This window comes from Heterocephalus glaber, unplaced genomic scaffold (assembly GCF_053883595.1).
Source record: "Heterocephalus glaber isolate CG9 unplaced genomic scaffold, H.glaber_assembly_v1.0 deba00000281, whole genome shotgun sequence".
Taxonomy (NCBI): Eukaryota; Metazoa; Chordata; class Mammalia; order Rodentia; family Bathyergidae; genus Heterocephalus; species Heterocephalus glaber.
In genome coordinates, this window is record NW_028258139.1 from 28,500,490 (window position 1) to 28,644,668 (window position 144,179).

Consider the following 144,179-nt stretch of genomic DNA (forward strand, 5'->3'; position numbering starts at 1 on the left):
CCTTTACATTTAATTTCTTGTCATGCCAGATGGGTTCATTCTGCTTTGCTTCCTGGGGTTGTGATCCTCAATGTCTGTTCCTAGGATATTGTGTAAAATTCTTTGGAGTGCTGGTTTGGTGTTCATGAAGTTCCTAAGGTGCTCTTTGTCATGAAAGTATCTTATTTCTCCATCCATTTTGAAACATAGTTTTGCAAGGTACATCAATCTGGGTTGGAGGCTGTTTTCTTGTAGGGCTTGGAGTATGTCACTCCAAGCTCTTCTTGCCTTGATGGTTTGTGTTGAGAAGTCTGCTGTGATTCTGATGGGCTTTCCTTTGTATGTGATTTGTTTCTTTTCTCTGACTGCTTGGAGAACTTTGTTCTTCTGTTGTGTTTCTGGAATCTTAACAATTATATGCCTATGTGTAGATTTTTTTTTGATCAAGGCTATTTGGAGTCCTATATGCCTCACTTATTTGTATGTCAAGCTCTTTTCCCTGCTAGGGAAGTTTTCTGCCATTATTTCTGTGAAGAGATTTTTTATGTCATCTTCACTCTCTTCTGTTTCTTCATTGAGCCCAATCAGTCTTATGTTACTCTTTTCTGCATTGTCTAGCAGCTGCTGGATTGATTTCTCATGTTCTCTTATAATTTTGAAGCAATTTTTCTTTTCCTGGTCACTAATTGCAATCTTATCTTCTATATCTGAAATTCTGTCCTCCCATTGGCTCATTCTGCTGTGTAGACTTTCAATGGAGTTTTTCATGTCCTGGAAATCTATTTGCATCTGTTTTATGGATTCTGGTTGTTTCTTATATTGGGATTCCATCATGTTCCTGAGCTCCTCTCTAGATTTATTAATCATGTCTTGCACTAGGGGCACAATTTCTTCTGTTATCTGAGAAATTATTTCTGATTTCATTTTTTCCAGATCCCCTTTTGTTGCCAGTTCAGTGGGTCCAGGTGGTTGAGTATCAGAGTGTTCCATCTCATTTCCCTTTGTGGTTGCTGTAGGTGATCTGGAAGTCTGGTTTTGAGGCTTATTTACGTGTTTTCTCATTTCGACTGGGGCGAGGTGCTGTTAGCACCTGCACGGATTACCTTCTCTGGGCTGGATGAGGTGGGACTGGGGTCGGGAGCAGCATTAGGGATGGTGACCCAAAAGCCCTTTCCTCTGGGCTGGGAGCAGTGGGAGGGATGGTGACTGGGAAGCCCCTTCCTCTGGACCAGGAGCAGTGGGACGACAGCTCAGAAGCCCCTACCTCTGGGTCAGGAACAATGGGACTCAGTACCTTGGCCTGGTGGTCTGGTGTCCTCTGTGTCTTTGTAGTATGGAACCAGGTGGCTGCTTGTCTGCAGTGGGGTGATTCAGTGTCTTCCCCGTGACTCAGGACCCAGTAGGGCATGCACAGACCTTTCTGTGAGCAGCAGGCTGATTTGGCATATTCCGCACAACTGGGGACCTCGGTAGGGCATGGGCAGACCTGCCTGTCTGCAGTGGGCTGATTCGGCGTGTTCTGTGTGACTCCTCCTTTTTATTTCTAGCTTTATTACTGTGACATTATTTTATACCTCTTTTTGTTATTCTTTTCTGCTGGGTGTTTAAGACCAAGTTAAAGCGAGACCTATGTCAATCAGTATGAACCTCTTGCTATCTATCAAGGTCAATTAAGTCTCCTCAGGCATTATTTTGGAAGCATGCATAGAGCCTCTCAGCTCCTCTGTCAGTGTCAGCTATCAGGATGGGTCAAGGCCTTGCTTGACCATGTTGCTTTCAGTGAAAGCATGGGAGACTTTTCCCTTTGTGACCCTCCTTTGGCACATGGTCTATTTGTCCTCTGGTGCCCAGCAATCTCCCTGCTCAGGAGGTTGAGTAACTTACCAAAGATGTAGGATACTCTAGGAAAGATTCCTTTATGTCCTGGATCTTTGCTGACTTGAGGGGCCAGGGCCAAAATATTGGCTGTCCTCATGGCCCAGTTAGTTTTTTAGTTTTGGTCTCCAAACTTTAGATGTTGCACACCCAGAAGAGAATATCAGTGACATCAGTAGTCCAGTAGGAGCAGTGAGCTTAACTATTATAATTTTCTCTGGACATTGCTAAATACTATGTGTGACTCTTGATCTTAAGTTTTTCTATAATATATAAATGTTGTCTGTTAACATTCTGCAGTGATTCAACTACTAAAACAACCATGGTTGATAAAATAACAGCTCTCTAATTGTGCTTTATATTTCAAAAGTGCTTAATGTACTGACAAAATTTTTTAAATGCCATGAATGGAGTATGTTAGTTACCACATAGTAGATCGATGAATAGTGTTTGAACAAATTAATAAATCATAGATCAAATAAGGATCTATCTGATTATATCTGATTATAAATCAATGTTCCTTCACAACTCTGTTGATTTTTTTTCTTGGACTCCACTATAGCTGGATGCTGAAAGATGCAGAACAGTTCAAGACAGAGAAAAAGGAATAATAACTCAGATACTGTGTCTTCTGAGCATTACCATTGTGCAAGAAAGGGATAATTTGTTGAGAAAATCTTCATAGGGGAGAGAAAATTTGACCAAAGCCTCAAAGATGAATGGTATATGATTAATGAAGAGAAAATAGCATAAGTAGTGGCATTGAGGTGGGAATGTGCTAGGCTAATAAACAGATATTCCTGAAGCAATATATCATACAATATTTAATATAAGGGATACAGTAGTAAATTATTCTCTTAAGTAGGAGACAGTTATGCTGGTCAAGAGCAATCCAACAAAGCAGCTTCTTTTATTTATCTGCACTGTGCAATATGGTCACACCAACTACATATAGCTATTTAAACTTAGTTATAATTAAATATTTAGTTACTTAGCCATACCAGCCATATTTCAGGTGTTCAACAGATATATGAAGTTTGTGGCTATTGTTGGGTAGCACAGACATGAAATATTTCTAATGTGGTAAAAAGTTCTACTGAACATTGCTACCATGAAGGGTCTGGAAAACATGGAGGTCAGGAATCAGCAGATCCTCAGATGCATGAGAGGGTTGATATCAACACAGATTCACAACTCAGGAGTCAGTTTATTAGAGTGAGTGTGTCTTCCATTGTTTGTCTTTCAAAAATGAGGGAATGATCTTGATTTTTGGTTGTCAGAAGGATATTCATTAGGGCAGTTTGGAGTTGATTGATTCAAAAGGTTGAAACCATTTCTGAATATTACCATCTATAGCTATAGAATTGCCATTGGTCAGCATAGATTTAAACCAAGTTCTGATGGCTACAGAAATTCACTCTTTCATTTGGAGTATGGGAGTCCCCTATTTTGCTCTTCCTTTAACCAGAGCTGTAGGAGAAACCACAGTGCAGATGCATTCTCTGACTTATTATGTTTCAGTTTAGGACTTTTCATCTCTATGGTGGTGTGAGAGTGACATTCATTGAGTAGAAACCATACTTTGAATTATGATCTTATCCCAGGCTTGTAAAATTCTCATAATGCTTGGCTGTGGCAGCAAGATGCACCCCCAGTCAATCTCAGCATGACAAGGTAAACAACCAGTGCTCCACTGTGCACTGTGTTCCTAAGCTATGATACAGGGCATATTAGAGGTATTGAATGTTCTTCCAATTTGCAATATTTTCAACTTACAATGATTTTTAAGGGTTTTAATCCCATTGTAAGTCTAGGAGCATCTGTATAAATGTCTTCTCCTGTTTTTGTCTTTGAATTATTTATAAAAGAAATAATTGTCTTCTCAATGGCTACTGAAGAGAATTTATGACTCTAGAAAATACCAACAAACTGAAAAATGAAAAAGTAACACTAGACATTTATTAGATGTGACTAGGAGTCACTCTAGAGCCACAATTTAAACATGATGGCATTTATCAAGAAAGCAAGTCTTTATGACTCCTTAATTCTACCTTTGGTAGTTCTAGGTTGGGGTCTAAACTGAAGCCAATGAAAAGGATCAATATGGCCAAGCATAATAAGCAAAAAGTATCATGGCAGAATATGACAACTTATGATTTCAGATATCTGAGGGAATTTTGTCTACTGCTCATTTAGTTAAAAGCTGTCTTTGTCATATAATCACTAACTTGTTCCACTGATCTTGACTGTCATTTCTTAACTGCTAGACTTCCATAGACCAAGTATATCCAGTGGTTCTGTAAAGTTTTTAACTGTTACAGATTTACAATTATGACAAGACCCTTTCTACCTTTCCATGATTTCAGAGGTTTGGAGCTGATCATGGCAGTGCATTTCACATCAAAGGGCAAAGTCATATATAATTCACAATATTTATCACCACAAAGTTTAACAGTTTGTTGCTTGTTGTTCAGCCATTGTTAAAAATATGACTTGAGAAAGGATATCTTGCTTTATTGCATCCAGAAAACAAATACACACAGCAGAAGGCAATTGCATAAAATCCACTCAGAAATGTAAAAACCCTTACAGGATTTAGTTACAGATGTAGCTAGCATGGATTAGACACAACTTCTAGAAAAGTCACCCCATCAGTATTTTACACTGTGGACAAAATTTTCCTACTGTGTGGGTTGTCTCCTGAGAAATTTTAGCAAGTGTCTATTTGAAGTTTTATCCTGTACTAGAAGAAGACATAATAGCTTTATTAAATATCATTTTCATAGACCTTAAAATCCATTTGTTTATAGTATTTAAGAATTTGAGTCCAAATTTGTGTCTCTAATGGAATCCTTTACCTTCCATGTAATTGTCTTTTTGTATTACAAAAGGTCTACAGGTAAAGACTACATTTAGAATACAAATTTAGCATGATAATATGCTTTTATATTAATGTTATCTCTCTTCCAAATTTGTAATAATTTTCAGAATAGGGAACATTTTAGGTTTCAAAGCATTCCATGAGGGTTGAATTACTTCAAAATTGTATTGCCATCATGTTATATGTTTACCTTTTTATTTTTAATACTTTGGTATGTTGCAGAAAGGGCCATTGTTCAGCTATCTCAATCAATTTGGTTTATGGTAAGGAATCTCATTCTGTAACGGAGGTTGAACTAGTTAGTGCAGATATTATCAGGTTTATCATCATTTATATTATCATTTTTATGAAGACTCAAAAATAAAAATATATTAAGTCAAATGTCAATGGGTACCCAAAAGATCTGTTGTGATGATAGATGCTTCTTGAACCATGGAAACACAAACAAGAAATTAGCTTTTGGCACGTAACAGTAGAGTCCTCAGCTGAATGAAGGAGATAGTAAAGATATTTTGTAATTAGTTGGCCAGCAGAAAAAGTGGTTACTTTCAGCTAACTCAGATTATGTTGCCTATGATATCATCAGGTTTAAAGATGACCATGGTATTGGTATGAAATATGGAGACATTTTGAATAATTTAGCTGAGAATTAAACTTCTCTGAGACAAAGAGGATCAAGCTTAAATTGAGGTGTAAGCCACAGTAGTCTGCAGGTCTTTGAAATGCCCCCTGGGGTTGAGTGGATAGCTTTAGAGAAATACTAGCAAATACAGAAAAAGAGAAAGATTTATGAGAACCTGAGAGAAATTGATCTGGATTTGTATGTGTGCTTTAGTTACTCTGTACATGAGATTTTTGCCTGTTAAGATGCAGGGTTTCTAACTAATTATTTAATCATTTCTTCTATTGTATGTGGTGCAGGAATCTTAATGCCTGCATATGCTATAATCTGATCATACCTGGGAGATTTTTCTGGGACTCCTAATGATAATTCTTCTATTGTCCATTTTATCTGAAAGTTCCATTTGTAAAGTAACTTCTACTATTAAATTGAACTCTTGATTTCCAGCTGATTTACTTTCTATAAGTCTGTACTTAAAAATTTCAGTCACATGTTAAAAATATTCTGAACTGGAAACTATCTTGTGTGTGTGTGTGTGTGTGTGTGTGTGTGTGTCCACATGCATGGTGCTTGGGATCCATTCCAAGGCCTCCTGCATCCTAGCCAAATCTCTACCACAGAGCTGCACACTCAGGACCTATTTTATTATATTTTCTGAAAAACTCCTCCTATTCAAAATCTCATTTGTAAAAGGAAACAATAATCCTCCCTTACAGTTAATGATTGTATCTACTCAGATTATTTTTTTAGAGCTTCCTAAAGTCTTCTTAAGACTACTATTCATTCATCTTTATTTGACTTACGATTTTGAATCTTTATGCAAACTATTCTTAAGAGAATGGCATCTTAAATGGCTTTTTATGTGGTTTTCTTTCTTCCTTCCTTCCTTTCTTTTCCTTCCTTCCTTCCTTCCTTCCTTCTTCCTTCCTTTCTTCCTTTCTTCTTTCAATAGCTTCCTTGGGATCATTTAAAAGGTATTTGCCACAAGGCTGTTTAAATCTCACCTGGTCTTTCATTGCTGCTACTTTTAACAACCTTTCCAAATGGGTAACACATTAGTGAACAAATGAAAACAGTTGTGACTATCTGGGACAGTATTTAATGAAATTTAAAAATCTACAGAAGCTTCTGGTATTCTACAAGTTTAGAAAAAGGTTTTAATTATAGCCCCCACCTTCTCTAGACTTGCATTTAAATGCAGCTCTTATACACTGCCTCCTGATTTGGGAGTTCAGAAGAGAGATGTTTCCTTTCCTGCGAACAGCCATCCCTCCCAGCAGGGCACTCATTTAGGAGGCCAGAAGAAGAAACAAAAAGAATGGGAGAGTAAGCTAAGGTAGATGAAGAAAGTTGAAGGAAGGGCAGGCTTCAAAACTTGAACAAGCACGCTCACGGTTATCTGTGTGAGGCTTTCTTGGAGTCAGCATTTTTGTTTATTTCAAGCCAGCCTACAAGTTGGAAAAGCTGATACTGAACATTTGATTTTTGCTTCCTATTTTTTTCTAAAGCTCGTCTAGATTTTGACATAAAAGGTTCCACGTGATAGCTATTATTATTCAAGGTGAAAATACATTTTCTTTTTACCAAGATAAGCACAAAAGTAATATTTTAGTGCAGATTTATGGGGAACAGGTACTTCTGCCAGGAAAAGGCTTTTTCATGGATGAACTCAGAGCAGATGAGAAATGTCCTCTGCAGTTGTCAAGACTGTGTTTGTGAACATGTTTGAGTTCCTTACATGCAGAGTGAGGAAGGTACTGCATGATCAGACACGCACATGTGTACCTTGGCATGTGAACTAAACCAAGCCACAGTCCCCCGGAACTGCTAAGATGCAATGGAGCATGATCAAGCCCTGTGCTTTCATCCAGTTCCTGTGAGACAGACTTTTATACATGCAACAGCAACAAGACAGTCCAGGTCAAAACAACCTGCCACACACTTGTAAAACACACACACATATGCGCACACAAGTGATATGATGTCACATTAGGAGACTAACCAAACAAAAGGTAATGTGATGAGTGACGAATAAGTACACTAATGGAGGAAAAAATATTTACAAAATGGTGCAACTTCAAAGGAAAAATTCTCCAAATTAACATAAGTGGTATTATATAAACATGCGTTATTGACTACAAGCTCTGGGAAAACAACATGAAGTTAGAGTGAGAATCCAGAGTGACAATTTACAGTTCAAATTACTACTGAGGAAGAAATGGAATTTTGGCACAAGATAACCAGCTTTTATTCTGTTGGTCCAGAGGTCCTGCAGGAAGCTGAGGATGAGCTTGCTGGGGTCCCCAGAATGACCGAAAGAGAACAGCACTGCTCAGTATCTGAAACAAAAACACAAAGCTCAGTTTATTGCTTATATAATAGGGTGAATTACTGCATTTAATGTCAACAAGCAAAGCAAACTGTTGAGCTTCTGTATGGTTTTAAGAAGAGCGGTGTTTAGGGATTGATGGATTTTTAAAAGGACTGAATGAGGTAAAGTCAGGTGTAAAAACATGACTACTCAAAGAAGACTGTTGTTAGATGAATATATAGAGGAAGTTTTCGGGTCCAGTTGGATGATTTTCAGAAGTATGGAACTATCAGTGACTAGGTGGTTCTAGAAGGCTTCTCCCCTGTATTGTTGGCAGATTAAATGGATGGAAAAGCAGTTCTAGTGGTTATTTCCACCTTGATCATAGAATCATAACTTATTAACTACACAGGTATAAAATCATTTTGATGACTACTTGTTACCATGGCTACAAAATATTCTGGATTCTCCCAAGACTGTTCAATTTTGAAACTAGTTTTAGTTTCATGACAGTTAATGTTAGAGAGAAGTTATAAAAAGCAGGCAGCTAGGATAAAAAGTAATCAGTCTAGAGATGTTTACAAGGATCAAAACCTGAGGTCAAAGATTCCTCCAAGGCCCTTCCCTTCACCTGAGTCCCCATCCTTAGAAATTGTAATTCAGTGTGACCTCTGGGGACAGAGGCACCTCCATTATTTAAAGGGTTCCCGTGTAATTCTGACTGAAATCCTTTTTTGAATTTATAACTTGGATCTACTTTTAAGTCTTTTGCTGGTGTTTTATAGATGAGACCAGAGAAATTGAAAAAATTGTCCAATCTTGCTAGTTATTGACTTAAATGAGACTAAACCCTTGACTCCATACTTCAGGACTTGAAAGCTTGGTTTTGGCTTCTGAATGCAAGTGTGAATATTTAAACCTAAACCTCGGTCTAAGTAATTAAAAAACTTTTAGACAGTGATTCTTAAAGATGCTTCTGGGTTGTTTTGATTAAACTACTCCTTGAGGGAGGTGAATATATTTTCTGAATGACTAAAGGAACGTGTGGATTAATGAATTACTAGACCTCTGATTTATGAACAGGGCTCTAATGTAGTTCCTGAGCCCCGATCCTTGCCTTTCTGTCTCTTAGTTTTCTTGTTCATGAATGAAGGTGTGATAGTGATTGATCTCTAGAGTTTCTCCAGACCTGTCATTCCATTTATTAAAATGCAACCTGTGAGTTTATACTTTGATGTACCTGCAAGTGTTGCATTGGAAAAGAATTACATATGAAATTGTAAACTGGAAACCCCACAGTGGGACAAAGTAGACCTTATGATGTGAGGGCCTATAAACCTTTTAATTTTATATTAAGATGTTTAAAATAGAAATATATGATACTAGAAACTATGGTGAACATGGCTTTGACTGGTAGGTACCCTTGGTCTGTTGGATCAGTTTAGGGGAGAAGCCTTCATAGTGCCCACATTTTAAGAGTAAGTGAATCAAGAGCACTTTGTGTCTTTCCAAACACAGACAAGTGTCCAGCCATGATGGGCCCAATGGACATTTGCCTGGTTTCCTAGGTAGCAGGGCACCTTGTTTTTTGGTATGCTATAAAAAGAAAAGCTATGTACACATGATGAAAACAATAGTGAACGAACAAGTGGTGGGGTTAGGATAAGATCTACCTGTGAAGGAATTTTGAAGAGGTGCATAAGAGAGGTTTGTGCTGCCAGGAAAGAGGTCAGGGCTGGAGCCAAACGGAGCTCTGCTTCAGAGGGTGAAAATGCTCTGGCCTTGAAGGTAGTTTGACGTGCAGCTTCCCAAGCGGCTCTCCTGCTCGTGCGTCTCAGACAGTGTGGAGATGCCACCCTCCCTGACCCACCTTGTCTACTTGCTCTTCCTGCTCATAACAGTCCCTGTACTTCTCAGCATTGTTCTCAAATCCATGCTCCACGAAGCTGGTACTCACTGCGTGGTGTAAGCTCTGGAAGTGAAACCGATTTGCCCAGCCATCCTCTCTGCCCCATGGTTGGGGCCTGCAAAGCAGAGACATATGTCTCTCATTTCCCTGGTGTGAAAACAGTCTCTTAATTTGGAGAAAAATGAATGGAAGGGAAGACAGAACACTCTGACCCTTTGAACACACACACACACACACACATTCATATATATATATATATATATATATATATATATATATATATATATATTTTTTTTTTTTTTTTTTTTTTTTGAGATAAGTTCTCATTAAGTTCCCAGGCTGGACTTGGATTCTCCTGTCTCAGCCTCCCAGAGTGCTGGGATTGCAGGCATGCACCACCGCACCTGGCTCAGATTCCTCAGTTTACCTCTCTGTTCTGTTTGGCAGCCATTCCTGAACTAGGATCAGTTTCAGAGTTGAGCTCTACAGTGGCATAAATAGGAGCCAAGAGAGGTACTGTTAGTTATTGCTACCTGGCCTCTCAGAGAAGAGTAAGGTCTTGTAACAGCAGCACCCACGTGTTTAGAGGAGGCCCCCCACCCCTGTGACGAGAAAAGCAGAGCGAGGTTCAGTCCGCCTGGCTCCTTACTAACCATGTCACATCAGGCAGTGTCCTTTTATTAGAGCGTGTTGGTTTCACAGATTAATGGGTTTCACTCTGCCAGATTTGTAAATGCGTACAACATACTTTAGTCACCCCGTCCACCCTTTTACCCATTCTCCCCCAGGTCCATAGTTTGGGGGGTTGTATATCTCACTGATCATATTCATGCCCGCTGTTATCCTCCTGCACCTGTCAGTCAAAGGTACTCACACCCATACTAGAAACTTCTTCCAAAACTGAGTCGTGAATATTATCAGTGACCAAAGGCATGAACTGTTACATGAAAGAAGTTTTGCACAGTTCTTCACAAATTGTAAGCAGTCATCAAACACCAGTTATTGGAATCCTAGGTCCCTGCCACCGTGATGAAGATCCCGGGGATGTTTTTCCTTCTCTGTTCTCAGCTTATTGAGCTGAGCTGAACACCTTGTTGAATACATCCTTGCCACTATCAATAAATTGAATTTCTGTGTATTTTTTATTCCTCATAGCTTTTAAATCTCTGGCCATCTACCGCATCTCTGATTTTCAGAATGTGCAAGTGCATTTCCACCTCAGTCTCTGACCCGTGGGTCTCACTGCCTGCCACCGCCTCCATGAATGCCAGTGATTCCTTCATTCCTGCTTTCTCTCCCCAGGTTCAGCTGAATATCTGTTTAAATGTTTTCTTAAAAAGAAGACTCCCAGAGTGACCAATATGTCTAGAACATTTTTCTCTCCAACCTTCGTACTTTAAGAAGACCCAGATGCTACTTAATTTTGCTTCATAGCACTTTGCTTTCTAAAGTTATCTTATTTGCTTTCTTTTGAATTGATTTTTCCCACCAAAATGTAAATAAAGATGAGGGATTTTTTTCCTAAATCTTGCTCACTGCTGGCTGTGCAACACATAAAACCATGCCTGGCATGTAGGATTTGGAGACACATACACATACAGACAGACACACATTCATGAATGAATGAGAGGTAATTCAGCAAGTGAATGGACATGGGTTTGTTTCAGTTTTAAAAGTCAGTTTGAACCACAGTAAATAATGTTGTAATGAATAGTCCTAAAAATGCCACCTTGAGTACATATGGATATTTTTTCCAGAGAAAACCCTTAGAGATGAATTTGCTAGGTGATAGTGTATATGCACCTTCTATTACACATTGTCAAATTGGTCTCCAACTTGTCACATCTATTTCCAGCCACTGGCAGTATATAACAATTATTTATTCTCCTTGCCTACATTTTGTTATTATCAGTATTAAAATGGCACATGTGTGTGAAATAGTGTGTCTTTATTGTTTCTGTAAAACGTGCCTCCATGATTAATGCTTCAGGTAAGACAATACCATGGGACATTCACGCATGCTGTGCCATCACTCAGAGCACTCACACAGGGCTCCTTCCGGTTTGCACAGGAAACTGCAAAGTTTCTGTCTTCCTTTACTCAGAAAGGACCTGCGATGCTTGCTCCTCACTTTTAGCTGGATTTTCATGTGAAGCCTTTGTTTCATACCCAAGCTATAATGCCAAAACTGAAACACGTGCTGGCTTTTTTAAGATTCTAGGACTGTCTCTTCATGGCTTGGCTAAGATACTTGGCCATGTTTTTTATTTAGTACTGGGAATCGAACTCAAGACCTTGTGTTTGCCAGCCAGGTGCGGCTCCACTGAGCTACATCCTGGACCCTACTTGGCCATTTTGCATGTGGAATTCATTCACCCATACCCTGTCCTTCCTCCTCGAGAGGACTGATGTAAGAATCAGCTGGGATGATTGTAAGATCTCTAAACAGCTACATAAATCTTACTTATTATTTGACCTTTTCTGCTGACCAGGCAGGGTTTTCTGGTAGTGATTTCCTGTCTGCAGCTAAAAGGAATTCAAAGAGGCAGAGAGCACATGGAGCTCAGTGTGAGATTGAAGCTGATCTTCCCCCTCAACTGTTTTTTTAGCTTAGTGAGTGAAGGGCTCAGATACACACAGCCTAGCAGGCCAGCGGGAGCCCTCCTCTGTAAGGAATTCACTCTTCCAATAATGACACGCCCGCACCTCGGAGCCACACCTCCCAGATTAAGAGAAAAAGTGCAGAGGTACAGTTGCTGGTTCCCACGTGACAGTGCCTGCCTCCCACAGCTCCCCAAAGCACTAGAACAAAGAGCTCTCTGATCTGCAGCCTCACTGAATGGCCATGTTAAGGGAGATTTTTAAGTTTCCCTTTTTGTCTTGGATTTCCTTTATCTCGTATTACGACTGCACACACACACACACACACACACACACACACACACACACACCCCATAATGCTAAATATAACTCTGGGCCCCTCCGTCCTGCCAGAGCACCTGGGGATCTTCACTTGGGGAGATCAAAACTTTAATCTCCAAAGTCTAAATCCTCGGGGTTTAGCCTCAGCCTGCGTTTGGAGAACATCACTGGAGAACAAAGAAGCCAAGCCGGGCGGTGGCCCAGGCCGGGGAGGGGGAGGAGGCTTGGTCAGTTGTAGCCGGGGCCTGACCAGGTGCAAGCAGCTGCTGTGGATGTTAGAAAGGGGACAGGAAGCCGAGGAGAGAATGGGGGATTCGTGGTCACACATTTCTTAGGAAAGCAGTACGAACACTAGGTACTGTTTTCTTCCCTTTTAAATAAATGTGTGAAGAAAAAAGTGACTGTGCGAGTGAAAGGAAATCATAGTAAAAGGGCATTGTAATGCAATCGGTGCACTTCCGGGGGCTCCTGGTGAGGTCTTTCTCCATCAGAACAAGAGCCTTGTGAAGCAAAGCATAACAACCCCTCAGAGAGGTATCTCCTGACTGGGACAGCTTCTTAGAAGCTTAGTGCCATGCACTGTGTTCATGATAAATCTGCAGCTGATGGCCTCAGGCTTACACTGTAGCATGAGTTAGTTATCTATGTGTCTATAGCTTACTAGTTCACCCTGCAGAATTCGAACATGTATTCATAATCACATGAAGCATGCCCCCATCAACCTGGTCAGTCAATATATATATATATAGTCAATAATATATATATGATATATATATATGTATGTATGAGAGAGAGAGACAGAGAGAGAGAGCGAGAGAGAGAGAGAGAGAGAGAGAACTTATCCATCTGTTTCTAGAGAACCCCAACCGACACATCTAACCTGGGATTTAATACACTTCTCTTTGTGTCCCCTCTTCCCATTATCATGATGTCTGCCAAGCATATTGTTAGTTGTCGTATGCAGAGCTCCCATAGAAAAATTAGAGATAAATAACCTGTCATGGAAGTTGCTGTGCCATCAAGGTTTAAATTTTCACTGGTAACATAGTCACTAATGAATGAAGCACTATAATGGAAGAGAATAGAAGTTTACTGGCTGCATGAGCTCGGGCAAGCTACTCAGCACCTTTGAGCCCCCAGCTTCTTTAACTGAAACATAGAGATGATCCTTTTTTTTGAAGACTGATTAACATTTTATCTATCTCTTACAACAAACAAGCCCACATCTTAGTGGCTTAAAATGACAAAAAAAGATTTGTTTGCTGGAAATTCTGCAATCTGAACTGAAGTTGGTACAGGTGACTTCTCTCTGCTTCTGGTTGTGTGGCTTAGGCTGGAACCATCAGCAGCCATGCGACATCCCTTAGGCACGTGCTCTGGCTAAGCTGGGATGGTTGGTAAAGCACCTCTCTTTCCCTTCACTTAGTCCTTCTACATGACTTAGTGTCTTTTACAGCACACAGTATCTTACATTTCGCATGGATACCCCAAGTTCAAGTCAAAGCCTTCAGACCTTTTGAGGCCTAAGCCAACATTCCCTGTAGCATCCTTTCTGTGCTAGTGTATGGTCAAGTTCTGTTACATAGACTAGCTCAGAGCCAGAAGGATAACAGCGAAGCACAAGGGAGGTGAGGTCTAGTCCACTGGGAGCTGCGAACGTCACAGGCAATGGTAATTGAATAAGAGGACAGATTTACAGAGTGCAGCTCAAGAAGGGGAATAAAGAGCAGAATTAATTCACATAAAATAATGCTAATGTATAGTTCTTTGCCATTATAAGCCATATGCCCAAGCATTTGTTTGAGCCTTGGTTTGCCTCAGTGGATTGGGGAAAAAAAGGACTATTTTTCTTCTAGTAAATGAGATTCAGAGGACATAAGTAACTTGCACAAGGTCACACAGTGTGGCAATACAGGTAGGTCATCTATGTCAGATAACCAAGTTGGCCACTCAAATTTTAAAAATAAATAATTTGTAGGATTTGGCAATTTCACTGGTGAAATTTTTCCAACATAGCTGACTTTACATCTGCCACTTCCCCAGAAGTGCCACTTCCCCAGAAAGCCAAGTTCTTAGGTCAGAGCCTACAACAAAAACATATGTATGTGTGTGTGTGTTTATATAGATGTTATTAGGGTGGATGCAAACGGTAAACCCACCCCAATATTAACACAAGATTAACATTGCACTTTATTTAAGGCAGGGTATTTCCTTATAGAAAACAAAATGAACAAAAATGATAGATGAAAGAAGATAGATAAAATATAGATAGATGATAGATGATGAAGAAGACAGATGATAGATGATAGATAGATAGATAGATAGATGGATAGATAGATAGATAAATAGATAAATTGTCCTTGGTGCTCTCTCAAATTCTCTCTATGAAGAAATATTCTGGACTTCCAGAATTTATTTTTTCCCATGTGGTAGCTGCCTAAGACTGTAGAGTCCAGACCTTTCCACATTGCTCAAGAAGGAAACTAAAGACTTTGATCAATGCTAATAGCTTAATCTATTAAGATTCCAGAGTATTAGGCAGACCCAACTTAATTGATGAATCTCTCCAAAATACATTTGTAAGTCAGTTGTAAGTCAGTTGTTTGAAACTCAGAGCACCGTACCCCATATACATTACAATATCAATAGTCCTTAGGCAAAAGTATATTTTACTAAGATCAGTGAACCCTCATAGATTTCTACTAAAAGAAAAAAAAATAGTAACTATTGTAAAAATCAAGAAGTTGAACAGACAACCAACTTGAATGAAATATTTTTAAATTCTTTCTCTTTTTCACTACAGGTAAATTAGATTTAATAAGGGAAATTGGGAATATAACTGGATTTTTTTGAAGGGGGAGGTTACTTGACATTGCTGATAATTGAATGGGTAGATTTCGGTAGTATTCTGTTTCCCATTTTAAATTAAGTGTAGTTGTACCACCATGGCTCAAGCATCATAGTCATTACTAACACTGTTTGAGGAAATCACAAGGTAAACAATTTGTCAGAGAAACAAAAACACAATGATAGAGGGGATATTATCGTGAGGGACTATTTTGTGAGTGAATTCTGTACTGCACCAATCGCACAAGTCACTCCATGGTTAGTTATGTTTGGAAAACTGCACTAGATTGCTATTTGAATGGCCACATTGCACACCAACATGTAAGGATGTTTAAGAACAGTGGTAACCTCATAATAAATAAGCTCATGTAACTAATAATATCTTAAACATATTAGACAACCGTTTCCTTTGCTTACATAATATGTATTAACAGCCAGAAAACCTGATCTATTCTAGAAGATTGTTTTTCCAACTCTAGGTGCTTACCTAATAGTAGATCATGAAAATATCTGACCACACTGTGAAAGAATATATTGAAATCACATGTGAGATATAAAGCACAATAATGAATATCCAGTAAATATGCACTTAGCATATAATTGGCAATACCATTAAATCTTCCTATGTGCAACATTTTTTTCCTTTTTTCATTAGCACATGTTTGCAGCACATAATGAATTCATTCATCGTGAGTAGTGGTAAATGTACATGACACATTTTAAAAAGGTTCATTAAGTTTATTGGTACTTTTTAGGTAAACAGTATGATGACATTCATCATTGAGAACTTGTACCTTTACATGATGCATCTCAGTTCTTATTTTTTCCCCATTCCCCTGCCCTCCCTTCACCCCCTCCACCCATCCCTATTTACAAAGACTTTGTTTCCATTTTTTCCTATTCTCGTATTTATTCCTTTCCCTTCTTTCCTTTCCCCTGCACTTCCCACTTCCCCTTCCCCTTATGTCTTCTTCTCCCTCCCAGCACTTCTTGGTCCCCTTCTCCTTTGCAAAAGATCTATCTCTCTGATTCCCAATGTCTGTCTTTTATTTTGCTCTTTAACTTATTTTTATTTTGGGTTTCACATATAAGAGAAATCAAGGGATATTTAAATTCATGTGTCTGATTTATTTCACCTAACATTATAAATTCAAGGTGCATCCATTTTCCTACAAATGCCTCAAATTTATTCTTCTTTACAGAACAGTAGTACTCCACTGTGTGTAAATACCACATTTTTCTTTATCTGTTTCTTTATCTGTTGATGGGTACATGGGCCACTTCCAAGATTTATCTATTATGAATCATGCTGCTATAAAATGGGTATGTGTATAACCCTGTAAAATGATGTCTTTAACACCTTCAGGAAGATACATAGAAGAGGGATAGCTGAGTCGAATGAAATTTCTAGTTTTTAGTTTTTGAGGAATCTCCATACTAATTTTCATGATTGTACTAGTTTACATTCTCTGCAGCAATACAGAAGGCTCCCTTTTCCCAGCAACCTCGCCAGCACTTGTTTGATTTCTTGAGGAAGGCCATTCCTTCTTGGATAAGCTGCAATCTCAGTGTTGTTTAAATTTGCATTTCTCTGTTGGCCAATGATGTTCAGCATTTCTTTACATATTTATTGGACAAGTGAGCTTCTTTGAGAAGTGATTATTTGAGTTCCCCATTTTTTATTCAGTCTTTTATTTGAGGAATTTGACTTTATTGAGTTCTACATATACTCTAGATAGCAATCCTCTGACTGAACAGTTGGCCAAGCTTTCCTCCCATCTTGGTCACTGTTGGTTGTTTCCTTTGCTGCGCACAAGCTTTTAAATTGGATGTAATCCTATTTGTTGATTCTCAGTGTTATATCTTTCACATGGGATTCTGTTCAGAAAGCCCCCACCCATGCTTATGACTTTGAAAACAACTTTATCCTCTGATGGGTTAAGTGTTTATGTTTTAATATTTAGATCCTTGAACCTGATGTTAGTCCAATATATGGTAAGGGATTTGAGCTTCAATCTTCTTCACATGAGAGCTTGTTTGTCCAGCACCCTTTGCTAAAAGGGGACATTTTTCTTTTGTATGTGTTTGGCCCCTTTGTCACAGATCTGGTGGCTGAATTGCCTGGGGTGTTTCTGCATCCTCTATTGTGTTCCATTGGTCCACATGTCTGTCTTTGTCCTGGTACGGAGCTTTCACTGCTATAAGTTTGTAATATAACTTGACTGTGGTGCTTCCTGCTTTGCTATTGTTGCATAGGATTGCTCTGCTATTCTGTGACTTCTGGTTCCATCTAACTTCAGGAGTGTTGTCTCTGGTTCTATGAGGAATACTGTTGTTTGATTAGAATTGCATTAACCCTGTATGTCAGCTTCAGGAGGGTGGTCACTTGGATACTGTTGGTTCTACCTATCCAGACAGAGGATGTCTTTCCATTTTTCCCCTTCTTCATGGGCTCACTACTGGTGTATAGGAATAGTATTGACCGTTGTGTTTTGATTTTGTATCCTACCATAATGCTGAACTTGGTTGTTAATTCTGGGAGTCTTTTGGTGGAATTTTTGAGTCTTCTATCTAAAGGATCATGTTGTCTGTAAGTAATGATTATGTGACATTTCTTTCTTTACCTACTTTTTATGCAAATTCTAATCTTTTGTTCTACTCTTGGCCTTCTCAGAAAAGGTAATTAATCTAAAATTTATATTCAAAATTTTCAATAATTTTATCAAATATGTAAGCATTTCTAAATTTAATTGCTTATGTTATACACTAAAAATAATACCATTTTGAATGTAATTTTTGAAACTGAAATTGACTTTTCTGTTTCTAACATCACCCTGTATTGGCTCATATAGTATTCATTTTTCATTATTATGTACAATATTTATTTTACTTATTTATTTGCAGTGCTGAGGATCAAACCCAATGCCTTGTACATGCTAGCCAGGCACACATCACTGAGCTCCATCCTCAATGCTATGGTATAATATTCTGTATTGTCCACATATCTGAAAATATCCCCTGGTGAAAATATGAAAGAGTTTTTCTGCTATATCTTGCATACATTTGTCTATCTTCTATTCATAGATTAAAATTTTTAGATTATTGATTATGATAGCTTTCAACTTCATAATACAATGCCAATTTGTTTTTCTGAAAGTGTCTTTATTATTATATATTTCCACAAAAATTTTTTTAAAACAATGTAAAATTGACTTACTAATCCTGGTGATTTTAGGACATAGAACTAGATCCTAATCCAGGAGTATAGAGAAAATCAAGGGCAAGAATGGAGGATAGGGTCAAACTGCACAGCAAGTAAATGGATTAACAAAATCAATTGTTTCTGTCGTCTTACATTTATCACCTATTGATGATGAATGGGCAATCCTTTCTGCTTTATGGGCAGAAAGCAATCAGGGCCCAGTGCAGATATTACATTTTGAGAACACTGTAAGCCAGAAAATCCTTTAGTCATTCATGACTTCTTATGTCTTATAGTTTCAACTTGAACATGGAAAGAAAAACTAACATCTTGTTTAGAATCATCTTTGCATTCTTAAGTCGTTTTTAATTTTGGCTTTACCTTTGACCCGTCTGTGTGACCTTCACGGCTCCCAATACTGCACTGAATAAAAAAATCAGTAGGACTTGGCTGGACAAATATTCTAAGCCCATATATGTAGTTATATGAAGCTGTAAGTAAAGTCTCTCATCCTAAACTAACACCGTGAATTTTCCAGACTTTAACCATCATTATTTCTACCTCTTTTCTGTAGCCCATAAATATCTGTGTGATATTTATCATAGTAAAAAAGTTTTAGTCATTTCTGGTATGTTATGGTCCACGTGGACTTTTTCAAAAGAGAAGCAAAAGTAATTATATTCAAAATCTGACAAATAGAGACTGTTCAAAGAGTGACACAGTGAAAATAAGAGAGAAAAAGAAAGCTTAAAGATTGGATCCATCTGATTCCATCTTTGCTACTACAATTATGACAAATGGAAAGCTTCATGAATGGAAACTAAGTGGAAAACATAATAGATGGATGGTCTGAAGACTGTTACAAAGATAAAGCATTAAATTACAATATAGTTATCAAAATATCAGAGTCTGTCACTAGATAAGGGAACATGAAATTCAAAACAAAAATAAATTGCATAAAAATACCTGTATCCATATAAAACTAAAACGAATATTTATCATGGTTGGCTCCAAATTGTACTTGTTGCAATTATAATTAGAGGTACTACAAGCCAATGTGTGGATAATAGCTACAATACTGATGAGATAATTAGCCATTGGGGTACCCAGCCAAAGAGTACCTGTCTGATAATCAGCTTCAGCACAGAGAACCTAGTATTTGCCAAAACAAATATACGTTGTCAAAAATCCCCATATTGACCACCAGATATGTACTTAGGATATGAAAAATATTTATGAAGTATAAGAATAAAGCTCTAGATTAAGAGAACTAGATAATATTTTCGAGCACATTTCTCATTCTTATGGCTACTTCTTTAAACGCCTCCGCAATGCTCAGAGCAGCTGTGATCTTCGTGTGGGTTCGGTCTACAGAAGACCTTGCCATTGAGCTGCAAAGAGCACTGTAGCTTTGCTGACAGCCTGTAGCTGTCAACACCCTTAGGACCTTCCCCAGCTTTCAAGCCAAGGGCTGAATCTTCCTGTGTCTTCCCAGCTAAGAACTGATTCTGGTGGGACACTCAATTCTGGCCATTTTTCCTCAATACTCCACAGTTCCCTGGTGGGTTGGTAGAAACTGTTTCAAAGCAAACCTCATTCTGAGTCTCTCCCTGCCCAATCTTGCCTGCTTCCTAAATCTAGCAAAACCCGAATAAAATTCTTGCTCAGACTTGGTGGATTTGCCTCACATGTTACTTCAGATACAGTGTCCAAAGGGAAACCTATAAATTCCTTTACCACCCTGTTCTATATCTAATCTTTTCCAAATGATTCTGATGTAGAGACAAGTATCACCACCCTTGTGATTGAGCATACCAAAAACAATGACACTCAACATGACCTTGACATTTTCCTCTCACTTAAAAACACAACAAAACAAAACAATCATCAAATCCAGTGTATTTAGTTTGCTATACACTTCCGATTTCTTTTGGACTCTATTATTGTCACCCTAAATCCTTGGCCAGTTTAATACAATATATTTCCATAGCATTCTAACTGGTTACCCCTATGCATCCCGGCTCACCCTTGTCTGTTCTCCATACTGTAGCCAGAGAATTTCTTCAAAAAGACAAATTAAATCACATTACAGCCCTGATAAAAGCTTGGTTTTCTTTCTGTTTTGAAGTGCTGTTTATTTCCTTTGATTTGTGATAAAAGGACTTTAAAGGCCTCCGGTTGCAGTTAGTGTTAAGTAGATAATCCCTGATTGGTTTTGAAGGGCTGTGTAACTGTCAGGGTCTTCATCTCTATCTTAACACTGATTCAGCCCCTTCTTGGATTTTGCCACTTCAAACCCACCACATGCCTTTCAGAAACGCTGCACACTCTGCCTGCAATGCCTCTCCAGTCTCTTCTTTGATTAACTTGTGCTCAACTTCCAGACGTCGGCTCCCAGTCTCGGGGAAGCCTTCCTCAACTTCCCGGATTAGAGCGAATTCATCCACAATAAACTATCACGAGCTAAATTCTTCTTTTTGTAGAATTTTACTTCATTTGAATCCATTATTATTGTTTCTTCTTCAGTACAACAAAAGGGACTATAATTTATATGCAATTAAACCTATACAACTTTAATGAGTGTATTCTTGAATGAGTTTTGATATCATGTACATGACTAGTTATTAGCCAAACATACAGAACATTCCTATTTTACAAGAAAGTTCCATCATGGCTCTTTCCGTCACTACCTGTCTGTCTGCCAAGAGGAAACCACCGTTCTGGGGTCTATCTCTGACATGAGCTGTGTTTATCAGTGGTTTGTTCCTTTCTATTACTGATTACTTTTCCACAGTATGAATAAAGCCCAATATATTTATTCATTTTTCTGTTGATGAACACCTTGTTTCTTAGATTTAGGAATTGTATGAATAAAAATTTTATAACATTGTAGTACAAGTTTGGGGGGATATGTTTGTAAAAATACAGTTGCATTTTCTTGGGTAAATTTCTAGGTAAGAGGTTGTTAGGTCATAGCATAGATAAATGTTTAACTTCTGATGAAAATTCTAGTTTCCAGAACAAGTTAGCATTGACATTCCCACCCAGGGCATGGCTCCAGAAATTCAAAAGTCTTGCTGATAATAAAATTGCTTTTTTCTTTTGCAAACTTTTAATCATCCTTCAGGCTGTTTGTGGAGTATTTTTTCACATTCTTTTTGGTCAGTCCAAGTGTTCCTTCATGAATGATCTGCTTTGGATTTTTCCTCATTTTCTATTTTTTTGCCTTTTTGCAGTCAGATAGTGAGGTTCATTTATGTATATGGATAAAATCTCTTGTCATTTAAATGTATAGCAAATGTTGCTTCTTTGTGACTTCTCTGTTAATTTCTTAAATAATATCTTTTAAAAGCAGAAATTTTTACTTTTGATGAAGTCTGGTTATAGTCATTTGTCTTATAGGATTAATATTTTTATGTCATTTCTAAGAAATCTTTGCCTATCTCAAGTGAGCTAAGATATTGTCCTATGTTTTCTCCTTGATGTTTTTATGAGCTAACATTTATGTTTATATGTATGATACAACTTATATTAAAGGCATGAATATCGTATATGTAGCACAATTAAAAATACAGTGAATGTTTAAATTTTTTTAAATTGTTACAGTAAAAGACACAGTGCCATTAACCCCCTTCAAAATACTCCTCTTACTTTGAATATACTTTTCCCATTGTTCTGGCCACTTTCTGAAGTAGTTTGGGAAATCCTCTTTTGTAAGTGTCTTACACTATACTGTAGTGGCTTAATGTCCTGAATTTGTTCAAAACCTTTATCTTTCCTGGTCACTTTGACTTTGGGGAAAAGCTAGAAGTTCCACAGTGCCACCTCCAATGAGTAAAGTTGCTGCTGACACATCACAATGTTTTTATTTGACAGAAACTGCCTCAAATATTTTCAGTAGACTCAGGACATCAAGACATTCTTAGAAAGACACTCACATGGAAAAGGACTTATAGAACTGCTTCAGGAAGTGGCAAGAATAATGAATGGGATAAGTGTATTCAAAGTGAAGGCCAGCACTTTGAGGAAGACTAATGACAATATGTCTTTTATTGTAACAAATTTTTAAATTTTTGTTTCAATACTCACAGTGATTTTGACCACACCTCCTCTACCACCGTTATGTAGGTCTTTAATTTCATAAATACTTTGTAGTGTTCAGTGTCCAGATTTTACATACCTTCTTTTTTTTTTTTTACAATTTTGTGTTTTCTGACAGTGTGAATATTTTTGTTTTTAATTAATAAGCTTTAAATTGTAAAAGTGCTGTAAGTTCACAGAAAGTTTTGGTAGATGGTTCCCTTGTATCCTTTCTCTCCCTTCTTCTGTTTGCTCCAGTTAATGAACTAATATTGATATATAAATTATTAACTAAAGGTTATAATTTACATGTAGGCTACTCTTTGTACTGTTGAGTTCTATAGGTTTTGGCCACCATTTCACTGTCCTACAGAATAGTTTTATTGTCCTAAAACCTCTGCACTCCAAGGATTTAGCCCTCCTCTCTTGGCCATATCCCTAGCAACCACTGACCTTTTGATTGATTTTACAGTTTTGCCTCTTTCAGAATGTCATATAGGTGGACACACAGTACATAGTCTTTTCAGACTAGTTTCCTTCACTAAGAAATATGCACAAAAGGTTTACCCGTGTCTTTTTGTGGCTTGAAAGCTCATTTCTTTTTATTGCTGAATAATGTTCCATTTATGGATGTATTACAGTTTGTTTATTCACCTTTTGAAGGTCATCGTGTTGGCTTCCAGTTTGTGGAATATAAATAACGCTACTATAAAATACAAGGGCAGACTTTCAAATGGACATAAGTTTTCGATTTATTTGGCAAATACCAGAGAGTGAGATACTGGATTATATTACAAGACTATGTTCAGTTTGTAAGACACAGACACATTTTTTGCAAAGTGGGTGTAAGATTTTACATTCCCACTAGTAATGACTTTGAGTTCCTATAGTTCCACATTCTCACAACTATTTGGAATTATCAGTTTTTCAGATTTCAGCCATTCTAATAAGTGTGCAGTATGAATATCTAAGTATTTCATTGTTTTTTTAATTTGCAACTCCCTAATGATGCATCATGTTCAGTATCTTTTTATATACTTATTCACTATCTGTGTATCATCTTTGCTGGAGTGACTCGAATCTTCTGCTTATTTTTAAATGTTTTCTTATTGTTAAATTGTTGGAGTTCTTTTTATAATTTGAATGCAAGTCCTTGAAATATGTATTTTACAAATAATCTCTCCCTTTTAGCAACTTGTCCTTTCATTCTTTAAAAGTACTGTTAATGGAGCAGTGGTTTTTAATTTTATGAGGGTCTAATTTATGATAGATTTTTCTTTAGTGTTGTAAAAACTTATCATCAAATCAGTGGCGTTATGATTTAGATATAAAACGTCCCTGATGTCTCATGTGTTTGGAGGGTGATTGCACTGTGGACGGTGCATTCACCAGCTGCTCGGTCCCAGCACCCCCTGTGGTGTCTGGAGGGGACTGATCATGGGCCTGTGGCCCACCTGGAAGAGTGTGCTCCTGTCACGGTCCTGCTCTGTTGCTTTCTGACTGCTCTTGCCGCCCTCCCCTCCTGGTCCTGCCGACTGTGAACTGAATCCTTGAGCCAACATAAACCTCTTCTCCTCTAAGCTATGGGCAATGGGTATCTCGTCCTAGTGACAGAAAGTGTCTAAGACGTGTGTTGATCCCAGCTTCCTCCTGTGTGGTCTTGTAGAAGTTTTGCTTTTTGTATTTTACAGTTAGATCTATAATACATTTTCAGATAAGTATTTTGTGAAAAATGCAAGATCAATATCTGGACTGCTTTGCATATGGCATCAAATTATTCTCTCACCATTTGTCGGGAGATGTTTGATTCTCTGTTGGGTTCTCTGTACTCCATTATCAAAGATCAGTTTGTTATGTTTGTGTGGGTCTATGTTTTGTGCCTTCTATTCTATTCCTTGAGTGACATACACCTCTTCGATTACTGTAGCTTTTTTTCTTTTCTTTTGCCAAACTACATCTTTTTCATCATTGTAGTTTTATAATACGTTGTAAATTCAGGTGGTTTCTCTCCAACAAATTGTGAAGGGAGAGGTGGAAAAGGAAGGGAAAATGAGAAAAGAAGGGAAAAATGGAAACACCTGTAAATAAAGGGGAGGGGGCGGAGGGAAGGGAAGGGATTGGGAGAAAAAGAGGAATCAAGGCATATGACATACAGGTACAAGTTCCCTCTGATGAATGTGATCATTACGTATACTTACATTATACCAATAAAATTAATTTTTAAAAAGCAATGTGTTGGATATTTGGAATATTTTCCTTTCTATATAAACTCTAGAATTAGTTTCTTGATAAAAGACACACAAAATAACTTATTTGATTGGGTTGGGTGTGGTGGCATATGCCTGTAATCCCAGCACTTGAGAGGCCGAAGCAAGAGGATGGCCACAAGTTTAAGGCCAACTTAGGCTACATAGTGAGATCCAGGCCAACCTGAACTATATAGTGAGACCCTGCCCCCCAAAAAAAAATTTAAAAAGGAAAGAAACTTTGATTGGGATTTAATAGAATCAAATAATTGAGAAGAACTAAATCTGAATGGAAATTGTAAGACCGAGGGCCTTACCAAACGCTCCGAGGAGCTGACTGCAGCAAAGAACACCCGGGAGGGAGCACACCGGACAAGTTGGAAAGTAAAACAGACCTTTATTAGTCTGGCCAGACAGCACCCTCCAAGCAAACAAGCTTAGAGAGGCAACTGGCTCAGAGTCCAAGGCTCTTTTATAGGGGTTGCAAGGGGAAGTTAGTAAGCAGAGATTACAAAAGCGAGATGCTGCCAGTTAGGGGATTTAGATAGCATGTTCCAATACATTTAGATAGTAGATAGCATGTTCCAGTACATTTCCTGTTTATGGGGAGTTGGGTAATTTCAAAGAACACTGTGCATTCCGTGAACCTTTGTTTTTCTTCCCAGAAATGACATCACATGGTTTACTCAGAAGGGGAGGGGGAGTATTGAGTGAGGCAACATGGAGTAACCTTTGTTCAATCTCATATAGTCCCACAAAATGAATCTTCTTATCCAGGAACCTATCTCTCCATTTATTTAGACTTTGGACATTTTTTTTAGAGTTTCATAACACAAATATTGTACATATTTGTTATATATATATATATAACTAACTGTTTCATTTGAAGGATGTTAATGTGAATGATATTATTTTTAAATTTCAAATTACAATGGCTCATTGCTGGTATGGAGAACAGCAATACAGCAATTGACCTTGCATATTGACCTTGTATCTTGAGACTCTGCTATAAATTTTTACTGATTCCAGGAAATTTTCTTCAAACTACTTGGGATTTTCAAGACAGACATTTCTGTGATTATTCCTTTCTTCCTTCAAGACCTGCATACTTTTATTTCCTTTGCTTGTCTTCCTGCATCAGTAGGACTTCCGAGGTGATGTTGAGTACAAGTGGTGAAAGGAGTACCATTGCCTTGCTCCTGACTTTAGAAGCAAACCATCTAGTTTCTTACCATGAGATATGATAACAGGTGTAGGCTTTTGCAGATATTCCTTATCAAGTTCAAAAGTTCCCACTTATTCACAACTGGCTGAAATGTTGTCTTTGTTTTGGTTCTGTGTTTTTTATGAAGAAGTGTTAGATTTTATCAAATGCTTTTTCTGCACTATTGATACACTCATATGACAATTCTTTTGCCTGTTGATGTCATGGATTGTTGGGAGCAATGCTACATAATTCTAGGGATAAATCATTTGGTTAGCCTAGTTCTCTTGCCTACAGCCCAGCTACAGAATAACTCCAGTTTGGCCTCCGGTCACAACTGAGACTTCAGTGATTCAGTGATGCTATGATTCTCCAGGACAAGAAACATCCTGGGAGAACAAACATCTGCTCAGTTCCTCATTGTTCTTTGACTGATTAACATCTTGTTTGCCGGAGATGTACTGAACTCTCTGCAAGCCTTCCGTTACACCTTGTTTATCCCAATGTGAACTATTGAACTCTCTGCAAGTCATTTGTTACATTTGTTTCTCCCGATGTACTGAATAAAAGGTGTGGTAAGCTGGGGGCTTTTGTCTTTGCTGCGCAGAGCAGCACTGATCAGACCCAAAGCTCAGCTTCTTCTCAGTCTCATTTTTCTACCTTTCCTGTCATTTGCCGTGTGCTGCCGTGGCTCGCAGGAGACCAGGACTCACTGCAGAGGTTCTGGTAACGTCCCCTTCCCCTGTCCCCTACAATGGATTATACTAACTTATTTTAAAATTTTAAATCTTTGAAAAAATTTGATGAAGCCTTGCAGGTAAGGAGCCTGGCAGACCTGGGAAAATCCTATTTTATCATGGTGTATAATTGTTTTTATACATGGATTTTCCTTGCTACTACTTTTTTGAATATTTTTGCATCTATATTTATGAAAATATTTCTTTGTTTTGTTTTTAATATCTTTATCTCATTTTGATATTAGTCTAGTGACTTCATATAATGAAATAGGAAGTATATTTGCATTTATTCTCTAGAAGAGGTTGTAGAAAATTGGTATAATTTCTTCCTATAAGTATTTTATAGAATTCACCATGAATTCAGTGGTTATTTCTGTTTTGGAAGACTATTAGTTATTTATTTAATCTTATACATATGTAATCTTATTTATTTAATCTTATATATATGATTATATATTATTATTTATTTAATCTTATATACATTATTTATTTAATCTTATATATATAATCTTATATATAAGGTGATAGTATGAATAGTATATATATACTATTATATGTAGTGTATATATATATCCTACTATTGGTAGATGGTGTCTTTGAGATTAGCTTTTTCATCTAAGATATATAAACTTTATAAGCATAGATGAATCATTTCTTTATAGTCCCCTTAATGCCCATTGGATTAGCAGTGATTGTTTCACTTTCATTACTTATACCAATTTGTATCTCCCCTGTCTTTTTCTCGAATACCCTGGATGGAGATGTCTATCAATTTTCTTGATCTTTTCCAAAGACTATCTTTACTTTTGATGATTTCCTCAATTGCTTGCCTATATTCAATTTCTTTGATTTCTACTGTAATTTTTGAAATTTAAGTTTGCTCTTCTTTCTCTATCTTACTTAGTTAGAAGTTAGTATCATTGATTTCTGATTTTTTTTCTTTTCTGAAGTACATGTTAAATGTTTTAATTCCCCTTCTAAGCATTTTTTTTCAGTGTCTTTTGTGACCCACAGTGTTTTCTCTCGGTGAGGAATAGATGTAAACTTGAAAACAATGTGTATTCTGCTCCTGTTTGTTGAATTATTCTATAAATATCAATTAGATCTATTTGATGCCACATGGTTCAAAAATTTATTATCAATAATTTTAAAACATGATTGTAAATGATATCACTTCTTAATTTCCAATTTTCATGGCTAGTACATAAACATATCACTGATTTTAGACCTTGATCTAATATCTATAAACTTGATAATGTACTTAATAATTCTAGTAGCATGTTATAGATGCCTTAAGATAGTCCATATACAGAGTCATATTCTCTGGAAAATTAATCTAATTCATAACCTTTTAATTCTGTTTCTTACTTTATTCCACTGGTTAGAGTAATAATCTCTTTCTTTACTTCAGTCTTAGGGAGACAGCATTTGGTCTTATAGACCGAGATATGATGATATCTGTATTTTTTCTTATGTGCTTCCTAGTATGATTTTTTTACTATACATGGATACTGAATTCTGCTAAATAGTTTTATTTTTGAGATAATACTTTGCTTTTATACATTAACCATTAGTATGATGAATTATATTGATTGATTTTTGAATATAAAATCAATCCTCCCTTCCTGAGAGGATTTGACTAAGTCAAAGACATGGTCCACTTGCCTATTTTAGATTTTATTAGAAAATAAATGTGTCTAAAGACTTCTTCATATATGTTCAATTGGGATATTAGCAACTAGTATTCTATTTCTATAATGTTTTATTTAGTTATTTGTTTGTTTATTTTGCTTTCAGTTTTAGCTAATGTGTACCTTTTATATTAATTGAGAAGGGTTCCTTTCTTTTCTTTTTTATAAAAAGTTTGCATTAGAATTGGTATTACTTTTACTTAAATTCTGGGTTTTACCTACCATTGGAGCAATGGGGAACAGGGATTTCTTATTCATAATAATTTTAATAATAAATTCAATTTATTTATTTGATAAAGATTCCTCATATGTTTATCTTTTTGAGAGAATTTTGATAATTTGTGTCTTTAAAGAATGTTTTACTTAAATTACTTTTATCCATGTAAATTTGTTCCTGTTATTCTTTCAATATCTATATGATCTGTACTGATATCTACTCTTTAATCTTGAGACGAGTAACATTTTTTTACTTATTTTTCTTTTCAATTGGCCTATTTATAACTTTATCAATTATATACATTTTCATAAAACAGCTTTTGGTTTTCCTCTTTTCTATTTTAGTATCTTTTCCTTATATTTTTAATAGAATCTTTCTCCCATTTTCTGAAACATTAGCATGGAATTACTTTCTCAATTTATGTTGAATCATTATTTTAAATATTTGCAGTCTTATATTAAGTATTTCAGTCTATAAATTTTCTTTTCACACTCTTACAGATACATTTCATCAATTTCCATATATTATTTTATTCAGTCATGATTCATCTCAATAGTAAATTTAAACAACCACAATATGTTAACTAATTATAAATTTCTAAACATTATGAATAAAATGGAGAGACTGCCAAGTTGATTTTTAAAAGCCCCAATTATATACATTGTACAATTATATACAGTGGAAAAGAAAAATATCATTTTAAAATACCATTTTCTTGTAGTTTTATCACTACTACAACTTCTGGATGTGCTTTTAGTCATAAGTTTCTGTAACTGAATTACTTTTTCCTTATTCTTGGTATGTCAACAACTTACATGTGTTAGGAAGATGATTATACTCCAAACAACTAGAGCAGGGTAGCTTCAGTGAATGCCCAGTACACTCAGAGAATACTGCTTCATGGGGAAGGGGCTCAACTTCAGCAGTATGGCTGAGCTGTCCTGGAGTGAAAGTCTAGATTCACCTTAGTAAAACAAGTCTCAAAAAGCATAAATTCATCAGCTAACAAAACAAAGCAAAAAGAAAAGCCCCACACTCTTCATAAGACAATAACAAAACCAATAACCTCTATAATGTAAAGACCCTTTTACAATGTTCTATGATATGGATTTTTCATCATTTATTGTTTTCCCTATTCATGCTGCATTTTTAAGTCAACATGACTACTGCAATATCCATGTCCATGTCCATGTACCTGTGTGCTGGTACATCTCTAGAATATATGTCTAGAAGTGAAATTACTAACTGTTGAAGTACACACACCTTTGACCTTGTAGGTTCTTCTCTTACCTTTATCAACACTAGAAGAAGACACTTTTACTTTTTGTGATCTGGTGAGATTCTTACTTGTTTTATTACTTATTTCACTAACCTCTTGTAACTTTCTGTTTTTGTTGTCTTGTTTGGAAGTAATTTCATTGTATTTCCTCAAAATTATTACTTTTTAAGATGATCAAAGCTAAGCCTAGAAAACTAGCTTCAATACTTTTATTCTCTTTTATTGAAAGTTTATTCCATGACATTTTTCTATCCATCATGCATGATTTATTTATTTTAATTATTATTATAGCACAGCCCACTGAAATAGGTACTATTAGTTTTACTATTATTACTCCCATTTTATAGATTAAAATGCAGCTTAATGATGTGAATATTTTCCAGAGGCCATACTAGGTCACTGTCATGCAGCGTATAACTTGTACTCACAGTGTTAGCGGTGATGAAGTTGGAAGTCAGTTTCATTTCACTTCATAACTTTAGCAATGTACATAAGAGACTGTGGTTAGACACAGGTGTGTTAGAAAGAGTAGATGCCACCGAGGAAATTCGCTACTAACACAACACTACCAGTATGTGAGTTGCATTGTTTGGATAGTTAATTTTATTCAGAATTCTGATGTGTATCTCCATTCACTGGGATACATATATTCACAACACCTTAAAAGATAGCTAATAGGGAGACAGATCTTTCTCAGATTGGAAAGAAGTCAAGAGAAGGATGGAGGGGGGCCGAGGAGAAGGAAAGGTGATGAAAAAAGGAGTTAAGATGGGTTATGTACGTGTACCAACTCCACACATAGAATGTGAATACTGTGCACTATGAATATGTACTGATAAAATGTTAATAGGTGGACCACTAGTAGTTTTCTGCATTTGGTCAGGACTTTTTGGCCATTTACAAAAGAGCCATATCTCAAGTGTGACCTATATGTGTAGCTGCATGTATTTTTATTTTTCTGTTTATAAAGTAAGATTTCTTTATATACTCTCAACCTTCAGTAGAAGTAGCTCTGAAGTCATAGCTAAATAACTATAGCTTCATAGCTACTTTATACATGAGTTCCTAAAAATGAGATCTTAGTAAATAAGTCAGGTAAAATTCTCAATTTGAGTCACCTACCAGATAAAATCAGTATGGATATGATGCACATTCATCATCTTTTTATTTCTAAAAAGCACAAACTTCCCCAAATATGCATGGTAAAGTATGCTACTTAGAATTCTCAATGAGTAAAGTATGCTGTCTAAATGAAAAGTCATTACTAGATGCCTCTTTGTTGTTTTAGAAAAACTTATCTATGTGTTGAAATTCAATATTCTATCTTCTCCCATCAGCTTGGTATGGGATTTTAAATGTAAATTACTTTGGAATATAAATGTTTATATTTGTCAAGCTGAGAAGAATAAGTTGTTAAAGCAGTATGCTAAGGTACTTGTTCATAAATGACATCAGCTTGTATTCACATATAGCTTTCAGCTTGGATTAATGTAGTTACTTTTAGGATCAGTGAAAGCAGATGGATTTTGCAACATAGTTATGGTTTTGATGGAAAACAAAATAATCTTAACAGAAAGACTGGAATAAAAGTTCTGAATTTCATCTGAGTTTTTAATAGGCATGGTAAATAACACAATGTTGAAACACAATTGTATTCCCTTTCAATTTATTTTAAAACTCGAGCAAGAAATGTTTGCTATAACACTCTTTTCCCCCGGTACACAAATAAATAAAGGATGCTATATTTTGCTTTTGAGCATAAAAATGTTCCCTGATGATAGCAATCTGTTCTATCCCATGTCCTCTTAGGGTCAATACATAGTATAGAAACAGATTAATTTCCAAAGACTGTAGGAATGGAATGTCACTTCACTTTCATCATCAGAGTGATTTGGCAAGTATTTTTCCTGGCATTCACCTCTACAGGAATTATCTCACCATGTCTTGTAGGCAATTCTCCAGCGATTAGATTGAGATTACCAACAGGGCAAAATATCGTTTTAGATGGCAATTCCTGGGTGATTTTATTGTTCCTAAATGTATGTGTGAAACAGAAAGCCTGGTGGGTATTTGATTCAATGGTTGTGAGTTTACATAGAAATAAATTACTATGCAGTCAGTACTAGACCTCACTGGCTGAACATATATTAATGTCCATTAACCTTCAGGAAAAATCATGCTTCAGTGTTTTCTTCATTATCTGTGGCAGTGACTTTCAAGTGTTCCCATATTTTCTAATTTTGATGGCATCATGGGTAATATGCATATTTCTACTAACCACCACAGAGATGCTGATTCCTTACCAGGTACCAGTGTTTTGGAGAGCACATCACACTTGGGATTTCACTTTGAGACCCAGTCTGTGATCCTTGTCGACAAGATTACATCAGACTCTTCCAGAACCCAACCTTTGCAAAATCCTTTTCCCTTTCACTTTGTATGAGCCTACAACTAGCTTTTTTCAAAGTGATTAAGAGAGACCCTACAGTGGAATCACAAAGGTCTTTATTAAGATGTATATTTGGTGGCTCCACTACATAAATCCAGAGCTTCAGAATGTTCATGTGAGCCCAGGTGATAATTTTGCTACCCTATCTTGCTTCTTGGACCTTTCCTCATGTGGGAGTTTGTAAAGAAGGATTAATCAGGTCCCTTGGCAACCAGTAGTCATTTTCAGCCTCCTCTTGCTTTGATCTTGTATTTAAACTATTTTTGTCACAAAGCTACCTGACATACTCATACTTTGAGGCACCCATGCCAATCAAATTAATCTTGAGAACCTGGATGAATAAATTGCAGAGACGGAGGAAGGTGGAGGGAAGGAAGGGATAAGGGATGAAAAAAAGAATTGCAATGTGTCATGTACATGTACCAACTTCACACAAGGAGTGTAAACATTATTCACTACACACATGTACTAGTACACTAAACTAAAAGGAAACCGCAATTCTTATGTTTCTCCCTTTGTCTTTGCTCTTCTGATTTATTTCACAATCTCTCTCTCTCTCTCTCTCTCTCTCTCTCTCTCTCTCTCTCTCTCTCTCTCCTTTGACCCAGTTCATAGTCCTTCATGCGGAAAATCTGGAGTTAGGAAATTTATTGTCCAAAGTCCAACTGAACAGTGGATTCTATGGAGAGCGAACAAAAAATCGAAATGCACCATCATCAACCAAAATGAGGTAGAATGACTACTAATCTGAAAAAAAAGCTTTAAAGTATCACTGCAGAAATGTTTTCATATTGATTAAATCAAAGAGCCTTGGAGTTGCAACTAATCTTAGAAGCTACCTAGTCAAGTCATGCTAAGCTACTGTAGGGAACAAGATCCTTTACTTTGCCTCAACACTTGTCTATTTTGCCCTGAAAAATAAAAACAGTTCTTACAGTTGGTGGGATAGATTGGCACTCCAACCGTTGCACTTTTTCTATATTCTGAGAAATGTAAAGCTATAACCCTGTGCTTTCTAGATTCTCTTGTAGTAAGAGTTTGGACAACCAAGGTTCTGTCAACTTGATAGGTTTGTGAGATATTTGGAAGGAAAAAGAGAGGTAGATACACTATGGTTACTTACAAACTATCTGCTGGCAACATGAATATGAAGATCTTGAGATAGCCCCACACTATAATTAGTGACTGTCCCATGTCTAAACACCAGCTCTGTGAGGGCTTGTACCAGCTGAGGTTCTGTAATTGTCACTTTCCTGTCACTGGGACAAGGTCCTCGATCATACCCTAAACTTCAATGTGAAAGATGAGAGATTTATTTTGGTTCACTCCAAGGCAAAAGCGACATGGGCAGAGTGGCATGGCAGATGAAAGGTGCTCTGTCCATGACAGCTAGGAAGCTGAGAGTGCAAGGAAACACAAATATATTGGGGGACATTTTAGACCTAAATCATAACATTCCATCCCTGACCTCCAAGAGGATCATGTTCATTCAATTATGTAAAATTCATATAGCCTATCTCTAAGAATTGCCAAAGTCTTAATATTTCCAGCACTGCTACAAAGTCCAAGTCCAAAGTCTCCTCTGAGACTCAAGGCAAATTCTTAGTTGTGACCCCTATAAAAATCAAAAGCAAAGTAAATGCTTCGAACAAACAATGGCACTCGGTAAACACCCTCATTTTAAAGGGCAAGGATAGGAGAATACAAAGAAATCAGACCAAAACATGCTATAACCCAACAGGCCAAACATTCAATCCTGCAACCCCATACCCAGCAGCCAGCACCCGTGTATCTCACCCAAGTTGTGATGAGATGTTAACACCAAAGGGCTTGGGCAGCTCTATCCCTGTAGCCTTGCTGGTTGCAGGCCTCATGGCCTCTATCTTGGGATGGCTCTGATTGCTACATTCAGTCTTTCTCAGATCATTCCAACTTTCATGGGTCTCCACTGCACTTTTGGCTTCACTCTCATAGTTTCACACACTACAGTGGTACCTCAGTTTACAAGCAGTTTTGTTTGCAAACAATTTGGTTCACAAACAGAAGCATTTGTCAATATTTTGTTTTTGTTTACAAGCTCTGCATCAAATGATGAACACAACTGGAGCCATCTTTCCTACATCAACATGAACATGGCCATCTTTTGCAGAATCGTGGAATAAATTAAGTTCATGAACTGAGGAACAACTAAACCTTCTCAAGGGTATATTGCCTGGCCTCCAAAGCCTCAATCTAAAATCTGGATCGTAGCCTACACGACCCTGCAACTTGCACCATGTGGATGACAATAACGTCTTCCACCAGGTCAAATAATAACTAGGATCCCTTGGACCATGGCTCTGATGGCCTCTAACCACCCTGATGAAATGAATCCTGGGCAGCTAATTTCCTAACAGGTCCTTATTTAGCAGGCATCCCAGGAACATTTTATTCTCAAATGAAGAGTTTGCAGTTTTACACCTGGAGGCAACCACAGTCATAGCAAGCATCCCACCTCTCTAGCAATAATTATCCACATCAGTCACCTTCCCATTTTCTTGGGTAAAGTACCTTACACCAAGAAGTCAAAGGTAGAGAGGCTTATTTTGGCTCACATGTCAATCAACCATGCCTTGGCTGGTTGGCTTCAAGGCAGAAGCAGCATGGCAGAGGGCCATGGTGGAGGAAAAGTGCTGAACCTGTGGCAGCCAGGAAACAGAGAGAGACAGGAGGACCCAGGAGGAAGAACATACCCTTCTAGGTCACAACCCAATAAATTTCCATCCCTGATGAGGCCCTACCACTGAACAAAAGACCTGGGGGGACATTTATATCTGAAGTGCAACACAATTCTTTTTTATGGTGAATATTTAAATTTTCTTTTTAAAAAATATTCTTCCTCATCTCTCCCCCTTCTCTTTCTCCTCCTCTAGTTCTCCTTTCCCCATTTTCATTCTTATTGATATTATTAGTCTTAGCACATGTTTATGGCATATAATGTTTACATTCATTGAGGTTATTAGGTTTCTGGTCTCTTAGCCCCCTTCCCATTTGCAAGAGATTCACTCCCTTGTCTCCTATCCATCCCCTGTTGATCTCTTTTTTGTATCTTGCCTTACTCAAATGAATTTAAAACATCATACTACAGCTATACATGATATCAATGTTGATAGCAGCACAATTCATGACACCTAAATCCTGGAAGAACCCTGTATATTCATCAACAGACAATTGAATAAAGAAAATGTGATACATGTGTGTGTGTGTGTGTGTGTGTGTGTGTGTGTGTAATATATTTGAAACATTTGTAAGAAATGGATGTACCTGGAAAATAAAATGTTGAGTGAAGTAAAATAGATATACAGGTTTAAATATTATGTAGTATGTCTCACGATCCTTTACATGAGATGTGTTTATTTGGAGCTTACAGCCCTGACAATATAATCACATCCTGAGGGTGAGGAATTGAGCCTGGAGCAGTAGTTGGCATGACAGTTTCCTGTCAGACAATGTAGACTATGTAGACTATGACTACATGTGATGATTAGCACAAATGTGTCCTGAATCCTTAGTAGTGTGCTCAGTAGGCCAATTCTATGGTTTTTGGGGGGAAACCATTACATTTCAGGCCTAGATCCTCCTTGTATAACCTTGCAATCATTCTGTAAATATCTTGACTCTGTTTAAATCCACTAATGTTTAAACTAATTAAATCCTTATTATTAATGTTTATGGTTTATAATTCTGAACTATTTCTTATAGATAATGAGAGACAAATATGAGACCCCAACATAGTTAATATGTATAATATAAACATTTATGAAACCATTTCTCAAATCAGGGAGCTTTGAGCACTTACATCACTGTGGTCAACAGCAGAGTCCACATGGGAATTAAAAAAATAGTTTTTTAAAACTTTAGTATAATTCTGAAATGATATCTAAGCTATAAAACATTGCCAAATAGAAAATTATAATTTTGTTTTTTAAAAAAATGTGTCCCACAACTTATTAGTCTTGCTGTTAGTTCATGTACTAGGAACATGTATTTAAACCAAATGGAATTCTCATGATGGAATTTCTTACATCTCTGAAAAGCTGTGATGCATGTGACTCCTCAAGGAGGAGATGTAGCAAGCTGCTTTCCAAAGAAACTTGTTGACTTCTTAAGGTTTTTGTATTTTTGTCCTCCTCCTCCTCCTCCTCCTCCTCCTCCTCCTCCTTCTTCTTCTTCTTCCTCGTCTCCTCCTCCTCCTCCCCTTCCTCCTCCTCCTTCTCCTTTTTGTCTATGTGTCTTTGTGGTATCTATGGGGGACTAGCATCTTACAGATAGATTGCAGAAACAAGGTGTAGTGAGTTATTAAGTCATGAAAACTTTAACAGGAGTTGTAATTTCTAAAGTAAAAGAACATTAAACCAGTAGTCAAGCTCATCATGTGACCCTGTACCTCCTCTCTACTTTCCTAAGTTCTGAACTTTAAAATATTGGGCCAGATGAACTCTGTGTTGCCTTCAGATTCTAATGTCCAAAAATTGTCAGAAAGGCTCAGAATATTTCCAAACCAACCTGAAGGGGTAGCATTCTGGAACAATTGCTCTTTTCACTTGATTTTTCTTATCACTGTATTTGATGGTACATCACTGTTCTGTCTCTTCTCAGAAAAATTTCTGTGAAATAAAGGAGTGGTGATAGGAGACAAGGAGGTAGACTTTTTGGAGATAGGAATGGAGATCTGGGGAACAAGGAAGAGAGGAGAGTGTGAGGAAGGGAATAAAAAGTGATCAAGATAAAATGAATATAATTATTATGTATTACAAACATATACTAATAAAAAAGAAGCAAACAATATTATTGGTGCCTAATCTGCTGCAACTCCTTCAGAGAATTCCAACCATCTCATATTTAATATGTAGCTCCACAATGAATTAATCTGGTGAAGGGAGGCAGGTTTTCAAAGAATCACAGGGCTATTGTTAATATCTTGTTATTTTTGCCTGTCCTCTTTTCCTACCACTTATTGCCTTCCTCCTCTTTTTCCTCTCTATTGACTTCTCTCTTTCAGTGATCTCTCACTTCCAGTCAGGTTGCTTTAACCTTAGGAAGTGCCTTAAACCTCACTGTATACACAATGTCTTGCACTATGAACACTACTTGAAGACAAGGTTTATTTTGGTTACTGCTGTACATTATAAGATCCATTTTCCATAAACTCAGTTGAACAGAAGGCTCAGATACAGAGCCCAATCTAGCAGGGTCTGGAGATTTAGCTCAGTGGTTCCACCACCTGCCTCACAAGTGCAAAGTTCAGAGTTCAATCCCCAGTTCAAAAAAAAATATGCAAGGGGACTGGTAAAAGTCTACCACTAGTGGGCAGATCTGATAATCTCCATAGTTGACTCACTTTTATTAGACAGCAAGAAGCATAGGAGGAAGGAGATGTGTCTCATTCATGGAATAATAATGGTTGAAAAGATATTTTGAAAAATAGGGAACAGATTAAACTTTTACAAGGGGAGTATGTGAAAGGGAACAGGTTCTTCCCTACCCTATGCCTGCCCAAGGTAATAAGGAACTAGCACTCTTTACATTGTCCTCAGCAGATGTCATCCTGCTATAGGAGCACTGAGGTTACGAGCATTCCCCCTACACAGAAAGTATGAAGCTTTCCACCTCCTTTTCTGTTTCCCAAGGCAGCTCACATCAGCCTTGGGGCTGTGGGTGCAATCACACAATCTGGCCCCAGAAATTTCTCACATGCCCTGGTTCTGAACACCTTGTACAGTATATATCATATGATTCCTTTATAAACTATATGATGCAATAAACGTGGATAATTAACTATTATGTATAATCATATATATATAGTAGATAATCCTCCCCACATGGATGCATGTCTGCACATTTGTATATATTTGTATACATGTGTGTGCATATGTATATATTTTTCCTCTTTCTAACCCCCAAGTATATCAAATTGAACTAAATCTTAATGTAAAAATAGCACAATTCCGATCTGAATTTCCTCTTCCTAGAAGATAGAGCTAAACTTCAGAGCTTTGCTTAGAATTTTTCTAAATTAGAGTTGTGTATGAGAAAGATAAGATGATGAGAGAAATTTTAACCACAGAGAAAGGAACTTATAACAAATTAATTTTTTCTTTTTGAAAAGTTATACTGATTCTCACACAATTAGTTGAATGTTTTTCCAAAAGTCAGACCCAAATAGAGATCAAAATAGTCATTTTCACTTTTTGTTCCTTCATTGGTAAAGTAAATGTGAAATAATTTATAAACTGTTTAAATACTACTAAAATCGATAATGATAATAATAACACTCATAGTCCTTTCACTTAGCTCAAGAGAAAAATATACTTGATATTTTTGAAATTCCTCATATCTGTTTCTGCAGTTATACTCCACTCCCAGACCCCAAAGTTAACCACTAAGCTAAATTTGATATTGGTCATTCCTCTTCTTTCTATTATAGTTTTCCCAACTGTGCATGCAGCTACATGAAATTTATGTTAAAGTTTGCTTCACTTTAACCTGAATATAAATGGAATCTTACTCTAATCTTTTTTTTCTATGGCTCTCCTCTTTCTTTCAATATTGGACTTTTGAGATTTATTCATGTTGATGTGTATAGCTGAAATCCTTTATTTTCTCTGCTATTTAATATTTTATTATATGAATGCCCATATTTGTTCGTATATTCTATTCTACATGAACATTCGGATTGAAGGGAGTTTTCCATTGTGTTTTATTGTTCCATTTTTTCTGCTAAGAATTCTCAGTCATCTGTCTTTCTATGTACCAAATACACAGAACCCAAGGTCATGCCCTTGGAAACAGGATCCCTATTCAAAGTACCCCACACCCAAAGTTAAAGGAAGAAAGGTTTATTTAGCTCACAGTCTGTAGAGGTTTCAAACCATAGTTGGCTGGCTTCAAGGCAGGGTGGCATGGCAGAGGAGCATCATAGAGAGGAAATAGTCCATGAGAAGCAGGCAGGGGAGAGCACATTAGCTTCTTTCTGTCTCATATTTTAGGCAGGCTACCTGCCCTAGGGTAGGTGTAGCACTCACACCCTTAATTCTAGCCAGAATTATGCCAAACCAATCAATGGACTGATTTAGTCATCACACACCCTTGAGCCCAACACTACACACTCTAGATCCAGCCACCTCTGAAAAGCCCCCACTATGACTCTATGAGGCTTTGGGGGACATCTAAATACAAGCCATAACATACACAGACAAAAACAGCACATTCTGCTGTGTATTAAATAAACACTCACTGAGCAATGACTGGGAAGACAGACTTACACAAGATAAAAGACTCCTGTTCTCAATTACATTTTAATGGAGGCCCATGAGCCATAAGCAAGCAAATGAACAAAGAAGTGGTGATCTGTCCCATGACAAAAAAGAAAGATAATGATGGACTAGAAGATGGGATCCTACTTTTGACTAGGTAATCAGGGGAGACCCTCAGAGAACAACTTAATAAATAGGTAGAACAATGGGAGTTACCATTACAGCACTAGTCTAGGGCACTAAGAAGTACAAGCTGACATTGCTGAGTAAAGATATGATCAAGAGATACAGTGAATATATAAATAAAAATAGAGAAAATTATTATAATAAAAGACCTATTGCCATTAATCCCCATCAAAATATTAGCCCTCACTTCAAAAACACACATCATTCTCACCACCACACTGTGAAGCCATTCAGGAAGTCCTCTTTTGTGTGTCTTTGGGGGGCTGTCTCAATGTTATGAATTGACTCAAAACATGGATGGGACTTTCTGCTAAATAACAACTTTATAATGTGTCCTTCTCAACCTTATTCACTGGATCTAGCATCAAGCATTTGGCTCTCTTATAAAGATAAAATGATCAGGAAAGGTGAAAGTTTTGAATCAATTCAAGACACAGAGGCAACAATAATGGTGCAGTTAGAGACAAGAAAGTAACCAACGTCAGGACTTCAGTTGCAAACCTAGACCAGACCGGGGAGAACCAGTGATTCCACGTGCTCACCCTCACTGTCCTACGCCCCGAGGACTTTTCCTCTTCTCTTGGGCTCAGTGCAGACTTCCTGTTTCAGTGGAGCGAGAAGCCAATTAAAAGTCAATCACAGCTGGGCTGAACTATGAGCAGCTCACTAGTCCTTGAATTTCTCTTGTCCCTGCTATAGCTGCCAGCTTCCTGGGATCCTGAGTAAAACACTTTGCTATAAACATATAATGAATTTGTAATGAACTATTGTTTTGTTGTAAGACATTAAGAACTGAGAGTTGCTCTTGTCATATAGCTTATCTATCCCATCACAAGAACATTTTGAGACAGAACCTCTGAGTTCCTGTAACAACTGTCTTTAGGTTTAACTCTGATCTTCTTAGGATCCAGTGTCTCAGTTCTAAATTATTTGTTAATTATGAACAATATTATGTGACATAGTAGTGGCAGTCCTAGTAAATATTCACATTTGTTTTTGGTTTTTGAGACAGTGTCTCGCTATGCAGTTTAGGCAGGCCTTAAGCTCACTATACAGTCCAGGCTGGCCGTGAATCTCCCACAACCCTGCCTCAGCCTCCCAGGTGCTGGGATTGCAAGTGTGTACCACCACTCCTGGTGATATTCACACTTTAAATTTGTGTGCTACTCATATTGCCTTCTATCCTCACAACACCTCTCTGAGGGAAGTATAATTCCATCATTATGGCTTAAAATCAATAATAAAATACAGATTAAAATTACCTGGGCCTAAAGAGGTAAATTTACTGTCCTTGTCTAATTTGCAAAGAGGAAACAGAATGAGGAAGTGATTAAGGGCATTTGGCTTTGAAAACACACACATCTGAGTACAAGAATTGGCTTCTGCCACCTAATAGCCACTTGCTATTGGCTAAGCCATGTAACCTGAGTCTCAATATTCACAGCAGCAAAAATGGAGATGCTAAGAGTCTGCGTCTGTATTATTCAGCTTTCTCATTGCACCTATATAGTATCTGACACCTCTAACTTAAAGGAGAAGAGGGTTAACTTGACTCTTGGTTTCAGGGAATTCAGTCCATGGCCAGCTGGCTCCATGGGTGAATATAATAGCATAAGGGGATGGGGAAGCAAAGCTGCTTAGTTCTTGGTGTCTAGGAAGCAAAACAGAAACAGTGTCAGCCAGGAAACTAGCCAGGGATCATACACAATACTCAAAGTCTTGCTTCCATGACCCACCCAGAAATACCCAATATCCTCAACAAATGATCCCAAACACTTCATCTTAACAGCCACAGCGTCCTACAAAGTTAATGTGCTAAGTGAGATAATTAATTAGGTACTTATTATTTTATCCGGCATATAGGAAGGTTATAGTAAATATTAATGTTTATGATTTTTTATAATCATCAATTCTGTGTCAGAACTATTCATGTCTTATTGGGCACTTTGTGCTCAGTTCTGGATACTACTTTGCAATATATTTATTTATAAATTAGAATGTCACCAGAATTTAGTCAGAGCAATATTTGAGGACCATGTCATTTGCATGAAGATCATCTGATATGAAACAATTGAAAATATTTAGTCTGGGAAATATAAGCTTCAGATCATTATTTTATAGTATTTGAGAGGTAATCATAAGAGGAAGGATTCATATGTTACAGAATTCCAGAGCAACAGCAGTGGAGGTGGGGGGACTTTGTAACAGGCAGAGTCACTTAAAACGCAGCAGACTGCCTGGTGTGAGCTTGTCCAGCTCTTCATGGCTCACAAAAGCAACTCATCCCTGGTAACAGTGAGTGTGCACTGAGTTGAGAGGATGAACTAACTGATTTCTGTAATCAGAATGAGTTTCAAGGTAGAGGCTTGTCAGGATCCAAGTGATTCAGAGACTGTATGGTTTGTACAGATGGGTAGTCGTCTATCTGGGAGGAATTCTATGGTTCTGGCATCTAGGTTGTTTTATGTACAAATAAGAATTCAGGGCTTCTTTTAGAGATTTTCCTAGAAACAAAGATACATGGGAAATTCAGTTTGTTGTAGGCAGTATATTTATTGTAGAGTGTGGATTACAAATTAGATCCTCAATTTATTTTTAATTTATTTATTTAAAATTTTTCTCAGCCCAATGTGCTTAAGCTTCGCTGGGGCAAAGATTGTGTCTAAATTGTTCACTTATCTGTTCACAATATCTAGAAAACTACACTGCCTATAACATATACATAATAAATATTTGAGGAACAAATAAATGATAGAGGAATGGAAAGGATTTAGTGACTTCTTTGGTTGGAAAAGGAGTCAGGAGGAGACCAAAAAATCAATCATAATTCTCAGAATATTGGCTTATGTAACCAGTTACGTTGTTCTACCATCCATCTCAATAGGGAACATGAGAAAATAATAGATGTTCTGGGTGATTTGGGGGTGATTGAGTTTAACTTTTGATATATTGTGTGAGGTGCTTGTGGGACATCCACGTGGAAAACTCTTAGTAACAACTTCACACATGCATCAGGAGCTTAGGTTAGGGAGGGGCCGGCAGTCGTCATTGTTTGTATTACAGGTAGAAACACAATAGTGGCAACCTGTGGGGTCCAAGGAGGTCCCCCAAAGAGAAGATGGGGCCTGTAACTCATCTCAGGTAGGCTTGCCAATTGCCATCACAAAAATAGCCTTTCAGGAAGCATCAGTGGGAGGCATGGCACATTTATTACAAAGAATTAGAAAGCAAGAGAAAATAGGGAAGAGGCTTCAGCTTGAGCAGCTCTGGGCAGCACAGCTCTGATGAAAAGGGTCAGAGTGGCCTCTAAATAAAGAACAAGACCAGCACTGATGGGTTAGCAGAGGTGGGCTAGCATCTATTGATAACCATCTCCATTTGGGCTCTGCCTGATGGCTCCTGAAGTTCTTGAAGGGACCATACAGTCTCCATCAAATAATTGCTTCCCTTTGAGAATAGCCTCAGTTTTCAGGAGGCTTTGCTGGGATTTAAGTGACTGGAGGCTTAGCACAATAATTGGAGCCTTCTGGGACTCACTGGCAGTTGAGCATCCCTGTCAATATCTTATGTTGGTGTCCTCCGTCTGGCACAGGCTGAGATTGGCTATACGCATTCTGGGCCAATCAGTCTTATCTTGCCAACTTCAGTCAGGCACTCCCCAAATGATTGACATGCTTTTATGTGGAGTTAAGGAGACATTTGGCCCAAAATCTAAAGGTAATAAAGAAAATAGATGCAAAATGAAGGTCAAGCTCCCTTCTGCTTTTAGTTACTTATTGGGCATCGATAGGCCCAAGTTAAGAGTCCCTGGTTTTTTGTTTGTTTTTAGTAAAAAGAGTTTTTAAGTCTCTGACTGTTTCAGAAGAGAACAAAACTGTTTCAATTAAGTGACAGAATAAGGGTCTGGGAGTTTGTGCTCTGGCCCAACAGCGGACTCTGACTATGCCAGGAGTACCTAAGATCCTACGGAGAATATAGGAAGTGAGATGGGAGGCAGGGGGAGCAGAGAATTATAGGGAATCAATAATAATGAATGAAATTGGCAGAGAAAGGTAGCTTCTTGCAGGAGAACCAGAAAAATGCAGAAGACATATAGGGAAATAGCAATTAAATCAGAAACATCACAATAGCGAACTTTCTTGTATCTACAGAGAGTTTAAAAGTTGAGGTGACCTTCTCAATATTCTGTCACCGCAACATCAAAACCGTTTAAGAGCCAAGAACCTTAAGTCATGATTCCTATCTTTAGCATCCCTAAAATTTGACCTCACACCTTTGCTGGGACAATTCCGGTGAAGCCAAGTCCACTATTTTATTAGGCAAATAATTTGTGACCCAAGATAAAGATAAAATGTATATGGAGAAAATTAAATGAAAGTTGACTTAATTTTTTCTAGTTTTTATTTAGACTTCTATATATAAAAAAACAAACTAACATAAAATGATATCCCATCCAAGAAGAAGAAATGAGGAGAATCCAGTCCACACTCCAAGCCCCAGGGACAACTTTCAAAGTACAGGATTCTGACTTAATAAAGGGCCGAGATCAGGCCATCAATAGTGAGTTAAACCTACCCTGAGAGAATTAAAGAAATGAAAATGCATTTATATGATGGAGAGAAAGTGCCAGTAGGGACTAAGGAGACAACTTACTAAATGAAATTAATGATGACTCTAAATTGGCTTCTCTCTCAAATTCATTTTAACATCTGCCTTGAACAAAGAAAATAAAACAGCAGTCTAGATAATTTAAAAATAATAAAGACAAATTTTAAAATTGGTAGTAATGATAACCTTCTGTGTGCTTAAATATACATAACTTTGGAAAGCTGTAGCTCTGTAGTGAGGATTAGCACAGAATCCCCATGGGTACAATATCCAATAAGTGAGAAGTACTAGAAAGTCACACATCACATATGTACCTGCAAGCCCATCCCAATATGTGAAATAGTATCTTTTAAACTGTGCTCTCTAGTATTTGACCCAAGTCCCATTAACTATTTATATTTAATTTAAAAATAATTAACATTAAATAAAAACAATAATTCCATTTCTCAGGTGTACTAGCCATATTTAAAGTGATCCGAGAGCTATATGTGGCTAGTCAATACTCCACTGGACAGTGCAGATTAGAGAGCATTCTTATCAGTGTAGAAAGTTTTCCTGAAATGCTCTGATTCAAGTGAAGTCCTTTATGTTGGACCTTCCTGAGGCTCCCAGTTTAATGTTAGTAGTGTTAAGCCATGAAAATAAATTAATAGGTGGCCCAGATCAACACAGGAGATTTTTTTTTGTAATTCACAAGGATTGATGGTAGCAAGGAGTAGTAAGTAAAGTGAATCTATTATGTAGCAGACTTTGCATATGTTTAGGTTTATTCCTGAAAGCCTCTGTTAATAGAGTAGATCATTAACCTATGGGCTTCTTGACTCCTCCTGCAGTTCCCTTCCTAACCTGTGTGACAGGAACATAGGAGGACACTGGAGGCAAAAGTCAGGTACTCAGCACATGGCATCATTTAGCACAAAACAGAAGAGATGATGCCATGAAAACAGTTGGGAGCATTAATTGTAGAGTCCGGAGGGAGAGAATAATCAGACACCGGAGTCAGAATTGACGAGGAAATCAAAAGTACCCCCTCAAATTGACGGACCATCAATTTTGTTTTATCTAAAGCTCATAAGATAATCTACCAAGTTTCAGGGGCCAGCCCTTGGTTTACATGCTACTAGCTTTGAATATTGAACATCCCACAGTGTACCTTCTTGATAATGTACTGTGAGAATCCACGATGAGCTGATATGACTTACCGAGGAGTAAGAACATGAAAACCAGGGAGGGGTAGTCAAGAGATCACTTGTATGCAGAGGAGAAGACCACTGCTTTCCTTGAACTTCCTTTTTATGAAGAAAAATAAGAATCCACAATAAAATGAGCATGGACAATGGTTGCTCAGACTCACTGCTTGGTGAAATGATTGAAACGTGACCTTCAAGGTCTTCTCGCAGGAAAGTTATGAATGACTTCAAGCTTTGTGCTGGGTCATCAGTGCACTGATGCCATGCTTAGTCAAATAAGTGACAAACAGTCAGGGCTATATGCTCTTAATGACCACATCTTAGCGGCCTTACAAGTTCTTAGTCAGCTTAGTAAGTAAATGCACAGAGCAAAGTGTAAATGCTTATACATGTGGCCGGTTGTAGCTAAATAGAACGTAATCTTTTTTTTTTGTTTTTTGGTACCGGGGATCGAACTCAGGTCCTTGCACTGCGAGGCAGGCGCCAGATCCACTGAGCTAAATCCCCGGCCCTATAACTTTAATTTTATCTTTATGGAAAAGTCAGTAAATACATAATACGTGAATTACCTTATCTGTTGCCATAATAAGCGAGGTGGTAACTGCCTAACTGTGGTACAGCTTCATAACTGGCAAGCAAATGCCCCTTTGCCATACCTTTCGTACATATAAATCATTGCACAAAATGCCTGCTATGTGAGAGTCCTGGGTGTCATGGGAGCAACGTGAGTGTGAGAGCCACACTCCCACTCATTGTGAATCCACTCATTTGATACCAACATATTGACACTCAGAGGATGTTTCACCGACAATAAGCTGGCTTTTTATTTAATGTTAATACAGGTGGACAGTAATAAAGAAAATATTTGAAAAACACTCTTCTTACTTCTATGAAAACAGTAAAACAAAATTTTGTAAAAATAACTAGAGAATAACACTAGTTAATGTACTATGTGCCATAATCTTAAAAGAATGGCCAAAATCTTACTCAGAGTACAAATGGTAGACCAAAACTACTGTGTTACATACAAGAAACAAATACGTAATAGCACAGAAGTTTCTTTGCAATGAACTAAGAGAAACTAGTAGTACAAATGAAATAAATTAGCATATATATTAAATGTGATATTTATACACAGTGGAGTACTACTCTGCCACAAAGAAAGATAAACTTGAGGCATTTGTAAACAAAAAGATCCAACTTGAGAACATAATGCTAAGTGAATAAGTCAGACACACAAGGTTAAATATTGCTTATATATGAGAAATATGTGTAGGGAGCCACGGCCTGTAGGTCTGTATCTGGTCCCTTGCCCATTCTTCTCTGAAGCTCTTCCCCTGCTCTGTTTCTTGATGCCATGACCTAAGAAGCTTTTCTGCATCACATCCTTCTGCCGTGATGTCAGTGCCTTAAAGCCAGTGATGAGCTCAAATCAGGAGTGAATTACACCTCTCTGCTTTTACCTCGTGGATGCTGGGCATTGTGTCTCAGCAAGGAGAAGGCTGACTAATAGAATTAGCATTACCTCTGTGAGGGGCTGGAAATTTGAATGTTTTGTTCACCACTGTATGCCACCAGGGATTGTAGCCCCTAATGAGTATCCAATAAATGTTTCTGGTATTGAGTAGATGCAAGAGGAAGGCACTTTGCATGCCATGTTCAGAGCAAGGGTGGCTCGTCTGCTTTCCAGTGCCTGCCATCAAACCTGCAAATGGCCGATGACCCTCACAGTGAGAATTGCTAGAGGGGGAGAACAGCTTTGATGAAGCAAACTATATATACCCACTTTTCTATGTGTATAGGGAAAAAATAACTTGAAAGTTAGCACTGACCAATCTCATTTTAAGTATCGGTGAGGAGAAATTGAATAAATATGAAAATGATGAAATTATTACTAATGGATGCTAAAGAATTGTGAAGAAAACGTGCTCCATGGATCTGTGCCCCTCTCCCAGCAGCTGCTAGATGAGCTCTTGAGCAGATTCATAGCTGGTCATGAAGGGTTTAGGGTGTTGTAACTCATCATCATCGAATGTCTCCTTCCTTGCAATATGTGTGCATCCCAGATCATAGAGCAGCTGCTCACCGGTGCCTTCCTGGCTTCTTTGTCTTACTCTGAGCTTTACTTTTCTTCATGGCACCGAGCACTTCTTGAAGGATGCTATTTTGTGTTTGCTTACTCATTGTTTATCTGTCTCCTTCAGGGACAAGTAAGCTCTATTAAGCCAAGGACTTTGCCATAGTCTCTATTTTCTCAGCACCTTGATAAGGACTGACAGAAAGCAGACACGAGGTGTGAAAGGAAAATGAGTTAATAAACATCTTTCTCTTTGGGGAGAGGGCGGGGAAAGGGGAGGCGCAGATGGCCAAAGAAGGCCTCCGCCTTGGTGTGCCTCTCCACTGCTTACGCCAGCAAAGTCAAAGCATGCCTGAGGAATTGAAGCTCTTTCATGGTTTTATTCAACAAAAGCTCACAGATGTGCACAGGACTGGAGGACAGTGACACACACGTGGTTTCAGCTTAGAATTCAGCAAGGGGGAAAGGTCAAATTAAGAACAACAGCTCTAGTCAGGTCAGGCAGTCAGGCCAAGCAATCGCTAAAGATTGTTGTGAGTTCCAAAACTGTGCCAAGCAGGGCCTGCCTTCCAGGGTTGAAGTGGCCAGGAAGGCTGTGTTGGGAAAGACAAACTATACCCTACTTATTTACTCTTCAGTGAACGTATTCTTCCCAAAACACTGGCTTTGGCAGCCATACCAACTAGCATCATTCTTCTAGTCTTCATTTATTAAAGCACATCTCACCTCCACCTCAGACATTTAACATTTACTTATATGTACTTTTCTTTGGGAGCCTCGCTTAATGAATTCTTTCTTTCCCTAAACATATGCATTCAGTCGAAAGGTATTCACTGTATGTGCAGACCCTACGCAGAATATGAGTTGTCTTGAGTCTGTAGTACAACAAGTGTGCAGACTTAACCATAATATCGGTCAACCATAGGAATTATAACAAAGCCCTGTAGGAAGAGAGAGGAGAGGGTGACTTCTTTTCTTTGAAAGACCAGATGAACAAGTGCCAAATGTGTGAAAGGTGAGTCAGGTTTTATCCGGTGGTGAAGGGGGATATTGTCATGGGAAAAAAATTCAGTGAACAGAAATATGAAACAGTGTGATGCACAGTGGAAATCGTTAGTGATGCTGACCTGAGGTGTACTGAGTTCTGGGAGGCTGGACTGGAGGTATGCCTTTGTAATTTAAGAAGATCTTTGGATCTTTTTCTAAGGAGTTTAAACTTCATGCTGCAGGCGTGTGGGAGATACAGTTTAAAAGGGGAGGCGAGAAAATAATTCTGTATTTGAACAATAATTGCAGGAGAGGAGTGAGGTAGGAAGTGATTAAATGGTCACACCAGGGATGACAACTTTCACAACATTTTTAAATGATTGTGCAAAATGTTCTGGTGTAGAAACCCAAAAGCTATTTTAGGGAGTAGAATTTTAAATGACTGTAATCTTTAGGTCAAGTTCCTTAATCTCTTTTAAGACCAGCCTTATTTTACTTTTGCTATGATTTTGAAGGGTTTTTAAAGCACTTTTAAGTTTGTTAAAATATTTGCCAGTTATGCTCAATTTTAAATTTTATGCTTGCTGGGTCATAATTCTTAAAATTATTATAGTAATAAGGATGTAATGGTATAAAGAGAAGATAGAACATTAACTCAATTTGAAAGTTTTCCATATACCAGGTGCTAGAAGAAACTCTTATTTTTTACAAAGACCCTAAGAAGGTGCTGTCATTTCCATCTTGCAGTTATGGAACTTAGGACAAACCATTCAAGGGAATAGCCCAATATCCCACAGTTATGTGGTGGCAGAGGTGCTGGCCCATATTTCATTGGCCTCTAGAACCCATTTATTTCCATTGCACCACTATAAATATATATATATTTGTAATATTTGTATACTCATTATATATATTTATTTATATTTATTTATATATTTTTTGTTTTCTGAGACAGGGTCTCACTATGTAGTTTAGGCTGGCCTTGAACTCACCAAGTAGTCCTCCTGCCTCAGCCTCCTGAGTTCTGGAAAGGTAAGTTTATATGGAGGGTCTCTAATGTGCCCATAGTAAGTACTAGACTGAGAAAATGCCATGACTAGAGTGGCCATGGGGTTCCTCTTCACTTCCAATCCCCTTCCCCAAAACTCAATTCTCCACTCTTCTCATCCATACCTTGTCTCCCAGGAGACTGCACTCCGTACACTGCGTGGCCCAGGCAGCTTTCCTACCCTGGGTTCTGGCGGAACTCCACCACTGGAAGGCATGAGAAGGGTTAGGGAAAGCAGGAAAATTCGCTTTCACACCTTCTCCTCTGCTATGCCACGTTTGTCACAGTGGTTGCGTCCTTTGCATCACAGGTCCTGTTAGGCAGCCCTCCATAACACAGACCATGACGCCCACTGCATACCCCAGGCAGAACAGCTCCCCTCTGCTTCAGTTCCCAGGTGCACCCCTCCCTGGTTTCCTCTGGTTTCCTTAACCCTGCCCACAACTCAGTAAGTCTTTAAACTTCCTAAGCCTAAACAATTTGAGTGTGCCATTGGCTGATGCTGAGACCCCCATTCAGTAATTTTAAACTGCATGAAGGCAGAATTATGATGATCATATTTGTTGATTCCCTTTCCAGAAAACCAATTCTTGAAAGGCCTGTGGCACAAAGAACTTGGTGGCCTGATAAAAATGTGTCCTATTGTGGAAAACATCCAAGTTTAAATGAAAATGATTTGTTCTTTTTGCACCAATCTGCAGAGATTTCCCCAATATTTATCTAAATGTGTTTGAACCCAAATATAATTTTGCAAAGTCTATTTGCAGGCCATTTAGTATCCCAGTGTAAAACACAATTTCACTTATTTGGAGTGATTGTAAAATGGAACATGCTGGTTAAGTAAATGCAAATCTAAAGAGCCTCATCGTGATAGTCAGAATACTTGCAAACTAGTTCAGTTTCTGCCACTTTGCCCCAATGTCACCTGGGGAAAACCTTTCAAACTTTCTGAACCTCACTTCCTGTATAGATTAATGCCATTCTAGTATTACTCATTCCATTTAGTTTTGGCTTAGACACTGTAACCATGGAAATAGTTTTCTCCTTCAAGGACGACAGGTAACATCCCCAGGATATTCAAGCTTTCAAATAGACCAAGATGCTTCAGGCTAACCTACCATCCACACCAAATGTGTGTTTTCAAGCATTTTTCAGCAGTAACTCCCCAAGACAAGAAGTCCCAGTCATACGCTTGGAGCTGCTGCCCTAGCCTGAGCAGTACCGAGTGGATGGACCTGTGGGAGAGATGCCCAGAAGCCAGCAGAACCAGCTCCTGGGACCTGGGTGTCGCTTTGAGAGGTGGGAATTTTCTGGATAAAAGTAACAGTGACCCCAGCAAGGATGGTGCCCAGGAGGACCAGTCTTGTTAAACAATGGCTCTCACCTGTGTGCACGACCCGCAAAACCTGAGTCCTACAAATCAATCTTAAAACTTGAATTGTCCAAGAAAAGTGTTATAAACACTTGAGATAGTAAATTTATGCCAGATGAGAACTTCACACAATCTAATCTACTGGGGTGTGTGTGTGTGTGTGTGTGTGTGTATTTTAATCAGGATTTGTTTCTAAAAAATAAATTTTATTGGCATTCTAATATGACATAACCTCTTTGTTATGACCTTTAGAAGAATGGGATAGGACATCAACTTGGAAATTTTACTCTTGGGTAATTATCAAACAAAAAAAGAATCTAGAAGAATACGCTGATCATTTAATGGTACGAATAATATAATAATAGCTATATATATGAATCTTTTACATGTAGTTAATAATACCAATAACATCATCATCATGACAACTAATATATATGAATCATTTGCATGTGTCCAGCAGCATTCTAAACCATGGCCCTCAAAACTACTGCTGCAGGCCAAATTTGGCCCACAGTTTATTTCTACAAGGTTTGATTCAAGTGGCAAGTAAGGGATTCAGTCCCTGAGCATATGAAGCTAGCAGCCCTGTGGGCCTTAGTTTCTTTGGGCTATTCTGCCTGTTATAACCCATGTCCACATAGTCTAAGAAGTACTAGGGAATTGGAAATGGCTTTCTGTTCTATTCACTTCACACCTCTAGCTCCCCAAGAGGGCATGTATAACTTACAACTTCAACTGGATTGGCCTTAACTTCTACCTTTCTCTGGGGCCCTCCTTTTTTGATTCCTCCTTTGCCATTCCCATGACTCCTATACCTTTTGCTTCTCATTTTTTTCTACTAATAGATGTCTACTCCCTTACTGGTTATTTTGTTTTGTTGTTTTTATTTGGTTTTTTGTTTGTTTGTTTTTAGCATAAGAAGTCTTTCTGTCTCTTTAGATTTTTCCCTTGATATCAAAGAAAATTTGTATGCAAGTAGAGAAGAGAGGTGAAGGAAATACTGCTCTCTAGAGTCAGACATGTGTAGGGCAATTAGACTTTCACAGTTTCTTTTTTCATTACTCTCAGGCTTTATTAAACCAAATGAGTTCCCTTCTATTGCTGTTGAATGTCTTGAATTGTAATACAAAATTATATGTTGTTTTTTCCTGACTCGCATATGGTTGGCCAACAGAGGGTACAGAAAGATTTTAAGACCCAGGTTTGAAATGAAGATGGAGAAACACCTTATCTTGTGACAGCAGTAAATACTGTGAGGGAGGGAAGGAAGGAAGGAAGGAAGGAAGGAAGGAAGGAAGGAAGGAAGGAAGGAACTATTTCTTTAAAACCAGGAAAGGGAAGGGGAGGGCAAGAGGGACCTGATCAGTTCCTATCTCATGACTGAGACTGATACTCCGGAATTCAGAATGCTGACACCCAGTGATAGGGTTTTAAACACACATTCTTGGGATTCCTGTGCTATACCGTACCTAGAGCTCCTAGATCGAGTGAGAAGAACGTAAACACTACAGTTACTGGAACAAGCAGAAGGATGTAGATGCTCCACCTTGGAATTCCCATGACAAAGACGTTCCCATGACAGCAAGTCAGAACTGTGATGCCTCTGGGTGCGTTCTCACAGATTATTGCAATTGTCTGTTTAACTGGCTGGCTGTTTTCAGGCTTTTCATCTGTGTATCTGTAAGATATAGTGCAGAGAAGTGACCTTTGTGAGCAAGGCCCCTTCTGCTTCGGCTGAGTGGTCTTAAGACTCCTCGTGAGCACCAGGGCAGAGAGGCCAACAGAGCCCTGCTTTACATCCACCTTCCCATCACCCCACTCCCATGAACCTCCACCTCTCAAGCTTTGCAGTCCATTAATCCCATTTCCTTGACATTTCTACCATGTGTTCTTTGGTTTTACTCCTGTATACTTTCTTACACGGAGTTTTCTGAATCTCAAACACTTATTTCCATCTCTGTGATCTTCCCTTGTCCACAAATAAAATTATAAATGAATCTTAAGTTCCTATTCTAGAATCTTTTGTAAGATTTTCTTGATTTCCCCCCAAAGAATTACTTCTTCTCTGCATTATTGCAGCATTTTATATACAATTATATTATTAAACAGCATAATATATGTTTATGCATTTTAATGCCAATCCTTATTAACAATCAGTGGATTTAATGTGTAGGCCTAGTTTATTAGACTCAAGCTTAAAAGGAATTTGTTGAACAGAACCTCAGTACACTTGTCTGTTAGGTATTTATTTAGAGATTTTAGGACTAGTAATTGTGTCTACTACAGCACTCCCTAATTCTGCCTCTATATAGAGCTGCCTGAGCTATTATGAAATAAAGGCTAAAAAATCTAGGTATATTTTTCTTCTGTTTTTGCTTAACTCTACAGTGAACATACATTAATTTTATACCAGAGAAAAGCATAGCTCTAAAACTGTCTCTTGTAGAACTTTTACTAGGGGGGAACTTTTTGTTTTATGTTAGCGACATGGCAGACACTGTTAGTTGCCAACTTAATGCCTACTTTCAGCTCCTTTCTGCTCTGATCACACCCTATACAGAGGTTAGAGGAGATTTCCTGAGACTTGTTTACATCTAAAGTGGACACATGTCACAGACTACCAGCGGCAATTTTCTGTAATATGGCTCCTTATTTCTTCCTGCCATGGGTATGGATGTGGTGCCTGGAGCTATGGTAGTCATATTGCAGTAATATTTTCCAATGGTATAAATAAGAAGGCAAATACTCAGGCTAGGAGAGGAAAAGGATAGGAACTGCCTACACTTTTAAGCATTATTCAGACAGTACACAGGCCTTGGTTTTACACTCTCTTATGTCTTACTACATTGGAAAAACAGCTCTCCCACTGTAGACACTGTGAGTAAGCTTTTCTGAACTTGTAGCCAAAAGCATTCCTCAAAAACATGGAGAAAGTTTACATTCAGTGATATATTAAAATATGATTATAAAAGATGAAAAGTTGGAAAATCTAAAATCCAATAGTGAAATATTTGTTTTTAAAATTATGGAACTAAATAGGCAGATTTTAAAATAAATTTTAGAAGAGTATTAAACTATTCACATTATATTATTAATTTTTATAAATCAGTTTAAAACTTAGTACTATAGATAATAGAAGTTCAATTTTACTTAAAATATGAGCATATGCATAGTGACACAAATCATCCACCATACACTGATTTTCTTTGTATCTAGGCTGTGGCACAGCAATCGTTATTTTATTTATTACAAATTTCCCTGTGTTTCAAAAGTCATTAAATGCACATATATTATTTTTCAATTAAGAAAAATAACACAGAGTGTTATTTGTAAGATAAAAAGTATCAGAGATCTCATATCTGGAATGTGGACAAGTTTGCCATGTGCCAAATATCAGATGAGTTAAATGGTAATTGGGGAAAAATGTAAATTAGATTTGGATGCCCTGCATTTTACTAGACTTGTATCCATGCCAACATTGATTAAAACAGTCACTCAATGATATTTCAGAGAAATAATGAGACGTTAGATCTTCAAAGAACCATAGATGCTTCCATTTACTGCTGAATTATAAGTGAGTTAAAATCCACTAACAGTGAAATGGAACCATGCTATGTTTCACTCTGCTTCATGATCCCTCTGAATGACTCAGAGAATCGGCCCAACACCCAGATGAATGCCTTGCTTCCCCTCACCTTTAAGCCTGTCTCCACCTCTGTTTGGTTTCCTGTCTAATTGGCTTCTACTTTCAAACAAGTCATTAGGATCAGCACCCTAGAATCCCTATTTTCAGAAACCAAAGTACTTTTTTAGAAAGAGAAAATGATGGTTTCAGTCTCAAAATAATAAAATAGCAACTTGGGATACAAAATACAAGGTTTGCATATCAAGATGTGAGATTTTTCTTTGACAGTACCACTTACAGGATGTGTGAAATGGGACAAATCTTTTCGTTTCTTTGAATTCCAGTTTCTATAGCTGTGAAATGGGCTTGCTAGTTCCTTCTTCATGAGGTTTCTGAGGCAGTACTAAGTGAAAAACAGTAAGAAATGATATAAGACAGTACTGAATGGGAAAATGTTATACACATTATTATGTCAGTAGCTATTGGGTTGAGATATTTTAATGCTTCGTTCTAAATAGAAGCAGTTCAAAATTTGGCTAGATCACACCTAAGCAAAGTTAACACAAGAGGGACTGGAGAAATGTGGCTCTGGGTTCTGTGAGTTGACGCAGTCATACTGTCCCAGGCTTCACCGGGAGAGAGGAGCTTGGGACTGATTGCTGTCACACTGGTCCCAAGCAGTTGGGTTTCCTCACAAACAGTTTGCAACATGGAAGGAGATTTGTGTCCTGAGTGGGCTCCCACTGCCTGCAAAGTGCAGACCTCACTTATTCAGTGCCATACTTGTACTTCCTTGATTCCCAGAGCAGTTTAGTGATATTCCATTCAAATTTGCTTCCATGCAATTTATGTGCGTGGAAAGCAGTACTGGAAGAATATGTGTCCAAATACCCACAGTGGCTGCTGTCATAGTGAAGAGTGGAATAATAGAGTTCCATGATTGCTTTGTTTTCAAATAAACAGTATTTTTAATAATGAGAGAAAAACTGTCATTTGAAAAATATGTCCTGGTGGGAGAGAGAAGATAAGATGTTGTTGTTTCCCTTGTTCTTTGTTTTGCTCTAAGTGTGTGATTATTCTTGAAAATCTAAGAGTCTCTGGTCTACACAGGGTGGCAGGGAGTTTCAGGATGTTTCAAGTGCCAGGAATGGCAGGCACGATGCTCTCCTTGCTTATTTCTCCCATAACATCTTGGTTATACCTTAGGTACTTTCCTCCCTTTGCGAAGATCTGTGGCACAAAGAGGGACGTGGCCATCTTTGCAAATTTGCCATTTACCAGCCTTCATGTGTGAGAAGAAATACACAATAAAATAATAGTGGGTAAGATAGGCATAATTGCAATATTTATATGGACTTAAAAATCAACTATCCATAATTCAAGGACAAAAAAATTCTCTTTCGGCTTAAAATGGTATAACCAGTTTTTGCAACAGCTATGGTTTGGATGAAAATGTCCCCCAAGAGGCTGACGTGCTCAGAGGTGGTGATTGGAAGGTGACAGGATCCTAAGAGTGCTAAGCTTGTTAACAGATTAATCCATGGATGGATTCATATCTGAGTGCACTGTTAGGTGGAGGCCAGTTGAAAGAAGTAGGTCACTAGAGATGTGCCTTTGAAGGTGCCTTTGTTACTTTTCTCATTGCTGAGATAAAATACCTGGCACTCAAAGTTAAAGGAGGAAATATTTCTTTTAGTTTATAGTTTGTAGAGGTTTCAGTTCATATTCGACTGGCTCCAAGGCAGAACAGCATGGCAGAGCAGCATCATAGAGGACAAATAGTCCATGCATGCCTGGGAGAAGGCAGCAACCAACAGCAAGCAGCTGAAGCGTCCTTCCTTCTCTCCCTGTATATTCCTTCCAGGCTGGAAGTCTACTGATTGGTGCCACCCACATCCAGGGTGGGGGTTCCATCATCCACATTCACACTAATCCAGCCACATTTGAAACTCTTCACCCATAACCACATGAGGCTTTGGGGGTCCATCTAGATACAAGCCACAAAATTCTGTCCCTGGATCCCAAAAGACTCATGTGGATCTCTTTAGGCATTTAGTCCATCTCTAAGAGATGATAAAGTCATAACAGTTTCAACACTGCTGAAAAGTCCAACTCTGAAGTCCTCTGAGATTGAAGGCAAACTCTTAGCTGCAAGCCCCTGTACAAATGAAAGGAAACTTCCCGCATACAATGGCACAACATAAACATTCCCATTCTAAAAGTTACAAATAGAGGGATAGAAAAGAATGGGACCAAAGCAAGTACAAAATCCAGCCAGGCAAACATTAAGTCCAGCATCCAAGAAATCTGTGGCAAGATGTGAACTCCAAAGGCCTTGGGTGCCTCCACTGCTATGGCTGTGCTGGTGGCTGCAGCTCTCATGGCTTCTCTCTTGGACCAGGTCTGCCCCCTTCCTGCAGCTTTCTTTAGACAATACATGTTCCTGGCTTCTGTGACTTTCTGGGGTCTCCACTGCACCTTTGGCTTTACACTCACAGGTTCACACACTGCCCTCTCCGGACAAACAGCTTGGCCTCTCAGACCTTCTGAAATCTAGATGGAAGCCTTCCTGACCCCACAACTCTTGCATTCTCCATGCATCTAAAATCAGCATTACATGGATGAAGCCAAAGTTTGCCTTCAGCTGAAGTAGTAGCTAGGCTACTAAATCATTCTGTGAGCACTTTGCTCTTGATTTTCAACATAAATTTGGCTAAAACTCCCAACAGTAACCATGGCTCTGCCTCAACATTAGATTGCCTTGAAATTTATTTTGCCAGATTAAATAGTATGCCATAGTTAATCCCAGTCTCAGGCAAAGTCTCTGGACATAAGTGAAATGCAGACAAATTTTCTGTCAAAGAATAACACACATGGTCTGGAGCCCCACAGCCAATGCAGTCCTTATTTCCAACAGAAAGCTCTTGAGCCCGGTCTTTACTGCAATCCTATCAGTATTCTGACCTTCTGAGCTCTGACCAGAATCTCCCATCAAGTTCACCTTACAGCATTCCAGGGCTGCTTCATTAGGTGGCATCTCCAGACTTTCCCAAACTTCCCACAAGCCACTTTCAAAGGCTCCAGAACCACGTGGTCAGGTACAACCACAGCAGTGACCCCACTTCTCTGGTACCAAAATCTTAGTCACTTTTCTCATTGCTGAGACAAAATACACAACACCCAAAGTTAGCTCACATTTGTAGAGGTTTCAGTTCATAATTGGCTGGCTCCAAGACAGGGTGACATGATAGAGAGGCAACTCAGAGGGTAAACAGCCCATGTCAAAGGCCAGGCAGAAGGCACCCAGCAGTGAAGTAGCATGAAGGAAGCAGGAAGCAACAAATTCTTTCTGTCCCTTTGTATTCTGTCTAGACCTCTGTCCTTCAGGCAGGTAGCACTCACACACAGAGAGGGCTGTCTCTTTATCCATAACCAGAACTATGTCAAACCAATCAGTAGACTAATTTAGTAATCACACGCCCTTAATCATAGCATCACACGTTTAATCCCAGCATTACCCAATCCCAGCAGCATGCACTCTAGATCCAGCCACCTCTGAAAAGCCCCATCTATGACCACATGAGGCTTTAGAGGGAGGGACATCTAGACACAAACCATAACAGAGAAGTTTGCTTTTTCCTCAGCCACTTTATCTATGACTTTAGAACTTTCTTCTCTCTATTTCTGGTCACCACGAGGTGAGCAGCTTTCCTCTGTCATGCCCTTCTGCCAAAAACACACCTACCTCACTAGTCCTAAAAGCTATGAGTCAGTTGACCATTGACTGAAACTTCCGAAACCATGAGCCAAAATAAACCTTTCCTCTTTTACATTATCTTTCTCAGGCATTTGGTCACAGTGATGAAAACTTGAATAACATAACAACTTTCATCTAAAACATCAGGCCTCACGTAAGCCAGTGTCAAAACTTTTAGAAAATACAGTGGTCATTTGCTCAGTATTTGAGATAGTCTGACCCTTGTTTTATTGAAGAAATGTTTTTATAATACTGTACATGTCAAAACTCAACTCTAAGCACTGTATATTTGTTAATGAGATGAATTTTCCTACTATTGGAAAAACTTACTCCTTTTAAAGCAACTGTTTTATCATAAGGTAAAGGCTCATGTTGTTGGACAATCATTTCTTATGTTTGGGTGAATCAACTTATTCTTTCCAACTTTTGTCTTTTGTCCTGAAATTTACCATACAGAATAAACCTAGGGTCAAAACTCTTTTGACTCATTGCATTATATATAAAATATAACCAGGTATAAATTTAAATATATGGATGAAATCTTTACAAAGGCTATAATGTTACTCTTGCAATTAGAATCTGAGCATCCTCTGAGTTAAAGACTCTCCCCATACCCACTACTTTGTCTACACTGCTATGATTGAGAGTATTCCAACAGAGAATTCACACAATCCTAAAACACAAGGACAATAGAGAAATGCAATTTTCCTTAGTTTCTACCACTGTCAATGACAGAGAATCTCAAGACTTTATCTCTTCAGCTCCTCTCAATATAATGTCCACCAGCTATCCACATCCATATATTACCATGCAATATTTCCACCCATACATTTATTCATTCATTCAATAAATATTTAGCAGTGTATATTCCAGGTGAAAGATAGAGTGCTAGATGCTTTGAGGTGTAAAATAATAAATCAGCATAAAGAGGCTAACACCTAGATTAAAAAACAAAAAATTACGCAGATTGAAATGTTTTGAATTTTTGCATGAAATTCAAATATATTACCTTGACAAATTCAAAGGACAAGAGTTTGAAGAGTGCACATTTCATTATTTTCCACTGTTACTGGTGTTCCAGAGATGGATTACAAGGTGATGCCATGTTAAACATGACTCTTTGGTGTATGAGGAACAAGTGCATAGGCAACCGATGGGTTTGGATTTGTTGCTGTTGATTTGATTTGTTGCTTGCTTGCTTGTCCTCTGCCATCATGTAGCTCTGTGAGGCTATACGGACACTACAGCAAAGGTGCAGCTCTGAGAACCATCTTGCCCAGGACAGTTACCAAGGGTAGTGGGTAACACACTAGCCTTTTATCCGAAAGGTTGCTTAAGATTATTCAATAAGAATTTCTGGTTTGGTCCCAGACTGGTTTTAATCATTCCTTGTACCTTCTCTAAGATGAGTTTTGAGAATATTGGTGAAATACTTTTATAAAAGCTTCCAGAATCCCCCTCAAAAGGCACACCAAGATGAGGACTAGCAAGAAGAAGGAATATGAGTAGGAAGAGGAATTTTTGTTGTTTGTATCAGTATCACAAGAGCTATCACCTGCTTATTACTGATGTTTCAAGCTGGATGACAATGGCAAATTCTTCAAAACTCACTGGTTGTAAGACTTTTAAATTCTATCTTTTATTTTTAAATTAGTAAATAACATTGTGTATTTTTATTGTGTGCAGCTTGATGTTTTGAAAAATATATAGATTCTGAGTTTGAGCCCCAAGGAAAAAATATATATATTGTGGAATAGTTAATTCTAGTTAATTAATATATGTGTCAGTTTACAGTTGTAATTTTTTGTGGTAAGAGAGTGCATTACACTCTTTACATTTATTAAGAATGTAATATATCTTCATTAACTACAGTCACCTTTCTGTACAATAGGTGTCCTGAGATTTATTCCTCCTAACCACAATTATATACCCTGTGATCAACACCTTCCCATTTCCCCCTTCCTGCTAAGCACTCCAGCCTCTAATAACCGCCCTTCTACTCTCCACTTCTTTGAGATCAGCTTGCTTTGGGTTCCGTTCTACATATGAGTGAAAGAATGTAATATTCATCTTTCTGCATCTGTCTTATTTTACTTAGCATAATGTCCTCCAGGTTTAGGACTGAATAATATTCTATTGTATATGTATACCACATTTTATTTATTCATTCATTAATTTATAGGTACTTAGGTTTATTTATATCTTGATTTTATGATTAGTACAGCAATAAATCTAAGTGTCCAGATGTATCATTGACAAACTGACTCTATTCCCAGAAGAGAGACTACTACAGTGGGCGGTCCTATTTTTAATTTTTGAGGAATGAGGAGCCTCCATAACTATTAGACTAGTTACATTCCCATAGTGTGCAACTGTTCCCTTTTCTTCCCATCCTCACCAAATTTATTTTATTTTGTCATTTTTGATAATATTCATTCTAACTGGGATGAGGTAATATCTCACTGTGATTTTGACTGTGATTTCGGATGTTTAATAATGTTATTTTTTCATGTTCCCGTCAGCCATTTGTACATCTTCTTTAAAGAAATATCTTTTTTTTATTTTTTAATTTTATTGGTACATTTTAGGTATACAATATAATCATGTTCATTGTTGGAAATTTGCACCTTCACATACTCTTGGTTCTTATTCTTCCCCCTTCCCCTGCCCTCACTTCAACTCCTCCATCCCTCCCTATTTACAAAGACTTTGTTTCCATTTTTTCCTTTTCCAATATTAACTCCATTCCCTTCTTTCCTTTCCCCTACCCCTCCCACTTCCCCTTCCCCTTTGCCCCTTTTCTTTGTATTCCAAATTATCAATTATACCTTTTAGACCTTACTAACACTTTCAGTTTCTCACACTAGAGAAACTATTTGGTATTTACACATATGTGTCCTATTTATTTCACTTAAGAGTATGGCCTCAATGTGCATACATTTAGCTATAAAAGTCTCTAATTTCTCGTTTTTTATGGCTGAGTAGTACTCCATTTGATTAAAAAAAAAAAAAACCCATGTTTTCTTTATCCAGTCTCCAATTGATGGGCATTTGGGCTGCTTCCAAGTTTTAGCTATTACAAATTGTGCTGCTATGAACAAGGGTACACATATATCATTGTGGTATGATTCTTTTAATTCTTTGTGGAAGATACCCAGCAGGGGAATAGCTGGCTAAAATGGGACTTTCAATCCAAGTTCTTTGAGGTATCTCCATACTGATTTCCACAGTGGTTGCACCAGTCTACACTCCCACCAGCAGTGGAGCAGGATTTCTCTTTCTCCACAGCCTGGACAGCATTTGTTATTTGTGGATTTCATGATAGCAGCCATTCTTTCTGGGGTGAGGTGGAATCTCAGTGTTGTTTTCATTTGCATCTCTAGAATGACCAGTGATGTTGAACATTCTTTCCTATGTTTATTTGCCATTTCTACTTCTTTGTCTAAGAAATGTCTGTTCATTTCAGATGCCCATTTTTGGACTGGGTCTTTAAATTTGGGAGGTCTAAATTTTTAAGTTCTATATGGATTCAAGATAGTAGACCTTTGTCTGAGGGGAAACTGGTGAAAAATTTTTCCCACATTGTGGATTGTCTCTTTACACTGCTAGTGGTTTCTTTTGCTGTGCAGAAGCTTTTTAGTAAGAAGAGATCCCACTTGTTGATTGTGCTAGTTCACGGTCAACTGAAGTTTTGTTCATAAAATCTTTTCCTACATCAATGTCTTCAAGAGTTCTACCTAATGTCTATTCCACCTGGTTCAGGGTTTCTTTTTTAATATTTAAATCCTTAATCCATTTTGATTTTAGTTTAGTGCATTTTGAGAGATACAGGTCTAGTTTTAATCTTTGGTAAGTTGAAACCCAATTTTTCCAGCACCATTTATTAAAGAGACTATCTTTCCTCCAGTGAGGGTGTTTGTCTCCTTTGTCAAAGATGAGGTGGCTGAGTGTGTTTGGAGTTGTTTCTGGATCTTCTAATCTGTTCCACTCATCCCCAGGTCTGCTTCTTTGCCAGTACCATGTTTTGTTTATTTTTAATCACAGTAGCTTTGTAGTATAGTTTCAAGTTGGGTATTGTAGTACCCCCCTGCCATGTCTCTGTTGCCTAGAATTACTTTTGCTATTCTGGGTCTCTTCTTGTTCCAAATGAATTTTTGGATTGTTTTCTCGAGGTCCATGAAGTATGCTGCTGGGATTTCAATTGGGATTGCATTGAATCTATATAGCAGGTTTGGAAGTATGGCCATTTTCACTATGTTGATCCTTCCTACCCAGGAGCAAGGGATGTCTTTCCATTTTCTGATATCATCTTCAATCTCTCTTTTCAGAGTGCTATAGTTTTCAGAGAAGAGGTCTTTGATTTCTTTTGTTAGGTTGATTCCTAGGTATTTCAGTTTTTTGAATGCTATTGTGAAAGGAATTATTTGCCCTATTTCTCTCACAGTGAGTCTGTCATCTGTGTAGAGGAAAGCTATTGATTTTTGTGTGTTGACCTTGTAACCAGCTACTTGACTGAATTTGGTTATTAAGTCTAGAAGACTTTTAGTGGAGTTCTTGGGGTCTTCTATATAGAGTATCATGTCATCTGCAAATAATGACATTTTGACTTCTTCATTTCCTATCTTTATTCCTTTTATTTCTTTCTCTTGTCTAATTGCGTTGGCTAATGGTTCCAGAACTATATTGAACAGGAGTGGTGATAGTGAACATCCTTGTCTTGTTCCTGATTTTAGTGTGCAGGATTTTTTTGTAGGATTTTTATCCTAAATGCATGTTGGATTTTGTCAAATGCTTTTTCTGCATCTATGGAGATCACCATATGGTTTTTGTCCTTGGCTCTATTGATATAGTGTATCACATTGATTGATTTGCATATGTTGGACCATCCCTGTATCCCTGGGATGAATCCCACTTGGTCAGGGTGTATGATCTTCTTGATGATCTTCTACATTCTATTCAGCAGTATCTTATTAAGGATTTTTGCGTCTATGTTCATTAGTGAGATTGGCCTATAGTTCTCTTTTTCAGTTGAGTCTTTCTCTGCTTTGGGGATCAAGGTGATGCTTGCTTCCAGGAATGAATTTGGGAGTTTTGCTTCCCTTTCAATTTCATTGAAGAGTTTAAACAATAGTGGCAGTAGTTCCTTTCTAAACGTCTTGTAGAATTCAGAAGTGAAGCCATCATGACCCAGGCTTTTATAAGTTGGCAAGTTTTTAATTATGTTTTCAATTTCATTGATTGATATTGGTTTGTTTAGAATTTGTAGGTCTTCTTGTTCAACTTCGGTAATTCATACATATCTAGGAATCTGTCCATTTCTTCTATGTTTTCCATCTTATTGGCATATAGGTTTTTAAGTAGGTATTGATGATCCTCTGGATTTCTGCTGGGTCTGTTGTAATTTCACCCTTTTCATTCCTGATTGCATGGATTTGGGCCTTTTCTTTCCTTTTTCTGATAAGTTTGGCTAAAGGTTTGTCAATTTTGTGTATTCTTTCAAAGAACCAACTCTTGGCTTCATTAATTTTTTGTATTGTTCTCTTAGTCTCCATTGCATTGATTTCTGCTCTGAACTTTATAATTTCCTCCCTTGTATAAGCTTTGGGTTTGTCCTGCTCTTCTTTTTCTAGAAGCTTGAGGTTCAGCATCAGGTTGTTTATTTGGACTTGCTCTGTTTTCCTAATATGTGCATTCACTGCTATGAATTTCCATCATGAGGCTGCTTTTGTTGTGTCCCTTAGATTCCAATATGTTGTATTGTCACTGTCATTTAATTGAGGGAACTGTCTGATTTCTTCTTTTCCTCTGTGACCCATTGGTTATTCAGAAGTGTACTATTCAATTTCCATGTATTTATGAAATTCTTGCAGTTTATTTTGCTATTGATCTCCAATATCATCATACTATGGTCTAAAGGGATAACTTCAATTCCTTTGAGCTTACTTAAACATGTTCTATGAGTGGGTATGTGGTCTACTTTGGAGAATGCCCCATGTACAGCTGAAAAGAATGTGTATTCTGATTTTGTGGGGTGGAACACTCTGTAAACATCTGTTAAGTTCATTTGTTCAAGAGTTCAATTGAGCTCTAGTATTTAATTACTTATTTTTTGTCTAGTTCTTCTATTTGTGACAGTGTGGTATTGAGTTTCCCACTACTATCGTATAAGTGCATATATGACTTTTCATATCCGTTAGTATTTGTTTTATATAGTTGGGTGCACTAGTGTTTGGTGCATAGATATTTATGATTGTCATCTCTTCCTCTTGGATTTTCCCTTCACAAGGATGTAATGTCCTTCTTTGTCTCTCTTAATCAGTGTGGGTTTGAAATCCATTTGATCTGCAAAGAGTATAGATACTCCTGCTTTTGGGGGGGTTCCCATCACATGGAGTATTGTTTTCTACCCTTTAACTTTCAGTCTATGAGTTTCTTTTTGAATTAAGTGTGTTTCTTTATGCAGCCTATTGTTGAATTCTTGACCCATACTGCCAGTCTATTTCTTTTGATTGGTGTATTGAGACCTTTAACATTGATGGTTATAACTGATACGTGTTGACTTATCATTGTCATGACTTTTTCTTTTTGTTGGATTTTCCCCCTTTACATTTAATTTTTTGTTACACCCAATGGATTCATTCTGTTGTGCTTCCTTGGGGTGTGATCCTCATTGTCTTTTCCTAGGATATTGTCTAAAATTTTTTGGAGTGCTGGTTTGGTATTCATGAAGTTCCTAAGGTGCCATTTGTCATGAAAGTATCTTATTTCTCCATCAATTTTGAAAGATAGTTTTTCAGAGTACAGCAATCTGGGTTTGAGGCTGTTTTCCTTCAGGGCTTTAAATACATCACTCCAAGCTCTTCTTGCCTTGATGGTTTGTGTTGAGAAGTCTGCTGTGATTCTGATGGGCTTTCCTTTGTATGTGATTTGTTTCTTTTCTCTAACTGCTTGTAGAACTTTGTTCTGTTGGGTTTCTGGAATCTTAACAATTATATGCCTATGTGTAGAATTTTTTTCTTATCAAGGCTAGTTGGAGTGCTGTATGCCTCACTTATCTGTATGCTAATTTCTTTTCCCTTGCTTGGGAAATTTTCTGCCAGTACTTCTGTGAACAGTTTTTTTATGTCATCTGCACGCTCTCCTGTTTCTTCATTGACTCCAATCAGTCTTATGTTATTCTTCTTTTCATCATCTAGCAGCTGCTGGATTGATTCCTCATGGTTCCTTACAATTTTGAAGCAATTTTTCTTTTCTTGGTCACTAATTGCAATCTTATCTTCTATATCTGACATTCTATCCTCAAATTGGCTCATTCTGCTGTGTAGACTTTCAATAGAGTTTTCAATCTCCTGGAAATCTGTTTGTATCTGTTTTATGGATTCCATTTGTTTCCTATGTTGAGATTCCATCATGTTCCTCAGGTCTTCTCTAGATTTATCAATCATGTCTTGCATTATGAGCACAGTCTCTGCTTTTATCTGAGAAATTACTTCTGATTTCATTTTTTCCAGATCCTCTTTTCTTGCCAGCTCAGGGAGTCCAGGTTAATGAGTAGTAACTCTACTATGTTCCATATCATTTCCCTTTGGGGTTGCTGTAGGTGATCTGGAAGTATGGTTTTGAGACTTATTCAGGTGTCTTGTCATTGCGATGGGGTGGGGATGCTGTTGGCACCTGTGCAGCTCACCTCCTCTGGGCTGAGAGCAGTGGTATGGTGGCCTAGAAGCCCCTTCCTCTGGGTTTGGAGCAGTGAAACGGCAGCCCAGAGGCCCCTTCCTCTGCTCTGGGAGTCATGGAATGGCAGCCTGGAGGCCCCTTCCTCTGGGCTAGGAGTGGTGGAAAGGCAGCCCAGAGGCCCGCAAGAAATATCTTTGTAGGTATTTTGCCCATTTTTAAATGGTCTTTTTTGCTGTTTGTTTTGTCATTGAGATGAGTTCCTGATACTGTATATTTTATTACTAACTTCATGTAAGATGTACTGTTTGCAAATATTTTCTCTCATTGGAAAAACTGTATACCTACATGTAGAAAAATAAAATTAGATCTTTACTTCTTACCATATAAAAAATCAACTCAAAATGGATTAAAGGCTTAAATGTAAAATCCAAAACTATGGAACTACAGGAAGAAAAAATAGTGTAAATACATTATTAGTGTGGACAGGGATTTTTTAATAAGACCTAAAAAGTACAGGCAACCAAAGCAAAAATGGGCAAGTAGTACTAAATCAAACTAAAGTCTTTTACAGAGAAAAGGGAAATCCACAGAGTAAAGAAAGATTTGACAGAACAATAAGATTTATTTGAGACTACCAACCGCAACTTGTTGTTGTGGAAATAACTCCTTTCTTTTTAAATTTCAGGAGACAGCCTTACAAAACATGGTGGCAGACAATTTGACAGGTCAATATACACACTATCAGAAAGTGCCCTCACTCCCCCACTTTCCAGTTCATTAAAAGAATAGCAAATATCAAATGTATGATGACACTAGTGCTTGCCTGAACCAAAGATAAAGGCTGAGCAGCAAAGCAGAGTCACGATCAATGGAGAGTTTTACCTGTTTGGTCTCCAGCCCTCCTTTTCCCAAGAGTACCTGCCAGGCCCAAGTAAGAACCGACTGTAGCAGACAAGAATAAGTATTTCCAGGAGGCATCATCCCTGGCCTCTCCATCCTCAGAGAAGTGCTGAAGTCTTTCTCTCTCATGAGATCTTTCATGAATGACATTTGGAAGTTCTGAGGGAAACTTTCTCCACACTCAGCCCTCTTACAGGGCCTCTATTCAGTGTTGATAGTGCCAAAGAAGGTTGGAGCTGGGAGTGAAGATCTCCACACACTCCAAGCACTAGCAGGGCTTCACTGTGTGTACCCTCTGGTGTCTGTGGAGGTTGAAGTTGCCAGAGAAGCTTTTTCCCCACACACTGCTCTGGTAGGACTCCTCACCTGTGTGAGTGTGCCGACTTGGGTCAGATGGACATTTTGACTGAAGCATTTCCCACATTCTAGGCATTATGGGCCTCCTCTCTCAGGTGTGCTCCATGTCATGAGAGAAAAACGTGGGTGCACACTAAAGACTTCACAGCACTCCCTACCCTACACAGTCTTTCTGCTGCATGTATTCTCTTATGCCTGATTTGAGTTGTTAGAGAAATTTTTGCCACATGAGGGACATATGGTCCAAGTTCTGTGCAACTTGTAGCTCCCACTGAGAACTGCTCCATTCCATCCTCTAGAGGAGGATTCCAGGGCTCTTCTGGGCTGTCAGGAGGTTGTCCCTGCTCAGGACTCCAGAGACCTTCCTCTGACCTGCCCATGGAGCAGCACCTGAGGGTGAGCATCCTCAGGGGAAACAGACTGAACATTTCCTTCTTGGGTCTCAAATTCTCTTTCTCTGGAGCTGGCCTTATGGGTCATGCCCTCCTTCCAACTCTGAACACTGGGATCCCATGGCTCCCCTCCACAATCTACCCAGGTACTTGGAGCCTCCTAACTGGGAATGTGAGGCTCCAGTGACTCCCCACTCTCACTGTGTCCCTGGAGGGGCTTTTTACTAGGACTTTGATGCCCCCACTCCTCCTGGCAGATGTACATTGCCACATCTTCCAAGCTTCTGGACAACTGTTGCCTCAGCCTCCCAAGCACCCTCTACATATCCTTTACAAGGGCCGCTGCTTCCTCGATGCTCTGCAGAGGCAATTCTTGCACCCTGCTCTGGACCTTTTGGGGCGGGGTCATCAAGAGCTGCTCCAGCACCAGTAGTTCCAGGATCTGCTTCTTGGTAAGCACCTCAGGCCACAGTCACCCATGGCAAAGGTCCTCAAGCAGGCAGAGGCCCACCTGGGGACCAGTGGCCTCCTGGAAGTGGAACCTTCTCACTGCACTTTTTTCAAAACCTCTCTAAGAATGAATGACATGTTTGAGGAAAAATGGAGTTTTCATTTTTCTTTATTCTTTTCTCTCCTTCAAACTTGGAAGGAGATTAATGACTTCATCCCACCCCTTCACAGAATATTTCTTTACAAATGATAACTCTGCAGCTTTTAGTTCAAACCCAAATTGTAAACTGATTTGAGGGAAATTAAGTGACTTAGGTTATGTTTATTCCCTCCACTGTGAAGGGGTTGTATTCCAAAAGTTCATTTGTATGCAAGCCATCAACCAGGTTCCAAGCATGGAACAGATGCTAATTGCTGGGTGGCTTCCAGTCTCAAATGGCATCTGGGATCCCAGCAGCTCCTAATACAGCCTTGGCCCTCCATTCTCTTGCTACCCATGAAGAAAGTGAACAAAGCAAAAGCTAACTCGTGAAATTAAGAGTGGAATTTGGGCAAGATTCTTAATCGTTTTAAATCCATTTGAATATATTGCAATAAAATGCTGAAGATTGGGCAAACTATATCATGCAAGCAGTGGGAATAGAGAGGTTCTTAGTCCAACAAAATAGACCCACGCTACCTAGTTATACTATCAGTGTCAGGAAATAGCCTGGGAACCTTGCTTATCACCCTGCACTCCAGTTGAAGATTGGAAAGGAGAACCCAGAATTAGAAAAATGGACAGCAGTGTTTAAGAAAAAAGTCCATATATTATTTGCCAACACCCAGCCAGGAGACTCCTTATTGAAAGACTGAGTAAAGAATATTAAGAAAATATTGGGCATGGTTTTGAAAATTATATATTGCAATCCAAAAGAATGTTTAAACATTGTTCACAATGTTTAACAAAATGAACCAAGAAGAAAAAATGTATATTAAATAGCAGCAACATCATGAATAAAAACTAGAGTAGAAATAAAAAAGAGCAGATTAGATTGGAAGCAAAGTTGGATGAACTAAAAAGAAATATGAAAATATAAAAACTATTGTAGAAGAATACCATAATTTAAGGCAGATGGAGGCAGAAATGAATATGGGAAATCAAATCAGGAATGTAAAGAAAAAACAGAAACCAAAGGCATGCAAACAAAGGAGTCAAGAGAGAAAGTGATCACTCAAGATTAGGAAAGAGAGACTATCCTGCTAATATTTGCATAATTGTTCACCTGGAGAGGAAATCTACAAATGCAACAAGTGGTGATGGAACACTGAGAGGAGAAGGCTGTCTCTGAGCTGAAGGCCTAAATATGCAGATGGAAAGAGGTCACTAATCAAAATCAATCGAAATATCATGCATGCAGACACATCCTGGCAGGAAAGTGAATTCCAAGTGTGGAAAAAAAACCTTTCTACAAATATCTAGGCAGGAGAAAAATGTTTTCTTCCCATAGGAACAAAAAGTAGGCTATCTTCTTTTTATAATGCAATACTTCTATCATGGGACATTGATCTACGAAATATAAACTAAATGCTGTTAAAGAAAAGCCGCCGTGATTAAAATCTTAGTTTCTGGGGATTTTGTGCCATTAAATGATATAAAAATGGAGCCAAATATTTATCTCACCTTTTATATATAAAAAATATTTTCCTGCTACAATATTTAACAATTTAAAAACCACCCTTGTGGCCTCTTGTGCTGTAATATTGTTCAATACTTGACTTTAAAATTCCCTTCCTTTCTTCCCTCATCTGTATGTCAAAGATGACTAAGTTATGTCTTTTTATTGAGTCAACATAATCTTGACCAATCCACGCTGAATCAGAAAGCAAATATCTCTCTTAAGAGTTTCCTAGTGACACTCACCAAGTACTCTCAGTAATTCAGAGACTATGAGTGGCCCCTGGTGGTAACAAAATGTCCCCTTCTGCTCAGGATCTTTAGAAAGAGCACCCTGAACCCTGCCTGCTTAGAGGTCCCCCACAGCCTCTAGTCCTGCCCAAATTGGACTAACGTACACTTTATGGTTCTTCATCAAATTCTGTTGTGTCAAGTTTGTCTGTTTTCTCTGTGTTCTTGTTTATGTGTGGGTTATACTAAGTAAGTTCTCCAATAACAGACTGCACTCTGTTGGAGCTAATGAAAGTTCACAGACTCTGACTACACTGTTTTTCAGCACCTTTTCATGCACCTATGCCTACTGTTTTCCTTGGGAGAGAAGACTTTGTGCAGAACAGTAGCCTGCCCTGTGTCTGGAGCCATCTTTTCTTAGATTAATGCACTGAAGTGGGAGAAAGAATAATGGGCTACACAGCATATGTTCATAATGGTTTGATAAAGGACCACAAGGACAGAATGAAAAAGATAGGTGTGGAAAGGATCCCTTTTTATTAAACTTAGTGGGGTATGTGTCTTAGTTACTTTCTTGTTGCTGAGACAAAATACCCAACACCCACAAGTTAGGGAGGAAGTTTACTTAGCTCATAGTTTGCAGAAGTTTCTGTCTATAATCAGCTGGCTCCAAGGCAGGGTGGCTTGGCAGAGGGTCATTGCAGAGGAGAAACAGTTCATGGAAGGCAGAAAATAGCAAAAGCAAGCAAGCAAGGGCCCTTATCAGCTTCTTTCTGCCCTTTTTATATTCTCTCCAGGCTACCAGGCTTAGGACTGTGCCAAACCAATCAGTGGACTGATTTAGTAATCACACACCCTTGATCCCAGCATCACACACTGTAGATCCAGCCACCTCTGAAAAGCCCCACCCATGACTGCATGAGGCTTTGGGGGACATCTAGACACAGCCATGACAGGGAGGATGCTTAAGATATTCATTTCCATAGATAAACAAACAAGCCAAAGGAAAAGAACATCTGCTGGGAAGGGCTCCTCCAACACGGAGCAGATGTGTTACAACAACAAAGCATATCCTAAAAGCATTTGGGGATTTAATTATTTATCTGTTTCATTGAGCTGAGCGGTGAGGGAGTGGGGAGGGGTTGAGGAAGTGCATTGTAAAATCACTGAATCTGGAAATTCAATTCCAAATGTAGTTTAAGACTCCACATGCTGAAGTCTCTGTCAGAACATATGCTGACTGCTTTTTGATACACAGACTCCAGCTGCATTCATTCCTCCCACCCCACATGGATGGTGGCTATAATTTCAAATCATTCCACGTCCTCTTCAGTGAGACCTTCTTTTCCCTGCACTTCTCTAACAACCAGCCATCATATCTGACAGCCTTCAAAGTTGCACTATTCAGAACTATTCTCCACATAACAGTCCCTAAAATGCAAATCTGACCATTCGATCTGTGAAACTATAAGGAAGGGGAGGTGGCATGAGAGATTAAGGAAAATTAGTCCAAACCAAAGACTACTGATGAGAGCAAAGTAGATAAAATTAAATGAACTAAACCCAAATCTGTGTCTGTACGTTACCGAAGGGTCAGAAGGAAAGCGATAGCTCCGACAGATGCAGTGAGAGCAGAGCTCTGAATGGTGTGCAGGGTGCAGGTCACGTATACTCTCTTTGGGAATGACCCAAGTTTTACAAGAGGATGATAGTGAAGGCGGTGGAAGTCAGCACACGGTACTCTGAAAAGCTGGCTAAGTGGAGAAGAAAGCATTTGATGACTGTGGCCTCAAAGAAGCCAGAACGGCCTGATCCTGACCCATTTCATGGTCCTCTGTTGCCCACTGTGTACAAGCCCATCTTAGTGTAGTAAACCAGAAGTCCCAGATGTCTTTAGCATCCCCCTCCAAGCTCCTGCCCTGTACTCTGAACTCTAGCATATACATATACTTCTGAAATATCTTCCATCTTTATGATTTGACGTGTCCTCTCTCCTCATAGGATTCCTCATAATTTCTTAACGATGTAGTAAATTATTGCCATTTCCATAAAACTGTAATTTTGATATCTTTTCTTCTTGGAGGCTTTCCCTACTCACCTATACATGAACTCCTGGACAGGAAAGATCTTTACAATCAGCTTGCATGAGACCTCATTTTGTTCTCTGTACCTAGAGTTATTGTTTTGTTTTAAAAATTTTTCTTAAACAGTGTAAAATTTCTGAAATCATAATGTGCCAATTTGTGTGTTTTGAATGAATGAACAAATGGTGTCCTTTGTATCGTGAAGTCCACGGTAGCCAAGCTGAGGATTGTGGGGGCAGTGCGGGGAGGGAGGGTATGCAGGAACATATAGACCCTCCACATTACAGCGTAGTGACTGTGGCCCTAAAATAATGTTGCTTGGATCTGGAATAGTAATACAGATGTTCTGTCTACTTTATTTAATTTGCTTTATAGTTCATATTATAGTTGTGGATGTTTTTAAGTACAAATGTCGAAAACCTCATCTTGCTTAATTGAAGCAATAATATTCATAGCTGGCCTTGCTTCAGATAGGGCTTGGTAAGAGATTAGGATTCCATTTCTCCCATCTCCTTGTTGTGTTTCATTAGCTTCTCCTTCATGCCTGGACTCCTGGAGAAGCCTGCCCAGCTCTGGGTACACAGACAGCATCTTCACCATTGGCCACTCTAGAAAAGAGAGCCTGCCTCTCACCAGCCGTTCTCATAGGTGATTTTTAGTCATATGTCAACCCAACCGGATTAAGCAAAGCCTAGGAGATTAGTAAGCACAGTGCTGGGTGTGTCTGCAGGATAACTGCACAAAGGCCAGCAGAGAATGGAAGGCCCACCCAGGTTGAGGTAGCATCAACCAACAGGGTTGCAGCCTAGATGGAATATGAAAGAGAAAGAAGGAACTTGGGCATGCTTTTTGGAAGTTCCATTCTGCTTGGGTGAGGGCATCGTTTGCTGCCATGGACATCAGACTCCAGTTCCTTCAACCTTCTGATGCAGACTCTATGAGCTCCAGGGAGCATCCAGGCCTTCAACCTTGGATTGGTGCTTCACCTTTGATCTCTCTTATTCTGTGGTTGTGTCTTCTGGAGCTGGGTGGCTACTGGAACCTTTGGCTCTCCAGCACGTAGACAGTCACTGTGGATTCTCCTGCCTCTGATCTTGTGAGCTACCCAATAAATCCTCTTACATAAATACGTGTGTAGAGAGCACGAGAACCCTAACCAACATACCATAGAAGGTCTATTGCTTGACTCACACCATGAACCCATCCCAAGTGCAGTCAGTCCGGCCAAGTGAATGTGATGCTTTGATCAAGCCCCAGTCATATGTCTGTCTCTGCAACTTGCTTCACTCCAAATATGTAGACAGAAAACAGCTAACAAAAGGTGTTTCTTACACCTAGGAAAACCGTGTAACTTACTGAATAAAGCAGGTCCCTTTTGAAAGTAAAGGGAGAACTCAATTAAACCAAGGCATAAGCATGCACTGAACTGAGCGGACAACCTGGACAGAGCCTGCCTTACCCAGCGGAAGAGCAAGGCACTGTTGCCGGGGCTGTTGCATACTGAAGGCTGAGAGGGTGCAGAGCCTGTGGGGTCCCACTATGTGCACACATAGTTAGTTACAATTGTTACAGATTGGAAAAATTGAATTTTTTTCAATAAGCTTATAAAAAGAACTTTGCATTGCTTTGCTGGAACACACTATTGGTTTTACCTCTTCTTCTAACTGGTAGACACCTCTGTAATTCTATTCACTGCACGGGTCCCTGTTTCCTCATGTGAACTTGGTATTTACCTGGGCATCTTTCATGTTCTTGGTGGCTCTGTGGCTCTCTGGGACGACATCTGACATGGGTCATAGGTGAGACCAAGCCAAGGCGGGAGGGAGAGCACTGGCTGTGAGTCAGCATGAAACCCTCCCACGTGCTTCTCTCCATGCGGCAGATTTGCACTTCAAAGCCACAACAACAGCAGTAGCAACATGCATGTGACAGTCCTCCCTGTCTGCCTGCAAAGCTAGTGAGGTCCTTATGTTACTTCACTTGTTTTCATTCAACTCAGTGAATGAAGCATTGTTAACCCACCTTATAGAAAAGCAAGCTGTCACCTCCCTCAGCCATCCCAGGAATCTGTAGCACCGGCTTACTGTGTGCCAGACGCTTTTCTGGGTGCCAAGGTACAGTGAGGTGCGAGATGATACGGTCTCAGACATCACAGTATTTTTACATTCTTTGGAGGTCAGGCTACTAGGGTGACAACAGAACCTCTGTGAATAATATGGGACTAAAACTTATTAGACTAGACACAAATGTGGGTTTTCTTGGGTTATAAGTACCCAAAGAAAACCAAAAAAGACATTAATCATCTCTTGAGTGAGTCAAAGAAGAGAAGTAGGCAAGTCTAGGTTCAGAGTGATTCCAGAGATCTGCGGAAGGTAAGGTTGTCGGCTCCACAGACAGAACTGCCACCCCTGTGAATTTATGCAGCAGCCTCTGGTGGGGTCCTGTGCCTGCTGCTGGTCACCAAATGTAGAGGGAAGAAAAGAGATGACAACCTGGAAATCACTGGCACATCTTCATCTGTGCTTCAGCACCTCCAACCAATCATGACCTTCAGAGATCAGTGACAGCTGATGGAGAAAGGCATCACTACCCATCTCGAATCTCTGACAGCAGCATTAGCCTCCTTCCATCAAGGAAGGGGATTCTGAGAAATGTGACCCCAATGCACCTGCAGTTCACTTTCACTGACAGAGCACAATGCCCCTGTGGCCAGGCAGGCAGGGAGGGTGGTGGTGTGTGGATGGACAATAAAGCAACCATAGAGGTAAACCAAAATGAAAACATTAGATGGTAGGTGTAGATAATGAAAGATCAAGACTGTATTATAGAATCTCTGGTTACCTTAAAACAGGGCAGGGAGCTTTTCAGAGCTGATAAATAGAGATTCAGAAATTCAAACCCAAGCACTGTGACTCTGGAGGCCATTCTCTTATCTCAGTCGCAAATCCCACGCAGACTGGACTGATGCTAAGAACTCCCTACGGGTGGAGCCTGTGCCTTTACAGTGCAGATTCTCAAGTGCCTAAGGAGCAGCAGGATGAGAACCTTAGGAGCCTGGCACTCATGCTTTTAACCTGGGCCGACGTTTAGCAGATCAGTTGAGAATGCCCAGTCAGTGCTTGCCAAAGGAGTGGTGAATTCCTGCAGCGCCTTTCTCACATATTTCTGAAAAGAAGATTAAATTGCCCCTTACAGTTTGAACCACCAGCCTTTCAGTTAGCAATGAAATGCACTACAGAGACAACTTGAGCTCTCAGTTACTTAGCTGTAGCCAAGAAGTCTCCTCCTTATGACATTTTTTCAGAATAGTACCCAGGACGCAGCAACACACACCTTCCATACACTCTTCTGGTTCATCATTAAAACACAGGGTGTGTGTGTGTGTGTGTGTGTGTGTTCACAGAGTGGAGCCCCCAAAGCTTTTAACTCCTCAAAACTATTTAACAAGCACTGTGTTTAGACATCTCAGCAACTTCCTCATCCACTTGGGACAGACGTGCATGTAGAAGCGGCCTCATCTCCATGGAAAGGCTTCCAGGCTTCAGAAACAGTCTAAAAGGCAAAACGTCCTCAGAAACAATAAGAATTCATCAACATTAATGGGAACTTCTCTCTCTCCAGTGCTGAGTGCTTCCAGCGGGATTAATTGTTTAATATTCACAAAGGACTTTGAAGATGAAAAGATCCACAGAAAGGCTGAAAATGAACACTCACTTTATTTGTGTTTCTCAACCTGTAGTTGAATCTGCAGGGCTGCCCTGACTTTGAAGCAGCTCCAAGATTATAATAATGATGACCACCTTTGGAGTGGGGAGAACAGAGTCCACGGGGAGGAATAATTTAGACTCAGTGATGTTTCCAGCAACGGCAAAGCAAGATCTTTGGTATCAAACAGAGCCAGCTGTGTGACCTTGGGCAAATTACTTACAAACTCTGAGACACTACTTCCTCAACTGAAAGAATGGAATAATTGCATCTACCTGGTTATTGTCAAATTAGAGGTGATTTAAAGGACTTTGACAGGGCCTGGAATCTTGCTGGTACTTTTGCAATTACAACGTTGTTGCTATTGCCAACATTGGAGGAATATTAATGAATATGGTTTCCAATATTTGATGCTGCAGAAGCCAACCCTGATCTTAATTAAATTTTTCAAAATTTTTAAAAAGGGTAAAAAAAACCCAGCTGACAGACAAAAATCATTGAGTCATTTGTGAGTATGTGTGTGAGTCTAGCAGTGGATTCGGTTACTATTTACTCAAGATTAAACAAGTCTAAGGAATCCTTATTTCATAACTGCTTTACTTTCCCTCCATTATTCTAATTTCTTTAATACAGCTCTACCAGTGACTCCAGCTTCAATCCTCACTGCTGTGGCCAGTACTTCTGCAGTGTTTCACAAAGTGCAGAGCTTACAAAGGCCTGTGTAGCCTGAGAGAAGTCCTGCAGTAAACTGAGGCTCTTGTACGTAATGACCCTGATCTAGAAGATGCTAAGGGAGAGATACAGGTTATAAGGTCAACCCCACCTCCATGTCCAGACACCAGGTTATCTGGGCATCCACCCAGGTCATCAGGGCTCTCCATCCTGGAGCACTGCAAGAATGAGATGGGAGTTAGCAGGAGAGGATGAAGCACTTCAGGGCCTACTCAGCTTTAAATTCCACCAGGATTGAATCCAAGTGGGCATTCCCTGACCAGCACTGCCCAGTCTTCACTGGAGGTCCCTGTGGGCTCGAGGATGCTGCCTGGGTAAGTGATAGTCCTAGCCTGGGAATCCACTGCCTGTGTCAGGCATCCCTACTCTGTGCACGTATGTGGATTAAACCAGAAGGCCATGAAGAGAAAAAAGGAAATCAAAGGCCCTCACTAGTTCCATTTCCACACATTGGAAAAAATCCTTCCTGCTTCATTGATTTATAGAATAAGCCTCTTGTCTACCCAGATATACACAAGTTAGGAGACATAGCATTTGAAAACTTTCTGTGCTAAAAAATGATGCCTAAAATTTTGTGAAGTGTCATGCCCCTTCAAGTAAAGAAGGAGTTAAGAAAAAAAACAAAATTAGAGTTTCTTGCTGCTCTTCTAGGTTATCAGAAGTGGGTGGGTGTTATAGGAAGAAAAGGAGCAAGGACGAAGCTTGTGATTGCAGCTTATAAAATCTATTTTAAAATCCTCACTACCCAAACCCAGGACACAACAATTTGGATGACTGGGATTCTAACCTGGGAACAATAATGGTAAGTGACTCACCAAAGGGACTGCCTCAGTGGGTGCAATCCAGGAGAAAGGAAATTTTGATTAGGATGCAGAAGACTTGAGTTTGAGTACCGCCTTTCACACTAATTAGCTCTGTGATGTTAGGAAATTCAATTAAACTTTGCTGGCCTTGTTTTTGTTTTTGTTGTTCTTTTATCTGCAAATTGGAATGGCAAAAGGTTTCAACTAGACAACTCATTAAGTTCTGATAGGTTCTCTGAATGTGAATATTTTATCCAAAAACAAAACTTGTGGTTGTCCCTACTCAGCTACCCAGCATCCTTCACCAGGAGCACCAGGTGCCTGGACCCCAAATTCATGTGTAGAGAGTGGGTCATGGGCAGGACACTGGAGATAGGGATTTGGTTCACGGGTCCAGAGCATCATAATAATTATATGTTGGACTGGTAAACAGTGATATTCGTGGATGTCCAAACTCAGGACACCTAAGTAGTACCAAGGAATATTTAATCATAAAATAATATGTTCTAGAATGACTGCCAGAGGCAGAAATACGGCCAGTATATACCAAGCATGAGGCAAGGAGACAAATCAGAAAGGCACATCACAATCAAATTACTGGAAAATGTAATAAAGACAGACTTTTAAAAATACTCAGCAATAAAAAGGCTTACAGAGACACAGATGACTCTCAGCATTTTTCTAGTAAGAATAAATGCAAATGAGAGGACAGCAGCAGCATCTTCTATTTCAAGAAAATTGTCTTTCAAAATGAAGGTAAAATTAGGAATTTTCCAGACATAAAAGCTAAAAGAATTAATTTCCAGCACACTTACACTGGTAAAAAGGTTGAAAGTATTTCAGGAAGAAGAAAAATTATACCAGATGGAAATGAGGATCTATACAAAAGAAAAAGAACAATGAAAATGGTAATTATATAGGTGAATATATAATTTTGTAATGTTTAAAAGATTATTGAGCACTTAAACAGATGTCATAACAATGTATTTTGGGATGTGTGACATATCTAAAGCCATGATGTATAAAAAACTGACCTAAAGCCAAGGGAGGAAGAAATGGAGGATACTGCTATGAATTCCTTCTATTTTACCCAAAGTGATACTCTCTCACTTGATCATAGACTGTAAGAATTTAAACATGTATAATTAACTATAAAGAAGTCACTAAAATGGCAAAATAAGGAGTGGTGGCTGTTTTTTCAATGAAAGGACAAAATACAAATGTAAAAATAGTCAATCAATCAAAAAGAGGGAGAAGATCAAATAGGACAAACAAAATAATGTCCATAGACTTAAATCCAAATACATCAATAGCATATTAAATATAAATTATATATATGCTCCAATTAAAAAGCAATGTGTAACAGTGGAGAAAATAGAAATACCAACTAAATTCTACCCATAGGAAACTCATTTTATATATATAGACACAAATAGGTTAAAATTTAAAGAATGGTACCACTGGTTTTAAAAAGGACTGTTACTATATTAATATTGTCTGAAGTAGTTTTCAGAACAAAGAATGTTACCAAGAGAAAAGATTATCATTTTATAACAATGAGAGGGTCAATTCATCAAAAAGTTAAAAAAAAATTTAAAACATGCACATAATAAAAGATTTTCAAAATACAGGTAGCAGGGGCCAGGGATTTAGCTCAGTGGTTCTGCTGCCTGCCCCACAAGCTCAAGGACCTGAGTTTGATCTCTGGTACCAAAAAAAATACAGGTAGCAAACACTGATAGAAGAGCAAAAAGAAATACACAGTTAAATATTACTTACCAGTTTCAATACCATTCTATCTATCTTTCTATCTATCTATCTATCAGCATCATCATCATCATCTACTTACTTATTTATCTTTGTGGTGCTGGGGACTGAACCTAGGCCCTCAAGCACACTAAGTATTTTCTCTGCCACTGAAATACATCCCCAGCAAAATAGGACGAACTTTGAGTGACATTATCAACAAATTTAGCTAAGTTGATATTAATAAAGAACACAGAAAATAAGAAAAAACTTGATTGATATTGTCAACAAATTTTACCTAATTGACACAAAACAATTTCCCCAAGAAGAGAAGAATACCCATTTTTCTCAAGTATATGTGAAACATTCACTGAAGCAGACCGTATTCTGTGCCACAACACAAGTTCAAATATATGCAATAAAGCTGTACAATTGCATGTACTCAATCATATAAATCATATTTCCTTATCTTGAGAGAATTACACCAGAAATATATAACACAAAGATCTGTGGAAATCAACCAAATAGCTAGAAAAAAACACTTCTAATTAACCAGCTAGTCAAAGAAAAAAGGCAAAGGAAACAGGAAATTATTTCTACCTGAAGGGAATGAAACATAACACAACACTCTTAACCTCCACTCTGCATACCGCCATAGCTTGAAGTATTATTTGTATACATTTAGTAACAGTAAGATGTGTAAACTAAAATTGTACTGAGCATTTCACATGAAATAAAGTTTGAAAGTTCCATTTATTATATTATCAACGAATGCCAAATTTTTATGCTTATTACACTTTTACCTTCATAAATATAAGCTGCCATTTCATGAACTGTGCTTGTGCGACAGAGGGCATGCAAAACCCAACCACATATCTGATTAGACCCACAAATCAGAGAAATTATCTTTCAATATCATTTGTGCTGCCATCGTGTTCCCTGGGTCTGACACTCTCCTCACCCTGCTCACTTCTGCAGTTCTCTTTATTTCTGGAATTTCTGTTTGGGAACTCTTTGTGAAGCCTGTTTCTTTGTCATTCATGTTTTAGTTCTGCTCACCCCATAGGCCCCATAGGAATGTCCTTGAAGTCAGAAGACTTCCTAGCCCTGGGCCACGGATTTAGCTCAGTGGTTCTGCTGCCTACCTTGCAAGCAACAAGGTCCAGAGTTCGATCCCCAGTACCAAAAAATAAAAAAGACTTTCTCTCCCCCCTCCCCCGCCTCTGTCCACAGAGAAAGCCCATGCAAGGACACAGAAAGTGGCCACCTATCAGCAATCAAGAGAGACCTGTCCAGAAAACAAACCTGGAATCATCTTGATCTTGGACTTCTAGCATCCAGAACTGTCACAAAATAAATATCTAAGCTTTAAACCACTGCATTTGTCGCATTTTGCTGGAAGAATAACCCAACACACAGCCATCTACCAGGACGATTGTAGTAGTTACATCTCCAGGGAAAACACTACCATAGACATCATGTAGGAATTTCCAAGATAGAATTTCCTGAATGGCTCAGGAAGGCTTCTGAGAGGGAGGAACAATGGAACTGAGTCTGAATGGTGAGAAGAAACTAGTCAAAGAGAAAGCCACGCTCAGTGGAGAATTAAAGTATTCTAGGAAATGGACTCTAGATGCCCAGTGCAGAGGCAGACAGAACAGTGCGGGTTATAGGTAGGGTCATAGGCCGAGGGGTGGGAGGCGGAGCTGAGGATCGGGCTCTGGACCTGCCAGGGGTCCTAAGGGGGCTTCACACTCCTTGCCAAAGATTCTCTGTTTCAGAAGGATAATTTTGTAATTGTTGTGGACATGTTCTTTGAAATCCATTTTATTTCTAACACTACCATTTAATATTTGGTTTTATTGGCCACGTTCATTGATTACTCTTTGTTGTTGTTTGGTTTTTTTGAGAAAGGGTTTACTGTGCTATCCAGGCTGGCTCTGAACTTGAGATTCTCCTGCCTCGGCTTCCCAAGTAGCTGGAACTACAGATGTATACAACTGCACCAGGCCCTTCCCAAGTCAATATCATTTTACTTTCTGCTGGAATGTGCATAATAGCCCTACCTAATTCTCAGCTTATTATACTGATTAAATTAGACAAATTAAACAAGTAGCAGAGCTTCTAACTTCTAGTGAGTGTTCATTAAAAGGGAGATGTTATGATAACCCTGAGTACAAAAGAAAACCAATAATGAACATTACATGGCAGTGATGTAGTCAGATCACCTCCTAAGAAACCAAGATTTCAAGGCAAACAAGACAGTGCACACCTGTGATCCCAGCACCCAGGGGCCAAGGAGGGAGGATTACAAGTTTCAGTCCATCCCAGGAAATTTAGTGATTCACTGAGACTGTCTCAAAAGAAACAATAAGGGGCCCCTGAGGATGTATCTCAGTGTGAAGGCCCTGGTTCAGTCCCCAGCACTGAAAAAATAAAGACAAGAGAAAGGAATTTCAGTTACAATGTAGAGAACTGATTATAGGGAGAGAAGCCAGGTCCAAATAAGTGTACACAAATAATAAAAGATGGTTAATTACTTGGCTTTTTTTGAGATGATCTCTTATCTGGTTCTAAGTTCTGTTGATTGCCTGAATTGATTATTTGAATAACCTAACCATTAACTGACATCACTGATAGCAAATAGTTTTCCCAAGTTCATGTAGCTAATTAGTAGATTAACCAGCACTGAAACCCAAGTATGTGCTTCCAAACTCCATACCTAGTCTGAGCTTTCTTTCCTGTAGTTGGTGAATTCATGCCTGAGATTACAAATCAAAGCTCCTATATTTGCCTTAGTAGTAAATTTTGAGAGCAAAACTCTTGACAACTGATAGGACATAAGAATAACATTATATAGCAATTCAACACCTAGTGTTTGTCTAATATTTAGTGTCTATCAGGTCTGTACATGCATGCGTGCATTTAATGCTCCCAACATGCAAGAAAGGAGACTGTTTATTTCTCCTTCTGAAGAGCTGAGCTGCCAGAATCCTGTATTACCCACCCAGACACTCTGTGGTTCACTGCCCTTCCATCAACCAGACTGCCTGACTTCAATGCAGAAAGACATTGGCAGCACACCAAAGATTAATGTGGTAAGGAAAGGCAGCACTAAAAAGAGGGTAACAATGCAGCTAATAAAATAATCACTTTTAAACTGCTTCAAGGTCTTCATGTAATGAACAAAATACAGAGACCTAGAATGATTTCTCAACCTTTGCAGATCATTGGAGCCTTCAAGAGGATAATGTTGGCTTTGATTCTATTTTCTTAAGAAGTGCAGATTTCCAAATACCATGTGTGGGGAATTGTTTTTACATTCTCTCATACTCTGGCCTTATTATGTGCAATGTTTAGCAAGCCCTACTAATGCCCCTGGACACCACTCCACTAATGTAAGCCATTGGCATTGTTGTATGCATGACTTCCTAGCATGTTTTCTCTATCACAAACATACACAAGTATATATTTTTTCTATCACAAGTCTCTTTCTCACCATTGAAATACAAAAACAGTAATGAATCAGGATACTCAACTATTGTGAAGCTACCCATTTTCCAGTTCAAAGAAGGGACAGTGGGCATGAAATTCTCCCCATTGACTCAAACAATAAGCAACAAAGTAAGAATATTCAGTCAGCGCCACAAAGATAGGGTGGAGTTGTGGCTAAAGAGCAATAGCCTCCCTGTTAAGATTCTCACTTTATGACTCCGCATGTATGTGCACGCATGTGTGCCTGTGTGTATGTGTGTCCACATATGTGCAGGGTGGATACAAGGGATATGGAAGGGAAAGATGGGTGACTACTACATACATATTTCATTCAATGCTGAGAAGAATTTTGACATACACTGATCGATCACTTGTTCCAATTCCCACACAAAATCCTTCTCAACATCACATTCTAACAGACTGTACCGTGACGTGACTATTTCCTGTTAGGCATCCTATTAGCCCTGCCTTCACTGTGAACACTTTCCACAACAGGGAAACTTTACCTTATTTCCAAAACTATTATCCTGAATTTTCAGATTGTTCCAATTTATATGAAGCCCTTGTGTTGAATGAAAATCTACTTTTAGTTCACTTCTACCCATTGTTCCTAATTCTGATTTCTTGTCTAAATGGAAAAATCAATGTATAAAGCTTTATAATGTGGAATTGTTTCCACACTCCTATTGGCAAATATCCTTCATCCATTCAATTTTTTTCATCTTTTATTCAACAAAGAATACTTGCATGGCACCATGTTGCACTGAATACCATGCAGTGGAGGTAAAATAGTGAGGAAGCAAACTGCACTGCATGTTATATAGGTTTCTGGCTAGTTGAAGGTTAAGTGAATGGCAATTACAGCAGTATGTGATATGTTCTGACATAGTGGAAACTCTGAGTGTTAGTAAAGCAACAAGGAGATGCTACATCTCAGCAATCTGGGGAGAGGCTGCCAAGGAAGAGTTTCCAAGTAAGTAAAGCCTGAGTTGACCACAAGAAGACCGAGCAGGAGCAGCAGGGAAAGGGTGGGTATAGAGCAAGAATGTAACAGGCTGGAGGCAGAAAAGTGAGCCAGGAAGGGGATAGAAGGCTCAGAGGTCAGGGGTAAGCATCAGCAACAGCTGGCTGGGGGCGGGTACACCTCGTGTACCTGTGACTGGCTGTCTAAAGACATAGGCGGGCACAGGAACACGAGGATTTGAGGAGTCACATTAGTGACTAATATCATCCCAAGAGCTGTGGGATGAACTCCATCCAGGTACCTGTGTGACACAGGCACATTTGTGTTCTGGGAAAGGCCACCCTGCTGCAGGTGGTAATGAATGGCTGGCTGGGTCGGAGAGCCGGGTTGAAAAGTGATCACTCTAATTCTGAGGCCACTGAGGTGGCTAGACAGGCCGGCAGAGTGTGTGATTCTGTTCATCACGGCAGGCAGTCATTTTTGTCTCAGTAAGTTCAGTTTTTGAAAGTTCCTGTGATAATAAAATACCCCAAGTTGAAAAAACATCCCAACTGTTACCTAACCATTGCAGATGAGAGATGAGTTATTGCTTGATTTAGGCACTGCAGAAAATGGTCTCATTTATTTTTGGTAGCTGTATCACATTGTTTATTAATATTATGATTGGAATAGGCTAAAATGCATGGATCCTCTCTTGTGCTATGTAGGCACATAAAAAATTTCTTTGCTAATTGTGCATTTTTTTAGTCTAAGTGTAACATTTATACTTGGTGTAATACACACCTTTAAGATTTCATTCATGTACTAATTCGTTTTCTGATGCAAATGACAATATATCACAGTCTGAGTATTAACAAAATGCGGTTAGATTCGTCCCATGGTTCTGGAGGTGCAAAGTTGAGGAACCGCATCTAGTGCAGCCTTCTTGCTGTCAGAGTCCTGAGGCATACGGAGCATCACTTTCAGAGAGAAGCATGCTTGAGTGTGTATTCCCGACTCTGCCTTCCAGGGGCGCCATATTCAATCATGGCTTTGAATTCTGATCAGTGTCCAAAGATGTCCGGCATAATTGGGTCAAGTCTCCACCCCCTAATACCTCACAATGAGAATTAAATTCTAAAATGAATTTCAGAGAAGAGTAATGTAATACAAGCCATAGCAAACCAGTATTCCAGGTAGCTTAGAGTGTTTTAAATTCTAACCCCAAGATTTGCATGGTAGTTCATATTATAAAAGACTAAAATCTTTAAGGTGTATTGACCTTACTTCAAATAATTACCTTGGTGTTTATTCATTTCTTGGCACTGGGGGACTTAATTTTTGTCACTTTAGTAGTTTATGTTGTCGAAGGTCTATTATATCATGCATTACTCCATATAATATATGCATATTCTACACATACACCATTCCGGGGGTGGATGGAAGTACTACATACGCTAGTCACATAGTCACTAAATGCTAATCATTGGGCCCTTGCCACACGTCTCCAAGGGCACCTCCACTCTTCCCTTCTCAACAGTCAGCTGGGACTCTGCAAGCCGCACTTGACCTCACCAGCTGCTTTCTTATCAGGGTCTTCCAGAGAAGGCCCCAGAAGGGGAGTGGGAAACCCGAGAGGAGACGAGGCGCCCCACCCTTTCTGTGTGCCCCTGCCAGCCAGCAAATTGTTCCTCGTCCCAGGAGTGACAGTTGGGTTGAGTCGAATCCGCTGATTCTACTCAATTTCTAGTTTTTCTCACACTCCCAGAACCAACCTTATCGTCCACTTGGGAGAAGCACTAGTGAAAGATGGGTCGTGACACCTTCTCTGAGGTTCAGGCTCAGCTCGGGAGCTTCTGCCAGGCCCCGAGACGCAGCGCCGACGCAGCAGCGCCTCAGGTCAGCTCGGCTCAGAGGCTTGACTCTGAACCCCACAAGGCCCCAACCCTTTGCTGTGTTCAGCACGGGGAGTGGGGTTGCTCCTTGCAGTTAAAGTCTGCATCATCTCAGTCACTCCTTTCTGCTTCTCTCAGTCTCCCCCGATTTACCAATTCCCTGTATTAAATTCTCTGTGATAAACACAGGTGCAGCTCTGGTTTCCTCAATATACTTTCTGGTTTCCCTCTGGTGTCATATTACTTGCAATTTCAGTCTTTTGAGGGAGATGAGTGAGTAAATGGTTACCTACTAGATAGTTGACATTTCTACCACTGGAAAGCCCTTTGAAGACATCATTGAGAATCTCAGGATGAGATCATCTTGGCTGAGAGTGGACTCTGCATTGGACAAATATCTTTACACCAGAAGAAAAGAGAAGAGAAACCCAGAGAGATGAAATAATGGGAAGACCAAGGCAGCAATTAGAGTGACACATCTACAAGACAAAGAAAACCAAACATTGCCCACAGACACCAGAAACTAGGAGAAAGTTGAGAAAGAAAGAAACATGACAGAACATGCTACTTCAAAGCCTCCAGGAGGACCAACCCTGATGACACTTGATTTGGGCTTATAGCCTCCAAAACAGAGATAATAAATTTTTATTAAGTCACCAAGCTTCTGCTAAGTTATTACACCAATCCTAGAAAACTAACACATTCATAAGAGTTAGGAAGTATTAGAGTAGCAACTTGAACCCAGATAGTCTGGCTCCAGAGTCTGAGTGCTCAAATACAGATCTCTGTAAAAGCCTAAATAGTGAGATTTGTGTCAAACCCTCCCAGTAGGAGGTAATGAGAACTGCAGAGTGAGCAGCCTTTCAGAGTTTCTTCTCTGGAATTGGGAATGGATTTGAAGTTTGGAGGCTTGAAGAGTTACTCAGTAAGCAGTGTCCCCACCTTTATGTATTGTCACAACTTTTGTTTCTCAAAGAGGTAACAATACCTCCAAAGGGTGGCTTGGTGGCACTGATGTGACAGAACTCTGCAGTGTGAGCTCATGTTGAAAGATACCTAACCTTGCTTGGCAGGACAGCCATACAGTTGGCTGCCACATGGAAACATGAGGCTCACTAGCAGGAAGTAATGTGAACTCCCCTGGGGATCTGCACTTTGTAAGACTTTAGGACCATTACACGTCCTGGGAAATGGATAAGGTAGGCTTCTTGGTGAAGCAGGAGATGCATCATTTTTTAAACAAGCAGAATGTGTAAGAGCTGGATGTAGGTAGCACTTTATTTGGAGAAATTGACCAATGAGTACATGTGGCATTTATTGCACTTCATGTGCTATGGAGTAAAATTCGTATCTAACACCACACAGATTTTCTTGTATAGAGAAGAGTTTTATTAATGGCTTTCCATGGCTGAATTAGACTTCATAGATAACCTCCAGGGAATACTTAAACCATTACAATTATGTGTAAAGTGTGTGTGTGTGAGAGAGAGAGGGCGAGAGAGACCACAACTTTGAAAATGCATTTCATCAGGTCCATAACCCTCAACATAGCAGGAACAACTAGCTGACATGAATGGAATAGCATATTCCAGCCCTCATATTTTATGATACAGATACTTTTCAATGGAATAGGATAGATACCTCTACAATTCTTAACATCAAAATACCAGTGAGGTAACTAGAAACTAAAAATGTCCCTAGTGTATGCAAGGTCCTGGGTTCAATACTGGGCACCACAAAAAATGAAATAAATAAATGTGGGAAAGAAAAAATGGAGGAAAGGATGGGGAAGACAGGGAGGAAGGAAAGCTTCTACCCTTTACGAAAAGAATATAAGGCTATGTTCTGCTGTTGTACTGTTCCTTCTACGCCATAGCTAAAGACCCTCAAAAATTCATTTCACAGGGTTAGGATTTAGTTCAGTGGTTCTACTTCCTGCCTTGCAAGCACAAGGTTCCGAGTTCAATCCCTGGTACCAACCAACAAACAAACAAACAACTCATTTCACTGAATTGTATTTGTTTCTGCCTTCAGGACTCATGAGTGTCCAAGGGTATTAGTTTGTTTAATCCAGATTATAACAACCCAAAGTTAAATTTAGGACCAAGATGACTTCAGATTAGTTAGATCATTCTTCCAGTTAAATAACATAGCTAAGGCATAAATTCAGGAATAATCAACCATGTGCTAATGCACTTGCTTTTATTCCCCAGGATATTGTAAGATCCTCTGCCATACTGAGACTGATGCCTGCAAAACCCAGCGACCAGACATACAGCAGAAATGTGGTGGTGGTGACAGTGGAACGGGGCAGGTGAGATACAGATTTCAAGTTAAAACTGCAAATAGGTGGGCAGATGGATGCGGTGATGGGCTTGACAGGCAACAGAGGGTGTTGGATAAAAAGTCAAGATTCGGAGACAAGTTTTCAGCCTGGCACACTCTGGGAAAGCAAGAATCTGGGTGGGAGCCCAATTCCAGTCCATTCTGTCCATCATACAGTAGCTGAGATCTCCTGCGCTCCATATTTAATGCTCAACCTTGGGGGTTCAAAAATAAATGAGGGTTCTTCTCTGTTTGGGTCCTGTGAAGCTTGTTCTGGTCAAAGCAAGAAAGAGCATTGTGAACAAATAACTGGGTGCTATGAATGAACTGCAGTCTGAACCCAGGTATGAGGCAGTGTTGGATTAGGCACAGCGTAGGGAGGAGGGTCAGGTCCAGAGGCCAGCATTGGGTAGATGGGGGCTTTGCCAGGGGGAGTAGAGCAGAGGACTCAACCAGGAGCTGACTAGAAGTGACAGCAGGCTCAGAAAGGGAGGGAGAGGGGTAGCAGCAGTGCCTTTAGTCACAGGGCAGGCTCTGGGGAAGGAAGGGAGCAGGCCTGCGGCTGGGGAGGAAGCACTCGGAACAGCCCGGGACAGCGAGGTCAGCTGGATCTGTTCTTAAAGAGGAGGAATCCTTGTCAGGTAGAGGTGGTTTAGATGGAAGGGAGAGAAGGGTTGGAGAAAGTTCACGGGAAGAGCACAAAGTAGGCATGATAGGAAGTAGAAAGAGTGCCTGAACATAGGGAAACTCTCACCATCTGCTCAGCCTCTGGCAGTAGGTGTCTCCTGAAAGCTGGAGAAGTCAAAAGTGCCATTTTCTGGCCACTGAGAGCCATTTTCCAGTTTATAATGTGGCCATGTATGTTACAGAAAAATGCCAGGCATTCAGGCTTCAGATCAGGGTGCAGGTGGAGAGATTTCCGATTATTGAATAGGCATGCTAAAGGGGAAGAAGGAAAAATAGAAAAAGGAAGGTCTCTTGTTAAGGCAGAGAGAGAGAATTTTTTTCTTGTCACACCCAGCGTGACAGAACAGCAACAGGGGCAACAATAGACACCTCCACCTGTGACCAAGGCTGTGGCAGGATGTGGGTGAATGGTGAATAAGGCCATCTCCACCTCGGCTGGTTATTACCAAAAGGAGACAGCTATTTCCTGAGATTTCAGTGACCAGTGCTGGGTTTAAAACAGCACAGAAAAGCAGGTCAAACCTCTCTCAGTCCTGGTGGGTAAGGGGAGGGAGAAGCTGAAGAGAAGAGAGGGCAGAATTATGGAGCCGTTGAAGCTGGTGGCAGTAGCAGCAGCAGCACTGGCGGTACCCAAGGAGTGGGCTCTTAAAAGTACAGCATGGAGAAGAGAGGGAGAAAGAGATCAACAATGACAGGGGCAGTTATTAAAGACTCAGGGTAGAGAGGAAGGAGAGGGAGAGGCACGGGAAGTGGAAAAGCAGGGCTGAGGTGGCTGTGGTAGGGAAAAGACCTTACCTGGTCTGAAGCCTGCTGGAAGAGGAGAGCTGGCGAGCTTGCCTGGCATGCTGAAGCAGAATCCAGAGACCTGTGCTGCCAGACAGCCTCAGTAGAGTGTTTGAGGTAGGGTGTACAACTCAAACTCTCCAAGGAGAGTACCGTATCCTGGGTTTTGGCACCAAAACGTTATCATCGATGGCATGTGTGAGGGCATTCAGAGAACACTTTGTGAGAAAAAAGACTTCTGCCAGACCAGGTGTGAACAGAGACTGAAATCAGGGGCATATTTCAGCAGGTGGCTGGGAAAGAAAACTACATTTTTAGACATTTTGGGGAAGGGGCTATGATCATAAGGAATGTTTATGACTGAGGGTCCAAGGGTTGTCAGTGCAGGTTTCAGACAATCACTAGACTCCTTGTCACCCGGGAGATTTTATACTCCACCCTAAACTCTCTTTATGGCTGTCTGTCCTATTTACTGAGAATAGCCTGTTATTTGCTGAGAGTGGCCTGTTTGCTTGTGAAAGTCTTATTCAAGGCAGGTATGACACTCCATCCAATTTGATAAGAGCTTCCTTAGAGGTATGGACAAAATGAAACAGGGAAAAGCAAAATTAGGAACTACTAATTCTGTCAGAGATAATGAAGACCTTTCAGATGGGAATATTAGTTTTACCTAGATGCTAGATGCTAGACTATACACAGCTCAACTGAATAATGGCTCAAAATAAGTTAATTTCCTCTCACTTAGTAGAACAGGGTAGATGAATGGGCCAGAAGACTGATTCTCCACCTTGGGGTGTTTCAAGGACCTGGACTGGCAGAAGCTGTCCCACCTTCATCATGGAGCTGCTAGCACCAACAGGTGTTTCTCCTTGACAGAAGAGGAGCAAGTTTGGATAGGCCAACTCAACAAATGTCATATCCCTTCTGCTTATATTCCATGCCTAGAACTAAGGCTTAGGACTACACCTACCATTGCAGGAGGCTGGGAAGTATAAGTAACCGACATTGAGAAGAGAAGAACATGAATCTGGTGAACAGCTAGCACTATCTGTGAGAGGCAGAAATATTTGAGCTGGATTTTGTTAGGACAAGGCAGAGTTGTCCAGTTAAGAAAGCCTGGGGTGTACTTTGATTATGTTCTGAAACATTTCCACCTCCCAAGGAGACTGAAAATACCATGCACCTCTTCTTCTGCTATTTGCCAACCACCTCTGCCAACTCTGAGTTTGTTTTCACAAATGTCCTCAAAACACAGAGAAAGAATATAAGTAAAGACTTCTTCATGTGCGCCAATGTTACGTGGATTTATGTCAGGGTGAATAATTATATGGATGTTGTTTTCAAAGGTATCATGTATATTAAGGGTAATTAGCCTGTTCCAAATCAATAGGGTCAAAAAATTAGAAATATTTATGCATTTTTCCATACAGAGACATAATAATTTAACTTGATGATTAAACATAGGTTCATCCAGATAAATAAAAAAACAGGTAAATTAAATAGACATGGACGTTAATTAATACTGGGAGTTAGTTGGAAAGGTGGAGAAATGGATGGAAGAGCCAAGGGGAAGCAAAAAGATGTGGAATTCTAGGAAGCCACTCTCATTCCTAGGCCTGAGGCAAAATGGACTGGAGGCTAGGGTGCCAGAGCAGCATCCAGGACAAAAAAGTGGGAGCTGGGATCAGTGGCTCCAGGACAGATGCAAGGTCCCTGGAGGAAGAGTTGGAGGGTGGGAGAAGAGGTGATGAAATCCCAGAGAAGGCATAGCCCTGGCCACACACTGCCAGGAAGTGAAGAGTGGAAGGGGAAACACCCGCCTTCTGACTTCCTGTCTTCAGCAGCCCCCAGTGCCTAGGGACTCTTCTGATATCTCTCAGTTTTCTCTGTGTGTTCTCCCACATGCAGAGAACTGGGCAAAGAGGTACATGGCTCTGAAGGCCAACAGACAAATTCTGGGTCATGGCCCTTCATTGTTTTCAAACAGCTGGTTCTTCCATTTGAAATAGAAATGAGGATTCCTTCCTATTCCCAGCTTTGATGTTTATGATGGCATTGTACACTTTTATGAAAGGTTGGAAGTTTAAACAAGCCGGGACAATAACCAAACCAAACCTGGAATTTCTGCTGTTAAGAAAAAGAAACTAAATCTCAAAAGGAAAACAAACCTTTGCTTTCCTGGCTTCATACCTGAAGACTCTAGCTTGCCAGAAAAAGAGAGAGATTTTTATAATTCCCTAGCCCTCTACAACAATAGATTGAATAGTGCAACACATTGCCATTGCATTGTTGCCAGACACCGTTTCCCTCTGAGAATCAGGAAATGATGCTGTTTTGATAGGAGAGGGAGAAGCATGGAGAGAGTGGGCCTCCTGTTTAGAAAGCAACACACTGGACATGAGACCCCATCTCTTGCTTCCAAGCCTCATATTCTCTGCAGTATTTCTTGGCAGTGGAGCTCTGTGCAGTTTCTGCATAATTCTCAGGTTCGCTAATCCACCTTTGGTAAGCACGTGCCTGCCTGGGTGGTCTAGGGCGGGCCAATGGTGAGGAACACTTCGCACTTCTGCCCATGTTATTGTGTTTTTAAGACAAAGGATGTTAATGTAGAGTTGCTTTTTTCCAAACTAAAACCTCAGTATGTAGGTGTAATTGCAATTTTGGCACTTTGTGATAAATAAGTCGGTTTGGGGCTACAGCTCAGCTCTCAGTCTCTAAAAGTTCACCATCACTGCTCTTGGGAAACTATTGCAAATGCCCTCAGATCTCTAGTTATCTTTACTCCAGAGACTGCTGTGTTCAAAGTGGAAGTAGAGGCCACTTAGCTTCCTGGAGGTGCAAGACAAAGAACCACAAACTGAGTGGCTTAAAACAACAATAATGTATTATCTTGCTGTTGTCTGAAATCAAGATGTGCAGGGCCATGCTGCCTCAGAAGCCAGAGGGGAGGACACTTTCATGCTTTCTAGCTCCTTAGGGTCGCTACTAATGCATCAAACTTCTCAGCTTTCAGCCTCCTCACTCCAAGCGCTACCTCTGTAGTCACAGAGTCTTCTCACACTGAGTCTGGGTGTCTGTTCTGTGTGTCCAAGTTTCCCTTTTAGAAGGATGCCAACTATGTTGCATTTAGAACCCACCCTGATGCAGGATGACACTGTTCCACCAATCATAGATCCAAAGTGGTGACAGGACATCCTCAGGTAGTCCGGGAGATCAAAGCAAGCCTTAGCCAGGTTTAGGCAGCAGTGCCCTATTGTTCAGCCCTACTCCTAAACCTCCCAAACACCTTAAACATGTTACTTTTTGCTATGTCTTAGAATTTTTTTCAGTTTTTATGTATTCTAGATAGTAGTCCTTTGTCTGAGGTACAGCTGCTAAAATTTTTTTCCCGCATTGTAAGCTATCTCTTAGCTATGGTGGTGGTTTCTCTTGCAGTGCAGAAGTTTTTAATAAGATAAGATCCCAGTTGTTGATTCTTTGTGCCAGTTCCCATGCTGCTCAGGTTTTGCTCATAAAGTCTTTTCCTATGCCAATGTCATCAAGAGTACAACCTAACTTATCTTCCAGCAAGTTTAGTGTTTCTGTCTTAATATTTAGATCTTTAATCCACTTCGATCTTAGTTTAGTGCACGGTGATAGGTACAGGTCTAGTTTTAATCTTTGGCAGGTTGAAATCCAGTTTTTCCAACATCATTTATTAAATAAGCTATCTTTCCTCCAGTGAGGGTGTTTGGCTCCTTTGTCAAAGATGAGGTGGCTGAGTGTGTCTGGAGTTGTTTCTGCATCTTCTAATCTATTCCACTGATCTTTGGGTCTGTTTCTTTGCCAGTACCATGATGTTTTTATCACAGTAGCTTTGTAGTATAGTTTCAAATTGGGGATTGTGATACTCCCAGCCATGTCTTTGTTGCCTAGAATTGCTGTTGCTATTCTAGATCTCTTCTGAAAAAGATCAGACCCCCCAAATTTAAAGACCCAATCCAAAAATGGGCATCTGAAATGAACAGACATTTTTCAGACAAAGAAGTAAAAGTAGCAAATAAGCATATGAAAAAATGTTCAACATCACTGGTCATTCCAGAGATGCAGATGAAAACAACACTGAGATTCCACCTCACCCCAGAAAGAATGGCTGCTATCAAGAAATCAACCAATAACAAATGCTGGTGGGGGTGTGGGGAGAAAGGAACCCTTCTCTATTGTTAGTGGGAGTGCAGACTGTATGGAGATACCTCAGAGAACTAGGGCTAGAGGTCCCATTTGACCCAGCTATTCCCCTGCTGGGTATCTTCCCAAAAGAATTAAAAGAATCATACCACAGCAATATATGTGCACCCATGTTTAGCGCAGCACAGTTTGTAATGGCTAAAGCTTGGAAACAGCCCAAGTGCCCATCAACTGAAGACTGGATAAAGAAGATGTGGTTTTTTATGAAATGGAGTACTACTCAGCCATAAAGAATGAGAAACCAGAGACATTAATAGCTAAATGGATGCACATTGAGGCCATACTCTTAAGTGAAATAAACAGAACACACATGTGTAAATACCAAATAGTATCTCTAGTGTGAGAAACTGAAAGTGCAGATAAGGATTAAAATGATTAAAATGAATAATTGATAATTTGAAATAGGAAGAAAAGGTCCAAAGGGGTAGGAGAAGTGGGAGGGGAAGGGGAAAGGAAAGAAGGGAAAGGAAAAATTATGAGAAAAGAAAAAAATGGAAACAAAGTCTTTGTAACTAGGGAAGGGTGGAGGGGGCAAAGTTCGCACAGATAATGGGGAAAAAATTAGAACTAAGACACATCATGTACAGGTACAAGCACCCAATGACAAATGTAGATGCATTGTATACCTAAAATTTGCCAATAAAAGAATTTAAGCAAAAAAAAGAATTTTTCTTGGTAGCTGAACATGATGCATGGACAAAAGAAATCATTGTAAGTAGGCTTTTAATAGTGTGGTGGCATGATTCTGGAGAGAAGCACTCTACAGCCCTGTGATTACGTCTCAGGCTGAGGCTAAGCCCAGGTTGTTATGCAGCTGCTCTTCAGAGGCCGCTCAGTGGATGGGACGATATGACTACAGCAGGCTGGCAACGACTTTTCTCTTCCTCCAAGTGGAACACAAGCACTGGTGGAGCTGGGCATTTCCCTGGCCCTAGATGGGCTCTAGTTTCATAGTTCCTCCCGAGGGCAAACTCCGCACAGACAAATAGAGTGCTGTGCCACATTTCCAAAGGATTCCTTCCTCCTCTGCTGACAGAAGCACTAACAGAATTTTCCTGGCATTCACTGAGAGGACCTGGTGATAAGAGCCTTCCTCCTGCACATACTCATGACTGAGTCCACCTAGGGGGTTTTTTACTTGTTCATTGTAGAGGTGTTTGTTCCAGTACTGAGGATTGAACCTGAGATGCTTGCCTTGAGCTACATTTTTGAGAAAGTCCTAAACTTGCAGGCTGGGCTGAAACTTGTGATCCTCCTCAGCCTCCCAGATTGCTGGGATTACAGGCATGTGCCACCTCTCCCCCTAAGAATTTTATTCTCTCACACTCATCCACACTGAATCCCCAGCACTTCGTCAATGTTCAAGCTTCTCCACCCTGATCCTGGTCCCTGCCAAGATTGATTCTCTGAGGGTTTCTGCACAGTAACTGGTCCGCCTGTCTCCACCCTTCCATCCTCTTCCCATCTCTGCCTGTCTTTCCAGTTCTGGAGCCTGAAATTGGGTTGCTGGTCTCATTTCTCTTCTGGGAGTCAGAGTTAATTTTTCAGTTTGTTTTTTTTTTACTTACTGTTAGGATGAAGCGGCAACTTCTAAATTTCTCACCTGCCACAACTGAAAATGGAAGCATATTTGAAGTATTTGAGGATGAAATGAACTAAACTGCAGAGACCAAGAATAATAGTTTGGATAAGAAAAAGCTGAGTTTTTCGCAGCTGTACTACCACTGGTTGAAGCCTAACCTCTCTATCTCAGTTTTTCACTTGAAAAACAGGAATCCTACAAATGACACTACCTACTGCACAGGTGTTCTGTGTCCTCACAAGGCTTAAATGTATTGTCAATTCTAGACAACACTGACTTACAAGTCTTGTTACCATTATAGAAGGACAGCCTTCACACATGGCTTTCAGAGATCATAAAGGAGGATTAAGGTAAAGGGAAGTAAGAGAGGGGTTTCTGTCCAGGCCTTTCTAACCACTGGAGACTCTTAAAATAATTTTTAAAGAATGATTTCAATACAAGTTTTTACATGTCTACCAATATTGTGTGGGGAAACACAATAAATAAAGCAGATGAAAAATGAGCTACTCTGAAGTGGTCGTGGGACAGATACACCATGATATTCCCCCTCCTTTTTCCACTAGATAGCTTTCATAAAGATAACTCTCCCAAAGCCCCAAGGTGCTGTTTAGCACTTCTTGAATATCATTCAGTCAGAGACAATGTAGACATGATAGTTTCATTCCTTGCTAGAATTCAAATTAAAGATGTTGACATTGCAGTTTGGGGACAGCAGAAATTCTCAGGTTCACATATGCTCAACTGGCAGCAGCCTTGAGTAATGAAGAACCTATTTCTTTTTTTTTTTTTTTGTATAAAACTTCATCTTCTTTCTTTTGCATACTTTTAATTTCAGAACAAAATAAACAAAAAATATGATCACAATACACAACATCCAACCCTGCTGTCAAATTATGGAAGGGTGGGGCTTGAGGCCCTTGCTCCCTGCTTTCCACACAGGGCAGGAGAAACCACTAGACATCAGCAGAGAGAGCGAGGTGGGACAGGACCACTCAGGCTGCTGGAGGAGCCATGGGGACACTATACAGAGGGCACAGGTTTCCTACAGTGCAAGCTCCTAATCAACGTCTTCCATCCGAGATGGATCCTCATCCCCTTCAAGGGGAGGGATCTCATCCGGAACAGCAGCTCTGGGCTCCTCTGCGGTCACCTCATCTTCATCAATGCCCAGGCCCAGCTTGATCATGCAGTAGATACAGTTTCGAGTGGGTCTGGGAGTCCTCCAGGGAGAAGCCAGAAGACAGTAGTGCTGTCTCAAACAGCAGCACCACCAGGTCCTTGACGGCCTCGTCATTCTTGTTAGCTTCAGCCTTCTGCAGCAGTGTCTCCACAATGGGGTGGTCAGGATTGATCTCCAGGTGCTTCTTGGCCATCATGTAACCCATGGTAGAGTTGTCTCAGAAAGCCTGGGCCTTCATGATCCACTCCATGTTGGCTGTCCAGCCATAGGTGCTAGTCACGATGCAGCAAGGTGAAGACACAAGTCTCTTGGAGATTGTCACCTTCTCAACCTTCTTATCTAAGATTTCCTTCATGAGTTTGCACAGGTTCTCAATCTTGGCCTTCCTTTCCTCCACCTTTTTTTTTCCCTCCTCATCCTCAGGCAGCTCCAGGCCTTCTTTGATCACAGAGTCCAGGCTCTTCCCATCAAAATCCTTGAGCTGCTGTATGCAGTATTCATAGATAGGCTCAGCCATGTACACCACCTCAAAGCCCCATTTCCACACACGCTCCACAAAGGCAGAGTTGGCCACCTGCTCCTTGCTCTTGCCAGTGAAGTAGTAGATGGACTTCTGCATCTCCTTCATGTGAGGCATGTACTCAGACAGGGATGCCATCTCATCTCCAGACTAAGAAGTATGATAGCACAGCAGTTCAGAAAGGTGTCGCCTGTTAGTTTAGTCCTCATGGATTCCAAGCTTCAGATTTTTTGAGAATGCCTCATAGAATTTCTTGTAGTTCTCTTTATCTTCTGCCAATTCAAAGAGCTCAAGGCATTTCTTAACAATCTTTTTGTGGATGACTTTCAAGATCTTGCTCTGCTGGAGCATTTCTCGGGAGATGTTCAGGGGCAGGTCCTCTGAGTCAGCCACACCACGAATGAAGTTTAGGTACTTGGGGATCAACTCATCGGAACTGTCCATGATGAACATGCGACGGACATACAGTTTGATGCTGTTCTTCTTCTTCTTGTTCTCAAATAGGTCAAAAGGAGCCAGCCGAGGAATGAATAACAATGCCCTGAATTCCAGCTGACCTTCTACAGAGAAGTGCTTGACTGCCAGATGGTGTTCCCAGTCATTGGTGAGGCTCTTGTAGAATTCTCCATATTCCTCCTGAGTGATGTCACCAGGGTTTCTGGTCCAAATTAGCTTGGTCTTGTTCAGTTCCTCATGATCAATGTATTTCTCCTTAATCTTCTTGGTTTTCATTTTCCTATCTTTACCAGTGTCGTCCTCCTCATCTAAACCTATGTCTTCAATCTTGGTCTTCTCCTCATCATCCTTATCTTCCTCTTCTTTCTCACCCTTCTCTTCCTCTGCCTCATTATCACTGATTTCCTTCTCTCGTCCCTTCTCCAAATAGGGTGATGGGATAGCCTATGGACTGTGGGTGCTTCTTCACCACTTCTTTCACCCGCCTCTCCTTCAAGTACCCTGTCTCGTCTTCTTTGAGGTGGAGGATCACCTTCATGCCTCTGCCAATGGGCTCCCCATGGTCAGCTCGGATAGTGAATGATCCCCCAGCAGAAGACTCCCAGGCATACTGCTCATCATCATTGTGCTTTGTGATCACAGCCACTTTCTCTGCCACCTGATAGGCCAGTAAAATCCAACACCAAACTACCCAATCATGGAGATGTCTGCACCAGCCTGAAGAGCCTCCATGAATGCTTTTGTGCCAGACTTGGCAATGGTTCCCAAGTTGTTTATGAGGTCAGCCTTGGTCATACCAATGCCAGTGTCCACCAAAGTCAGGGTTCGCTCCTGAGGGTTGGGGATATGTCAGTCTTCAGCTCTTTGCCACTGTCCAACTTGGAAGGGTCTGTCAGGTTCTCATAGTGGATCTTGTCCAAGGTATCAGAAGCATTAGTGATCAACTCCCGAAGGAAAATTTCCTTGTTGGAGTAGAAGGTATTGATGATGAGAGACATGAGCTGGGCAATTTCTGTCTGAAAGGTGAAAGTCTCCACCTCCTCCTCTCCATGGTACATCTCCTCAGGCATCTTGACTGCAAAGGGATGGAATACAAGTGAGAAAGGGCATGGACCAGGTCTGACACACTCACAGAACCTGAGCTGCACGGGGGTGACTCAGAAGAAGCTATTCTTGTCTCTATTTTGTTCTATTGATAAATATGTCTACCTTGAGTACCAGTACTACACTTTTATTTCTACAACACCATAATAAGTCTTCAAGTTATGAAATTAAAAAGTATACCACTTCCAACTTTGTTTTCTTTTTAACTTTTGGCTAATCTGGATCAATGGGACATCCATGTAAATTTTAATACCAGCTGGTCAAACTCTGCAGAGGGCTTATTTGGATTTTGATAGGGATTGCTTTGAAAGTATAGGTTGATTTTCAAATAATTGGCATTCTTAGCAGTGATAAGCCTTTCAGTCAATAAACATGGTATATTTTCCAGAAATATTTTGACATATTCTGTGCCTACATTGCTAATCTTTTGACAAGTTTATCCCTAGGTGTTTTCAAGATTTGAGGCAACTTTAAATGACATTCTTTGGCTTCATTTCAATTTCTAATTGTCTTCTGCTATTATGTAGAAATACAATTGATTTTCCTGAACTGACCATTTATCCTGCAGTTTGATAAGCTCACTTTAACTTTTTATTTCTTTTTTTAAGAATCCTTGGGATTTTTACATAGCTGATCATATAATCTACAAGTAGAGACTTTTATTTCTTCTTTTTAACACTTCAAAACATCTTTTTTATTTTATTGTTTGTATATATAACATTAGTTAGGGCCTCCAGTTAAATAGAGGTGAGGTCCTCTACTTAAATAGAAATAGTGGATATCTTTGCTTCATTATTAATCTTAGAGGGAAAGTATTCTGTTTTTCAGTATTATGTACAATGTTCACATTAGGTTTTTCATTGGTGTTTTCTCTGGCATTGAGAAAACTTTCTAGTGCTATCTTATTGAAGGATTTTATTATGGGAAGATACTGGATTTTGCCTAATATGTTTTTCACTGATGTTGTTCTTTTCTTGAGAGGAGGGTTGGTATATATTGAGAGTACTCTTCCTTTTTTTTTCTTTTTAATTCTGTTATTCTGGTGAATTACATGGATTTTCAAATGTAAAATGAATCTAATTGGGGTTTTTTTCAATGGCATTTTAGCTATTAGGGTCCCTTGTAATTCCATGTGGACTTTAGAATACACTTTTCCATTACCACCAACACTAAGAAGGACCAAAAAGGCTTTAGGGCTTTAATATGAATTGAATTGAACCTGTACATTCCCATTGTTGGGTAGTATTTCTGTTTTAACAATACGAAGCCTTCTAAATATGAACGTGGAAGGTCTTCATCTTGTTTAGGTTTTCCCTAATATTTTTCAACATTTTGTAGTTTTCAGTGCACAAATCTTGCATCTGCTTGGTCAAATTTATTCCTCAATGTTTTACTCTTTTTGTTGCAATTGTAAATCCTTTTTGTAACATTTACTACCAGAGTATAGAAACACAACTGGTTTTATGTGTTGCTCTTGAATCCTGTAATTCTGCTTAACTAATTTATTTGTCCTAAAAGGTTTTCAATATATTCTCTAGAATTATCCATATATAATACCATATCAAATAAGAATAAATTAGTTTCACTTCTTTATTTCCAATTTGGATGCCTTATTTTTGTCTTATCCAATTTCTCTGGCTAGAACTTCCATATGATTTTCACAGGAATACATGAAAATAAGCTTTCTTACTTTATTTCCTGATCTTAGAGGAAAGCTTTCTTTAACCATTGGATTTTATTTGATTTTCCAAAAATGCCTTTTATAATGTTGAGTTAGTAGTGTTATCTTTTTAATTTTTCAATTTTTTAAATCATGAAAGAATGTTGGATTTTATCAAATGCTTTTTCTTCATGTTGAGATGATCAACTTTTTTCTTCATTCTATTAATGTGATATGTTGCATTGATTTTTTTAATGATGAGCAACTCATAGATTTCTAAAACAAATCCCACTTAATTATGGTAGGAGGTGTGGTTAAAAAAAGGCAAACATTTCAATAAAACATTTAAAAAATGTATCACATTAAAAAGCTCATTACTATTAATCACTCTCAAAATATTTCCACTTGCTTTGAACACACTTACCGGCTTATTCTTGCCACTTTCTGAAGCAGCTCTGGAAGTTCTCTTTTGTGTCTTTCCATAGATACTTTGATATCCTGAATTGAATTAAAATGATTACATCAATCTCTGTGAAATAAAAACAATATGTGTGTCTTCATCCACTTTTTTCACCAGATCTGGCATCATGTGACTTCTGGCTCTTTCCCTAAATCAAAATGACCATGAAAAACAAGCATTTTGAATTGATTGAGGGCATAGTAATAGCCACAACAACACAACCAAAGACATTCAGAAAAGAGGACTTCAGGATCTGCTTCAGAAAGTGGCAGGAATTATGAATAAGTAGGTTTGAAGTGATAGGGAGGATTCTGAGAGGGATTAATGATGATGTGTCCTGTACTGTGATATCTCATTAAATTTATACATTCACTGTATTTTAGATCATACCTTTTATCGTCCATGTAATACGATAAATTCAGTTCGCTAGTAGTTTTTGAGGATGCCAGGATCTTTTCTCCTCTCCCCTAGCTTTATTGTGGTATATTTGTGGTATAATATCTTTAATATTTAAAATGTAGTAGTTTGGTATATATAGACTCTGTGAAAATATTACTATTGTCAAGCTAATTAACATATCAACAAATCCTCATATCATTACTGTGTGTGTGGTTAGAACATTTAAGGTTTGTTCTTTTAGTATATTTTAAGGCTACGATTCAATGTTTCTGATTCTACAACCATGCTGAACCTTAGAATCCAGAGTTTATTTATCCCACATAACTGAAACTGAATAATCTTCCAACAATTTCTCCAGTTTTTCCACTCACTCTTTTCTATGTGAAGTAAAGCTTGTCATAATTATAATAAGTGTCACAAAGAATATGTTTTGATTGACTTAGCCAGAAAACCCTAGTCACAATTTCCCATTTAGAAACATTACAAGTTCCCACCTGAACTTTAAAGTAGCCCATCTGTGTTATTTAAAGTATACTAGAATTCAAATTGTTTTCTAGTCCTCACTGAAATACTCCCCAAATCAGTCTGAGGTCTACAGCCTCCAATGCTATCCATGGAATACTAACTGTACCCAGATACCGAGGATATTGTGTTTGCCTTGGATAATTCAGCCTTCAACTTCGCCCATTGTAGTATCCTAGGAATTATGAATTAAAAGCATTGAGCTTGTGTGAAGGCCATCTTGCTTTATGCCACAGTGCTATACAGATTTAGGTTATGAAATCAGACAGGTTTATATTTGGATCATGACTCTGGTGCTTGTGATTTCTTGAACAAGTTGCTTAGCATCTCTGTGTGCCTATTGTTTCCCATCACATTATCACAATGATATCGCTTCCTAGAATTCGCAGGATCTGTAAATGAGAAAATGCAAGTAGTCCATTTGGAGCCATGACTAGTGCTCACTGAATGCTTAATTAATGATGGCTTTCATGATAATTATCCTGTTGGATTGTAGACATCAAATTCTCCTTGCACTCAAGTATAAGTCTATTTAGGGAAAATTGGGCAGTTACTGAATTTCATGTTTGTAAATTGTATGAAACTCCGAATAAATTTTAAGTAATCAAAAAATATAAGGGGAACAAAATGATGATATAAGAAACAATAGTGCAATGCTCAAATATGTGAAGGAAAATCTTGTGGAAGATGCAGTTTGTATAAAGAAATGTGCATGTGTGCTTGTTGATTTGATGGTGCTCAGGCTATTCCTTCTAAAAGCTCCTTGTTGCTTGAAAAGACTAGGGGGCTGTGGTCCTGACTCTCATCAGTCTCTCCTTCCTAGCCTCAGTTCTTCTCTCCATTTGATATGGTCTTTAACACCCAAGGGAAAAATGTAACCAAATTATTTAAAAATTTTTAAATCAAAAGCTTGGCTAAATATAAAAAGGGGACAACTCAGATCCTCTTAACTGTTCCTGTTTGTTACCAACAGATAGAAAGCTGGAGGGTAGAGGAACCTAGTGTCTCCCACCATGTGGGAGGGGGGAGGGAAAACATATGTCCTCTTCTTTCCTTGATATGTGATCTATAGTTAAGTTAAAAGTTGATTTCTTTTTCCAAAGGAAAAAAAACTTTTTAGAGGGTAAAAAGACAAAACCTCAAAGGTCTTTCTTCACCCTCCCAACTCACTAGTAACTCACATTGGACCTATAACTAACAGCCTTAGAGTTTGATAAATAAAATGCTTATGATTTAAACTGTATATGCTTATACATCTCTTTAAATTTGGTCCTGAATTTAAAGCTTGATCTATTACCTATAGCCTTTGATTCAATAAGAATTTTGTTATTTTATAAATGAGATACACTTATATGGGGTAATAAGTCTATGTGTGGTCATTAACATTATTTCCTAATTTTATGAGTCTGTAGATGTTCTTTAATTCTTGTCAATACAGAATTAACAAAAATTCATATAAACCTGTTTTACAAATCTACATTTTTCCTTATGAGTAAAAACTAAATATATGTAAAGATTCCTATATAGCTAAGATGCTAATTATTGCTAACCTCAAGTATATCAAATACATTTGTGTTTTCCCAAGTGTATAGGTCCTTTTAAAATGCAGGACTGGAAAAAGACATCTTGTCATACTGATGAGTGAGATTACATATTAAAGTATCAAAGGAAGAAAAAATGGCAATCAAGAGTACTATGCCTGGCAGAGCTGTTCTTCAGAAAAGAAGAGGAGATAAATATATTCCCAGACAAACAAAAGCTGAGGGAGGCAGTTGATTATAATAGATCTGCAATAAAGAAATGCTAAAGGAAGTTCTTGGAATTGAAACACAGAGACACTAACAATATGAAAATGTATAGAAATACAAAACTCAATGGTAAAGAAAAATTTATAGTCACATTCAAAATATTCCAATACTATAAAGTTGACCTGTAAGTCATTTTTAACTCTAGAATAAGGTTTTAAACATAAAATATTAAAATAATAAAAGCAGAAATAATTTAATTGTTATAAAATATAAAAATATGTAAAAACAGACATCAATGGAATAAAGAATAGGGAAAATCAAAAGTAAAGTTGTAGTGTTTTTTAATATAATTGAAGTTTATATCAGCTTAATGTAGAATGTCATAAATAAAAATGTTTTATGTGGGCCGGGGATTTAGCTCAGTGGTTTTGCCACCTGCTGCGCAAGCACAAGGACCCAAGTTCGATCCCCGGTACCAAAAAAAAAAAAAAATGTTTTATGTAATTCTTGTGGTAGCATCAAGAACAAACCTCTAATTTATGAACAAAAAAACCCCAGAAAAGATCAGTACATGCTACTACATAAAAAAGTCACAAAGGAAGATAGTAAGAGAGAAAATAAAATACAAAAGATCTACAAAACAATCAGACAATTTACAAAATGGAAACAAAGTACTCACATACTAATAACTACTTAAGTATAAATGAATTAAATAGCCCAATCAAAAGATAAAGAACAGCTAAATAATAAAAATAATCCAACGTTATGCTAACTACATAACACTTAAATCTTAAGGGTACACAAAGGCATAAAGCAAGAGAATGGAAAGGTGGTCAACATTAGTATTAGAAATATAAATGAAAACCAAAATGAGATATTAACTCATACCTATTAAGATGGATACTAGACAAGGTATTACAGGTGTTGGCAAGGGTGTGCAAGCAAAGAAATTTTTGCATCCTCTTAGTGGGAATATAAACTGGTGCAGCCATTATAGAAAATAATATAAAGGTTCCTCAGAAAATTGAATTAGAACTACATTATTATCCAGCTATCCCACTTTGGGGAATACATATTCCCAAATTCTATATGAAATTAAATACATCAGCATCTTGAAGAGACAATGACACAAATTCTTCACAGCGTTATTCATAATAACCAAAATATTGAAACAACTTAAGTGTCTAGAGATTAATAAATGGGTAATAAAAATCTGGGAGATAGAGCCAATGCTTCAGTGTGTATATGTGGGTATGTGTAATACATATGTCCTCAAAATGGAACATTATTCAACCCTAAAAATAACATTACCATTTTCAGTAACATGAACGAACTTGGAATACATCACACTGAGTGAAGTTAACTCAGACACAGAAAGATAAATACTGTTGATCTCATTTATAAGTGAAATTTAAAATAAATTAAACTTATAGAATCAGAGTAGAACAGTGGGTACCAGTAACTGGAGTCTAGGAGACGCAGGAGATGTTGTTCAAAGTATACAGATTTTCATTTATAAGATGAATAAAATTTGGGAATCTAATGTACAACATGATAATTATAGTAAAATAGTAAATAATTGAATTACTGTATTTTCTATTTGACATTTGCTAAGAGAATAGATCTTACTTGTCCATACCACAAATATGCAGTGCACACACACAAATGGTACCTAAATAAGGTGATGGATATGTTAATTTAATGTGAGAATAATTTCATAATACGTACATACATCAAATTAACATATGATACATACTTATGTAAAATTTTTATTTGTGAATTTATCTCAGTAAAACTGGGGCAGAAAAGAAATGATGAAAAGAAGTCATAGATTGGGGCAAAATATTTCTAAAATACATATCAGATGAATTATTTATGTACAAAAGATATATATAGACATCTCATAAACCTACTAATAAAACAAATGATGCTATTTAAAAACTCGGAGAAATACTTAAGTAACATTTCACCTCAAAAGACATGAGCAGATTATCAACATCATTAATCATAAAGAAAATGAGAATTAAAACCATGAAATCCCACCGGACAATTTTGGAATATCTAAAATGTAAATCTGACCATACCAAACATAAGTGACAATGTGGATGGATCATGTTCCACTTTCATACTCTATTGGTGGGATATAAAATACTTAACACACAGGGAAACAGTTTGGAAGTTTCTTAAGAAATTAAACACACACTTATTGGATGATACAGCCCTTCTATTTATTTGTATTTTCTCATGAATAATGAGCAGGATATCCATACAAAAACTTGTAAACACACGTTCCCTGTGGTTTTATTTGTAACTGCCATGTAATGGAATACTACTCATCAACAAAAAACAATGGACGGTTGGTGTGCACCATGACATGGGTGGGTATTAAAACAATTAGCTGAGTGGAACAAAACAAGTAAAGGCAGCATATACTTCCTGATACCATTTATATATCATTTTTAAAATGCATAATGACAGTAAGACAGTAATCTATGGTGACAGTAAGATCAAGGGTCACTTGTGGATTAGGGCATCTGCATGAGGAACATGAGAAAAATTTGGAGAGGATAGAACATGTTCATTATCTTAATTGTGAAGATAGCTTTACAAATGTGTACACATTTCAAAATGAATCAGACTTATATTTGATTTCATGTATCAATTATATCTTAATAAATCTTCTGAGAAATTCTCAATTGTCACTTAATTTCCAACCAACGAGATAAAATCGTGCAATAGTGTAGGAGTCCTTCATAGCCTAAGTTCAACCCCTGAACAATCAGTGTTTAACAATTTCCAGAATTCTCATGCCCTATATCATTTTAGGTATTATTTTTACCAAGAACGTGCGGCCCAATCATCACAAAGATTCACTGGGAAGAACAGTTCAGCTGTGCCTCTCCTTGCTGATCTGCACATTCATTGTCCATCCACCCATCTCTCTACCTGCCTGTCTCACATTCATCCTCAGATGTTCAGAACTTACCAACGTGAATTGTGTTACTCTGCTATTCTAGTAGCTACAGACTTGGAAATGAAACAAAGCAAAACAAAAAACACTTTGCTTTATTTAGGAGCTTGCAATGTAATAATATAAAAAGAAAAAATACATACATATATATCCCTATATATACATATACCTATATGTGTACTTATGATATATAGTATGTATATGATATATATGTAAGATCTCTCCCAAAGTACATTCTTAACCATGGCTTTCCTGAAGAGACCTCTAAATTTGTTTGAGGAAATTACTCAGTAAGGTTTTTTTCCATATAGTTGAAAATGATCAATTTGAGTATGATAAATAATAGAGAGGGAAAGAGAGAGCCCAAGAGAGAAGCAGGGAGAGGGAAAGGGAGGTGCAAATGTAAGAAGGCAAGGAGGAAGGGAGGGAGGGAGAGAGGAAGGGAGGGAGGGAGAGAGGAAGGAAGAAAATTATACTATCTATTCTTTCAAAATTTTAAAAATTTAACCTCAGTTTTGGGAATTATTTATATTTTGTATCCTAATATGCAATGCATGCAAAACAATGTACCTGATTGTGTGGTTTTGGATGATTCACTTATGTCTTGTCTTTGAACAACTTGTGTGTCACAGTATGTCCCTTCTGCATGGGAAAGCTTCTACCACCTGAAATTTTAGGATGCAGGGGAAAAAAAGACCACCCAAGTAGTCTTTTCCTTGGTATCAAGAATCTTGGTGTGGCCCACTACTTTGACACCCATACTGGAAGTTGGCAGAATGTTTCTCAGAAGTAACTGAAACCCCTACCTATGTGGGCTACAGCTGTACTGCTCCCTAGAGAGAGAAACCCACTGTAGAAATATGCACTGGGACCCTCGTGTTACCAGGCAGGGTCCTGGTTCTCCAGGTGAAGAACAATGTACTCTCTTCCCTCAGAAAAATGCAGTGTGATAAACTGGGAAGTTCCTCACTGCTAGTAAAGCAGTACAGAGAAGAAAGGCAGCCTTTTGCCTCCCACAGGGGGAGCTGCTTCAGCTGAGTCCTGGAGGCTTCCTGGAAGGTAGAGAGGTTGTACAGGAGGAAAAGCTCCAGGAAGAGAAAAAGGCTGATATCAAGGTTTGCCATTGATATTCTGGTGTGGCTTGAGTCTGGACCAGGGGTGGGCAGAGCCATAAAGAAACCTGAAGAAGCATAAGGTGACATAACCAGAAAGTGACATAACCAGGTCATAAGGTGACACAACCAATCCTAAGGTGATACCTGGTTTGCTTAAGGATCTTTGACTTCACCTATGACCAGTGAGGAATGTTGTGAGATAATGTTCTCTTTTCAACACTCAGACTTCTAGAAAGCATCTGTAAATATATGATATACTGTTTACAGTTGCATAATTTTAAAATTTAAAAATCAAAATTGTATTATTAATTTAAACCACTGTTTATTCACCTGATCAATCAAGTATTCACTCAACACACATTTGTTAATAGCCAGGAGTGGCTCCAAATTTAACACCTATGTTTTTCAAAGGTTGAAATGGAATCCAGATGTGCTTTGTTCTAAATTCAAAGCCACCAAATGACTTTAAATTAGGTGATTCTGAACCATGTCTGTCTTTGACTTTCGGTCACTGTTCATCTAGCAACCATCACTGACTTTACTGCAATAATCCAGGATGAAAGGAGGGCATTCAGAGATAATAAAGATAATCAAGAAAACATTTCCCTTATTTACATGGTAAAGATCTTCAGTGGAAAACATGAAAATTTATGTCATTCAAATAGTCACCTAGTGTAACCATTAGTGTAGACACTTCTTTCTCTCTCTCCCTCCTGTCTTACTGCTCGCTTTCCACGACTTTCCTTTCTCTGCCTTAGTGAGGTAGGAGCACAGTTGTACATCTCTGACTCAGCAAGCAGCATGATCTTTGGGATATTATGGACAGTGCACTTCACATGGCCTGAGCAATTACTTTCCTAAACTCCTGCATCACTTTGCTCTCATGCTCTCTGGGAGACAAGACTTCATTTTGTCAACAATTTCCCTAAAGGACAAGTCAAATAACTTCCATAACTCATGTCTACTGCTCCATGTAGTTAAATCTTCAATGCCAATTATCGGTGATGCCATCAAATAAATAAATAAAGATTGAAACTGAGGTATTGGATATATTTGGGGGGCATTGAGTGAGTGGTGGGAAAAATATTAATTACTACTCCATTTGAATCTCTTTATCATTTACCATCATAGAAATTAATACCAGTTGTTTCAAACAGACTGGGCTTGTAGATGATCTTAATGTAAAGTCACACATTAAATCAGTCAAAAAACACTGGAAGAGAGAAACAAAGATAAGGACAGGAGTGAGGTTCAGGAATCTGTTAGACAAAGTAGAAAAGGGGAAACATTCCTAGAGGACCGAGGCCTTATCCTCTTCTGAGATCAAAGCCCTTCTGTGGAAATAAAGGCCAGAAATGCAATCTTTCCCAGTCCAGCAGCTGGAGAAAATGGGATTCTAGTTCCCACATTTGGTCCAGCTGGTGTCTCCTCTAAGAGTGTCTTCACTCCATCTTTGTGGGAGTCACACCTGCCTTTGTCTCCGAGTTTGCAGAGAAAGCCGTTTCCCTTCACATTATTTGCTCACATCTCCTCTGCCGCCCACATGGCATTTTTCTTTACTTACAGGAGTCCTAGAAACCCAAAACAGCAGCAGCTGATTAAAAATTAATAAAAGCCTCAGAGGGAAACCACCGAGAGGCGGTTGCCTCTGTGATTCACAATGTTTTGAGATTTTTAAATACCCAATTATTTTCAGGACACCTATAGAACAGAAACCACAGGATATGGGAAATAGGTTTTCAGGCCAGAGGGGATATATTTTTAAGCAAAAGTCTTTTAAGTTGGAGAAAAGAAGAATTATGTTTACAGTAGTACTCTTCATTACTCCCCCATCTCCACCTATTATGTTTTATGGTTTCAGGTGACACACTCAGCAAGAATAAGAATATATCTTCAATATGAACTTCATTATTCTACAATAGCTCTTCATTTGCTCAGGAGGTAACATTTCTATGTAGAAAAAAAGCAATCAGAGAATTAAAATCAAGCCTGTGAATATTTGATGATATATTACATCCCAACTCATACAGGAAGAAAATTTCAACCTGATATGTAAAAGAATTGGGAAGCTTGTGTTTGTAATTGTGTTTCTTGGGTTGAGAGCACTTTCTTACAGAGCCTAGTGAATGTGCCACACATAAAGTGACTTCTACACACTGTAAAAATGAATCTGGGGAAAATCCTTGCTCTACAACATTCCTTCTGCCATTTACTAAAACCTACTTTGTGGTTAGTAAAATATTTATGTTTTGCACTCCAGAAAACTATTATTTATGAAACCCAAACAGGAAGAATTGCATCCAATGACCACAGTTTCATTTAGCCATAGGAAGAAACAAACTGCAGTTGAATTACTAACATGGAAACAAATCAAGCAGGGTCCAAATGATTTGTTCAGCCAGACACAAGCTTGTCAGGAGGCTGTGCTAGAATATGGCACAGAGAAAAATCATTTCCTTCCAACAGGTTGTCAAAAATCAGTAGTTGGAGGGGGTTTTCAACAACAGCATGAACAATAAAACAAAGAAAAGCTGTTCAAAATTGAAAAATGTACTGTTAATTTAAGGCTGAATTATCAGTACTGAAGAAAAATAAATGTAATTTTGGTACCTAGCAGAGTTGATTGGACTATGACTTTTGACTAATGTATGTATGTTATTTTTCAATCTAATCTAATGGTTCTTTCCAATGGTAACTGTTAAGTATTAGAAAAGCAAAAAGCTTGAGAGATCTGAATTATGTCTTCAGAATTGTCTAGTAGGAATTACTGTAAATCATTTAACTGTCTGGAACCAGATCAGTGAAATCTTCCTTCTGTAAGAAAAAACTTGTTCTATATGTGTTCCTATATGCTACAGTTGAGTGGTAAAAGTACTTACAAAAGCAAAACCATAGAATAAGGGAAATTAACTAAAAGATAATATCCCACTTAACATTTACTGACCATTTATCAAGAGCTTTTGCAAAGAAAAACTACTCAGAACTCTGACTGGCTATAAATTATGTAACATATTCTTATTTTTCTGGGATTTTTTTTTCCTGGAAACACACTTTATGCATTTATTTGTTTATTTTCTATACATTTATTTTCTCCCTTTTTCTAAAAAGGATTTGAGAAGGGTAGGCACATTACAGTTGTTCTCACAGGACAATATAAATCAAATTTATTAGTTGAAAAGGAATTAACAGATGATAATACATCCATTTATTGCAGCTCCCTGTTGCCTAATGAATAAAGTATAAATGCTTTCAACATAGCATTTGCAGCCCTGCATAGTCTGTCCCTAACTAGCATAATGGAAAACACAAGGATTCTCAGAAATCTGAATGCTGATTCCACCACTGATCAACTGGGTCAGATGTGGAAATACACAGTGGTGCCTTGGTTTGCAAAATTAATTTGTTTTTTTGATTTGGGGGAAGAGGGCTGCTGTCATGTTTGTCACCTGATGCAGAGTTTGCAAAGGAAGCAAAATTTTACTGAATGCTTTTGTTTGAGAACCAAATTGTTTGCAAACAGAAAAGTTCATGAACCTAGACATTACTGTACTTCATTATTTTTTCTGCATCTAGGAAACAGAGCATAGAGTTTCTAGCAGATGCATGTCATAGGCTATTCAGGTTAACTCACAGAGGAACATGCTCTAGATTACGATGATTAACTTCAACAACATCTCTTGAGCACACGCGCCTGTGGGAGGTCTGCCCTGGCACTCTACACGAGGGGGCTGTCAAGCTGTTCTTCCAAACTCACGTGCTGTGATTCATAAGTAGCACATGTTCAATAGAGTTTTAGTCCAACTTATAGATTGGTACCCGAGACTAGTGTCTGGCTCTCATGCTTTTTCCTGTGTGTCTGACCGTGACATCAGCTCTAAAGAAATATGCTGATATTCCAGCTTCTTCCACTCTTTTTAGTTGATCTTTGTTGGCTTCATTTATCTTTCTAGGCTATCAAAATCTTGAATTTTCCTTCCTTAAGGTTTCAAGCTTCTAGCATACTCCTGGTACACAATGCTTCTTTTATTGGTACATTTTAGGTATACAACACAATTACATTTCTCATTGGGAATTGTACCTTTACATAATGCATCTTGGTTCTTATTTTTTCATCATTCCTAGCCCTCCCTTCACCCCCTCCACCCTTCCCTATTTACAAAGACTTTATTTCCATTTTTTCCATTTCTCAGCATTTTTCCTTTCCCCCGCCCCTCCCACTACCCCTACCCCTTTGGACCTTTTCTTCCTATTTTGCATTATCGATTATTCATTCTAATCATTGGTACATTTTAGGTATACAATATAATGACATTCATCATTGGAAATTTGCACCTTTACATAGTCTCTCTTGGTTCTTATTTTTCACCCTTGCCCAGACCTCCCTTCAACCCCTCCAGTCCTCCCTATTTACAAAGATTTTGTTCCTATTTTTCCATTTTCTCGTATTAATCCCATTCCCTTCTATCCTTTCCCCTACCCCTCCCACTTCCTTCCCCTTTGCCCCTTTTCTTCCTATTTCACATTACCTAGTATACATTTTAGTGCTTATTTACACTTTCAGGTTCTCACATCAGAGAAACTATTCCGTATTTATACAAGTGTGTCCTGTTTATTTCACTTAAGAGTATCGCCTCAATGTGCATCCACTTAGCTATAAATGTCTCTAATTTCTCATTTTTTATGGCTGAGTAGTACTCCATTTTATAAAAAAAAAAAAAACCCACATTTTCTTTATCCAGTCTCCAGTTGATGGGCATTTGGGCTGTTTCCAAGTTTTAGCTATCACAAACTGTGCTGCTATGAACATGGGTGCACATATATCACTGTGGTATGATTCTTTTAATTCTTTGGGGAAGATCCCCAGCAGTGGAATAGCAGGGTCAAATGGGACTTCCAGTCCTAGTTCTTGGAGGTAACTCCATACTGATTTCCACAGTGGTTGCACCAGTCTACACTCCCACCAGCAGTGGAGCAGCGTTCCTCTTTCCCCACAGCCCCACCAGCATTTGTTATTGGTTGATTTCATGACAGCAGCTATTCTTTCTGGAGTGAGGTGGAATCTCAGTGTTGTTTTCATTTGCATCTCTTGAATGACCAGTGATGTTGAACATTTTTTCATGTATTTATTTGCTATTTCTACTTCCTTGTCTGAGAAATGTCTGTTCATTTCAGATGTCCATTTCTGGATTGGGTCTTTAAATTTGGGAGGTCTGATCTTTTGAAGTTCTTTATAGATTCGAGATAGTAGACCTTTGTCTGAGGAAAAGCAGGTGAAGATTTTTTCCCACATTGTGGGTTGTCTCTTCACACTGCTGGTGGTTTCTCTTGCTGTGCAGAAGCCTTTTAATAAGAAGAGATCCCATTTGTTGATTGTTTGTGCTAGTTCACGGGCAACTGAGGTTTTGTTCATAAAATCTTTTCCTACACCGATGTCTTCAAGGGTTCTACCTAACCTCTGTCCCAACTGGTTCAGAGTTTCTATTTTAATATTTAGATCTTTAATCCATTTTGATTTTAGTTTAGTGCATGGTGAGAGATACAGGTCTAGTTTGAATCTTTGGCAAGTTGAAACCCAATTTTTCCAGCACCATTTATTAAAGAGGCTATCTTTCCTCCAGTGAGGGTGTTTGGGTCCTTTGTCGAAGATGAGATGGCTGAGTGTGTCTGGCGTGGTTTCTGCATCTTCTAATCTGTTCCACTGGTCCTCAGGTCTGTTTCTTTGCCAGTACCATGCTGTTTTTATCACAGTAGCTTTGTAGTATAGTTGCAGGTTTGGGATTGTGATACCCCCTGCCATGTCTCTGTTACCTAGAATTGCTTTTGCTATTCTGGGTCTCTTCTTGCTCCAAATGAATTTTTGGATTATTTTCTCAAGATCCGTGAAGTATGCTGCTGGGATCTCAATTGGAATTGCATTAAATCTATACAGCAGTTTTGAAAGTATGGCCATTTTCACTATATTAATCCTTCCTACCCAGGAGCAGGGGATATCTGTCCATTTTCTGATATCATCTTCAATCTTTCTTTTCAGAGTGCCATAGTTTTCAGAGAAGAAGTCTTTGATTTCTTTCATTAGGTTGATTCCTAGGTATTTCAGTTTTTTGGATGCTATTGTGAAAGGCATTATTTGCCCTATTTCTATCAATGCTTCATTTTTGATTTCTCATACTGTCTCCAAGTTTCCAAACCCTGTTTTCTCTTCTTTCAGCCGCTGTCCTTTCCAACATTTCTCATCCCATTCAGAAGACGACTTCATAGTGTGAATCGCATAGAGAGATAATAGCTTGCCAGTGAAACTGCCGACAAAAATGTTGCAAGTGATGAACAGGAACATAGCCTCAGGGCTGGGAGTTTAGCTCAGTGGTTCTGCCACCTGACTTGCAAGTGTAAGGACCCAAGTTTGATCCCTGGTACCAAAAAAAAAAGAATACAGCTTTGACCTGTGTGAAAAAATAATTGGCCACAGAATATTAAAGTTGAATAGAATCTCAAAGGAAATGCCTGAAGCCCAAGCAGGGAAAATGACTTGCCCAAGATCATATAGATACAATTGTGAGCACTGGTAGAACTCCTGATTTATTAGTTCCAGCTCTCCAGTTCATGGCAGGATTCTAGCACATCTGCTCTTATTATTCCTTTGCACTTATTTTCCAGAAGACATCTTAAGTCTCAAACGTGGGACATTACTGATCAAAGAAGAGAGAGATTTATACAATAGAATTATAAAAATAGAAAAGGTTGTGTTTGTTTCATTTGCTATCCTATTTGATGATAGCCTTGATTATTTCTTTTCTTAAAGAATTTAAAATGCTTTCACCCTTATGAGTGCATGTATGTATGCAAGTATATGTCTGTGTCTGTATATAAAGACTGATAACTCCCATTGGTTACATGTCACGAAAAGCCAAGTCTACAGAAATAAAAACAGACAAAGTAATCTAACACCAAAATTAAAAACTTCTGTGTATCAAAGGACATAATCAAAATGAAAAGGTCACTTGTGTGGAATGAGAAAAAATATTTGCAAATCATATGCCTAATAAAGGATTAATACCCAGAATACATAAAAAACAATAACCAAAATCTCAAATAACCCCAGAAAAATGATAAAGGATTTGACAGATATTTTTCCATAAAAGGTATATAAATAATAATTATATGAAAATATGCTCAACATCACTAATAATATGGAATGCAAATAAATCCACAATGTCACTTCCAACCACCAGGATGACTACTATTAAAAATAAACAGAAAATAACAAGTGAGGGTGAGGATGTGGACACATCAGGGCCCTTATGCATAGTTTGTAGAAATTTAAAATGACACAGCTTCAAAAATTGTATGAAAGTTCCACAAAATATTAAAAACGAAATTTCCATATGACCCAGAGATTGCATTTTTGGTCTAACGTGCAAAAGAGTTGAAAGCAACATCTTAAAGAGATATTTGCAGTCCCACTGTGAGCTATAATAAGCATTGTTCACCTGACTGTGCTAAAGGACACGTCCAGGTTTATCTGGGGGACACGAGGTATGACGGGGAAGCTACACCCAGCCTCCAATCCCTTCCTCTCTGGATTTCTTCCCTTGCTCTGCTTCTGAGCCACAGTGAAGGGAGCAGCTTGGCTCCATCATGCCCTTCTTCCATGATCATATTTCTGCCCAGAACCCAGCAGACCATGGACCAAAATCTCCAAAACCAGAAGCCAAAATAAACCTGTCTTCAAGATGTTGGTGCTGTGTATTTTATTCCAGCAACTGGAAACTTGACCAATACACCCATGTTCATTGGATCACCGCTACTAGCCAAAATATGAAGCCACTCAGCTAATGAATAACTGGAAAAGGAGAGTGCGGTATATACATACAATGGAAAATTATTCACCCTTTAAAAAGAAACATCCCTCAGGATGTTTGCTAAAAGAAATAAGCCAGGCACAAAAGGACATATCCTGAGTGATATTATTTATATGAAGTAACTAATATAATCACATTCATACAAGCAAAAAAGTGGTGGGAGGAGAAACGGAATCCTGGTTTCATGGGTACAAATACAGATGGGATCAGAGTAGGAAGAAGGAAAAAAGCTGAGAAGGGAATAAATGTTGAAGGGAACTCATGTAAGTTCCTGTGCCAGGCATTCCAAAACATTCTCTTCTTCTATGTTCAAACAGTCTTGTTCCATAGACATACGATTATCATTCTTCAAATAAGGAAACTAGAAATCAAATATGTTGAAACATATCCAAAAATTATCACATTAAAAATGACAGGATTAGGATTCAAACTCAGGTCAATTTGACCTTTGCTTCCATAATTTTCAATAAATCCCTTTCCCTGCCTCCTTACAATTTTATTTAAGTTGTCATGTGCTAAGCACACAAGGAAGATGAGGAGGGTTGGAATTTTAAATAACGTGATGAAGATAGACCTGATGGAGAAAGTAACAGGGTGGGGGCAGGATAATGATTCCTAAAGATATGTGCATCCTAATCCTCAGAACCTGCGAATGAGCTATGCTCCATCGCAAAGTGGAGCTAGGCTGCAGATGTGATGAAGGGTGTTACCCAGCTGACCTTAAAATAGAGAGACTATCAAGGACCACAGGGTTAGGGCCCTTGTTAGCACCCCAAAAAGGGGAAATAACATCCGAGGCAGGAGAAGTCAATGTCAGCGTGATGAGATATGAGAAGAAAACACCAAATAAACTGTTTTTGTTTTTCCTTCTCTCTCCTCTCACTCAGTATGAACTCCGGACACTAGAGATGTGTGCATGGGCTTGCTCACACACCGAGCAGTTCTTCCCAGATTCATAGCAGGTCTCAGCTGTGTGTCACCCATCTCTGTGGGATTCTGACTCTGTGATCTGGAGAGAGCCTCAGATACCACCGGGGGAGGGCTCGGTCCCAAGGCTGCTCTCTGCTTTACACAGTAGTTGCAAGTCGCAGCCAGTGGCCTGTACTCCTGACAGGCCAAGTATACAGCAGTGTTCCCATGATCCTCTTCTCAGCCTTGATTAATTTGCCAGAGAAGCTCATGGAACTCAGCGAAGCAGTTCACTCACATTTACTGACTGACTTACTGTATTAGTGAAGGCTTTCGTAAAAGAAGAATGAACAGCTGGATGCAGAGATACACGAGGCGAGACCTGGAATGACCCCAGGTACAGGTGCTTTGGTCCCCATGGAAGTAGGATGTGCCACCCTCCCAGCATACGTCGTGTTCCCAACCCAGAAGCTCCTTGCACCCGTAGTTCAGCAGTTGTCATACAGGTTCCACTGTGTAGACCTGGTCCATCATTAACTCTATTTCCAGCCCCTCTCCCCTCTCTGGAGAATGGAGGCGGAGGTGGACACTTCAAGCTTCTAAGCAAGGTCTGGTCATGAAGGTGACCAGCCCTATCCAGGACCCACCAAGAATCACCCCACTGGGACAAGAGACACTCCTACAGCTTGGGAAATTCCCAGGGGTTCAGGAGCTCTGTGTTGGTTGCTCCTGTCACTAGGGGAATCACAAAGGTCTCATGTGCTTTGCACCCAAGAACTGAGCCCAAAGACAAAATATTACAGTAATAGATGATAGTAGTACCCTTATCACTCAGGAAATTTGGATAATTTTAGGGCGTTCTTGTCAGGGACTGGAGGTATATACGTGTACAATTTTTTCACTTTATTTTTCTCCTACAGCTAGCCATTGTTGGCTTTGAAGATGAAGGGGACCACAATCCAAGGAATGTAGTCAGTCTTTAGATGCCAACAAAAATGGGGAATGGATTCTTCCCTTCATCCTCCAAAAAGGAACACAGCCCCACTGACACCTTGAATTGACCAAGTGAATTTTCCTTCAGACTTACATTTCATGATCCTATGTCGATTTAAACCACTAAAATTCTAGTAATTTGTTATAATAGCCACAGAAAATACAGTAACATTTTAATTTCTTTTTATTGACTTGTCTTCTCCTTTTTGGGTGTTTTCCTGTACAGCTTTTAAAAAGGAGAATCAAGGATCTACATCTGGCAAGGTTTGGGGTGCTATTTTGTTTCTCATTGGTCTCCTGCCCAAAGAACTATGTACTGGGACTGCAAGGCCCGCCTGGGCCTGGAGAACATTTGAGTATCATTTGTGCAAAGGTGAGAACTAGGTTTCACAAAAGCCAGAACCATTTCTCTGAAGTTCACAGGCAACTGTTGCTCCTGGCTGCAAACATTTTGGAAAAATCACTGAGACCCTGGGAAAACACACATGAAGACATCACTGCTTATCTTGATTGAAGGGAGCATTGAGCTTGCCTCCAGGCTTCCAGCAGGATTGGGGAAGGAGCTTATTTATTTGCTCTCTGCCTTGCTTGCTTCTGGCTGCCAGATATGCATTATCTCTTTGGCTCTCACAATAACCCTTTTAGTTGGCATTGTTATTCTCTATGTAACACATCAGGAAAATCAAGGCTGTTAATGACTTAATAAAGCTCAATTTTCTGCCAGGTGACAGAGCCTGGATTTAAACCATGGGTTGTTGGATTTGAAACGCTACACTATTTTATGTTCTTCTTTAACCTCTTTTTATGGAGATGAAGACCATTCCGAGAATAGTGAAAGATTATGTTTTTTGCCAAAAAAATGCACACATAACATCAAGCACATAGACATGCAAATGCACACAGACATTTGCATATAATTCTCACTGGTCCCATAAAGCTTACATTTAGGTTTAAAACCATGCATACATGCGAGGTCCTGTTAGTCAGAGGCAGGGTCTGGGCTGGTTAGGCAGATGCTCACAATAGCAACTCCATGCTCCATTCTTTACTCCAAGTGAGACCTTAAGAAACAACTTAATCTCTCTGTGCCATATTTTCCTCACTTACAAAGCAGGGATAGTAGTAGGCCAGACCTCCTGGGGTTGTGGCAGGAATTGAAAAGTTGTTACATAAAAAGTGTTTAGAAGAATAAGTGCTCAAAGGTAAGAATTTAATAAATGTTTTCTGTTATCATTGATGTTGACTTATGAGCTCTAGAGTTGAAAAATACCTTTTCAAGGATAACCTTAGTATGACAGATGTAGCACAAAACGTCCAAAGCATCCATAACTACAATACTTGGAGAAGAAAAATCCATGTCTTGGACAATGCAACTCCCATCTTTACAGCTATCAACCTGGGAATAATGGAGTGAATGCATTTTTATCTATCCACAAATTCATTTTAATCTATCCAAAAGCATTTCCACGACACTTGTCTCCAGAGAACCAGGATGCTGAGAGAAAGATGAGACAAAACATCAGAAACTTGTGACTTATGAGTTCAGAGGAGAAACATTTCAGAATACCCAGCAATTAATGATGAAAGAACAATACTGAGGAGCCCCTTTGGGATGCAACAGGAAGCCTTCAGAAGGCACTTGATGTGTTTTCCTTTATAAGGAAAAAAACAAAAGGGGAAAATTGGTGACATTTTGATCAGCTGGGGAAAAAGGGTTTAGCAGTCATCTTACTGTGTAAACAGATCTATCCTTTCTATAGGAGCACAATGCTAAGTGTCCATCAATGCAAATGAGTCTAAATAAGAGTAACCATGGCAATAAGAGGGAACTTGGGAAGTGTACAGAAGCCTGCGTGTCACCAGGTTCCTCATTCAAACAGTTTATATGAAACATCCAGACATGACTTCAACATGTAAAATATATTCTCATCCCTCTTGGAAGTATTGATTTGTTACTTCAACCAAGGAATCGCTAGGATATATTTTCCCCTAAATACTTTCCATAATTATTTTCATTATCTCTTCCTTTCTATATCTCTCTCATCCTTCTTTCATTTCTTCATTTCTTCAAATTAAAGAAACACTTATCTTTATTCAAGGAAGCATCCCTTTTCACCTGATGTGTCCACTTGAGAAAGAATCATATCTCCTGAAGTTCTAGGTCATTAAACTTGTCAAGAATCGGTTCACATTGAAACCAAAATGACCCTTTGACCTGGCACTTTGTGAAAATGACTAAAGGTTTTCCCAGAAATGACTGCACCACACACACTTATTTACTCACATTGCTTACTTGTGCTCCAGATGGTCACATGCCCAACCCTCAGCACCATAAATACATCTTTCCTGTCTTCAAGAGGTGCACAGTTTGGTTGCACAATCAGCAACATAGAGTTGGAAAATGAACTTAGGATTCCTGAGCAAAATTTAAGACTGAATTAGAGTTCTCTGTTTTAGAGAACTTTGGAAAAAGCCACCAGAGCATCAATCCAAAGATCGTTAACTCTCAACACCAAAGGATCACAAGCATTCAGAATGATTCCTCCTGAACGGAACACACAGGCAGCGTGTTTGTAATCGGAAGATCTCATGTAGCCTCTACAACTCAACTGCTTTGAAACTCGCTCTGTACAAAGCCACATATCCACAAGCCACTCACAAATGAAAAATAACTAAAAATATACAAATATTTAATGGGATGTATTTGAAAAAACTAATGAAAGCAAATATTTCAAAGGGGAAAGGATGCATTTATGGCAGCCAGAAAGTCTCTTTGAAAATTCTACTTTCCTACATCATTTCTTTCATTTATTTTGTACTTTCCACCCTTGTCTCAGATGTCTTCTGGTTCCCCTAACTGCATGAAAACCCCAAAATCTTCTTTCTCCTCAGCCTACCATCACCCTCCTCTCTCTCCTTAACATTGCTCTGACTCAGGCCTTCTGTTTTGTTTTCTCCTCTGCCTTTTGTTCTGATTCTTATAGATGCAGAGCCTAGAGTCAAACCTCACATACAATTTGGCTCCCTTCTTTGGGAGAAAGGGGGGGTCGAGAACATGGTGAATGCTTATAATGTAATGTCCTTCCTTTAATTCTATTCACACTTGCATTTTAAAAATGAAGTTAATGTTTCATGCAACATCTTCAAAAAGGTGTTAAAAGGCCCAATCTGCTTTCTACTCATATGATAAATGGCTGTTCTGAGTCACCGAGTATATAGCTGTTAGGCCTGGACAGACAGTAGATTCACTGACTAACAGTTTGCTGAATTCTGTAGTAGCTGCTGACATTTCTACAGAAAATATCAGTTTAGGGGCCTCACACTATATTTCTCTAGTGCACTAGGAGGGCACTGAAGGGTGGGTGGAGAGTTCAAGTTACAGAGTAAAGCTTCGAGTGGTCTGGACTGAAAATAGATGGTTTTAATAATCACAGTGCCTAGACACTCTCCTGACCAGTGGAAAAGGAAAGCTCAATGGAGCACAAAAGAGTAGCTGTGTGAAGAACACGTCACAGAACTTCCTACACCACAGGGTTGAAGTGGTTGCACAACTGGATAAGGTATGTAAGGTATTTAAGAAAAAAATAAATATATAATATACCTCTCAAGACAGAGACTTCTCCTATCAGTCTTCTTAAAAGGGGAAGTGCTATTTTATTTCTTCTTACATTTGTATGTTGAGTGAAAGGTGGAAATGATGTAACTTTGTAGGGTGAAGGCATCCCACAATGCTGTTTCCAACCAAAAAACTGCTGTACTCTCCTTTTATACAAATCTTTATATTTCAACAAAATTTTATCTTCTCCTATCTTCTTCACCTTTGAAGATTCACTTCTCAAATATTTATTGCGTATTTTCCATGTGCCCTGGAAAACTGTCACTGTTTTAGATAGTGACAATGTAGATGTGAAGAAAACATACATGATTCGTCTTCATATTGAAAAAGATGTGTGTCTACAGCTTGTATTTTTGCATAGGATAAAGTTTTAGAGATGGAATCTCTATGTCTAGAGATATGAACATGAAGTTTTTGGCTTCCCCAAAGTGTAGATTTGTTTATATTTCTTCAATAAGTAATTGATTCTGACTAAATGGGATTTGGGGTCTGTTTTCTTCTAGGTCCTAAAGAATTGCAAGGATTTTCAGGGCAGAGGATTGGTGAAGGTAGAAAGGCAAAGTGCACCATTTTTGGAGTGGGTTCTTGCTGTGACCAGAGGCAAGGGGATTTGGCCAGAGGTGGAGCCTTGATGAGGTAGCAGCTACCTTCCAAACCCCCGAGCCGGCCACACTCTGCCCTTCCCACGCTGCAGCCCCACCCCGCGAAATGCAGGACAGTACCACGAGCACCCCACACCCAAAAGCTGTCCTCTCACTAAGGTGGTGACCAGAGGACAAGCCCGCGGCCATGGTGACTCTGATCCAAAGGGGCCCCTATGGGAGGGAGCCTTCTTAGACATTAGTAAAAGCAAAAGAAGATGAGCATTTTGAACACTGAGCAGAGCCTATGACTTCACCACTTGTGCTTCAGTATTAAGATGTTTATGTGCTGCCCTGAGCCCTGAAGACCTTGGAAACAAAATGATTTAATCGATATGTTCAACCTGACCTGGATCTCAGCCTAGTCCACTGACTTACCCTCCAACAGCAGCTAAATTGATCCCTTGAAAATCAATAATATGATTCCATTTTGACATGTATGAAAGCACTCCTGATATTTATTATATCCTGATATGTTTACTGATAGTTTGGTGAAAATTTGTCAAGTTTCTGGAACCTCTGCAGAAATATGGAGATTAACTGGAGTTGGCTGCCGCAGCAAAGATGTGTGTTTCACCCCACAATGCAAGTCAGATTTCCTGGGAAATGGACTCTGAGCCGTTGATTTGTGTGCAGGAAATTTACTGTGTACTGGTGTTCCAGTGAGCATTTTTGGGGAAAGGAAGGAAGCAGCATTGGGCAGAGGGCAAGCTGAAAGAGACTCAGTCCAAATAAAGGACCCAGCTGACTTCACAGAGCTGGGACCTGATGGTCCTCAGAGGTGCTGCATGTGTCCTGAGGAGACTGGCCCTTCATAGCCCCACATGGACCAGTCATCGGGCATGGGCTACACTCAGGGAAGGGGCGGACCATAGGCCCATTGGTTCCCTTGCTGATGGAGGTGCTCAGGGGAGCCCAGCTGCGACCTGTGGGTGGCCTGCGTTTCCCAGCAGCTTGGGAAAGGTGTTCTGGTCCTCAGTGGAGGTTCTGGAGGACACATTACAGCATCCATGGCCAGGGGCTTTCATGCATTCTGCTTTTATGTTTTGCTCTTGTCTCTGCAGTTGGGATATTTGTTCCCCTTTTGCAGGCTCTTCTTCCACAGTTAGGGCTGAACCTGTGGAATGTAAGAGCTACCTTTCTGATTGTAGCTGAGTGTTGAAAATCCCCAGTGATGTGACTGTTACCCAGCACCCTTTCAGACCCAGTTTTGGGTCCCATAATTGTCACCGTTGTAGATGTTCTGATCCATTTTTTTTCTTGAATCTAAAATAATATAGTGAAATAAAAATGTACAAGAACCTGGAAGGGTTTAAATCCCATCTCTGCCACTTGTTAGCTCTGTGGCATTAACAATTCATTGAACCTCTAGGAACCTTGGTTTTGTTGTCTATAAAATGGGATAATCATAATTTTAATAGCATACAGATTTTATGAAATAATATATCTGTGACCTAGATGGAATTTATTAGACCCTTGAGAATTAGTAATAAAAGTGAAAATAATTACAACAGTAAGTACCACTATCAAGTATTTTCTATATGCTTACTACGGTCATTAGAACCTTTTACACATTTTATTTATTTAATCTTTACATGAAAGTAATAAAACATAGTTATTTGATTGTTAGATGGCAGGGGTGACATTCAAAACATTTAACAACTCATATACAAATCAGTAAGACTGGGAAAGACAGGAACAGTTGTAGGATGGTTTATTATACGATCTGTAAGACGGGAATATTGAAGTGTAGAAACTTGAAATAGCTTGATCAAGGACACAAAACCAGTAGGCAAGAGATGGAATTTAATCATTGATGCTCTAACTTCACAGACTATAAAATTAAAGAGTTTTCCATACTACCTTCCAATCTCAAGATCTTGATGGAGTCGCTGTGAAACTTTAATTTTACTACCTTGGGAAGCCCTAAACCCTCTTGACCATGGAAATGCAGCCATCACTGTTATGTATTTTCTTACTAACAACCTAGATTTTCCCTCCGAATACAGTTCCCAGGGTTTACTGGACTGAAGGCTAATGTGAGCCATTCTGAGCCAGTGTGATTATCGTAATTACAAAAGATAATGGCAATTATTAAGAGTAATTTTGGTAAAAAGCAAGCATAAAATTGAGTTTATTTAAATAGTAAAACTAGAAGCATCATTAGAAAGGAGGCTGAGGAGGAGAGTGATTCCAAGGTTTGCAAATCGTCAGGTTGACATTAACGACAAGAAGCCTTCATTAATGAAATGAGAGGCACTAGGATAACCTTGTCAATTCCCCCTCATACAAGGTCTTTGACAATGATGGAAGCAGGGACTTACCCCAGAAAGCTCTTCTCCAAGTCAAAATAGGTTAACTGAGTTGCAAAAATCAAAACAGGTAATCATGATGGGGATATTGTATAAGCAGAGAAATGACTTACAATTTCTTTGATCTTTGTTTGAAACAAACACAGAAGGAATTCCTAGGAGAGCATCCCCTTGAAACCACAATTGGCATCTCTGCAGCCATGTGTGGCGAGAGAAGTGTGAAAAACATAACTTCTAGAGCAGGATCCTGTGTGGTGTGTGTATGTGTGAGAGAAAAAAAGATACAGACAGAGACAGAGAGAGAGAGAGACAGAGAGACAGAGAGACAGAGAGACAGAGAGAAAGATACAGAGAGGCAGAGACAAAGCAAAAGCAAATGTCTGTATGTAGTTTTGGTGCTGGTACTGATGACAAATGTGTAAGCGCCTATTAAATTTATTTAAACACACATGCACACACATGGACCACTCATGAAGTAATACTTCAAAAGAAGAGAGACTGAGCCAATGTTCATGAGGCTTGCCCTAGCAATCACCATTCTGTATCAAAACTTTGAGCCACTTTTTTGTCTCTGTGTTGAAATACAAGCCCTTCCTATACTGTACTTCCTCTATCTGCTCTGACTTTGATGATTTGGCCCTCTGGCCTTCCTCATGTAACGTGTTTCCTCCTGCTCTCGCCTTATCTCCTTATTATCTCAGCAAATTTGATCTCATTTGCAATAGCTGAATGGTGGCTGAAGTCAGAACCCTAATGAACATTCTTTTTTTTTTTTTTTTTTTGGTACTGGGGATTGAACTCGGGATCTTGAGCTTGCGAGGCAGGCAGTGGAACCACTGAGCTAAATCCCTGCCCAACATTCTTTACTCTTAGCCCAAGTGGGTGCCTCCATTTATCCTTCTGGCCGGTCAGGCACACACAGGCCACTGTGAAGGTAAATTTCAAACACTCTGGTACTATTCACAGCAAATGTCACAGTTTAATCCCTACTTTTATCATCTAACCAAGAACATACATTAAAACCCATATTCTTTACCTTCTTAAGGTAGTAAAATTAAAGTTTCAAGCCTATATTCATTACCTACCTACCTTCTTACAGTCAGTGGCTACTAGGAAATAGTTGACAATTTTAGGAGTTTAATAAAGATGTGGCCATCAAGGAGGTTAATAATAGTTAATAATAGCAGCAGAAACGTACATCTAGTTCAGACTGAGTTTCTTGATATAAGCCCATTAAGTAGAGATTTTGAATTTAATATTGCAGCTCATGAGGCTAAAAAAAAATGTGTTAATAGTTAATTTGGCTGGTTGGCAGAAGGGTGTATTGAAAGATGGCACACTGTGGATGAGTTAGAAATGCCTGATATACCTTGGTTTACCGCTGATGAGGGGATTGGAACTCAGGGAAATGGGAATGTTGGAGTGGATTTATCATATTAAACCTAATCCTCCACACTGGGAGAATCCAAAAAAATGTACCTTCAGTAAGACCCTAAGAAACAGATTTGTGAGGGGAGCACCAGCATTCCTGAAGAGCCCTGTCACTGCTGTCCCCTGAATGCCGCAGCTTATATGGTGGGGACTGCAGTCCTTCAATTGGGAAACTTGAAGGTAGTGGGCTTAATTGGATCCTGGAGTGGCAGGGGTCGAGTGACAACACTCACCTCCCAAAGACAGGGTGTGTGTACGTACTGTGCCATACCGGACAGCAGAAGCAAAGCAGTGCTCTGAATGGTCTGACATACGTAGGCCCACGGCACAGATTGATGATTCATGGTGTTCCCAGAAGTGAAATAGACGGGAAGAGTGCTAAAATTTTACTGGATTAATATGAGCAGAAAATTTTTAAGACAAATAAAGAGAAATCTATCTCAAGTCACAGCAACAGAGACTATAATCTTTTTTTTTTTTTTTTTTGGTACCAGGGATCAAACTTGGGACCTTGTGCTTGCAAGGCAGGCAGCAGCAGAACCACTGAGCTAAATCCCCGGCCCTATAATCTTTAAGTATAAAGATTACCAGAGAGAGAGAGAGAATGAGAATTTAATGTGTTCCTCTGGTTAAGTTTAACTGAAACACCATCCAAAGGGCTTTTACTGCAGCTGGAGAAAAGAGCATTACAAGCAAGGGCCTGGAAATAGTCCATTTGGTGTTTTATTAATAAAGTCAAAAGCTGTAACTTTGAGTTCCATTGCTGTTGAAATGTGAACATAAAACATAATGAAATTCATGTCACCTAAACTAATGTTTTTAAATAATATAGGTCATGTGCTTATGTTCCTTACACCCATGAAAAAACACAGCTCCCTGGTTGACAGGATTTTGTCATTTGCATCTGCTAAGTTGGGTGTGTATTTGAGAATGCCTGCCTGTTGCTTTGTGTGTGGTATAGTGCTTTACCATGTCTAATTTCCTTTTAGAACTGTGCACACAGCACCATTGTCTTCTGGCTCTGATTGGTGCTACAGAGAACTTTCAGATATATCAGATTTACGTCTAGATATACCCAGCAGGTCTGTCTCACCTACATCAATATTTTCTAGGAATAAACTGTACTATTTTGTCCTGAATATTCAATTCTTCCTTGATTTCAAATTCTCTTTCAAGTATAAAGTACACAAGTCCTCTTTCAAATGCACAAGTTATTCTCTGATTTCATGCTTTTGTCTACCTTATCTGCTGTCAAGAACTTGTCCATTTTTATTGATGATCACTATGCTATCTCAAAGGTTTCTTTTGTCACTCATTTTATTTTTTTGTCACTCATTTTAATTCTCCGATATATCTTATTTCCCCTAATTTGTATGTTAATTCTATAATAGTATTTTATCTCCTTTTCATATAATTTTCTTATTTAGTCATCTTTGAACTTATTATTATTAAACCCATATAATAAATATTAAATTTACATATAAAACCAATTATATGTATGTTATATGTAGATGTAGATCTTCTTTTCTTTAGGTTATTCATTTTTCCAGACCGAATTTTTCTTTTTTGCATGTCATATTCACTGCTTTTATATATATATATAAATACATATATATAATATAAATACATATATAATATAAATAATATATATAAATATATATATTATTTATATTTGAGTGTATATATTTGGGAGTATACTTTGCTGTCACATTAAAGATCATCTAGATGCCCTACCGAGGTCCTGAGTCACACGGAAGATGCCGAATCACCCCGCTGCAGACAGGCAGGTCTGCCCACGCCCTAGTGAGGTCCCCAGTCTCAGGGAACATGCCGGATCATCCCACTGCAGATAGGCAGGTCTGTGCCCGCCCTATCGAGGACCTGAGTTGCACAGAAGATGCCAAATCACCCCGCTGCAGACAGGCAGCCACCTGGTTACACACTACAAAGATGCAGAGGACACCGGACCACCAGACGATGGTACTGAGTCCCGCTGCTGCCGGCCCAGAGGCAGGGGCTTCTCAGCCACCGTCCCACTGCTCCTGGTCCAGAGGAAGGGGCTTTGCAGTCACCATCCCTCCCGCTGCTCCCAGCACAGAAGAAAGAGCTTTTGGGCCACTTTCTGCCCCCCTGCTCCCGGCCCAGAGATAGGGGCTTCTGAGCTGCCATCCCACTGCTCCTGGTCCAGAGGAAGGGGCTTCCCAGCCACCATTGCTCCCACTGCTCCCAGCCCACAGGAAAGAGCTTTTGGGCCACCATCCCTACCACTGCTCCCAGCCCCTGTCCCACCTCTCCCAGCTCAGAGGAGGTGATCCGTGCAGGTGCTAACAGCCCCCAACCCCAGTCGAAATGAGAAAACACGTAAATAAGTCTCAAAACCAGACTTCCAGATCACCTACAGCAACCCGAAAGGGAAATGAGATAGAAGATTCTGATACTCAACCACCTAGACCCAATGAACTGGCAACAAAAGGGGATCTGGAAAAAATGAAATCAGAAATAATTTCTCAGATAACAGGCGAAATTGTGCCCCTAGTCCAAGACATGATTAATAAATCTAGAGAGGAGCTAAGGAACATGATGGAATCCCAACACAGGAAACAAATGGAATCTATAAAACAGATGCAAATAGATTTCCAGGACATGAAAAACTCCATTGCAAGTCTACACAGCACAATGAGCCAATGTGAGGACAGAATTTCAGATATAGAAGATAAGATTGCAATTAGTGACCAGGAAAAGAAAAATTGCTTCAAAATTATAAGGGAACATGAGAAATCAATCCAGCAGCTGCTAGATGAGGCAAAGAAGAATAACCTAAGACTGATTGGAGTCAATGAAGAAACAGGAGAGAGTGCAGGTGACATAAAAAATCTCTTCACAGAAATAATGGCAGAAAACTTCCCAAGCAGGTGAAAAGAGCTTGGCATACAGATAAGTGAGGCATATGGGACTCCAAATAGCCTTGATCAAAAAAAATCTACACATAGGCATATAATTGTTAAGATTCCAGAAACACAACAGAAGAACAAAGTTCTACAAGCAGTTAGAGAAAAGAAACAAATCACATACAAAGGAAAGCCCATCAGAATCACAGCAGACTTCTCAACACAAACCCTCAAGGCAAGAAGAGCTTGGAGTGATGTATTTAAAGCCCTGAAGGAAAACAGCCTCAAACCCAGATTGATGTACCCTGCAAAACTATCTTTCAAAATGGATGGAGAAATAAGATACTTTCATGACAAAGAGCACCTTAGGAACTTCATGAATACCAAACCAGCACTCCAAAGAATTTTACACAATATCCTAGGAACAGACATTGAGGATCACAACCCCAGGAAGCAAAGCAGAATGAACCCATCTGGCATGACAAGAAATTAAATGTAAGGAGGGAGAACCCAACAAAAAGAAAAAGTCATGGCAATGACAAGTCAATGTGTTTCAGTTATAACCATCAAGGTTAATGGTCTCAATTCACCAATGACAAGAAACAGACTGGCAGAATGGGTCAAGAAGCAAAATCCAACAATATGCTGCATACAAGAAACACACTTCATTCAAAAGGAAACTCATAGACTGAAAGTTAAAGGGTGGAAAACAATGCTGCATGCGACAGGAACCTGAAAAAAAAGCAGGAGTAGCTATCCTCTTTGCAGATCAAGTAGATTTCAAACCAACACTGATTAAGAGAGACGAAGAAGGACACTACATCCTTGTAAAGGGAAGAATCCAAGAGGAAGAGATGACAATCATAAATATCTATGCACCAAACACTAGTGCACCCAACTATATAAAACAAATACTAATGGACATGAAAAATCATATATACACTAATACAATTGTAGTGGGGGACCTCAACACTCCACTGTCACAAATAGATAGATGAACTAGACAAAAAATAAGTAATGAAACACTAGAACTCAATCAAACTCTTGAACAAATGAACTTAACAGATGTTTACAGAGTCTTCCACCCTACACAATCAGAATACACATTCTCCTCAGCTGCACATGGGTCATTCTCAAAAACAGACCACATACTCACACATAGAACATGTTTAAGTAAGTGGAAAGGAATTGAAGTTATCCCCTGTATATTATCAGACCATAGTGTGATGAAATTGGAGATCCATAGCAAAAGAAACTCAAAAAATTTCATAAACACGTGGAAATTGAACAACACACTTCTGAATAACCAATGGGTCACACAGAAAATTAAAGAAGAAATCAGACAGTTCCTTCAATTAAATGACAATGACAATACAACATATCGGAATCTATGGGACACAATGAAAGCAGTCTTACGAGGGAAATTTATAGCAGCAAATACGCATATTAGGAAAACAGAACAAGCCCAGTTAAACAACCTGATGCTGAACCTCAAGCTTCTAGAAAAAGAAGAGCAGGACAAACCCAAAGCTCATACAAGGGAGGAAATTATAAAGATCAGAGGAGAAATCAATGCAATGGAGACTAAGAGAACAATACAAAAATCAATGAAGCCAAGAGTTGGTTCTTCGAAAGAATCAATAAAATTGACAAACCCTTAGCCAACCTTATCAGAAAAAGGAAAGAAAAGGCCCAAATCCATGCAATCAGGAATGAAAAGGGCGAAATGACAACAGACCCAGCAGAAATCCAGAGGATCATCAATACCTACTTCCAGAACCTATATGCCAATAAGGTGGACAACACAGAAGAAATGGACAGATTCCTAGATACATATGAATTACCAAAGTTGAACGAAGAAGACCTAAAAATTCTGAACAACCCAATATCAACCAATGAAATTGAAAATGTAATTAAAAACTTATCAACTAAGAAAAGCCTGGGCCCTGATGGCTTCACTGCTGAATTCTATAAGACATTTAGAGAGGAACTGCTGCCACTACTGTTTAAACTCTTCAATGAAATTGAAAGGGAAGCAAAACTCCCAAATTCATTCCTGGAAGCAAGCATCACCTTGATCCCCAAAGCAGAGAAAGACCCAACTGAAAAGGAGAACTATAGGCCAATCTCACTAATGAACATAGATGCAAAAATCCTTAATAAGATAATGACAAACAGAATGTAGAAGATCATCAAGAAGATCATACACCCTGATCAAGTGGGATTCATCCCAGGGATGCAGGGATGGTTCAATATATGAAAATCAATCAATATAATACATTATATCAATAGAGCCAAGGGCAAAAGTCATATGATTATCTTCATAGATGCAGAAAAAGCATTTGACAAAATCCAACATGCATTTATCATAAAAACCCTACAAAAAATTGGAATAGATGGTCTCTACCTCAAACCGATAGAAGCCATCTATGGAAAACCAACAGCCAATATCACACTAAATGGTCAAAAACTGAAATTCTTCACACTAAAATCAGGAACAAGACAAGGATGTCCACTATCACCAGTCTTGTTCAATATAGTTCTGGAAACATTAGCCATGGCAATTAGACAAGAGAAGGAAATAAAAGAAATGAAGGTAGGTAATGAAGAAGTCAAACTGTCATTATTTGCAGATGACATGATACTCTATATAGAAGACCCCAAGAACTCTACCAAAAATCTTCGAGACTTAATAACCAAATTCAGTCAAGTAGCTGGTTACAAGGTCAACACACAAAAATCAATAGATTTCCTCTACACCAATGACAGATTCACTGAGAGAGAAATAGGGCAAATAATTCCTTTCACAATAGCATCCAAAAAACTGAAATACCTAGGAATCAACCTAATGAAAGAAATCAAAGACTTCTTCTCTGAAAACTATGGCACTCTGAAAATAGAGATTGAAGATGATATCAGAAAATGGACAGATATCCCCTGCTCCTGGGTAAGAAGGATTAATATAGTGAAAATGGCCATACTTCCAAAACTGCTGTATAGATTTAATGCAATTCCAATTGAGATCCCAGCAGCATACTTCATGGACCTTGAGCAAACAATCCAAAAATTCATTTGGAACAAGAAGAGACCCAGAATAGCAAAAGCAATTCTAGGCAACAGAGACATGGCAGGGGGTATCACAATCCCAAACCTGCAACTATACTACAAAGCTACTGTGATAAAAACAGCATGGTACTGGCAAAGAAACAGACCTGAGGACCAGTGGAACAGATTAGAAGATGCAGAAACAACGCCAGACACACTCAGCCATGTCATCTTTGATAAAGGAGCCAAACACCCTCACTGGAGGAAAGATAGCCTCTTTAATAAATGGTGCTGGAAAAATTGGGTTTCAACATGCCAAAGATTCAAACTAGACCTATATCTCTCACCATGCACTAAACTAAAATCAAAATGGATTAAAGATCTAAATATTAAAATAGAAACTCTGAACCAGTTGGAACAGAGGTTAGGTAGAACCCTTGAAGACATCGGTGTAGGAAAAGATTTTATGAACAAAACCTCAGTTGCCCGTGAACTAGTACAAACAATCAACAAGTGGGATCTCTTCTTATTAAAAGGCTTCTGCACAGCAAGAGAAACCACCAGCAGTGTGAAGAGAAAGCCCACAATGTGGGGAAAAAATCTTCACCTGTTCTTCCTCAGACAAAGGTCTACTATCTCAAATCTATAAAGAACTTAAAAAGATAAGACCTCCCAAATTTAAAGACCCAATCTGAAAATGGGCATCTGAAATGAACAGACATTTCTCAGACAAAGAAGTAGAAATAGCAAATAAATACATGAAAAAATGTTCAACATCACTGGTCATTTGAGAGATGCAAATGAAAACAACACTGAGATTCCACTTCACTCCAGAAAGAATGGCTGCTATCATGAAATTAACCAATAACAAATGCTGGTGGGGCTGTGGGGAAAGAGGGACCCTGCTCCACTGCTATTGGGAGTGTAGACTGGTGCAACCACTGTGGAAATCAGTATGGAGATACCTCCAAGAACTAGGACTGGAAGTCCCATTTGACCCTGCTATTCCACTGCTGGGGATCTTCCCCAAAGAATTAAAAGAATCATACCACAGTGATATATGTGCACCCATGTTCATAGCAGCACAGTTTGTGATAGCTAAAACTTGGAAACAGCCCAAATGCCCATCAACTGGAGACTGGATAAAGAAAATGTGGGTTTTTTATAAAATGGAGTACTACTCAGCCATAAAAAATGAGAAATTAGAGACATTTATAGCTAAGTGGATGCACATTGAGGCAATACTCTTAAGTGAAATAAATAGGACACACATGTGTAAATACCAAATAGTTTCTCTGGTGTGAGAAGCTGAAAGTGTAAATAAGGACTAAATGTATAATAGGTAATGTGAAATAGGAAGAAAAGGGGCAACGGGGAAGGAAGTGGGAGGGGTAGGGGAAAGGATAGAAGGGAATGGGATTAATATGAGAAAATGGAAAAATAGGAACAAAATCTTTGTAAATAGGGAGGACTGGAGGGGTTGAAGGGAGGGCTGGGCAAGGGCAAAAAATATGAACCAAGAGAGATTATGTAAAGGTGCAAATTTCCAATGATGAATGTCATTATATTGTATACCTAAAATGTACCAATTATTAGAATGAATAATCAATAATGTAAAATAGGAAAAAAAGGTCCAAAGGGGTAGGGTTAGTGGGAGGGGCAAGGGAAAGGAAAGAAGGGAAAGGAAAAATGATGAGAAATGGAAAAAATGGAAACAAAGTCTTTGTAAATAGGGAAGGGTGGAAGGCATGAAGGGAGGGCTAGAAATGGGGAAAAAATAAGAACCAAGATGCATTATGTAAAGGTACAATTCCCAATGAGAAATGTAATTGTGTTATATACCTACAATGTACCAATAAAAGAATTTAATTTTTTAAAAAATTAGAAAAATAAGATCATCTAATTTTGTTGATCATATTTCTCTAGTTTGTCATGGTGAGTCTCAGCTTCTTGTTAAGTTCCTAAGTTATCTCGAATCTATTTTTCTTTCCGTAGATGCGTTGTAAGTGAGGCTAGGACATTTCAGTTAGAGAGAGAAGGCTCAGTAATAGCATCTTTGATGAAGCATTACTTTCTTTTTTGAAATATTTTTTAAATGCCCTGCATCACCACCTTTTATCCCATAGTTGAAAGTATGTATCTTATATATATGGGTGGATATGCTTGAGATTTGATCATTATGTCAGTTTATCATGCATGTCTGGAAAAATACTATGAGAATCATGCTCGTGTGTGTGTGTGTGTGTGTGTGTGTGTATGTGTGTGTGTGACAGCCAGAGAGATAGAGAACCAAGCATATACACCTCTGCTAAGATCTTGAAATTATTAATCACGAGAATTTGAAAATTTCCATTTTTGTATGTTAAAGTTTGGATGTTTAATTTTTTCCCCCTAAAGGGCCATGTGTTTAAAAGCTTAGTGGTGCTACTGGCAAGCCATGGAACCTTGAGGAGGTAGGTCCTTCTATCAGTCAGTGCTCACTAGAGAACCAGGTTTAATGTAAGATATACAAACATATAAGGATTTACAAGGTAGGCTTACAATGGCCACTCACAGAGTCATGTGTGGAAGAGTCCAGAAGGGCTGTCTGCATGCTGGAAATCAGAAGGATCCAGTCAAAGCTCAAAGGCCTGTAGTTCACTGTAGTGTCTCATGCAAGTCCATACCAGGAGGCCAAAGGTTCTGAGATGCAAAGTTGAAGAGTCTGTACTGGAAGCCAGGAGATGATATCCAAGCTGGAGTGAAGACTGGAGCTCCTCAAAAATAAAAAACAGAAGCGATCCTTCCTTCTTCATTTCCCTTTTATTCCATCCAGGCAACAAACCTATTAGTTGATGCTGCTCACACCAAGGTTGGTTGGTCTATCTTCAGTGAGTCCCTTCAGCCACACCTAGAACTATGCTAATCATATTACTTGTGCTTTTCTTACTCAAGTTAACAGTCAGTTAACTATCCCAATCCACCCCTTGTCAAACTGTTAATCAGACACATTTCCTTAAACAATACTTAGTCTCCAGGTACAAAGAAAAGTTTATAAATACGCCTAACATGTTACAGCTATCCTGTGTATAAATGAAAATGCACTAATTCCCTCCCCCAGAATAGAAGACAAGTTTGGAGTTTTGTTTTGTTTTGTTTTGTTTTTTGGTAGGGGTGATGCTTACTCCTAACATTTCATAATTTGAACATTATAACATAGGTTTCACAATACTTTAGAACCAATATTAAGTCTAATACAATTAGTTGGGTTTTCCTTACCCAAGTTAGCACAATCATTTAGCTATCACAGGGCTAGTGGGAATAATTTAGGTCAGTGGGAGCACACCTTTGAAGGCAGTGTTGAAACCCCTGTCTCTTCCTCTTCCTCTTTTGCCTGTCGGTCATGAGGTGAGAGGTTCTGTTTTCCCACCTACTCCTGACTGATGTGCTGCCTCCATACCAGGGGCCTGAGAATAATGGGCCTAACAGTCCTGGGAAGAAACCCCCAAAACTGAGTCAAAATAGCCTTTTACTTTATAAGTTGTCTATCTCAGATATTTTTGCTACAATGGAAAGCTGACTAATACACCTCAGTATGCCTATTATTAAATTCAGATTAGGTGGCATGACTTCTAACAATTTTTTTTACTTTCTCTATTTGCCTAAACCACCCCTAAGCACTCAGAAGTAGAAGTTGAGAAGAATGTTCCGTGTCTTCTTCAGCAGTCACTTTTTTCTCTATGGATCAACAGTATATATAGTATTTTTGCTTGTTTGCTCCTGGTGAGTAGTTTTGCTGACTGTTGTGTTTGTTCATTGTCTTAGGTAAGAGGAATGAAGATTGTACGACTCTAATTTACTCTGTCATTTCACCAGGATGCTTCTAGAGCTAAATTCCACACTCATTTGCAGCAATCAACTTAGCTCTGATTATTGGCCAGCTATGTCCTGCTCCGCCTATGTGATCTTGAATCTCCCTGTGGATCACCACCCTGATGATCTTCTCCATGATCGCCATAGAACCGTACACACAGTTTAAGTCGAGCTTGCCTCAGGTAGCTAGGAATATGGAAGTAGTAAAGGCAAGAAGAAAACACACACAAAAATTTACTTAAGTTTCTGTAGTTTGCATTTGAAAAAAGACCAACTCACACCAATTAACTGATAGTCACATACACACAACTATTTTCTGAATGAGTCTTGGATTATGAATGAAGTACACTTGATTTAACAGAAACAGAACAACTTTGGATCAAGACAGACAGATTGGCATCCCAATCTGCCATTTATAAGCTATGTAAATTTGAGTGAATTATGTTGCTTTATTTCTTTTTCCCTATCTGTGAAACTCTTGGAGGGTTCTGACAAAGATCTAAGGTGGTGATGAATGTATAAGGTTTAGCACTGTGTCTCCACCATAGTGAGGCCCTAAAGAACTTTTGTAAGCATTATTACTAAGCACACTTGTGATAATTAGTGGCTGTATCAATTTGCTGTTACTGTAAAAGAAACAACCCTGCAATACAGTCATTAAAATGACCGTTATTCATTGTGCTTCTTGAGTATGTGGACCAGCGAGGGGTTGCCTGGCCTAAACCGGGCTCAGCTGGCCTGTTGTGTGGCATTGTCTGGGCTTCCTTGCCTGGGTGTGGCCTACGAGGTCAGGTTCCTCTTGGCTGGACACACTGAGCTCTCCTGCCCTACCTGGACAGGCTCACTCCCATGCGCAGAGTCTACTGGGGTGGACAACCAGGTCCTGATCAATTAACAATGGTTCTGCTCCACATGTCTTGTTCTCCCTTGAGACCAAAGTCTAAGGTGTGTTATTCTCATGGCTGCAGCAGAACAGCTGACTGGGAAGATCCACATGCATCTCTTAAGGCCATGGCTCAGCCCCAGAGCTCCTGCCTCATCCTGTTGGCTAACATCAGACTCACAGCTTAACCCAAAGTCAGGGACAAAGGGTTTGCATATAGGGTGAGATAAAGATTTCCACAGCATAGGAGGATAACTATAGCTCAGAATAACCTACTCTATATTTTAGGAAGATCTGAAAGAGAGGAGCTTGAAGGGTTCAAACATAAAGAAATGATAAGGAGTGAGAAATTCTAACTATCCTGACAACCAATGCAAGCTGCGTGCATGTATTGAAGTATCACACACAACCCCATTCATATGTTTAATACTTACACATTAGTCCAAAATCATTAGATAGCCACAATCCGGTACAGTGCTGAATGAAGATTAGACTGGGAGGTAAAGCTTGGGATTTACAGTCAAACTAACCAAGATTTAAGCCCAGTTTAATCTCAGATTATTTCTGTGCCTTGTTAAGTTATAAACCTTACAAAACTGATTCTTCTAATGTGAAAAACAGAAATAATTACTTGTCATGTAATATTGCAAGGCTCAGAAATAATTTAGCAAATTATCTGGCAAATAATATTCAACAGTTGTTAGTAATTATTGGTATTATGTTCTACTTTCATCCTATGGTCCTTCAGACAACATTAGAAGATATGTTATTTTAAAAGATAAAAGATGCTTTTCCACTCTAAGTTGAACAAATTTTTATTTATCTTACACAAGAAAAATAGTTGCTAATGCTTATTACTATTATGCCTCTTTTTCAGGACTAAATGCAAATATGTAAATACTGTCACTAATGAAAGCACATTTAATGGAAAATTTAACTTGATTTTTCTGTTACTTAGTACCAGTTAGACTTTGGGGTGGCAGGTGAATGATGTGTTAATACAAATATCTGAATGTGACATAACCAGTAGGATTTTCAGAAAAGGTTGGTCCTGGGCAGGCCAGATGCCAGGGAGAGGGTCCTATTTATGAGGATTCATTCTGAGAGCTCGCTGCATGCACTTTGCATAATGTGGAACACAAGACCTCAGCACAGTGGGGGGCAAATAGAAAGATGAGATGAATGCTTGGAAAACAACATTAATCAGGGGAAAAAGCTGGCATTGGCACCATGGAGCTGGAACTAGCATAGCTAAGGGATGTGTGGGATCCTGAAATTAAGGGATTTACCTAAAATTTGTCTTTCACAAGGAAGTTTGTGCAATTCAAAAGTATTTCTCTTTTTCTCATTAAGTTTATTGGTACATTTTAGGTGTACAATACAGTTACATTCATCATTGGGATCTTGTACCTTTACATGATGTATCTTTGATGAAGCCCAACCGACCTCCAATGCTGCTTGACAAAGTTCCAACTGGGGAAAAGGGTGGAACTCATTGTACCCTCATGTTTTATTTTTTCTTGCCACAATGTTTATAATTGTTACTCTGATCACAGGAGTCACTGTGTTTGTGACTAACAACAAACTCTCTATGAGGCAAATTGGCAATGATGTATTGAAATCTGATCTGGCTCAAAAGTCCCAAATTCCAGTTTCTCTTAGTTCTATTGCCACATCCACTCCTAAAGAAACCTCTCCTAAAACCCGCTCTGTTTCCCCACTACTATGACTCCCCCTCTTATTGCTGACATTCTTTTTACTAAAGGGGTCTTACGAAGAGATTGAAAGGACAGACTTCAGATGTAAGAAATAGTGGGAAATGGGAAAAAGAAAGAAAGTTAAGACAGGTAAATGCATTAAGGAGGCAAGTTACTCAATATTTCTCAAAGTGCTGCAAATATCTCCTGCTCATGGACTATGAACCTAAATGACACTTAGGTAAGATAAATAGAGGTATAGAAAAATAGAGAGCTAATAGCAAACTATATTAACCATTGTACAGTTTCTCAAGGGCTAGCTGGTGACCACAAGTTTGACATTTAATTAATTAAATCTTGCTTGTACCCCCGCTGATATAGGGATTTTGATTAAGTTACCCTCTGGAGATTTTGATTAAGTTACATTCTATTCTGCTTAGGTATGGGAAAATAAGGGGACAATTGTAATTTTAAAAAATGTATTCATGATGTTCAATGAAATGAATCAGCTTAGAAAATTATACTCTGTTTAGCAAAAAATAACCTTTACCTCACTAGATATTGCTAAGGCAACCTAAAATGTAAACATATTCCGCCCAATGCCTCTTAGCTATTGCTTAAAGATATAAAAATAAATCAGACCCTGAGACTTCTCAGAGGGAACCTGAACATTGCTTGTGAAGGTTCTTTTCTCATCGCCGGCCCAGGACATCTCCCCTTCCTACCCTACATCAACTGCAGCTGGTCTGCAACATATCTTGGTTCTTATTTTTGCCCCGTTCTCCTGCCCTCCCTTCAAAAGTACTTCTTGAGTGTCTTCCGCACGCTTGCCTTTGGAATTACAAACTAAACCAGACCTAACCCCCCCCCGCAGTGACACGTCATCTGTGGCAGTTTCAATCACGTACACAGGAAAACCTCACCAATTAGCAGGCCGAACTGTGATGGATATGATAGTGGGAGTAGTCACAGAGAGCTATGGGCACACAGAAAACAATTAATTCGGTAGATTTAAACTGGGTTTTCATGAACAGAAGATTTTAATAGATTTGGAGGTGAGGTCAAAGTTATAACTAGTCAAATTAATATAAGCTTTCTAGCTATTCCAAGCAGTGAGAGGAGAGAGCTGGTAGAACACCAGCAGTAGAAAGCTGTGTCGTTTAGGTTGCATTAGGATACTTTACTTGGAATAAACTGAAACTTTTGTTTTTTTTGTTTTTGGTACTGGGGATTGAACTCAGGACCTTGCGCTTACGAGGCAGGCGGTGAAACCACTGAGCTAAATCCCCAGCCCATAAACTGAAACGTTTTAAGAATTGCACTTGCACTAAGGTTGGCACGATGACCACGGGCTGTTGGATCCTGAAGAAAGTCAAACACTAAAGCTTCTGTTTGAGCAGTAAACTCATCCCATGGTGATCTATGCTCTGAGAGGATGATTGATAAAAAGTCAAGAGCTAGGGAGATAAGTGAGAATATGTTACCAGCTTTCAGTGAATTTCTGTTCTAATGGGCATGACTGATAATAACTACAAACATATGGAAAAGAAGGAATCAAGGTAATGGCAGAAAAGGCTAAGAAGGTACCATTTAGATAGAGTTTAGAAATAAAAGGAAGAGGAAACTCAAGGAGAAAGATGGAAAGTAACAGAGAGAATGGTAAGTATAAGAATTCTGAGGTGCAATGTTGAAGAAACAGAATGAAATCAGTGGCCTGTAGTGATTAAAGGGAAATCTGGAATGACATAAAATTGAAGAGGTGTGCAGGATAAAGATCAAGGGAGTTTTCCAAGTCATGGGAACAAGTTTGGAGCTTGTCTAAAGGGAAATGGGAAGCTACTGAATTATTGTAAGCATGGTTGTAAAACATCAGTTTTAGGGTTTAAGGAAGGACCTTGGGCTGCTGTGGAGTGGGTGGCAGCCGATCTGCCTGTGTCACTGGGGGGGGGGGGGTCTTCACACCATCCTCCTAAGAGAAGTGGCCACCCTTCCTGGAATCACCATCCACGTTTGGTGCTGGGCAGGATTTTGCCAAGGAGAAGGGGATCTATGATACCTGCAGGGTGGGAATCAACTTGAGGACCTACTTTCCAGAGCTGCTGGCAGCCGGCTGGATGCGCACACGTGAAATCACAGCAGCTTCTCGGCCCAACGCCTGAAAATCACTTGCTTCATGACTGCAGACCAAGACTGTGGGAGTTCCACAAGCATTCCAAACAGTGTGGCAACTTCCAGGAATGCCTTGGCAAACTGCCCCAGACAAGAAAAACTGAGGTTTCACAGTCCAAATAAGATATTAGATAAGTAGACCTTCAAATATTATTTAATGGATTCAACTGGAAAGTAGAGTGGGAGCTGGAACACTGGTATCTCTCATTTCCAATCCCACATTCTTTCCACAATGCCAGCTCCTACATAACACCAGGTTGTTTTAAGTGTTCCAATATAACCCACGCCAATGTTAAAATACTTTTCTGGAAAATAGATCAAAGTCCTAAGTCATGGGTATACTATTTACTAATAGACTATCTGGAGAAAACAAAATATGAGTTAGAATTCATGATATAAACTGTGACATCCCTAGTTACTGAGCCTTTGTCAAACATTTTATCTGCAAGACAGCTTGACATCCGCTAGCTGGTGTCAGTGGCATAGGGGACTTCATATGAAGGGAGGACACATAAGTGCATGGTATAAATAACATGCATGAATTACTGGGTGCCCAATAGTAGCTTGTGAAGAACAAGCTTTTGTGATATATGGTACCCTTCATCTGGAACCGTAGGGCAGTTATAAATAACATAAACTGACAAACGACTGAAATATCCAAGCCAGGGCTTCAAAAGGTCCAACTCCTGAATTTCAGCAGAGAGAGGTTCCAACATCGGGGTGACAGAGGGCAGCTCTGCCCACAGCATGAGCTCATCATACTTCATACTCCAGCGTCTCACGAGTACTGCCCATCTGTAGGGAGCCTTCATCATTCATTTAATCTTTTATTCATGCTGTAGCTCTTTCCTTGTCTTGCAACTAGAGTCTTCTTATGCTTTAGGATTTAGTCCAAGCACCACTGTTCCCGATAAGCTTTTCTTGCCCCACCTAGGGAAGTTGTTTCCATCTGCACTTTCCTAATTTCCTGGGCCTGCCTTCTCACTGCACTTACCATATGCTTATTGTATCTATAGTCATAATTCCTCATATCAAAGAACCTTCGTCTTTTTAAAATCCTCAGGGCCTGGCAGAGAGCTGACATACCAGTGGTCCTTTAGCATATACCCAGGTTATTCAGTGCTCATCCTGGGCTCCATGCACAAAATTTCTGATGGGTCTGTGGCAGGCCCCAAGAATATTCATAGCTAAAAGTAACACAGGTGAGGGCTAGGGATTTAGCTTAGTGGTTCTGCCACCTGCCTTGCAAGTGTAAGGACCGGAGTTCGATCCCCGGTACCAAACACCCCCCCCCAAAGAAAAGTAACCCAGATGACATTGATGTCACCACACTAGGTGCAAACTCTGAGAACCACTGCTAAATGCCATAGTAAAATTATACTAAAAATATTTGTTACATTGAATAAGTATTTATGAGTACAGCCCATGGAGTCATCTGTGCCTTGACTTAAGTCATAGTTCTCCAAGATAGAGGACCTTGGACAAGTGACTTTAGCTCTCTAAACTTCATTTTCCTTATCTGATAAAAACAAGTACCCTCAAAAGTACTAAAGCACATCCCATGATGCTCCATACAGCATAAACTCCTAGTATTTCAAACGGGAGGCAGAAGCACCAGGAGGAGGGAACATAAGAGAGGAAGCAGGATGCAGCAGTCCAACAATCCCCAAATGAGACCCAGCCTCACACATGGAGCCCAGCAGTGAGTTTAATTAAATACTACACACATTTACTTACCGAAGGATCCTATTTCCTCAACATCAGCAGATAAGAAAGCAGTGATGTATGACAGCCCCTGGGGTGCTGGGGAGAATTTATTTTGAATGTTCTACATCAGTCAAATGATTACTATACACCCCACTTCAGTGGACGACTCACAGAACAGAGTCTGGTGGGTTTCCACCAGGGCTCACCACTAAAACCTGCTCATTAATAGATAATCAGCCCTGCTGATACGTTCCTAGGCTGCTTTTCAGCACAGCTGTTTCCTCCTGTGCTGTAATAATTTAAGCTCTGTTAGCACTGATGACAACAGTGCTTTGTTGCTTCTTTTCTCATTATCCTTGTTATATAGCTTTGCCACCAAGAAACACACTTCTTTAAACTATGCCACATGTATAAAACAATAAGGACTTTTTTAACCTAGACTGGTTTGATGATTCTCCATATCTGGTAAGAAAGTAAATGATTCAGTCAATCTTCAAATCATGGGTTTGACAGGAGGTAATAGCTTGTCCATGGTCTAGCCTCTACTGTTTCCTGAGTAAAGACAGAAATTTCACAAGTAATAATATTTAACAATTGAACTCTTACCTATGATGTTAAATAATGTGATTTGTGCCCAACTTTTTTTTCATTTCAACCTCAGAACCCTAGCAGGTAATAGCTATTGTATTCCCAGATTAAGAGCAATGAGACTCAATGATGTTAAGCCTCTTACCTCAGGTTGCACAGCTTAGAAGAGAAAGCCTTGGGTCATGAGTCCAGAAATATGAAGTTTGTGTTCTAAAATCATGCTTTTTAAAGATTAATGGCACAGAAATGTCTCGTCACCAGCCAGACTGGGGATGTTCACTTGAGATTCGGTCAGCCTGAGGAAAAGACACGGAGCCATAGTCTGGGTTAAACATCTCCTATGCGGCTCAACTTCTGTTGAGCCTCTGTGGCCACCCCAGCCACTGCACACTCACAGCAGTCTTTAGCTGCTTAGTCCCCCTGCAGCCCTCACAGCAGTCTGCATTTATATTAAAAAACATAATAGCAGCCATGTGTCAACAACAACCTTGGATATATGTTATCTACACTAGCCAGTGCTGACTATGGCTCCGGAGTTTTACACTGGGATTTCAGATGTGCCTGTGCTGGGGCTCTGCTGACAAAGAACCTGCTACTTCCCAAACCCCTTCCCTTCACAGCCTGAACCAAAGCACCACCATCTTAGGCTTCCATGTTTCCCTAGAAGGGATTACCTGGAAATCTCTTCAAATGCAGATTAGGATTCAGAGGATGCAGGATGAGGTTGAGAATCTGCATTTCTCCCAATCCCCCAATGAATCTTAGAGGTTCTTTGAATACTAATTACACAGGTCATAGTGAAGAAGCAGCTTTTCTCTCCCATTGGGCCAAACCAGTTGGACCCCATCTCATTTCTTGGCCACTAAATCTTCCAGATTCTTTGTTGACTTTTAATTTTGATTTTACAAATGTTATTGAATTTCTTATCCTGTTCAAATCTTCAATCTAGGGCCTGGATGGAAATATTAAAACTAAAAACTAAGCACTGGCTGCTACTCCAGAGTACTTGTAGTCTAGAGGAGACAAACAGGATAGTGTATACTCAGCTACAATCAGTACAGTGTAGTGTTTACTCAGCCATAGACTGAATACGGATTAGCCAGTCTCTGCATTTACCTTAGATTTGTATGTCAATGAGATGAGAAAAGATCTACTGTTAAAACAGTAAATAAGGGCTGTGAAGTTGGATCAAGGCAGGCCACAGGTCTCCAGTGAGCACACCTGCCATAAATATTTGCTAACTATGGGCTAAGGACAGTATGATTCTGCTCAACAGGAGTCTTCCCAATGTCCTGCAGATTAGAGAGTGTTATAGCTTTTTTCTAGATGTTTGTCAAAAGCCTCATATGCTCATAGATAGGGCTTTGGGGAAGTGGCTGGATCATGGCCATGTGATAGTGGATTAAGGGTACTTGATAACTGGATTAGTCTGCTAATTGTTTTAACATCGTTTTGGGTGTGGATAATGGGAAAGGCCATTCTGGATGTGGGTGGCACCAACCAATAGGCTTGTATCCCGAGTAGAATAAAAGAGAACGCAAAAGGGAGGCTCACTGCTTGCTGCCTCATGCTTACCCTGCCATGGACTGTTTCTCCACTGTAAAATCCCTCTGCCATACTGTCATGCCTTTGATCTTGCTGACTATGGACTCAAACCTCTCCAAATTGTAAGCCAAAATAAACATTTCCTCCTTTAACTTGTGGCTCTTGGGTATTGTGTTCCATTGTTGAGAAAATAACCAGGACAGAGGTATATTTGTCAACCTGGGAAAATTTGTCCTCCAGGCAGTATTTGAGATGTCCTGAGATATTTTTAGTTGTCACACCTTGGGGGAATCCTACAAGTATCTAATTGGTAGAAGCCCTAAATACACATTACAGGCTCCTCCTCTCCCATCTTCCTCATCCTCTCCTTTCTTTCAAAGTATTTGTAATGTAAATAAAAGCCCTGGACTGGAGCCGTAACTCTTGATTAATATATAAAAAGGATATGGAGTGGCAATAGGGCTATGTGCACTTTTGTCATCCATGCTCATTTGAAACTATTTCTACAGGGCACAGAAAATTCTGCGTGGACTCAGCAGGTAATTTGACCCTCTGAGGCATTATCTTGGCTGCCAGGAGCTTGTTTTGCTAAACATGAAAAATAAATTTTTTGCATTCTACTAAGTGCTGGGAGAGTGGGGG

General features: G+C 39.1%; 1 long non-coding RNA gene and 1 pseudogene across 2 annotated transcripts; one reads left to right on the forward strand and one right to left on the reverse strand.

Annotated features, from left to right (window-relative positions):
- The first annotated feature begins 26,480 nt into the window (after positions 1–26,480).
- LOC101706174 (uncharacterized) lies at positions 26,481–83,304 on the forward strand. Of its 2 annotated transcripts, XR_015441520.1 has the most exons (5): positions 26,481–26,804; positions 49,750–49,826; positions 50,988–51,141; positions 56,046–56,161; positions 80,564–83,304. It is a non-coding gene; the product is annotated as an uncharacterized LOC101706174 (long non-coding RNA). The 2 variants fall into 2 exon arrangements; XR_001182995.3 differs by lacking the exon at positions 56,046–56,161 and having other exon boundaries at positions 80,564–83,296.
- A 13,020-nt stretch (positions 83,305–96,324) lies between these two features.
- LOC101706421 (heat shock protein HSP 90-beta pseudogene) lies at positions 96,325–98,544 on the reverse strand (annotated as a pseudogene).
- Positions 98,545–144,179: the final 45,635 nt, after the last annotated feature.